Raw genomic sequence first — 141,973 nt, 5'->3', positions numbered from 1 at the left:
GTCTGATACTCTACCCACTGAGCTAGCCGGGTGGGACCGGGAAAACTTTTAGCTACACATTGTCTTCTTTTGTTTTTAGTAACTTAAAAAACAAAACAAAACAGGGTTTTACTATGTAGCCCAGGCTGGCCTTAAACCCATGGGTGATCCTCCTGCCTCAGCCTCCCAAGTGATGAGGTTACAAGCATGAACCACTATGTCTGACTGTCCTTAGTAACTTTTACTGTCCAACTTCCAATTAAAGAAACTCCAGGCCACATTCCAACACACAAGAGGATAAGGCAGGAGACCATCATTAGTTTCAGGCCAGCCTGGACAAAATGAGCCCTTGTCAAACACTAGAGATGTGGAGCTGGCCATGCAAGTTTAGAACCCACATAAAAATGGCATTGTGTGGGTTGGGGATTTAGTTCAGTGGTAGAGTGCTTGCCTAGCAAGCGCAAGGCCCTGGGTTCGGTTCTCAACTCCAGAAAAGAAAAAAGAAAAAAAAAAAAAATGGCCTTGTGTACCTGTAACCAAAGCACTGGGTCAGGGGATAGAGACAGAGGAATCCCAGGGCTTCCTGGCCAGCCAGTCTAGCTAATCAGTAAGCGCCAGGTTCAGATAGAGAGACCTTTCAAGGCCCACATGGTAGATGGACTCCTCTGGGTCTGGGAAGGTGCTAGAGTAACAGGCTTGGAAAGAACTTCATCTTCAGCGGTGGGGACACCATCATCCACCTTCCTATGTGGCTGTCTTAGGGTCACTCATGTGCCTGTCTGTAACCTCTCACCCATGCTCACTGGTTCCCCAGGGTGAACTTTGGTGGGATCACACAGTGCGTGGTCATTAGGACTTTAGTCCAGGTAGACTTGTTCACATCTCCCCCAAGGAAAAATTCTTACCCACCACATCCTCCTCTCCCTCCTTTCCCTCCCCTCCTCTGCCCTCCCCAGCTTTCCTCACCCGCAGCCTCGAGCCTGCAGTCTCTGGTAAACAGTTGTCTACTTCCTGTATCTAGGTATTGGCCGACTGGACATTTCTCACCTGCACTATTGTAGACAGTATACTTGGCGGCTATTGTCTGACCCCTACCATGTAATGTATAATTCAAGGCTTATCCACATTGTGGAAGGAACCAGGGCTTCTTGCCTTTTTGTGGTAATAGATTCAGATCCAAATGCATTCTGGTTACACACCATACAGGTAGGGTGGCCCTTACTACATGTATTTATGCCTTTACCAGAACCCAGGCTGGCCTCAAACTCAACAGTCCTGCTTCACCCTGCTGGGTGTTGTTGGGGTATTGTTCAAACTAGCTTCAGACTCACTAGTTAGCAGAGGTTAGTCTTGATCTCCTGATCCTTCCTCCTCCACCTCTGGAGGTTTACAAGTGTGCCTAACTATGCCCAACCCAAAGGCTCTGACTTTGATTTACATAGCTGCTACTTGTTGCATCTTCAAAAGTATCACCCCAGCCTGGCGGGGTGGCACATGCCTGTAATCCCAGCACTCGGGAGGCAGAGGCAGGTGGATCTCTGTGAGTTCGAGGTCAGCCTGGTCTACAGAGTGAGTTCCAGGACAGGCTCCAAAGCTACACACAAAAAAAGACCCTGTATCAACCAAAAACAAAAAAAAGTGACAAGTGGGGGCGGAAGACACCTCTGGCCCCCACACCCATATGTACATGTACAAACACACACCACATGAACACAAGACTTTTAGAGAGCTAGAATTCTTAGAACACGACAGAAACCTTGACCCTCAACTGTTCACCTTCTCCTCTCGAAGGCACTGCCGTGGTGGACATGCTTATGAAATATCTGAACAAGGCCCGCAGCACCAGCTGTAGGCCCAGCACTTGAAAGTCTGAGGCAGGAAACAGTTCTAGGCCATTCTGGGCTACAAAGCAAGAAACTGTTTCAAGAGAAACAGCTGGGCGTGGTTGTGCAGGCCTTTATTCCCAGCACTTGGGAGGCAGAGGCAGGTGGATCTCTGTAGTAAATTCCAGGCCATCCAAGACTCCAGAGGCCTTGTCTCAAAAACAAATAAATCCCTTGAAATATGTCTATGATTATCTTCTCTCTCTTTTTTTTTTTTGTTTTGTTTTTTGTTTGTTTGTTGGTTTGTTGTTGTTTTTGTTTTTTGAGACAGGGTTTCTCTGTGTAGCTTTGCCCATTTCCTGGATCTCACTCTGTAGACCAGGCTAGCCTCGAACTCACAAAGATCCACCTGGCTCTGCCTCCCGAGTGCTGGGATTAAAGGCGTGTGCCACCACCGCCCAGCTTATCTTCTCTTTCTTTCTTCGGTTCTTTGGAGACAGAGTTTCTCTGTGTGTGTGGCCCTTGCCATCCTGGAACTCCATCTGTAGCCCAGGCTGGCCTTGAACTCAAAGATCTGCCTGCCTCTGCCTCCAGAGTTCTGGGATTAAAGGTGTGCGCCACCACTACCAGGCCAAAAAAGTTTTTCTGAAAGATTTTATTTTATTTTTACATTATGTGCATGCAAGTGCCTGTGTATGATACGTGCGTGAGTGTCTGTGGATATGTGCATGTGAGTGCATATGGATATATATACACACACGTGTGAGTGTGGATATGTGCAAGTGAGTGAGTGTAGGTGCCCATGGAGCTCAGAGGCTTCAGGTCCCCCTGGAGCTGGAGTTACAGGCAGTTACAAGCTGCCCCACGTAAAGTGCTAGGAACCCTGTCTCCTCCTTTTTTTTTTTTTTTTTTTTTTGGTCTTTCGAGACAGGGTTTCTCCATAGCTTTGGAGCCTGTCCTGGACTAGCTCTGTAGCCCAGGCTGGCCTCGAACTCACAGAGATCTGCCTGCCTCTGCCTCCCGAGTGCTGGGATTACAGGCGTGCGCCACCACCGCCCTGCCCTGGTCTTTTAAAAAAGTTCTTCCAGGGGCTGGAGAGATGACTCAGCAGTTAAGGGTGTTAGGAATTACATGTGCTGGCGGGGGTTCTGGTGGGTAGAGCCAAGGTGTCCCACAGCGGGTGAGAGACCGAGATGCCGTGAAGACAGGCTCAGTGAAGTTTTATTTGGTGGAGGGGGGAGAGAGAGAGAAGGTAAGGAGGGAAAGAGAGGGAGAGAGAGAAAGGGGCAAGAGGTTCCAGAGGGGCATACCTCGTGGGAGAGAGCAGAAGGAAAGGAGAAGAGAGAAATGGGTGGAGTTTCCCCTTAAGAATAGGCTTCTACATCAGGGCATAGGGTGGTGCCAAAGGGTGGGGTCAGAATATTAACAAAGAGCACTGGCTTCTCTTCCAGAGGACCTGGGTTCAATTCCCAGCACCCACTTGGCAGCTCACCACTGTGTATAATAGCAACTCCATGAGTTCTAACACCTTTACCAGACATACATGCAGGCAAAAACACCAATGCACATGATATAAAATAAAATAAGACTGGGGGGGCCTTTAATCCTAGCAGCACTTGGGAGGCAGAGGCAGGTGGATCTCTGTGAGTTCGAGGCCAGCCTGGGCTACAGCGTGAGTTCCAGGAAAGGTGCAAAGCTACACAGGGAAACCCAGTCTCGAAAAAACAAAATAAAATAAAGTTCTTTCAAAGCTAGACGGTGGTGGCACTCGCCTTTAATCCCAGCACTCAGGAGGCAGAGGCACGCAAATCTCTGTGAACTGGAGGCCAGATTGGGCTACAGAGTGAGTTCCAGCACAGCCAAGATTACACAGAGAAACCTTGTCTCGAAAAACAAAACAAAACAAAACAAACAAACAAAAAAACCCTTTCAGAAAAGCATCACACAATATCAAGTGTTGCTGTCAGTGACCCATGCAATCAGGACAAAGCCTACAGTATCAAGATAATCAGCATTCCCTTTGCCGGGATGCCAGCGAGGCTCTTCTTCTAACTTGGGCAGCAGGAAACAGACTGTGTGAGCAGAGGGGTGGGGCCTGCTGCAGCTCCAGGAGCTGACCACTAGATGAGAAACTTCCCCCTGCCCTGGGAAATGAAGGAGGTCACAGGGGCCATCCTTGTTATCTCACATTTATTTATTTCTCTGCTTATTTTACATTTATTTTTGTGTTTTGTGTGTATATGTGGGGCGGGGGGTGGGGGGGCTCGTAGGCACCACGGCGTGCTTGTGGAGGTCAGAGGACAACCTTTGGGGAAGTTGGTTCCCTCCTTCTTCCACCTTGTGAATCCCAGGAATTGAACTCATATCCTCAGGCTTGCTACCTGTTGTGCTGTCTCCCTGGCCCTCTAATTCCCTATTTGTTGTTTATTTATTTGGACAGGGTCTCCTGCAGCCCAGGCTGGCCACTATGTAGCGTCAAAACTTTCTATGTAGCATCACCTTCTATCGCCTCTGACTTCCCAGTGCTGGTATCACAGACCTGAGTTCCACCATGCCTAGTCTGTGCTGTGCTGGGCTTGGGTCCCAGAGCCTTGATTATGGCAGGCAAACACCTTACCAACGGAGCCACAGCCCAGCCCTGCTTGGAACTGGGTTTTGAACTTGAGTTGCTGTGTACCAGGCATTCAGCATCGAGTCAGGTCATATGTCCTTGTCCCAGATAGACTCTCAGGTCTTTGCTATCTAGGAGGCCTCTTGGCCTCACAGTGAATAGTGGGGATTCTAGAATCTACAGACTAGCGCTCTGACCAGCCCTCTGACCTATGACAAGTTACTAAATCAACATACAGTGCCTGGCCAGTGGTAAACCTTCTAACAGCTGCAGCTATTATGATATAAATGGCTGCTGTGCCTTCAGGCTTCACTGAGCGAAGTAAGGAAGAGTAATTACATTTTGTTTATTGAGTGTGTATGCAGGTATGTGGGCATGCCATGCACATGGAGGTCAGAGGACGACTTGGTTGTTTTCTGTCTCTTTTTCCTTTTTTTGTTTGAGACAGAGTCTCTCAATGGAATAGGCTGGCCTTGAATTCAGAGAGCCTCCTGCCTCTGCTTCCCAGGAGCTGGCATTAAAGGCCTTCCAAGGACTATTTGTAAGAGTCGGCTCTCTCCTTCCACCATGTGGGGCTCAGGACTGAATTTAGGTGTGTTCAGTCTTGGTAGTATATTCCTTTACCAGGTGAGACATCTCATCATCTCACAGACCCCAAATTCTTTTTTTTTTTTGGTTTTTCAAGACAGGGTTTTCTCTGTGTAGCTTTGCACATTTCCTGGAACTCACTCTGTAGCCCAGGCTGGCCTCGAACTCACAGAGATCCACCTGCCTCTGCCTCCCGAGTGCTGGGATAAAGGCGTGCGCCACCACCACCTGCCAGCCCCAAGTTCTTTTGTTGGTTTTATACAGGGTTTCTCAGTGTAACAGCCCTGGCTGTCCTGGAACTTGCTTTGTAGACCAGGCTGTCCTAATGACCTCTCCCTCCTGAGTGCTGGGATTAAAGTCGTGTATTATCATGAGTCTCAGATCTCCATATTTTTTAAAGTAAATGGAAAAGGCTCAATGGTGGGCCATTGGCTTCAGTGTCAGGGGCCTGGATTTTAGGCCAAGAACCCAGAACAAACAAATAGGTGAAACCGACTTACACAATGCAGCTCATTTAACTCCATAGCTTTGCTACCATATATATTGTCAGCATAGCTGCTTTCCACTGCTTTTGCCTCCCATGCTAAGTGTTTAAAACCCATTTTACTTTTATTTATTTACTTTTTAAATATTAATTCTTATTTTATGTGCATTGGTGTTTTGCCTGCCTCTATGTCTAAATGATGCTGTCAGATCTTGGAGTTACAGATAGGTGTGAGCTGCCTGTGGGTGCTGGGAATTGAACCTGGGTCCTCTGGAAGAGCAGACCGTGCCTTTAACCACTGAACCATCTCTCAAGCCTTATTTATTTATTAACCTTTTGGGGGCAGGGTCTTAGATATTTCAGATTGACCTCCAACAGCACGCCAAGTTTATGTAATGCTAGAAAGGGAACCCAAGCTTTCATGTGTATTAACCAAGCACCCCACCAACTGAGGGAAGTCCCACAAGCACCTGCCAGCTCTGAAGGAACACCCACAGCCCGTATTTTACATCTTTTAAAAAAATAGTTTATTATTATTATTTATTTTATGTGCATTGGTGTTTTGCCTTCGTGTATGTCTGTGTGCGGGTGTTGGGTCCCCTGGAATTGGAGTTACAGACAGTTGTGAGCTGCCATGTGGGTGCTGAGAATTGAACCCAGGTAGGTCTTTTAGAAGAGCAGTCAGTGTTCTGAACTGCTGAGCCATCTCTCCAGCCCCCCCCCCCCCCATGTTACCTCTTAATGCAGATGGTATTTCAAGGCTTCAGGAGCCACGTGGGCAAGTAGCTACTATGTGGCTGCTGGTGGTTAGTTTAGTCCAAGCATTCTGCATGACCATCTTCAGATGTGAGTTCCCAGTAAATGTGCTCCTGTGACTGGGTGTGGTGGTGTGTGTCTTTAATCCCAGCACTCTGGAAACTGAGGCAGGAGGAATTCAAGGCCAGCCTGGGCCACATTACCAAAACTTTGTCTCATTAAAATATATATATATATATATATTGTTGGGTGTAGTGATACATGCCTTTAATCCTATCACTCAGGACATAGAGGCAGCTACACCTCTGAGTTTGAGGCCAGCCTGGTCTACAAAGCCAACGCGGGACAGCCAGGGCTGTTACACATAGAGAAACCCTGTCGAGAGATACATACAACCCCAGTACTTTTGACATATAGTGTTCTAGTGTTCTGGCTGCTTCTGTCTCCTGGCCCCTCCTTACAGCCACACCTGAGTTCTGCTCAGCTCCTATCTCATCCCAGCCTGAGGCAATTTTTAAAAAAGCCACCTACAGACACACCCAGCCATGTACAGAAAAGTGTAATTGTGTGCTGGTCTCCGCAGCCACGTGCTAAAGCTTGAACCACACAGAGATAGACGTGGTGCCTGCTCAAGAGAATCCACGACGTTCTTCCATGTTTTCTTTTTTCTTTTGAGCTGAGGATCGAACTCAGGGCCTTGCGCTTGCTAGGCAAGGGCTCTACCACTGAGCTAAATCCCCAACCTATAAGCTGAAAAAAAAGGAAAGAAAAGTGAAAGTGTGTAATGAACTTTTGTTTAATTGTTTTTGGGGACAGAGTTTCTCTGTGTAGTGTGGGCTGTCCTGGATTTCACTCACTCTGTGGACCAGGCAGGCCTGGGACTCAGAGTGCTGGGATTAAAGGCATGTGCCACCATTGCCTGGCTGTGCAATGAATTTTTGGTTTTTTTGAGACAGGGTTTCTCTGTGTAGCTTTGTGCCTTTCCTGGAACTCACTTTGGAGACCAGGCTGGCCTCGAACTCACAGAGATCTGCCTGGCTCTGCCTCCCCAGTGCTGGGATTAAAGGCCTGCGCCACCACCGACTGGCTCTTTGTTTTTGTTTTTTGTTTTTTTGAGACAGGGTTTCTCTGTGAGACAGGGTTTCTCTGTGTAGCTTTACACCTTTCCTGGAACTCACTCTGTAGCCCAGGCTGGCCTCGAACTCACAGAGATCCTCCTGCCTCTGACTGTGCAATGAATTTTTTATAACCATACTTTTAAAAAGTCACACCTTAGGCTGGAAAAATGGCTCAGTGGTTAAGAGAGCTTGCTTGTCTACCAGCGGACCTGAGTCCAGTTTTTAACAGCCAAATAGCCAGGCCAGGAGGCTCACAACAATGCCTGTAACGCCTGTAACTCCAGCTCCAGGGGATCCAATGCCCTCTTCTGGCCTCCAAAGCTACCTAAATACACACACACACACACACACACACACACACAGAGTAAAATACTTTCATAGTCACATGCTTAGCCTGTACTGTTTTAGATCAAGACTGGACTTGAACTCTCTTGTAGCAGACAATGCTCTTGAACTCCTAATCTTCCTACTCCCACGTCCACAGTGCTGGAGTTGTATGTACCACCAGGATTTTTTTTCAATTGTGCCATTAAAGAAGGATTACATTTTCTGAAAGTATTTGGTCGGAAAGGAGGCTGGCCCCGGGGCAGGGTGGGGAGCTTGCAGGGAATCTTCTCATCTCCGACTCTCTTCACTGGGCTCCACCTTCCCAGCCCGGCAGCATGAGTCACATTGTCCCTTGTTAAAGCTCGTCTCCCCACTCAGGGCTACCTTTCTTTTTGGTCCGGTAGGCAGCACATCTATGTTTGTGTGTACACCCACCCACCCCCACACACACACAGACTTACATACTTCATACACGCACCACATACACATAGAGACTTAAACACCACATATACAGAGAGAGTTACACATCACATACACGGACACACACACACACACACACTTACATACCACATAAACTCACCACACACATACACACCACATACACACACACAAAGGAATTCACATACCACATACACAGAGACTCACACAGCATGCCATACCACATACTTAGGAGATCTGCCTACCTCTGCCTCCTGAGTGCTGGAGTAAAGGCAAAGGCCCAACCCTAGCATTCTTGTGAAAATGTCTGTCCTCACACTCTGGAAAACATCTCAGGAGCCCAGGGCTCTCTCTAATCACTCAGACATTATATACCATAGGAAAACTTCAGTACACACCACCACCACCACCACCACCACCACCACCACCACCACCACACCACCACCACCACCACCACCACCACCACCACCACCACCACATAAATTCCAGAAACCAATCTTAACAACAATAATGATAAAAATTGTTACAAAGAAAATCTTGCAGAGTTGGGGATTTAGCTCAGTGGTAGAGCGATTGTCTAGCAAGCACAAGGCCCTGGGTTCAATCCTCAGCTTAAAAAAAAGAAAAAGAAAATCTTGCAGGTTTGGAGGTACACATCCGTAATCTCAGCTACATAACAAATTCCAAGCCATCCTGGGACACATTCACACTAATAATAAAACAAAAAGAGAGCCAGGCAGTGATAAGATGTAAGGTTAATGTGGAGCTTCGTTTTTAGTACAGTGGTTCTGAGGTTGAATACAGGGCATGCATTTGCAGTTCCTCAATAAGACAAAATCAACAATATAAAAAATAAAAATAATGGAATAGGAGCCAGCAAGATGTTTTCCACAAGCCTGAGGACCCAAGGTGAATTCCTGGAACCCATATGCTAGAAGAGAACCAACTTCTACAGACTGTCCTCTGACCTCACACTCATAATGTGGCACTCAGAAGTACACACACAAATATAAATAAACCACATATTCTCAGTGACATGGACCATTTGTTGAATTCTCAAAACAAACTGCTGAGGCATGTGTGATTTCTGCTTTCCTTTCCACTAATCAAATGAAAAGTAATGTGCTGTCCTGTGATTGGTTTGTTTTACCCTGCAAACCTAACAGAGAAAAATCTCCAGTGTAGTTAAGAATGTGGGAAATGAGCCAGGGTTACATAGAAGGACCTTGTCTCACAAACAAACAAACAAACCCAACAAGAATATGGGAAACGAAATAGAGACAATGTCTATGTAGAGAGGCCCAGTCACCTTACCTGAAAATCCACTTTACAATCTGTGTGGTATGCACATCAAAACCAGAGGACAGCTTTTGGGAGTCAGTTCACTGCCCTGTCAAGATAGAATCTTTCTTGTTTTTGCCACTGTGCCTTGTACTTCTGGCCTGCGGGCCTGTGAGCTTCAGGGACCTTCCTGTCTCTGTTCCCTTCTCAAGTGGGTGTGCTGGGATAATAGGGGTCTAGGACCACATCTGACATTTTACATTGGTACCAGAGATTCAAACTGAGGTACTCAGGCTTGCACAACATCTTCCCTGCCTTTGTTATTTTGTTTTTGAGGGAAGGTCTCTGGTAGCCCAAACTAGCCTCCAACTTGTCATATCTCTAAGGATGGCCTTGAACTCCTGACCCTCCTGCTTCATTCTCCCCAGTGCTAAAGTAACAGGCATAGGCTACCAAGAGCTCTGGGTCATACTGTCCCAACCTCCTGAGTGCAGGGATTACAGACATGAGACCCCATCCTTGGCTGTTTGTTTTTGAGAAGCTCTGAAGCACTGACTGGCCTGGGACTCATTATGTAGTTCAAACTGACCATTAACTCTCAGAAATCCTCCTGCCTCTGCTTCCCAAGTGCTGAGAGTATAGGTTAGTACCATCAAGACCTTGTACTTGAGTGTGGTAGAAGGTCCTGAATGAAAGAATCCTTCAAAAGGTCCTGAAAGGACTGTAGTCAAGTGATGGATAATTTTGTTTGTGGTTAGCAAGAACATCCTGTCATACTATCAACTTCTACTTTCTTTTTCTAAGACATCCTTTGTCTAAAGAAATAGGTCATAAAGATTAGGCTCTCTGTAACAACGCTTCAACTTCTTAGATTCCCGAATCCCTTGCTAAAATTTTGGATATAAGCTGGTCTCACCCCAGTGTACAGAGAGAGACCATGCCCTACTGGTCTCCACTTTGCTGGCCTAAAGCCAGGTGACCCATTGAGCCAGCCAAGTTTCCAGCCTTTTGGTGTGGTGAGACCACCTCACACTCCCACCACACACTCACATACTAACACCAAACACCATCTTTGTCTCCTTGTTCAAAGTGAGCCCATGCTTTCTCTCCAAGAACATGGGAGGTATCATCAAAACTCATCTGTGTAATCCAGGCTTTGAGGGACACATCTGTAAACCTAGCATTCAGGAGGCAGAGGCAGGAGGATGGCAGAGAGGTCCAGGCAAGAACGGTCAACATAAAGAGTTGTTTCATGTTGGGCGGTGGTGGTGCCTGCCTTTAATCCCAGCATTTGGGAGCAGGAAGCAGGAAGATCAGGAATTCAAGGCCACCCTGGGCTACACAAGATTGAATTTGTCTAAAAGAGAAACAGTTCAAGGCAGCTGTGGCTCACACCCTTGATCCCAGCACAAGGGAGGCTCATGCCTTTAATCTCAGCACTAGGGAGGTGGAGACAGGAATGTAAGTTGGGTGGAGACACGATCTCGGCCCCACTCAGTCTGAGGGTTCATAGAGACAGGATGCCCCCCAATAATCAGTCTGAGATTTCATAGAGGTAAGAAGTCTCTAGTGGCTGCTGTTCTGCTTTTCTTATCGATATCTGACTTCGGGTTTTTATTTAAAACTAAGATCACATATCAACCCTGCTTCAGAAAAACAAAACAACAACAAAATCTCTTGAGCCAGGCATGGTAGTGCACATTTGTGAGCCCAGCACTCTGGAGGATAGAATTTCTAAGCTATTCTAAGAAACTTAGTATGATCTTGCTCAAGGGAAAATAAGAAGGATCATGAATGTACCAAAAAAAACAAAAAACAAAAAAACAGTAGCACACATGTTGGACATGTGGAAGACCCTGGGTTCAAGCCCCAGTCATTTTCATTACAGCTCCAAGGTGATTCCACTTTTAATTGTGGAATAGACAAAGGCGGCCCAGCTGTGTTGGCCGTCCCGTTGTCCCAGCACTTGGGGACAGAAGCAGGACATCCTTAGCTATGTAGTAAGTCGGAGGCCAGCTTGGCTTTCAGAGACCTGTCTCAAAGTGAATAAATAAGTATGGTGGCAAATGCCTTTAATCCCAGCACTTGGGAGACAGATCTCTGTGAATTCCAGGCCAACCTGGTCTACATAGAGAGACCCTGTCTCCGAAATAACAACGAAAAGTCGAACAAAGGAGCAAACAGACACATGGTGGGCACCCTTCTTAGTGGTCGCACACTTATCTAACACCTTGAGGCCCCAGCACCATCAAACAACAAAAAAAGATAAGAAATAAAGAAACAACCCAAATAATGCACAAGAGATCCAGAGTGGTGGCAAGTGATTTTAATCCAAGCTCTTGGGAGGCAGAAGGAGGAGGATTTCTCTAGTTTGAAGCTAGCTTTTTAAATTTTGAAACAGGTCTTGCTAAATTGGCCAGTTTGACCTTGAACTCATGGTATGTATAGGTGGAGACATCCAACAAGGCCAGGCATTAAGGGATGGTGACTTTGGGTTGTGGACCTAGCAGGTGGAGTCTCCCAGCATTGGGGAAGACATCCACCTTACCAAAACACTGGTGGCTTCACCTGCCCCAGTTCATCACAATCCTCTCCCTGCCCCTAAAGACCTGTCAAGGTTTCCTGGGAGGGAGGAGGAAGTGAAGGGTAAGTGGTCAGTGGGAAGGACTTGGTAAAGGGAGTTAAAGAGCCCATGCTTCAGGGAGGAGTGTGTAACCCGCTCTTCCAGAGGACCCGATTTTAGCTCAATGGCTCACAACCACCTGTAATTCCACCTGTAAGGGGTCTGACAGCCTCTCTGTTGATGAGGGTTTACCTCAGCCTGCTGACTGCTGGAACTGCAAGCGCGGCCTACCATGCCTGCCTTGACATGGGTACCATGCCTGCCTTGACGTGTGCTCCTTACTGATGTTTGCTGTTATGGAGAAGAGAAGTCTCACTATGCAGCCCTGGCTGGTCTGGAACTCAGGGAGACCTGACTGGCTCTGCCTCCTTCAGTGGGGATTAAAGATGTATGTGTGCCACCATGGCCAGCTCTTTCTCTTCTTTTGAACTTTCTTTTTAAAGTTTGTATGTGTGTGTAGTGTTTGCCTGCATATGTGTATACACACCATGTGTGTGCCTGGTATCTAAGGAGGCCAGAAGAGGGTGTGGGAGCCCCTGGAACTGGAGTTACAGAGAGCTGTGAATGCTATGCACCTGCTGGGAACCAAACCCAGTTCCTCTGCAAGAGCAAGTGTTCTTAATGGTTGAGATGTCTCTCCAGCCCCATGGGCGATTTCTTAATTGGTGTCTTTTTAAAAATACAGGTACTCGAGGGGCATTCAGTCCCACTTTCCTGTTCCCTTGAGGTGTTCTTGTTTATAAACACACACACACACACACACACACACACACACACGCACGCACGCACGCACGCACGCACGCAAGCCCTCTCGGTGGAAGAACAGGAGACTATGGACAGCTCCATCTAGGTCTCTAGCCTCGGTCTCCCCTTCACACAATGGAGCTCTGACCTGGGGATCCTTCCAATTTGGGCACTATGGGATTTAGATGGCGGTGGGACTGGTCTGGGTTTTGCATCTGACCCTGCAGCACAGGAAGATGAGCTTCCATGTTAGTGCAGAGCCTTGGCTGCTAGCTGGGATGGAGACCTCAGCTTTCTGGACAGAACTTCCCATCCTATCTTCCCTTCCCTCTCCTCACATAAACCAGCGGGGGGTGTGGGGGGATAAGATCTTGGGGAACTTTGATCTCTTTATCTGGGAAGAAGGAAGGAAGGTAGGCCTGTGAAGCCTGAGGGGTGTGAACTCATGCTCAGGAATGCCTCACAGTTTTCAATCAGTTTCATTCCTGCTACGTTTTCTAAGTGTGACCTTCCCCCACAGGAAGGCTGCAAGGGAAACAGGGCGAGAGCAGGGACGGGAGGGGGAGGGGTCTTTGGAAGCGACTAGCAAGACAGTTTGGAAACCTCCACCTGGCCTGGGCTGGGCACTTAAGCCTTACTGTGTGAGCGGAAAAAGGCCCTTAGGGCTGGGAATGCAGCTGGTTAGAAGCCTGGACTCCTCAGACCCCCAATCCCAGCACTGAGGAGTTAGAGACAGCAGGAACATAAACTCAAGGTCACCCTTGGTTACAGAGTTCATAGTCAGTTTGGGATACAGAAGACTGACAAAAACCAAATATTTTTGTTTGTTTGTTCGAGAGAGGGTTTCTCTGTGTAGCCCTGGTTGTCCTGGAACTCCTCTGTAGACCAGGTTGGCCTTGAACTTAGAGATCTACTTGCCTCAGCCTCCCGAATCCTTGGATTAAAGGTGTGCACTGCCATGTTTGGCCTGTAACAAGTGTTCCTCGACATTGAGTCATCTTTCCAGCCCTCAGTGAGTATTTAACAGGGCAGAGGGTATGCTCAGTGGTACTTGTCTAGAATGCATAAGGCCCTGGGTCCGTCCCTAGCACTAAATGCATACATATGTATTTGCCAGGAATGATAGCATAGGCCTTTAATTCTTGCACTCAGGAGGCAGAGACAGGTAGATGTCATGAATTTGGGGCCAGCCTGGTCTACAAAGTAAGAACCTGTCCCCAAAAACCAAACCAAACAAAAAGGAAGAAAAGAAAGTTAAGGAGCCCAGCCGTGGTGGCTCATGCTTGTTACCCCAACACTCCAGGGGCTGAGGCAGAAGGATGGACCTGTGTTTCAGCACAGCTTGGGCTACATAGGGAAGTGTAGGTCAGCCTAGAATACAGAGACTGACTCAGTATTGGCAAGACCATGAGTTCCATCCCTAGCACGGCCAAAAATTAAACCCAAAACTAGCGAAGAGCAACAGACACAAACCAGCTTCATGAGTGGGTCATGCCCTTGTTAAAGCTGAGGGAATTAAGACCCGGGTGGAGTTTTTCTAAACCTATACAGTGTGCAGCTGAAAGCAACAATTCAAAACTTCTTTGATACCTGTCATGAAGGGGTACCCTGGTAACTCCAGCATCTAGCAGTTGGAAGTAGGAAGATCAAGAGTTCAAGGCCAGCCTTAGCTACATAGGGAGTTCTGAGTTAGCTTGGCCTACATGAGACCCTGTATTAAAAAAAAAAAAAAAAAAAAAAGCTGGGCTATAGTAGTGCATGCCTTTAGTCCCAGCACTCACGAGGCAGAAGCAGGCGGATCTCTGTGAGTTCGAGGCCAGCCTGGGCTACAGAGCTAGTTCTAGGACAACCAAGGCTACACAGAGAAACCCTGTCTGGAAAAACCAAAAACCAAACCAAACAAACCCAAGTGGGCCAGGCATGGTGGGTCACGCCTGGAATCAAAGTACATGGGAGGTGGAGGCAGGAGAATCAGGGATCGAAGTCATCTTTGGCTCAATAGTTCAGTCCCAGCCTGGGCTACAGGAGTCCCTGTCAGAGGAGAGGGAAAGAGTGCGCTCTGAGGAGCCTGCTGCCTGCAGTTCCCGAGCTCCGGAACCGGGGCCAGCCTGGGTTCCAAAGCCAGACTCGGAGTCAAAAGACAAAACTAAAATCAAGCCATGGAAAACACTGCTTTGGGCATGAAAAGAGTTAAAACAAAACCACAAGCCCCAAGTTCCTTCTTCCCCCACACCACGCCTCCCAGGCGCCTTTGCAGTGGTTTTGCCTGGCTGGCTTTGTTTGTGGCTTGGCGTTTTGTTTAATTTTCAGGGCTGGCAAGCGACTCTGCCCACCAAGACCAAGTGCAACTTATTGGAAGGACGCTCGGGTGCACAGAGGACGGAAGGAAGAGCTAGGGCGGCAGACAGGCAGGAACCAGGACTGTCGGTGTCGGTGTCGGGACCTTCTTCGTTCTAAAACACCGTGGCTGGGATGCTGCTGCGCTGGCCGCCAGGCCCAGTCTTCACGTTCAGGTTTCAAGTTCCCAAGAGAATCTGAGTTGTCTGCCTGGATCAGGTGTCTGCAACCCGGTCTCTTCTGTGTGTGTCCCCCAACTCCCGCCCCCCTTTCTCTCTCTTCCCTCTCTCCTCTCCTTTTTTCTCTCCCCTCCCACCCTCCCTCTCCTCTTTCTTTCTCCCTCCCAACACCTTGCCATTCTAATGTATTCCAGGATGGCCTCAAGCTCCTTAAGTAGCCCAAGATGACCTTGAACCTGTGACGATCCTCCTGCCGCAACCTCCCTGGAGTGAGGTATGCCTCACCGAGCCCAGTTTCTGTGGAACTAAGCACACCAGGCAGGCCAGGCAAGCACTGTACCACCCATCTGCACCCCCAGCCCAGATCTCTGCCCTCCTGAGACTTTGAAGGCAGGTCATTTGTGGGCGAAGCAATCCCCTTGTAGGGTATTTTCTGGCGGAAGGAAGGAAGGAAAAGTCATCCGGAGTGCCCTGTCACTCAGGAGGGCTCAGGGAAGTGTCATGGCTATAAATTCAGCCTGGCGGTCAGCATGTTCCATTCAGTTTCATCACAGTCAGCAGTTACAAAGAGGGGGGGCCAACCTGCAGTGCCAATCACATTGTGTCCCTGAGGAATTAAAACCTTAGTGACCCAGGGTCTGCTCAGGGCTAGGCTGCACCACTTGTTAGGAACCCTGAGAGCTCTCCATAAAGGAAATAAAGACCACACTCTCCAGGGACCATTGAGATGGCTTAGGGCTTTAAAGTATTGGCCCAAAAACCTGAGGGACCTCACATCCATCCCTGGGACTCAGGCAATGGAATAGAACCAACTCCTGCAACTTAATGCTCAGCCCTCCGTTTCCCATACACACAAACAAATGAATGCAATTCAAAACAGAACATAACTGCATGCCACGCACGTGACTTGGAGGAGCTGTGTCTTCGATCTCACTGCAGACATGTGGACAGTCCTAAGGATCAAAAAGCAGAGGTGCTGGCTGATGCTCTGCGGCCCCTTGAAGACTATCGGAATTTTTTTTTTTCTGTAAGGGTCTGTGCAGAGTTAAAGCGCAGGCACACAGCACTGTCCCCATTTGCTGGCCAGCAGCTCAACAGCTTTTTAAGGCCAGGAAGACCCTGTGAATCCGGCAGTGGCAGCCTGTTCCTTCCGCTCTCAGTTTCAGCTGCTTTCCTTTCTTTTCGGGGATGGGAGCAGGGTAGAGGGAATTTTGTTTTATCTTGAAACAGGGCCTCATATATCCTGAAGTGGCCTTGAACTTGCTGTGTAGCTGAAGATGACCGGTTTATGCGGTGCTGGGGATGTAACCCAGGGCTTCATGCTAGCTAAGTACTCCACCAACCGAGTGACTTCCCCACGCAACTCAGGTAGACTCCAAAGCCCAGCCTCCTGTGTCTTGTGAGCTCTGTGTAATTTACTTGCCATTTTTATTTTGTTTGGGAATTTTGCTGTTGTTTTTATTCTTGACACTAGGTTTTTGTGTAGCCCAGTCTGGTCTTAAGCTCAACAGGGTAGCCAAGGAGACCTTGAACTCTCGATCCTCCTGCTTGTGAGTTCTGGGGCTACAAGTGTTTGCCTCCACACCTGTTTTAGCCATCATTTCTTTTTATTTTATTTTAAATTTTACATTATTTGCATGTGAGTGTGTACGTATGTGATCCGGTTGCCCTCAGAGGCCAGAAGAGTGCATTGGTCCCCCTGAGCTTGGAGATCCAGAGGGTTGTGATTTACCTGGCCTGAGAGCTGGGAACTGAATTCAGGTCCCCTGGAAGAGCAATGAACATTCTTAACCCTGCAGTGTTCTCTCCAGCCCCAGGCATCATTTCCTGATGCCCTTTGTCACTGTGTTAGGTTAGTGAGGAAAGTCACCTGAAGAGTCTCCAGTCTCAGGCTATAGCCAGTCTGACCATCTGTCCTTCTGCCTCCAGTAAGTCTGTGTGTAGCTCCAAGGAATGTATCAGGTTAGTTTCTCTGGCCAGGGAAATAATGCCCTCTTTAATTGAGCTCTGACTGCAAGACTAGCCAAGCTGGAACCCATTCTGATGAAGGTCTGTGGCCAAGCCCCAGCTAAGCCAGGGCTGGAGGCAAGGGCCCCCTGCCCCTGCCTCCTTACATGGAACCTCAGGATTAAAACCATAGCTTGAGCTCTGGCCTGCTAGCTGTCAGTCAAAGCTTAGTTCAGCCTGCGTGGCTCCACCCCTTCCTCTACAGAGCTGAGCTCTTCTGACCTCTCCATTATCCCTTTACCATGGGGAAGGCCTGAAAAATTAAAAGACAGGAAGCAAGAAGATCTCAAGAGAATTCGCCTCTTTACAGAGAAGGAAGAAGAGGAGGAGGAGGAGGAGGAGAGGGTGGTGGTGGTGGTGGTGGTGGTGGTGGTGGTGTGTGGTGGTGGTGTGTGTGTTTTGGGTTCCAGCCCTAAGCTAAAACTTTTTATGTGGATTGTTAAATCTGTTGTTGACTGGGTCAAGATCCACACTTGGTTTTGTTTTGTTTGTTTGATATTTTAGTTGCTTTCTGCTGTTATGATAAGCACCATGACCAAAAAAAAGCTTACTCACTGGCTGCTGTTGCAGAGGACCCTGGTTCGATTCCCAGAACCTATATGTTGGCTCACAACTGTCTGTAACTCCAGTTCCAAAGGATCTAATTCCATCTTCTGGCTTCTGAGGGCACTACATACACATGATACACAGACATACAAGCAAAACCCCCATACAAATTATTTATATGGTTTTGTTTTATGAGACAGGGTCTTACTATGTAGTGCTGGAACTCTGAACAAAGCTGGCCTCTCTGCCTGCTTCTGCCTTCCAATGATGGGATTAAAAGTGTGTGACATTACTGCCTGGCAGATATTATTGTTGTTATTATTATTCAAATAAATAAATAAATGAAAGATCTGGGCAGTGGTGGCACATGCCTTTAGTGCTAGCACTCTGGAGGCAGAGGAAGGTAGATCTCTGAGTTCAAGGCCAGCCTGGTCAATAATAGAGCAAGTTCCAGGACAGCCAAAGCTACTCAGAAAAACCTTGTCTCAAAAAAACAAAAATAAGTAAATAAACCAAGAGGAAAAATTTAACATCTTAGAAAAGGAGCAGACACAACCACTAATACGATGATGAAAAGTTCAACTTGTCCAGTCCTGACAGCAAAAGCAAACACAATTTTTGTCTCCCAGTGGATTTTAAATCCTCATTTGTCAAAGATGGAAAACTGGAGAGAGCACGGAGCAGCTGGCTGGAGTCTAGACAACTGGGAGAGGCTGGCAGTATCAGACTCAGTTCTTCCTCCTCTTCCGAGTTAGCTCCAGAAACAATCACAGGTGTGTCCAAGGTTCTCCACAACAGGAAAACATGGAAACCCCCTTAACTGTCCTTCGGTAGGGATGTTAGAATTTCCCCTGTGCAAAAAGGGAAGTTAATGAGCTCGCTTGGGAAGGCCGGCCTGGGACTTAGGTAGGGTGCGTCCTTTCACAGGCCCCTGTCCTGAGCTGACTGAGGGTGAAGGCTGCAGAGGGAAACCTGGGGACTCCAGACTGCTGAGTCTCAGTGGGAAGGACACTGGAGACTGAAGCTTACTCTCTGAGGCTCTAAGTCTGGGAGCCTCAGCTTAACAACGTAGATGACTGGCTGGCAAGATGGCTCGGTTGATAAAGGCACTTACGGTCAAACCTGACAACCTGAGTTCAATCCCCAGGACTCAGGTGGGGGAAGGAGAGAACCGTTCCATGAGGTGTTCAAACATAGATACACACACACACACACACACACACACACACACACACACATACATACACACACACACACACACATACATACACACATACACACACACATACACACACACATACACACACACATACATACACACACACACACATACACCACACACATACATACACACATACATACACACACACACATACACACACACACACACACACACATACATACACACACATACACACATACACATACACACATACACACATACACACACATACACATACACACACACATACACACATACACACACATACATACACACACACATACACCACACACATACATACACACACACATACATACACACACACATACACACATACACACACACATACACACACATACATACACACACATACACACATACACACACATATACACACACACACATACACACACATACACACACATACATACACACATACACACACATACACACACATACATACACACATACACACACACATACACACACACACACAAATAAATAAGTTAATAGATAGACAGATTAAATAAATAAGTAAATAAATAAATGTTAAAAAATAAAAGGGCCGGGCGGTGGTGGTGGTGGTGCACACCTGTAATCCCAGCACTCGGGAGGCAGAGGCAAGCAGATCTCTGTGAGTTTGAGGCCAACCTGGGCTACAGAGTGAGTTCCAGAAAAGGCACAAAGCTACACAGAGAAACCCTGTCCCAAAAGAACACAAAATAAATAAATAAATAAAAAATAAAAGATCCAGGCTTGATGGTTCACACCTTTTTAATCCCAGCACTTAGCAGACAGAGGCAGGTAGACCTCTGAGTTCAAGGCCAGCCTGATCTAGAGTGAGTTCCAGGACAGCTAGGGCTACACAGAGAAACTCTGTCTCAAAAAACCAAAATAGGCCAGGCGGTGGTGGCACACGCTTTTAATCCCAGCACTCCGGAGGCAGAGGCAGGCGGATCTCTGTGAGTTCCAGGAAAGACGCAAAGTTACACAGGGAAACCCTGTCTCGAAAAAAACAAACAAAATGCAGTCTAGGAGAACTCTGTAGGGTTCCCAAGGGTTGCTGGGGAAGGAAGGGTCCCTCTAAGGAATCCAGATATTCAGAGACCTAAGGAAGGAAAAATCCAAAGCCTGGCAAGTGGCAAGATCACTGGCTCATGCCTGTAATCCCTGCACTCTGGATTGCTGCAAGTTAGAGGCCAGCCTGGGCTACAGGGTTTGTTTGATGCCATTTGAGACATCAGAATGAGACCCTATCACAGAAAAACCAGGGGGCGGGGCACGTGACAGGCAGAGAACCAGAAGTGAAGGGAAGGGGAAGGAGGAAGGAAAGAGGGAAGGAAGAAAGAAGGGGTGGGAAGGGCAGAGGAGGCAGAGAGGGGGAAATCTCGGATAAGGGCCCAGCAGATGCAAACAGAGACCCTGAAGCAGCACTGTGCCATGGGTAGCTCCAACTCTCGGGTGCTGAGACTACAGATTTGCCACCATCCCTGGTGTAGGCTAGGCTGGGGCAGAAGCCACTGAGCGCCAGCCCCCATTCACCACCTTTCCTGGAGGTTCCACAGGAGATCCTGATGTATAGCCAGGGCTGCAGAGGGGAGGCTAAAGGATATCTTAATCCTTCTTATCTTTCATGTTGTTTTATTTCGAGGCAGGGTTTCTCTGTATCCCTGGCAATCCTCTGACTCACAGAGATCCTCCTGCCTCTGCCTGCCGAGTGCTGGGATTAAAGGCGTGCGTCACCACAACTAACTCCTTATTTTTCTTTTTCACATTCCAGTAGAGGTTTTGTTTTGCCTTAGTAGTACTGGTGATCAAACTCAGGGGCCACTTTGTCACAGGACTACACCCTCAGCCGTAGAACTTTGTTTCTTTCTTTGGGGACGGTCTCACTCTGGAGCCCAGGCTGGCCTTCAATTCTCACTCCTGCCACAGCCTCCAGGAGGCTGGGACCACAGGTGTGAGTTACCGCACTTGGCGAAACCCTGGGTTGTTATTTGTGTCTTTGTTCCTTCGGGCCAGGGTCTCCTTTAAACACCCAGACTAGCCAGAAATTCAGTTATCGTTTCACCTCAGCTTCCTGAGGTTTGTGCCACCATGCCAGGCTTGACTAGAAGTTTTAGTAAGGGAAAACAGGGGATGCAGAGCTGCCTCAGAGGCTGAGAGTACTGAGTACAGAGGATCTGAGTTCAGCTGCCAGTACCCAGGTCCAACAGCTCAAAACTGCCTCTGACTCCTGCTCCAGAGAATCCAATGCCTCTGGCCCCTCTGGACACCCGAACTCATGTGCACTTACCCACACACATCCATGTAACTCAAAATAATAAAAATAGTAAACTTGACTTTAAAAGAAAATGTAAGGGAAGGCAGGGCTGCCATCGTGGCTCTCTGTGGGGAAAGCGCTGACCTAGGGTGCCTAAAGCTTTGCATAAACTGGGTGTGGTGGCCCGTGCCTGCAAACCCAGCACTCAGGAGCTGGAAATGGGAAGATCAGAGTCATCCTCAGTGACTTAACAATTGGAGCGGGTCTAGATCAAACAAGAGTCAGTCAAAATAAAACTGAAAAAGAAAGAGAAAAGGCATGGCAGGCATATAACACCTTTAATCCCCAGCATTTAGGAGACAGAGGCAGGGGGATGGATCTCTGTTGAGTTCCAGGCCAGCAGGACCACATAGTGAGAGCTTGCCTCAGAATACGGGGTGGGACTGAGACTATAGTTTAGTATTAGACTGTGTGAGACCCAGAGTTCAGTACCTGATACTGTGGAAGGAACCAGGAAAATGCCTCTTACTTTCCACCTTTTTTCCACCTTAAACAACAACAACAACAACAAAATCTGTCTAAAGACCAGGGTGTGTTTTCCCACACTTTCATTCTCTGCACTCAGGAGGCAGAAGCCGCCTGGACTGCATAGCTAGAATTTTTTGAAAATTATTTATTTATTTTATGTATTTAAGTATGTTGCCTACATGGATGTCTGTGCACCATTGCATGCCTGGTGTTCAATGAGGCCAGAACCAGAAGAGATCACTGGATTCTCCAGAATTAGAGTTATAAATGGTTGTTAGTCACCATGTGGATGCTGGGAATCAAACTGAGGACCTCTGCAAGAACAGCCGTTGCTCTTAACTGCTGAGCCATCTCCCCAAGCCCCAAGTAGTATTTTTTGTTTGTTGTTTTTTTTTTTTTTTTGAGAGAGGGTGTCACTGTGTAGCCCTGGACTAAAGGTGTCACTGGGAGTGGGCTGTAAGGTTTGGGCCAGGCCCAGTCTTTCTCTTTTCCTGCCTCCAACTTGCAGATGAGGTGTAAGCTCTCAGCTATACTGCTCCAAGGCCATGCCTGCCTGTCTGCTGCCATGCTCCCCACCACAGTAGTCATGGAATCCCTTCAGAAACTATAAGCAAGCCCTCAACTCAATGGTTTCTTTTATAAAACTTGCACTGATCATGGTGTCTCCTCACAGCAACAGAGTGGTGACTAAGACACAGGGGTCTGTAGGTACAAGGTATGCACATGGTGCACATATATACACATAGGTAAGTGACTACTCATACACTAAGTCTTTTTTTTTTTTTTCCTTTTTTGGTTTTTGAGATATGGTTTTTCTCTGTAGCTTTGGCTGTTCTAGAACTCACTCTGTAGACCAGGCTGGCCTTGAACTCACAGAGATCCAACTGCTTCTGCCTCCCAAATGCTGGGATTAAAGGTATTCACTGCTGCCACTGCCACCTCCACCAGGCCATACATTAAATCTTAAAAAAAAAAAAAAAAAAAAAAAGTCTTTTTTTTGGTTTTTCACGAAGGGGTTTCCCTATGTAGCTTTGTGCCTTTCCTGGAACTCACTTGGTAGCCTCGACCTTACAGACATCCGCCTGCCTCTGCCTCCTGAGTGCTGGGATTAAAGGGGTGTGCCACCACTACCCGGCCAATTTCTATTAATCTGTGTATTGCCATGTGGCTCATGGGTTTACCTGTCCTCTACCATGTCTTGCTTCCTGGGTGGCTGGCTGGCATATCTCCTTATTCCGCCCTCCTTCTTCCCATCATTCTCAGTTTGGCTTTCCTGCCTAACTTCCTGCCCAGCTACCGGCCTGTCAGCTTTTTATTAACCAATGAGAATAATACATATTCATAGTGTAGAAAAGGATTGTTCCACAGTATTTCCCCCTTTTTGTCCAATTAAAAAGGAAGGTTTTAACCTTAATATAGTAAAACTATATACAACAAAAAAGTTACTAAGTAAGAATTACAGTAACAATAGCCAATCCATTTGCATTTGGCAAAATTAGAGAAAATAGTTAATTATCTATCCTATCTTGGTGAGTCCAAAGTGTTGTACCTAATTCACTTTCTATCCTAACTTGTATTACCAATGATCTTTTATGTCTCTCAACCTTATACACTTTATACCTCTTTTTTGCGTTTCTTTTCTGAATTTGGTAACAAGGAAAACTATAACTATAACTATCTAGTCTTCAACTGCATCAGAGACCTGAGAAGGATATATTACCTGAGTAAACAGGAAGTGCAGAACAAACAACTTCCAAAACTAAGAAATGACAGAAACAGCTGGCTGCCTGGACAGTCACCTAAGAGTCCTCTATAATGTTGGGCATCCATCTTCAGCCTACAGGTCTAGAATATCTGACAGGCTTTTCTATGAAGCAGGATTTTTGAAGAACTGCCCTGCCTTGTCTTGGCAAAGTACAGTAGTTGCTCTTTTGTGCCCTGCTTGTCTGTTTGGAAAGCAACTGTCAGCAGTTGAGGCAAGGGCAATTTCTTGCCCAGTGCTAATTTTTGCCACAAAGAAAGTGAACTCCATATGGAGTTTCTTTGATGCCCATCATCTTCTCTGAAGTAGATTGGTCCTGCCAGGAGCAAACATGTCTCATTGTCATAAAAAAAAAAAAAAAAAAAAAAAAAAAAGAACCTCATGTTACTAAAACATCTTAAATGCCATATTCTGTAGATCTCTGGAGTGTTTGAGGACCACCTGTCTATCCAAAATACATCTGTTTTAACTTGAAAACATACCTAACCTAACATGACTGACTACAAGTTTGGCTGTAATAGGTTACTACTAACCTGCATTTCTTTATTAACCTAAATAGTTTATAATAGTAACTTTCAAGGACTAGAAATTTATATTACATTGGTAAATGAGCTACATAGGTATAACCTTGAACAAGAGTAGAAACGTATGTACAGTTAATTTGTATCATTATACAAAAATATCTTTTTTAAAAATAATTTAACTTTTATTTTATGTGCATTGGTATGAAGGTGTCAGATCCCCTGAAACTGGAGTTAGAGACAGTTGTGAGCTGCCATGTGGGTGTTGGAAATTAAACCCAGGTCCTCTGGGATAGCAGCCAGTGCTCTTAACCGCTGAGCTATCTCTCCAGCCCCCCCAAAATATCTTAAACAAGAGTAGAATCATCGCCTGTAATCCCAGCACTCGGGAGGCAGAGGCAGGTGGATCTCTGTGAGTTCGAGGCCAGCCTGGGCTACAGAGCTAGTCCAGGACAGGCTCCAAAGCTACAGAGAAACCCTGTCTCAAAAAACCAAAAAAAAAAAAAAAAAAAAAAAAGAGTAGAATCATATATACAGTATAACAAAAATAACCTCAAATTTGTATCAATATACAAACATAAAATATTTAAGACTAGTAGTTGCTTTTTTGGTTTAAAAGTAGATTCAATAATATACCCTTTTATCCTATCATTTCTAGCATACAATGGGGAGGGGCTAGGCTCTCCTTTAACTTTGTATGCCAGACTCTGTTGACTACCATGGGAGGCCTTAACCACTCTAAGGAGTGGATGGGGGCAGAGTGGGAAGGAGGTGAGGAGGCAGGAGAAGGGGAGGGAGGGGAACTGGGGTTGGTATGTAAAATGAAAAAATTTTAATAAAAAAGAAAAAAATCAGTGAAGGTGCCGAGCAGTGGTGGTGAACACCTTCAATCCCAGCACTCAGGAGGCAGAGCCAGGTGGATCTCTGTGAGTTTGAGGCCAGCCTGGGCTACCAAGTGAGTTATAGGAAAGGCACAAAGCTAAACAGAGAAACCTTGTCTTGAAAAAACAAAACAAGCAAACAAACAAACAAACAAACAAAAATCAGTGAAATCGTCTTTTGGGCCTTGTATAATTTTAGTAAAGGATTCAGAACTCTTTCCTGGTTCTTTAATCTTGTCCAAACATTTAATGCTGCTAACTGACATAGCATCAAGATGTGGTCATCAAATTCAAATTGCCTTTGCAATTCAACATACCGGCCTTAACCTAGCTTTGAAGTCAGAGACCCACCTGCCTTTGCCTCCTGAGTACTGGGATTAAAGGCATGCACCACCACCACCTGGCATGCATTATTTTCTTTCTTTCTTCTTCCTTTTTTTGTTTTGTTTTTTGAGACAGGGTTTCTCTGTGTAGCTTTGCGCCTTTCCTGGAACTCACTCTGTAGACCAGGCTGGCCTTGAACTCACAGAGATCTGCCTGCCTCTCACTCTCCAGTAATGGGACAAAAGGCATGTGCCATCACCATCCAGCTTAAAATAATTAAAAACAAATAAAACAAACAAACAAAAACCCAAACAAACAAAACACAGAAGAATGGAATAAAGGAAACAAAACAAAATAGAAAACCCAGAAACAAACCTTGGGGCAAGGTCCAGATCCTGTTCCAGGGCTCCAGTCCCCTAGGTCAGAGCAATAGACCAGGTCCATCTCCTGAAATCTGGGGCCCTCCCTGGAATGCTGTTTGCTATTTGGGGACTGGTTCAACTGCCACTGGTGTGATAAGGGATCCATAGGGTCTTGTGAGGCACAGTCAGGATGCTGTTGTAACCCGGCAAGGTGACAAGTGAGCCCCAAAGGATCCCTGAGTCAAGGTAGCTTGGCGGCAGGGCCTGTGGAGGACAGCCAGAGGGAGCAGGTGTCTCTGAGAAGCTGTGGCCACAGCCAAGCAAGCTGCAGCTCTTCTGCTGCTGTCCCTGGGGAGGGCAGGCAGTGGTTAGCAGACAGATGCCCAGCTTTCCCTTTATATGGGCACACAGTAACCACGGGACTACAAAGGGCTGTCAAGCTGGGCAGCAGATGGAAGAAAGGCCAGGGAGCCTTCTCTCCTGACAGGGAACCTTCTGAGGCTGAAATTATGAGGGAAGGGCCCAGTTAATCCAAGTCCTGCAAGACCTGGGGTTAGGGTCCCACCACAGCAGGTCAGCAAGTGGTACAGGCTGGTGCCTGGGTAAGCAGAACTTCAGGATGAGTGAGGCCAGAGCCTGCCAGGTAGCCTGTCTGGCCAAGTAGCTCTAAGGGGTACTGGAATACTGGCGGGTTGGAGACAGGCATCTTGCAGGCCGGTGATGCAAGACCAGGAAACAAAGGGATTGGGACACCAGGGGCCTCCTGTGCTCAGCAGGGCTGCTAGGTAAGAGCTAAGGGCAGAAGGCAGGGGACAGAGTGTGTACGTGGTGTGTGTGTGTGCGGTATGTGTGTGTGGTTAGCGTCTGTACACAGTGTTTCTGTGTGTATTCTGTTTGTGGCCGCGTGGAGGCTGTGCAGACACTGCGGGTTTGCTGTGGGGCTCTCTGCATGCTCACAGCGGGACAGTGGAGGCTAAGGAAAAGGCTGTGGGATCCTCAGTGCTGCCGGAGGATACAGGCTGGTACAAAGCCAGACTTGCAGGTTTGGGGCAGCACGGGACTCAGCAACCCCTCCTCTGTGCAGACAAAGACGCTTGCGCCTGCGCTGTGCCCTCCCGGCCCCGCCCCGAGCCTTGAGCCCCTCCTCGCTTCCGTGGCCATTTATTGCCCACTTCCCTTGCTCTATCTACCATTAGGAATTGCCTGTCTGCAACGTGTGTAAGTAGGAACTTGCAATGTTTGCCCTTGCTCAGGCTCATCTAACTTAGTTCAATGTTTTATCTATGTTGTAACATTGGTAAGACTATTCCTTTAAAAAAAAAATGCTATGGCAAACCTCAGTCCCAGCATTTGGGAAGTAGAGGCAGGCAGATCTGCGTTTAAAATTCCTACTCTGGAAGTTGGAGGCCAGCTTAGGTTACAACGAGATACTATCTCAAAAGGCAAACAAGGGTTGGGGATTTAGCTCAGTGGTAGAGCACCTAGCAAGCACAAGGCCCTAGGTTTGATCCTCAGCTTAAAAAAAAAAAAGCAAACAAAAAAAGTAAAAGGAAGGCTGAGTGCTAACAGGAGGGTCTTAGGTTTAGTACCCAGTGTGGAAAATAAATAAATAGTGTTAACAACAACAACAACAAAAGATAAAGATAAAATCTTTTCCTTAGGGCTAGCAAGGTGGCTCAGTGGGTAAAGTCTCTTGCTGAACCACACTCCTGCGAACCCTAGTTCTACCCAGGAGCTCATGTAAAGAGAACAGGCCAGTCGGACTCAAGTTCACATTCCCACCATAACACTCCCACCCTCACCCACACACAGTAATGATTATTGTAAAACAAACAAAATTAGCCTGGCGGTGGTGGTGCATGCTTGTAATCCCAGCACTCAGGAGGCAGGCGATTTCTGTAAGATCCAGGCCAGCCAATTCCACGACACCGAGGGCTACGGAGAGGAACCTTGTCTCTAAAAACAAGATTAAATAAAATTATTTTTTAAAATATTATATTGATGCACCAAAACTTTTTTTTTTTTTGAAGCTGAGGATCGAACCCAGGGCCTTGGGCTTGCTAGGCGAGCGCTCTACCACTGAGCTAAATCCCCAGCCCCCAAAACTTATTTCAACATGTAATTAATTTAAATGCAAACACGATATTGGATTCATTCTTTTTTTTTTTTTTTTTTTTTTACTTGGTTCTGTGAAATCAGGGCCGCCATATTTAGAGTGCTCAGTTACCACATGTGGCAACTGGACTGGACTGAACAGGTCTGGAGCCTAGAATGTGGACACTGGACAGATCTGGACCCCTGGCTTATACCAGTCCCTTACTATGCTGTGACCTGGCAAAATACAACCATGTGGAGACCCACAGAGGTTTCCTAGTGAGGACTTACTCAGAGCCTGAGAATCTGAGCTTGCTTTACCCAGCAGGGCTGCATAAGAGGATGATTTGACTATGGGCATGGTTACCAGGTTACAGGTGGCTGTAAGGTGTGCTTTGATCTCCCAAGGGGGAGGTCTTTTGCCCCACCCCTTGGCATTGTTATAAAAAAAACCCTTTTGAATAAACAGAAAAGATGGTTGGGTATTGACCCAGGTCCTCCAGAAGTATCCTGTGTTTCTGTATTCCTCTACTTTGATATCTTTCTATATAATATTTTCTTATCCCTCTCTCCTCCTAAGAACCCTTAAAAAGGTGGGAGCTGGCCTCAGACACAACCTCTCCATTTTTTTTTGTTTTTAGGTCTTAATATTTTTTTAATTTTTATGTTTAAAGACTAGCTTGGGGGGTTGGGGATTTAGCTCAGTGGTAGAGTGCTTGCCTAGCAAGCACAAGGCCCTGGGTTCGGTCCTCAGCTCCAGGAAAAAAAAAAAAAAAAGAATGAACGAACGACGGGCGGTGGTGGCACACGCCTTTAATCCCAGCACTCGGGAGGCAGAGGCAGGGGGATCTCTGTGAGTTTGAGGCCAGCCTGTGCTACAGAGTGAGTTCCAGGAAAGGCACAAAGCTACACAGGGAAACCCTGTCTCAAAAAAAAAACAAAACCAAAAAACCCCCAAAAACAAAACAAAAAAAAAAACTAGCATGGTCTCTATCATTCACTGGGTGAATGGTCTTGAATAATCCAGTCAAAAAAGGGGGCTGAGTCCAACCTAATGTAGGTTCTAGTACTGATAGAAACCCTTTGTGTAGTGCCCTGGAACTCCCAAGTTGGGTAACTGTTGCCCTGCTTGCCGACCTTGACCAGATGTCCTCCCTATGCTGATTCCCTGCTGGTCTCCACCCTCCTGAACGCTCAGCAGAGGTTCTTTGTTTGTGTATCCTGCATTTGGTGTAAACAGCTTAGATGCAAGAATGTAGAACACTGGATAGGGAACTTCTGTCCTCTGGGGGTTCTTCCATTGTGCTATAAGCCTGTATTTAAGGTTTCCTCCCCGGTTCGGCATCCTCTGGCACAAATGACCCACTGTCTTTTGTCTGTTTTTCCATCCACAGCCCCTCGCTTGGACATGGTAAATGGGTGGTGGTAGCGCAACACCATTGAGCACATGCTTAGCCCCTCATGGTCTGAGCAGCCTTGGCGGGAGGGAGAACTCTGGCGGAATTTCTGTGGGTGACTTCAGTAGAGCCACCAGTGACCCATCATGCCTTCAGATGTCCAAGGAAGGAAAAGGCTTCTCCCATATTTCTATTTCTTCCTCTCTTCCTTTTTGTTTGGTACTGGGGACTGAAGCCAGGGCTTGGCACTCTACATTACACAGCCTGACTATTTCTTGTTTTATTTGTTGTTTGTTTGCTCTTGAAACAAGGTCTCAAGAATCCCAGGCCAGTCTCAAACCGGAAGTGTAGCTGAGGATGACTTTGAACTCTCTGTCCTCCCGCCTGCCCTTTGGGACTACAGGTATGCATCACTATGCCAGGTTGACGCAGTGAATGCTCCCAATGATGTTGCATGTCCAGTTCTGTTTCCATGTTTGGATCAACAAAATGGAAATAATAGAACTCACTTTATAGGGTAATTCTGAGACCCCGAGTCAAACCAAACAACAACAAAATAGTCTTGTTCATAGCTATTTCTCCCCCTGCGGAGCTGAGGAGGGAACCCAGGGCCTTGCGCTTGCTAGGCAAGCACTCTACCACTGAGCTAAATCCCCACCCCTCTCATAGCTATTTTTGAAAGAGTACACTTGTTATCTGTAATCACTGCACACAGAACTTTCCCTTGTACAACCATTCCAAATGAAAGACTGGAAAAGAAGAGATATATACTAATGTGTTTGTTTGTGTTTCTTACGTTCTAAGCCATGTAAACAAATTACCTATTTAAAGAAGGAGATACATACAAATATTTGAAAGCAAAATTAGAGCAATCTCTTGTTTAGACACACACCTCTCAGGGTGCTCTGTGTCCCTATTTATGTGGCCGTGGGTGACTTCTGACTCCCTGCTGCTCTTAGCATGGCCTTTCAGAACAGCCAGAGCAGCCTCTTTTTCCCTGGGAGACCCCAGAGGCAGTTGGGCTGGGGAGGCTTTCTGAAGTGGCTGGTTGACCAGACCTCTGCTAGCCCTTTTCTCTTCTTTTCCAGAAGAACCTGGGAAGCTTTGACTGTTTTCCTCTGCCTGCTGTGCTGTTCTCCTCCTGCAAGGCAGCATCCCACCTTTCTGCCAGCTCCACTGCTGGCCATTCTTCTCCACAGCAAACAAAACTACACAAAAGCCTCCCATACTTTCCTAGACTCTACACACCTCAGATCTGTTCAACTCCTGGCCTAGAGTAGAGTGTCCCCTGTGTACAATTAAGCAGGATAAGTCAGTTCTGGGACACAGTTCTTCAGTTTCATTTTGTCAGACTCAATCAACTGGGAATGCCGGTCCTCATAAAATATCTGGCACTGTGGAGAGTCCCATGGGGCAGGCCAGTTTGTGTGAGAGTCTGTCCTCTTAGAGAGCCCCAGTAAATTTCCATTTGGCATGTCAGAGACTGGATCTACATGGGATATGCATTTGCAGCTGTCTGAGGCCCAGGGTTGGGGGAACAGAAACACGAGACTCAATTCCTGCCCTGAGGTCTCTGTGAAGATTGTTAGGATACCTTCTGTTAGCTATCACTGTCTGGAGTCCTTTGCTTTAAAAAAATAAATAAATAAATAAATAAATAATCCATTTTCAATATCCCAATCACATGACCAAGTTGTAGCTATTTTCATAGTTAGCCATTTTATGGTTACCACACTGTGTGTGACAATATAATTTATGACCATGGCTTTCTCCCCTCCCACCATTTCTTTCTACTATAGGGCGTCACCACGCTGTCTCAGCTGGCTTGGATTATGTAGGTAGGACTGGCCTACTACTCACAGAAATCTGCCTGCCTCTGCTTCTCTGGACCTCTTCTTAGTGTTTTTGGGGAAATAGCTTTTATACTGCGAACATCACAGATGGCTGAAGTATAAACTCTAAGTCACACCACCCTTGGTAACTCATTAAAGCCCTGACAGGCACAGCTTGCAGGTTTTTTTTTTTTTTTTTGGAGCTGAGGACCAAACTCAGGGTCTTGCACTTGCTAGGCAAGCGCTCTACCACTGAGCTTATGAGCTAAATCCCCAACCCCCGAGCTTGCAGCTTTTAGCTTTCCTTACCTACAATTCTTCTGTTATGGCTGTGATCTGAGACCTCTGCTAGGTGTGCTCCACGTGGTCCGAAAGCAAGCTGCTTCACAGACTCCAAGTGTGGCCAGACCTCAGACATTTAGAGAGGATGTGCCCCAGCGCTTCCTTCCCTGAGTGTGCTGTTAGAGTGCTGAGGACAAAGAGCAGAGGACCCTGGAGGCCGCAGTTCCCTCTCCAACACACTCACGGGGTCTAGCAAAGCCAGTCAGAAGCAGCAAGAAGCTTCCAAGGAAGTGACTTGCACTCACCCACACAAAATTCACTAACAGAAAGAAAGAACCTGGAGACTGTTGATGGTAGTGCATGCCTTTAATCCCAGCACTCGGAGGCAAAGGCAGCTGTGAGTTCGAGGCTAGCCTGGTCTATAGAGTGAGTTCCAGAAAAGGCGCACAGCTACACAAAGAAACCCTGTCTCTCTCTAAAAACAAAACAAAACAAAACAAAGAAAGAAAGAAGGAAAGAAAGAAGGAACCTGGTGTCACTCAGGTTTCCTGTCAGGACATCCTGTCTTGAGACACTGAAAAAGTTAAATGAAAGGTGGGAAGATGCCAGAAAGTGGCCTTGGGACACACGCAATCTGTCAAGTTTACAAAATACAGTTCAACAGCAGGTATTAACTCTCAGTCCCACCCTAGTCCCTTCTATTGGTATTATGCCCAATGCCTGTAATTTCAGGACTAGGGAGGATGAGGCAGGGCTGTGAGTTCTGGGCCAGGCTGGGCTACGCAATGAGACCCTGTCTACAAACCAGCCAACCCAGAATCAAACAAATAAAAACTAAACAATAGCAAAACCAACAAACAACAAAACAATTCCATAAGGACCGTTTTTCTTTCATGAGGGCATAATCTAGACCCAGGAGCCTGATTGAAGGATCTGTGTGTGGATTATAAGGAAATCTGACTCTGTGTTAAAGAGTCATAGACAACATTTGTCCTGGGGATGTGGAAAGCCTGGGTCCAAGCCTCCCTGTACAAGTGGCGACTTCCCACCACCTATGAGGCCTGCATGCCTCCCAACTGGCAAAGAGCAGGGTTGGGTTATTCACTATGCAGGATAAGCAAAGAACCTAGGGATGCTGGGACCAAGGGTGATCCACTGTGGGCTTGTCAGTCAAGCTCAGGAACAGACAGGGCTCATCTACTCATTTACCCAGTCACAAATCACAACTTCAGCAGACATCACAAACACATCATACCGAGGCTTAGAGCACTGTGGGAAATGCAAAGGTAAGTGAGCTTCAGTTCACTTTTCCTTTTTCTTTTTGGTGTTTTGAGATAGGGTCTCATTATGTATCCTAGAACTCAATATGAAGACCAGGCTGGCATCAAATTCCCAGAGATCTGCCTGCCTCTGCCTTCTAAGTGCTGGGAGTAAGGGAGCATGGTGTGAGAGGGGAGGAGGGATGGAGACTGAGTAGACGTAGCCTGCTGAGGGGCTGTTTTGTACTGCTGGGGTTCAAACCCTGGATGTGGGCACGTACAGCAAGCCCCCACCTGTGAGCTGCATCTCTAATATGTTTATTTATTTATGTGTTTGTTTGTTTATTTACTGAGCTGAGGATCGAACCCAGGCCTTTGCGCTTGCTAGGCAAATGCTCTACCACTGAGCTAAATCCCTAACCCCTATTCTAATAGATTTAAAGTAACAAGACCAGGTACAGTTAGTTGTCAGTACAACCTGGAGGAGCCCCTGAAAGGTTTTTTGTTTTTTCTAGACAGTCCTGTCACTCAGGCTGGCCTCAAACTCACTCTTGTTCAAATTGCTAAAGGTCTTATAATAAAATCTCTGAAGCCTGATATTGGGGTAAATGCTGAAAGACCAGAGAGACAAAGGAACAAGCTACTGCCACATCTTACCTCTAAGACTCCTCAGCCTGAAAAAGCCTCAGCCAATAGGCCTCTAGCCAAATGAGGTTCCTCAACCAAAAAGGCTTCAGCCGAAAAAGCCTCTAGCTGAAAGGGGCTCTTCTGTCTCCTCAGGCCTTATATACCTTTCAGGGATCACTTCCTGGGATTAAAGGCACATGTGCTTCCCAGTGCTGGGATTAAACACATGTGCCACCACTCCCTGGCTCTGTTTCTCTCCTATACTAAATTGATCTCATGTAGTCCAGTGTGGCTTTGAACTCACAGACATCCAGATGGATCTCTGCCTCCCGAGTGCTAGGATTAAAGGTGTGTGTGCCACCACTGCCTGACCTCTATGGCTAACTCTGTGGCTTGTTCTGTTCTCTGATCTTCAGGCAAATTTTATTAGGGTACACAATATATCACCACATTTCCCTTTTTTTTTTTTTTTGCTAAAAAAATAAAAGGTTATGTATCCATCTTTGGCCTACAGGCCTAGACTATGTGACAGACTCATCTGTGAAGCATGATTTTCTTTTCTTCCTTTTTTTTTTTTTTGGTTTTTCGAGACAGGGTTTTTCTGTAGTGTTGGAGGCTGTCCTGGAACTCACTTTGTAGACTAGGCTGGCCTTGAACTCACAGAGATCCACCTGCCTCTGCTGGGATTACAGGTGTGCCACGACCGCCTGGCTAAGCAGGATTTTCTAAGCGGCCTTCCTACCTTGTCTTGTAAATGTTCAGCAGTCCTTTTATTTTGTGCCTTGCTTGTCCACTTTGGAAAGCACACTGTCAGCACTTGAGGCAAGGGCACTTTCTTACCCAGTGGCTAGCTTTTGCCACGTAGAAAGTAAACTCCATAAGGAGTGTCTTCGATGCCCATCATCTTCTCTGAAGAAGATTGGTGCTGCTAGGAGCAGACATGTCTCACAGTCATAAAAAAACAAAAGAAGAATCTGTTATTAAAACATCTTAAATGCCATATTCTGTAGATCTCTGAACTGCTTGTAGATGACGTATCTATCTAAAATATCTGTTTGACCTTGAAAACATACCTAACCTGACTGCAAGTTTGTAATAGGTAACTAACTACTAATTTGCACTTCTTTATATCCTATTTAGTTGGTAATAATAACTTTTAAGGACTAGCAATTTTCATTACATTGTTAAATAACTGTATAGGTACAATATCTTGAACAAGATTAGAAATATACATACAGTTTTTTCTAAGAAAATCAATCTCAAATTTGTATCAATATATATAATTTGTATACAATATACAAAAATCCAATCCAATGTAAAATATTTAAAACTAGTAATTGCTTTTTAAATGGAGATTCAATAATCTACCTTTTTTTTTTTGTTTGTTTGTTTTTTTTCGAGACAGGGTTTTTCTGTGTAGCTTAGTGCCTTTCCTGGAACTCGATTCATAGACCAGGCTGGCCTTCGAACTCACAGAGATCCACCTGCCTCTGCCTCCAAGTGCTGGGATTACAGGTGAGCCACCACTGCCCAGCAATAATCTACCTTTTTATCTTATCATATCCATATCCTTCCTTTTTTCTTTTCAGAATAGATTCAATAATTTATCCTTTTACCTCTTGGGAATGTAGGCATCATGTTCTTAAAATTAGTTCTTGCTGTCTAGGGGTGAAGGCATCTTTGGGAATCCTGAAAAGAAAAGTTTTGGGTTAACTGTCAAGTCCTGGGAGAGGCAGCTGTGTCAGTTATTGTCCAGTCTCTGCATAATGTGAAAGCGCAGGGCTGTCTCAAGTCCTGGCTAGAGTAGCCTGGGAGGCTTATCATCTCAGCTAGCCATCTTGATATTGTCCTGAGCAGTTTGTAGTCCAAAGCCGATCGATCTTTGGGTAGTGTTTGTCAGCTTAGTGGCATTATCATTGTCCTGATGGAGTCATCGTTGTGTGGTCCCATCATCTTTTTGGAGACTTCAGAGTTGCTGTTAGGCCTGGACATGGTTCACTGCAGAAAACCTTTTTCATGGGACATTTTTTTCTGGATGATTTGTCCTTTTCTTTTTCTTTTTTCTTTCTTTCTTTTTTGTTTTGTTTTTTCCCCCCGAGAGAGGGTTTCTTCGTGTATTTTTAGAGCCTGTCCTGGATCTTACTCTGTAGACCAGGCTGGCCTCGAACTCACAGAGATGAGCTGGGCTCTGCCTCCTGAGTGCTGGGATTAAAGTGTACCACTGTCCTTTCTCTTAAGATGTCTCATTTGTCTAGTGTTCTTCAGAATCCTTAGCCTTCATTCTCCTAAAAGACAAAAACAAAGCCCTCCCCTAACCCTAACTTTGGGGAATTTCCAACTCTAATCTTTATTAATTTTGATTTATGGTTTCACCTTAAATTTTTGTTTTATTTTCTAAAGCTGTTCTATCATCCAGAGCAGTATGGTTTTCTACAATAGGCATTAGGTTCTTTAATTGCTCCGGGAAGGGGTTTCTTCCCTGATGGCAGGAAAGGACTGAACTGAATTTGACATGGGGGTCTGTGAGAGGACCCTTAGGGGGTTTCCCAATGGCAAAGGCAAAGGACTACTTTGTCTGTCTCTTGTTGATCTACATTTGTTAGTCCAATGTCTGCCTTTACCACAACCTTCTGTACTGTATAACCCAGAAGGGAGGGGTATTCTGTTGGAATTATTCCTTGAAAAAATATTGTTCTTAGGAATCCTGTTTACAGTCCCTTTTTAGATGACCTTGTTTGTTGAAATTGAAACATTTGACATTACTTTTTTTTTTTTTTTTTTTTGCAGCTGAGGATCAAACCCAGGGCCTTGTGCTTGCTAGGCAAGCGCTCTACCACTGAGCTAAATCCCCAACCCTACTCTTTTTTCTTTAAACCTCTGGAAATCACCTCTCCTATCCAAGCATTATCATGATCATGAGATTCCATATTTGTTGTATCTCAGATCCATTCCTCCAAGTGTGCTAATCTTGTCTTTAATGGCCTGATTATCCTTTTGCATTGTGCGTTAGCATTTTCAAAAGCCAGAGATTCAATTATTATCTGTCTAGCTTCTGAATTTGGTATTATTCTATTTACTGCTGAAGTCAGTCTTTGTAAGAAATCAGTGAAGGTTTCTTTTGGGCCTTGTATAACTTTTGTAAATGACTGAATTTTCTTTCCTACTTCTTCAGTTCTGTCCCAACCATTCAAGGTTGCCATGTGGCATAAAGCTAGGGTGTAGTCATTATATAAAGATTCTCTTTGTATATCAGCATAATCACCTTCTCCAAGATGTTCATCTTGAGAGGTTTCAAGACATCTAGCCCTACTCTATTGTTCAATGGTCTTAGCGTCATCCTTCCACCAGGTCCTCCATTGTAATTGGGGACCAGCCTCTAAGACTGCTGTAACCAAATCTCTCCAGTCTTGAGGGATAATTTTTTTTCTTTTTTTCTTTTTTTGGTTTTTTGAGACAGGGTTTCTCTGTGTAGCTTTGGTGCCTGTCCTGGAACTCACTTGGTAGCCCAGGCTGGCCTCGAACTCACAGAGATCCGCCTGCCTTTGCCTCCCAAGTGCTGGGATTAAAGGCGTGCACTACCACTGCCTAGCAGGTCTGAATATTTCTATGATTTGTTTTAACAAGTTTTTCTAAAACTTTTAGCTTGACACTCATATTAACCAACTTTTTAAATGATAAAACAAAAATGATCAAATAATATTTATAATTGACATTATATCTATCCCATTAATAATAATTATCCTCTCGCTTAATTGTTCAATTTTCAGACCATTTAATGTATAGTCAAATAGAGATGAAATACCTTTATTGTAAAAATGTTTCTCATTTTTTCATGTGGGGGAAAAAACTTTAATTCCTCCCTTTAAGAAATCTGAATTGCCAGGTGGTGGTGGCTCACGCCTTTAATCCCAGCACTTGGGAGGCAGAGCCAAGCGGATCTCTGTGAGTTTAAGGCCAGTCTGGGCTACTAAGTGAGTTCCAGGAAAGGTGCAAAGCTACACAGGGAAACCCTGTCTCGAAAAACCAAAAAAAAAAAAAAAAAAAGGGAAATCTGAATTGACTCACCAAATCTGCTGACAGTGATGACTCAGATGATGGTGTGGTAGCATCCTGAGGAGGCGGTTCAAAGAAAGCCCAAACCCACCAGGAAAGGAAAGAAGTGAAAGATCCAGCCGTCTCACAGGGAAAATGTGCGAAAAGTGGCTAACTCCTGTGGTTTGGGGACCCAAAAGCCTGTGGAGTTTGCTGCAGAGAGGCTGCAACAGAAACTTAGCCAGTGGGTTAGGGAGTCCGGTCCAGGCAGGGTGGAGATTCTGGCCGCACGTAGCTTTGGCCTGAGCTTGTGGCTTTTTTGTGAATTTGTGCCCTATGTTAGGTCTTAGATGTTGCTTGAATTTTTAATAAAAACTTGGAGCCATCCTCCTGCCTCCAGTTCCTGAGTGCTGGGGGTGAGATCCAGGGCTTCATGCATGCTAGGAAAGTACTTAAACTGTGCCCCAGCCCCACAGGGGACTTAAGGGGTTTAAGCAAGGGAACAACATGAACTTGAAATAAGCATCTCATTAGTGGAATGTTTGTCTTAGGGACTCAAGGCCATGTGTCCAAGCCCTAACACCCCAAATTTACAGAATAGACAGTTATGGTAAGGGAAGAGTATATACAGGAAGACCAACTAAGCAAGAGTCCAGAAAAAGGATGCAGCTGCTGAATTAAAGTAGTGCTAGTGGGAAGTGGGAAGAAGTGGATCATGGGAGTCATCAGTTCAGTGGTGTGTCACTGACAGCTGCCAGTTTAGGCAAGCATGGCCCGCTTTGGTGGTCTTTCATGAGTGCTGCCCAGACATGTGTTTAAAGCATTAGTTACCCTGCAGATGTGCTCTGGTCCTCAGACTACATGTTACTGTGGCTGGGGACAGACCCCACACTTCCCAGTTTCCTACACCTCTTCTTGTGTGATCCCCAGGGAGTTCTCTGTGCAGGAAGCTGGGAGAATCCTGTTTATATAAGAATATCATCAACTAACTTATTGAAGTAGCCAGCAAGGGAAGGGCCCAGCATCCTCTCTTTACACAATGTCTGCACCTGAAGGACCAAGAGAGACAAGTTCAAGTCCTGTGCATGAGAGGAAGCCAGAACTTTACGGTAGAAGAGCTAGAGAAGGCAAAGGAAGAGCCCAGTAGAGTCAGCTAGGATCCCTTCCTCCAGCTCCCCTTCTGATAGGTGGCCAGTGTATTTCCTCCAATCTTCAGGTGGGTAGGTGATACCAGCAATGTGAGTTACTAGGTAGAGTTCAGCAGACAGGCCTCCAGCTGTTGTGCAGTCTCATGCTCATCCCCTGCCCCCTCAGCTTCAAAGACAGCATCTGGGACCACATTCAGAGGTCCTAGGGGTTGGTGTAGACCCTGATGCTGAGTAGAGTGCCTCTTGGCTTTGTCACAGGATCTGTTGACACTAGGATCTACATTATCCCACATGGATCTTTCCTGCTTTGTCCACAGACCTTTACTTCCTTGACCTTGTACAGATGACAAAATGTCTGTGGAATGGCACTGGTGTTTATCTTTGGAATAACAGACATTAGCATCAGAAGTAGGTAAGATGAGATGGCCTTCCAGGCACAGGCTGCTGAGAACTTGTCAAGGAACTCCATGGGCTCCCTGGGCTCCAGGGACACAGTCTCAATGCTGACCTCTCCCTTCCATGTCCCCAGCCCCACATCCTAGGCAGAGGAGCATGCTTTAGCTCTTCTCCTGCTCACTTCTGCCACAGCCCACAAAGTAACACTCATTCTCACAGAATTGTCTTTGCACACTGGGTGAAATTCCACTTTCCTGTCAACACACCTAGCTTTCAGAGAGTGTGCTCCAGTTGGAGATCTTGGCTTATTTTTCCCTCAGTGAGTCATCCTTACAAATTTATCTCTAGAGACAACACGGTCAGCTCCCCACCTCACCAAGGCCACAGGCCTTCTTTACTGCTATATTTACTCACACAAAATTAATGTAAAATTTGAAATAACCTCACAGGAGCCAAATGTGTGCTCAGTACCCCTCTGTCCTGCTGCTTGTGGGACTGCCTTAAGGTATATGGGAGCTAGCCCTTCCCAGGGCCCCTGATTTCCTGACACTGTAGTCAGGTATGCAGAGTACCTTTGAAAAACTGCAAGATTTATTGTGGCTGGGTCATCATGCCCACCATCCCGAGCTGCAGAACCAGGAGCTTAGGGCTGTGGTGGTAGCTGAGTGGTAAAGCATGTACAGAGCATGCACAAGGCCCTGGGTCCATTCTCCAGCACTGCAGAGAAAGGCAGAGATTCCCTGCTGGCTAGAAGATCCATATTTCAAAGGAACAGGGTTATAAACATCGATGAATTTGCTTTAAGATAGCCTTGAGATAATTATGACACTGAGGATGTCCTTGAACTTCTGATCCTTCTGTTTCTACCTTCTCAGTATGGGGATTATAGGTGTGTGCCACTGGGTACAGTTTATGGGGTGCTGGGAGTCTAATGCAGGGTTCTGGGTATGCTAAGCACTCTTACCAACTGAGCTACCTTGGTCCTCTACTCTGCTGCTAAGGCTGACCTCAAACTCAGTGGTCCTCCTGCCCCAGCCTCCAGAGCACTGAGATCAGTGATGAGCTGTCATACTCAGCTTGATTTGAAATCACGGTGGCTAGGAAGTGAGTAGAATCAAACATATCTCCAATCTCAGCTACTTGAACTAGAGACTGAGGGCTTCCCCTGTGCTGCCTTTTGGTGTAGCCCTGCCCACCACCAAGAAGGCCCACATCCTGCTTTAACAATAGAGAGGGAAGGGCTCCACACTTCCTCCTGCTCCCCACATTGACTGTCTGACACACTGCATCTCATTCTCATGTTCTCTTCTGGCTCTCTCCTCACAGGGACAGAAACATTTTGGGAACAGAGCTCCAGTCAAAGGCCACCCCAATGCCCAACAGTTAGTAAACGTTGCAAAATGACTAAATGAGGACGTTTCCTCTGGCTCTGGAACTACCACTTCCCTCTCCCACGACAGCCACGTCTTTTCATGCCCTTAGCAGCTGAGAGCTCAGATGACCACAGGTCTGTATTAGTTCCAGAGGCAGCTTTCCCAGGGTGGTAACAGTCCCCATCCACCTCCGGATACTGTGTCCATGTGCAGCTCCTCCCCCAGCCGGCTCCCCTCCCTGACCCAGAGGAGCCAGCCTGTGCCTTCATCTAGAATTTCCTCCTCTCTGCCTTGTACTGCTATCACGTTCCTTCAAGTGTCTGCAAGAGGCTGGCAGAAGAAGACACTGCTTCACTTGCCCCGGGAGGCTTTTTGCTTCCCCTCTGCCCTTTCCTGCAGCTCCTCACTCAGCCAGTCTGATTTGAAAGGCCCAGATGTGGCCCTGATACTTCCATGCTGGTCCAGAGTGAGGAAAGTGTCTGTTTAGCAGTGCACAGAATTGAGGGTGTGTAAAGTAAACACTGGCTGCTGCTGACATGCTAAGGACAATGGACTGGAGCTCCTTTCCTGCCACAGGAGCCACCAGGCCAAGGAAATGATCTCGTGCAGGTCCTGTGGTAGAGGCCTGGCTACTTACCGTTAGCACAGGCCCGGGCAACACTTCTAGTCTTTTTAGGAAAAACCCTTTAGTTCTTCATGGCTCCTTTTTAATATTTGGAAAAAATATTTTATGAATGTTTTGCTTGGATTTATATCTGTGGTCAGGCTCCTGGAATTAAAGATGAAGGTGGTTGTGAGTCATATGGATTCTGGGAACCTATGCAAGAGCAGCCAATGTTCTTAACTGCCCAGTCATCTCTGCAGCCCTCTTTATTTCTTTGAAGCAGGGTTACCAATAGCCCAGGCTGGCCCTGAAATGCCTAAATAGCTGGGCAGACCTTGAAGATTCTGATCCTCCTGCTTCTACCTCCTGAAGGTTGGGGGTACAGGCATGAGGCACTACACTCAGTTTATGTGGGGTTGGGGATTGAGCCTAGGGCTTAGTGCATGTTGGGTATGCATTCCAGCAACTGAGCTACATCTCTAGCTCTCCAAGGCAGTTTTGACACAAATGAATAGACTTAGGTACATACAGATGCTCAAACCCTTGACAGTCTGTTGATGAGGACCTGTGCCTGTAGGTCTCAAGACAGCTGACTCAGGACAGGAACCCTGCTTTTCTAGGAAAGACAGAAGGAAAGGGCTCCTTCCATCTACACGGGTTCTATCAACCAGGCTCAGAAAGCCTCTGGCATGAAGCTTGGGCTCCTAAGAACCACTACAAAACACACAGCCGTCCAACTGTCTGCCTTATCCTGGGATTTTCTCTGCATGATGAGGGGGAAGTCAGGATAGTGCGTACCTGCAAACCCAGCACTAGGATGGCTCAGGCAGGATCCTGTGTATGATGAGGTTAGCTTGGGCTAAATAGTGAGACTCTGTCTCAAAAACCAGACAACTGAGGGGAAAACACTCAACCTTATGCCTGTAGTTCTCTCTCTCTCTCTTGTTTTTGTTTTTTGAGACAGGGTTTCCCTGTGTAGCTTTGTGCCTTTCCTGGAACTCACTTGATAGCCCAGGCTGGCCTCGAACTCACAGAGATCCGCCTGCCTCTGCCTCCCGAGTGCTGGGATTACAGGCGTGCGCCACTGCCGCCCGGCTGCCTGTAGTTTTCTCTTATCTCCAGCAAGATCTGAATACAAGCTGCTGTTCTTGGAGCGGGGAGCAGAGTTCCTCTCAGAAAGCACTGTGGGTTTGCAGGAGACACAGGGGCCCTTCCACCAGCTCACCCTGCTGCAGGCCACAAGAGGAGGGCTGCTTCCCTCCGTTTTTTCTTTTAACCTCAAATACCGTCTTTCATCTGAAACCCAAAATGGCCTTGTACTAATAAACATGACAGGAGTGTCCAAGAGAGCACATGGAGCGAAGGTCACAGCTAAGTCAACCCCCCCAGGAGGTCCTGGGGACTCACCCTAGAGAAGACCCACCAATAGAGCCTGAGAAGTCTCCAAGACCACAGCCCAACACTCCTGCAGAGAGGGGAGGGAATGCGCTTTTCTCCGCTAGGAGCATGGTTCCCAGACCTCCCCTTCTGACTTTCTGAAAGTCAGGGGTTGTGCGGGGAAAGTTGCCTTATATCTTAACCTTCCAGGAGACAGTCCTGTGTGACGTTGCCTGCTGGGCCTTGCTCAAGCTATCCGGGGGCTGGCTTGCCTCCGGGGGACAGGCCATCTTCTCACCAATGCCTTGGCACTGTCATAGAAGGTGGGCACTCTGGGAGGTCAGGAAGGGCGTCTCAAGGCCACTGTGTGTGCTGTGCCCCCAGGGACAGGGACTTAGGCTGGTGTTAGGGTAAACTCTGGTACCCTTTTGAGTTCTGAGCAGGTCCCACGTTCTAACCTCTTTGTCAAGGGGAGGACCCGGGGCTCACAGGAACGGGAGAAGCTTCTGCTAACTGCCAGGGCACACAAAGCCTTCCTTCGTTTGGTTAAGGATGGGGAATGACTGCCCTTAGAAACAGCAGACACTAGACTACCAAGTCTGTGTGGTACCGATGCAAAGCCCCATCTCAGGTGCCTATCGCCCTGCTCAGGAGAACCGGATGGCAGAACCTGAACCACGCTTTGGTCCCGAGGCGGTCCTCCGGTTAAAGGAAGCCGGATGTGGCTGCAGTGTCGAAAAGTCCACTGCAGGAAGGAGCCACAGACCCGCCTTGGAGGCCTCAGGGCTGAGCCTGCGTTGTAAGAGGGGGATAGGACTTCCAAGGACCCTCCCACTCTCTCCCCGCCCCGTCCTCTGACCCCCACTTCATCCCGCTTCTCAGCCTCTTCCCTGCTACACTCTCCCCGTCTCAGCCCTGTATCCCCTCCCCCCACTCTCCCGTCCCCACTGTCTCTTCCCACCTCTCCCCTCCCGGCTCGCGCCCCTCCCCAGCCCCCTTCCTCCCCGCTTTTACCCCTGTACACGCTCCTCCCCACCCCCCACTCTCCACTCCCTGTGCCCGGCTCCCTTTCCCATCCCCCCCTCCTCATCCGGCTCCTCCCCTCCCCTCCAGCTCCGCGATCCTGGGCGCCACGTCCTCAGCCCCGCCCGCCCGAGCTTCGCGGGGAACCCCGGTGACGTCACCACCGCAGCGCCCTCCTTCCCGCGCGCGCTCTCCGGAAAGGACGCGAAGGTGGTGACGTGTCCGGGGCGCCTGCGCGGCTGCGCACAGGGAGGCGCGTGATGAACTTGCGGCGCCGCCTGGCGGAAGGACAGCGGCGCTGTGGCCGGGGGCGGCGCGTGTCGGCGGCGCGGTGGCGTCATCCCGCGGGGCCGTAGGGCCGCGTGCCGCGCCGACCTCCCCTGTGCCAGTGTGGGCGGAAGCGTGGCTTCATGCCCTGATTTACTTGGTCTCCTGAACAGCTTTTGCAACGTCGCGCTGCGAGTCATGAAGTTGTCTTCTACTGAAAACGAGCCTCAGGAAGGAACAGAAAGTACCATCTCTGGCAATACGAGCAGTTCCCCTGATGATGTTTCTCTATGCAGACTCTCAGAGCGCTTTTTCTTTCCTCTCTCGAACTAGTCCGTTTGTAGAGCCGCTCAGAGGAGGCCAGGCTGCAGCCATAGCTTACGGACCCCCACCTCCAAGTCGGAGCGGGGAAGGCAGGAGGCAGGTCAGCACCTGGTCTTATGAAGTGTAGTCTTCTGCACAGCACTTCATACCGTGTTGGGTGCCTCCTAGAAATGTGGGTCTTGGACCTTTACCCTGGAGCTTAGAACTCAGATAAACGTTCCCTTTTTGAGGCAGGCTCTCACCTCGGCTGGCCTGGTACTGGTAGACTAGGCTGCCCTCGAAGGTGTGCACCATCATGACTGGGCAGAATATGCATTTCAACTAAGATCCGTGAGTGAGCCCTATAAACACTGATGTTTGACATAACAAAGCTACTGTGCAGCAAGCTTTACTATGGAAATTGTAATACTAGAGCCATAGGCCTTCCCCCAAATTTATCATGGATGTGGAGACAGTCTGACAGGTTTGGCCTCAGGGCTGCTAAGGCCTGGCCACACCCCACATTCTCAAGGTGCTTGTCCAGCCTTATCTCCATATAAACAGTTCCTGTTTTTTTCTTTTTTCTTCCCAAGACAGTTGGAGCAGGGTTTGTCATTTATAGTTGGAAGAGAGCTATCAGGTCTACTTTTGGCTCCCAACTGTTCAAAGACACAGTGAATTATAGTACATTCCTATTGAGGGGCTGGAGGCATGATTCAGCAGTTGAGTACTGGCTGCCCTTCAGAGGATCCGGGTTCTTAGCACCTATGTGATGGCTCCTGACCATGTCTAATTCCAGTTGTAGGTACTTTAACAACCTCTTCTGATCACCCAGGGCACTAGGCACCACGTGGTGCTCATACACACACATAGGCAAAACATGAGAGGGAAAAACCCTTCATATCAAACCAATGTGGTCTTTGAAGTAGAAAGTATACACAGAAGTAAAGGAAACGAAACTGTGTAGAGCCAGATCTGTAGCTTCAGTGCAGCTGGTTAACTTTGCAGAAGGAGCAAGGTCTGCACTCCAGAGAAAGATGAAGACTCAAAGAGACAACTAGAATATCTAAGGTGTAAACACAAGTCAGGGCAGGTGTGTAGGAAATATTTCCTCCTCTTCTAGAAGGGAAGTTCCCACTTCCTCCACCACCTCCATTCTGTGGTGAGTGAACCCAGAACTAGGTTTTGAATTTTATCAGCTGCCCTTTTTTGGTTTTTGGAAACAGGTTCTCACTATGTAGCCCTGGCTGTACTGGGACTCATTATGTAGACCAGGTGGGCCTCAAAATCACAGAGATTGGCCTACATCTGTCTCTTGAGTGCACAGCTGCTCAGAAATTTGAAGAAAAAAAGCGAATTAAGTGTTGCTGATCTCTTGGCACTGGCCATTTTTCCCTGTGTGACTATAAAGTAAATCCACCCAAAGGTTCCCAACTGTAAAATAACGACAATAATGGCACCGTTTGGAAACTAGTGACACTACTTTATTTGCCATCAGGACAGAGAACTGGAGCTCAGGCAGATTCTTCTGCTCTGCCCAGGGCATCATTGTCTTTTCATACTGCTAAGTTCCCGAGCTGCCAACTTCTTTGAGAACTACAGAAAATTGGAGCTGCAGGTGACTCCATGAGAACACTAATGACCTGGCCTTGGTCAGAAATAAGTGCCTAGTTTACAATGAAGACTACACAGCAGTGCCAACAAGGCTGTGTACAAGAGTTCTCCTACAGAACCCACATGGATGCTCTGGGCTGCTGCACCTTCGCCAAGTGCAGTTTATTAGCAGGCCGTATTAAGTGCTACTAGACTTTACAGTGGTCAGGGGTGGGGATGTGCAAACTCCGCAAAATAACACGATTTGCCTCAAGGGAAAGTGACAGTGGTCAGAGAGGCCAGCTCCAAAGGCTGGTCCAGGGGTGGCCTTGGGTCTTGGTAGTCAGCCACATGTCCATTCCGGTGGTGACCATACTCAAACTTGATTCGAAGCTCACCAATCTTGGATTGTGGAAGGATGTCTGGGATCCACTCAATAATAAAGGGTGTTGGCTCCTTCTGATCTGGGGAAGTGTTACCTACAGAGGGAAAAAAGGGAGACTAATTAGTATGGGTCCACCTGACTTTCATAAGGACTATTCTTTCTTTGTTTTTTGGTTTGTTTTTGAGACAGGGTGTTACGGAGCCAGGATGTCTTCATACTCACTGTGTAGTATATAGTAATTCTAGGTCTGGACTGGCAAGATGGTTCGGTGTAAAGGTACTTGGGGCACAAACCTGGCACCCTGAGTTCAATCCCCTGGACCTACATAAATTGGATGGGAAGACCCAGCTCCAAAGTTGTCCTCTGAGCTCCATATACAAGCTGGGGCACATGTACAACTCCTCTAATTTTACGCATGCATGCACAGAGACACACTGTAACAAAAAAAAAAAAAAAATGAAGAATAATTTGGGGCTAGGTGGTGGTAGCTTTTAATTCTAGCCCTTGGGAGAAAGAGGCAGGTGGATCTGACTTTGAGGCCAGCCTGGTCTACATAGTGGGTTCCAGGACAGCCAAATTTACACAAAAAAATCTTGCCTCAAAAAAAAAAAAAAAGAAAAAGAAAAAGAAAAAAAAAAAGCAGGGTGTGGAGGCCCAGCACACCTTTAATCCCAGCACTTGGGAGGCAGAGCCAGGAGGATCTCTGTGAGTTCAAGGCCAGCCTGGTGTACAGAGTGAGATCCAGGACAGGCACCAAGACTACACAGAAAAACCCTGTCTTGGGGAAAAAAGAGAGAGAGAGAGAATTATAATTTAGGTATAATTGGTATTGCAGGCTAGACTGACAGCTGGATATGGAATGAAGTGACTTCTTTTGTCAGATGAAGATGGAGAGTTTAGCAGGGCAGAAGCATTGCCAGTAACCCCAGCTCTTGGGAGGCTGAGGCATGTGGATTACAAGTTCAAGTCCCCTCTGTAGAAGGCAAACAAAACAGGAAGCCTTTCAGGAGAAAAAGTTCAAACAAACAACAAGAACCATGTAAATAGGGGCTGGAGAGGTGGTTCTGTGGTTAAGTATTTGCTGTGTTTTTATTGGCCCTGTTTCCTAGCGGCCACGTTGGCTGGCTCTCAACCACCGTATAACTCCAGCTCCAAGGGAACTTCTGATGGCAGCTGAGCACATCAGCACATTTTAACCTCTGTAAATGGAAGACGAAGGAGAGGCCCTAACAGTACTGCACACACAGGTACACGTTCCCTCTCAGCATTCCGGCTCCACAAGCCCCTGACAGACACTGCGTGGAGGTGGCCTTTCTGAGCCCTCCGGTCACTGTCAGCTCCCTCTCACTGGCCAGGAAGGAGCCACTCCATGGAGAATCTGAGGCTGCAGACGGGGTTGCGGAGCTCTGAGCATCAGCTGCCATCTGCTGTGACTGAAGTGCTAGTGAAAGAATGTGCGTGTGTGCGCGCGTGCGTGTGTGCGTGCGTGTGTGTGCGTGTGCGCGTATGTGCGCGTGCGTGCGCGTGTATGTGCGCGTGTGCGTGCGTGCGTGCGTGCGCACGTGTGTGCGTGCGTGTGTGCGTGCGTGTGTGTGTGTGCGTGCGTGTGTGTGTGTGTGTGTGTGTGAGTGCAGACGGGTGCTGAGTGGTAGGAGGAGGGCGCCCCACTGGCTAAGAGGCTGTCACCAGCCCTTTCATTCACAATGGTGGCTGTGTGGGAAGGCAGGAAGAAGCCCACCCCTGGCATTTGTGCCCAGGTGGGACTTGTACCAAGCAGAGACGCAGCAGCCCCACTCTGCCCTCTGAAAGTCTCACACACGCCTGTACCCCATGTAGCCAGTGGAAAAGCACGATTAAAGCTGACTAACAATGGCAGAACATTCAGGAAGGTGAAGTCTACATGAAGAAAGCAATAAGGATGGGTAAAAAGAAGAAGAACCTGGAAACCCACATGCTGGGAGTCTGAGTTTTGTAATACTTTTTATTTTGTTTTAATTTTTTCCGAGACAGGGTTTCTCTGTGTGAAGTCAGGGCAATATGTTACCAAAATTCTTTTTTTTTTTTTTTTTTGAGACAAGGTTTTTCTGTGTAGCCCTGGCTGTCCTGGAACTAGTTCTGTAGACCAGGCTGACCTGGAACTCACGGAGACTCACCTACCTCTGCCACCTGAGTGCTGGAACTAAAAGTGTGTGCCACTATCGCCCAGCAATGTTACCAAAATTCCAGTGCAGATATAGTTTATCCTGTTTAACTTGAAGTAAGGAACTGGACTGGGTTTAGTGGCCCACAACGTTGCTCTGAGTATTCTTTGGAGGTAGAGACAGGTGGATCACTGAGCTGGAGGCTAGTCTGGCCTATATAAACAAGTTCCAGGACAGCAAGTGTTACACAGTGAGGCCCTGTCACAAGAGCACTGCAAAAGAAACACAACAGGGCCCACAAGGTGCCTTAGTGGGTAAGGGCACTTTTCAGGGAGCCTGAGGACCTGAGTTCAATCACCCAGGACCCATACGGTAGAAGGTGAGAACAAACTCTTGCCAAGTTGTCCTCTATGTTTGGTAGTGCTCTCTATCCCACCCCAAATATAGTAAATGTAAAGGAAGTAACAAAAGCAAGAACAAAAACCCTCCATGGGGCTGAAGAAAAAGAAAAGGGAAAGCACTAGAGGAGTCAAAGGAAGAGACAGCGCTGCTGCTGTAACTATTTAAACAGCCTCAAGGGCCAGCGAGGTCGCTAAAGGGTGAAGGTACTTGCCCACAAGCCTGATACCTGATTCATGTCCTAGAACCCTCATGTTGGAAGGAGAGGACCAACTCCCCCAGTTTCCCCTGACCCCTCTCTCTATGCTCACTGTGACATGCATACTCCTCTCCCCAAATAAGTAAATAAACATGTAGCACATGGATGGCTCCCACCCCCCAGGCACACAGAATAAATGAAAAACAAAACAAAGCAAAAAACCCCACTGCTGGCTTTATGACATAACTCAGAATAACCACAGCGACAGCAGAGCCAGACGAGAAGAGAAACCAGCAAGAGAGGGCCAAGTTCAAAGACAGAATTCAGTCTGTCCAGTTCCACAAGGTCCAAATTGCTACTATGCCAAAGACTGTGGTAGTGCCTAAGTGTCTACACAGACTAATGCCTTTCCCACCAGTAACAAGAACACAACCAAGTATGTTTACTTTGCACAGGGTCTGTAAAGATGGCTGTGTAATCTACCTACCTCTGCCATCTGAATGCCAGGATTAAAAAGCAAGCACCACCACACTTGGCTTAGTAAAAATTTCTTTTTCTTTTTTTTGCTGGGGAGGGGGATGGGGTGTTAAAGATAGGGTTTCCTCTGTGTATCCCTGGCTGTCCTGGAACTCACTCTGGAGACCAGGCTGGCCTTGAACTCACAGAGATCCACCTGCCTCTGTCTCCTCAGTTCTGGGATTAAAGGCATGTGCCACCACTGCCTAGCATAAAAGTTTCTTATATTAAATACTGAACATCAACCAATAACCATCTGGAAGAAAACAGAAGATGGCTGGCATATTAATAACATACAGAAGAATAAACTCCAGAGGATCAAATATTTCCATGTGATAAAACATGTAGGCTATAGATTGCTTTTGAAAAATTAGTATTATGGGGCAGGAGAGACGGCTCAGCAGTTGGAGTATATTGTTCTTTCAGAAGGCCTAAATTTAGTTCTCAGCACCCACACTGGATGGATCACAGCCACCTGTAACTCCAGCTCAAAGGTGTCTTTTCTGGCACCCATAGGTACCCACACATGGCAAACACTTACAAAACCACAAATACATACACATAAAAATTTCTTTTTTGGCCAGGTGTTAGTGATGCTCACCTGTAATCCCAGCACTCGGGAGGCAGAGCCAGGCGGATCTCTGAGTTCCAGGCCAGCCTGGGCTACAGAGCTAGTCCAGGACAGACTCCAAAGCTACAGAGAAACCCTGTCTCAAAAAACCAAAAAACAAAAAACAAAAGAAAAGAAAATTCTTTTTGTGTCGAGATGGCTCAGCAGGTAAAGGTACTTTCCACTAAGCCAGATGACTTGAGTTCAATGCCCAGAACATACTGGAGAGAACTGATTCCTCTAATCTCCAAATACATGCTGTGGCAGATGTATACACACATGCATATAAACACAGATACATAAATGTAAAGAAAAAATTGAAAACTAACATTGAGTATAAACATGGAGAGTGGTGTAAGATCAAGGGGGAAATGGCTAAGGTATGAATGTTTCAGTTCATGTTTGCTATAAAGAGTTTAGCCAGACATGCTATCACATACATTTTTAATCTGAGCACTGGGAGGAAGAGGCAGGCAGGTCTCTTTGAGTTCAAAGCCAGCCTGGTATGTTAGGTCTCAAACCTGGGAAAAATGGCTGGGGTGCCTATTTAACATATCAAATTGGACCTGTCTGCCAGGTTTTCCCAGCATCTCTCAGTTCCTACCTACATACAGGGTATGACTGGCATACCCACCCCCTCCCCTAAACTTCTCCAGCCCAAGGGCTAGGGTGCTCTTCCCTATATAATCCAGCCATTTTGGTCACCCAGCCCATTCTCTACCCTTTACTCTCCTGGCTCCCCCGCTATGGCCGAGCTCAGAGTCATGTTCACTCTGGACTCTACCAAATGTCCTCACCTCTGGCTGTGCTCTCCCTTTTATCTACAGTAAACCTTCTCCACCATACCTAGAGACAATCATGTCCTACCTTTTCATTTCTTTTTTCCATTCAGTCTACATGTTGAGTTTCAGACCAGCCAGGGCTCCACAGTGAGACCCTGGTGGGTCGGGGTGGAGGGAGAGGGGGAGGTTTACATGAAAATATCTGTGATGCTGCTGTGAGGAGGGAGGTCTACAGGGGGTTCACTGCTTCTTTCATGATCTGTCCATGGTTTATGTATTCTAGCTGCTGTTCAGAAAGCACCAGCTCAAAAGAGACAAAAGCCTTTTCTCAGGTTCCTACAAAATGAGTGAATGTGCTTTGATTAAGGACGAGATCCAGAGCTTCTGATGGCACTGAAAACCAGTGACCCTCGGGGGAAATGCTTCTGAAAATCACTTACCAACTTTGAGGAAGGTTTTCAGCTCCAAAGGTCTCAGCACTGGCTGCTTCTCTATTCGGCCATAGGTCTCTGCTATGCTCTCTACTTCCACTTTAGGGCATTTAAACAGCTCGTAAGTCCCATCCCGGTTCTGGATAAAGCTACGTGTGATTTCCAGGGGCATCTGGACACAGAAACAGATAACAAACAAATACATAGAAAACTTGACATACATGCATCTCTTATGATTCTTTTTTTTTTGGTTTTTCGAGACAGGGTTTCTCTGTGTAGCTTTGCGCCTTTCCTGGATCTCCCTCTAGCTGGCCTTGAACTCACAAAGATCCGCCTGCCTCTGCCTCCTGAGTGCTGGGATTACAGGCGTGCGCCACCACCGCCCTGCTTATGATTCTTTTTATCTTTTAAAAATATCAGTCTTATTAATTATGTACATGTGTGTCAATGAAAATAAGGACATGACTGCTCATATGTATGATTGAGGAGAAGGGTTTTATTGTAGATATGAGAACAGCCAGAGCTATCTGTAAGGGTCCAGTCTGAACCAGGCCATGGAAGGAGGGGATGGGAAGCAAGAGAAGAAAAGAGATTGGTTGGGTGCAAGAATACCAAAAGACCACATGGAAACGAAGAGAACCAAGATCAGAACCAAGACGGTGCGCAGTCAAAGTGGATACGTGGGATCGAGCAGCTGGGTGAGGGCAGCCCAGCCCCTGGTAGGGTAGGGCGGTGAGGAGAGCTGGGAGGAGCCCCAGGCTGTTTGGGGTCTGGCAGTGTGTGTATGCCTCCCATGATGTGGTACCTGAGGAAACCAGAAGGAAGAGTGTTAGATTCCCTGGAGCTGGAGTTAGTTACATGGCACTTGTGAGCTGCCATGTGGGTCCTCTGGAAGCACAACCAGCGCTTTTAGCCTCTGAGCCATCTCTCAGCCCCATGATATTCTTTTCATTTTAAGTGCAGCAAATCAATAAAGTTTCTTTTGTATCCCATGTATATAAATGTTGTATATGTGAATATGTGTATGGATATTTGTGCCTTTATATGCACACAGAGAGTGAGCGAAGGAGGAGGAAGGGTTTTCTACTCTATCATGCTGAAACTCAGGACAGGGTTTGACCCTGGAGCTGGGCTGGAGGCCATCAAGCCCCAAAAGCCTGTTTCCACTTCCTACAGTGCTGGGGTTACAGGCCTGTGTGGCCATACCCAGCTTTTCTTTTTTTAAACATGGGTGCTGAGGATTTGAACTTGAGTCCTTGTGCTCTAATCCACTGAACCATCATCACACCATCTCCTCTGGTATTGTCAAGGACGTCCTGCCAACACATCTGTGTCTTTCTTTCCAGCACCTGTGGCTCTCTCACTGGACACCCGCCGGCAAACCCTGTGTGGCCGGAAGCCCTCAGACCCCCACCCTCAGGGCAGGCCGGCAGGGCAGGCAGGCGGGCCTCTGCCTTGCCACAGGCAGCATTCTGCTCCTAATGCCTGTGGACAGCCGCCACTCATCTCGAATCCTGGTACTTCACTGTCCTTGGGGTTCAGCTACCTGACTTGAGAGTGACCCTGAGCAAATCAGTGACTTCTTTGGGGAAACACAGTAGATCTCAGTGTCCTGTGGACAGAGGATGGGCCAGATAGCAAAGGACACTCAGGAACAGGAACCCAGGCAGCAGAGCTCTTGCCCCTCATGTGGCCTTGGGGTCTGAGGTGCCTCCCTGAATGCCGTTGCTTTAGGCTAGAAGCTGGATTTAACATTCTCAGGTGTCTTCTAGTCTAGGGCTTTTCTAGGGTTCACGCAAGCCCTGCAGCCGTCGGAGCCTTCCTTCTGGACACCGTGAGGCTCTGTTGTCGCTCATCTCATCTTTTGTGTTTGGTTTTGAGACAGTCTCACGATGTACCCTGGGAACTATAGACTTCTGTCTTTGCCTCCCAAGTTCTGGGACTGAGAGTATGAGCTACTAAGCCTTCCTAAATTAACCTTCAGGTATCAGAGTCACACCATGTTGAATTTTTTGAAACATTTTACTTCTTTTGGAAGGGAAAAATCTGTCAAAATTTCAGATCTGCTTCAACAAACTATAAAAATGCACAGTGTAGGGCCTGTGAGATGGCTGAGTTGGTGGTAATGGTACCTGGCAAGGCTGACAACCTGAATTCAACCCCAGAACCCACAGGGTAGGAGGTAGGGACCAATCTTCTGACCTCTGCATGCACATGCACGTACACACACACACACACACACTAAATCAGCAAGTAATAGGTAGAAGTGAAATTACAGTTTGGGGAGAGAGCTTAAATACATTATACACAGTGATTTCACAAATAAAATGTCATCTAATATTATTAATATCCATTCTAGTGAAGTCTAGGGTCTTCATAGATATCAGGATATCATGAATTAATTCATAAAGGAAATCCTGCCCCCCCACTTTTGAGATAGAGTTTTATTTGATAGCTTGGGCTGGTCTGGAACTCACCATGTAGACCACACTGGCCTCTGACTCCTGAGTACTTGGATTAAAGGCATGCACCATCATGCCTGGCCCCAAATCTGCTTTTTGACCCCAAAGGTAGTAGTTTCGTTTTTCATACAGGGTCTCATATAGCTGAGGCTGGCATCTAACTTGATAAGCAGTTGAGGATGACTGTGAACTTCTGATCCTCCTGCCTCCATCTTAGTGCTCGGACTCAAAGTGTTACCACCTCCCCATTTTATATGGTGCTGGAGTCATAGTTAAGGTCACTAAACCTTTACCTGTGGAGTCATCTCACAGACTTTCTAAAGCATGATATCTACCAAAATTAGACTCAGAGCTATACAGACTATGTCCAAACAGTCCTTTAGAATGAAAAAAGGAACTTCAAGAGCTGGGGAGATAGCTCAGTCAGTCCTTGGTATGCAAGCAGGAGGACCTTAATTTCAGTTGTCTCTAGAAAGCCAGGTGTGGGGAGACTTGTTTGTAACTTCAGTGCCGAAGACACAAGAGACAGGTGGAACCCTGGAGGTCACAAGCCAGCCAGCCTAACCTATTTGGTGAGCTCATCAAGGCCAAATAAAGACACTGATTCGGACTGGAGAGATGGCTCAGAGGTTAAAAGCACTGACTGCTCTTCCAGAGGTCCTAAGTTCAATTCCCAGCAGCCACCCAACCATCTGTAATGAGATCCGGCACCCTCTTCTGCATACATAATCAATCAATCAATCAATCTTAAAAAACAAAAAAAGACACTGATTCAAAAACAAAGGTGGGAGAGACAGGTGGATCCCTGGGGCTCGCTGGATAGCTAGTCTGACTGAATTGGTTGAGCTACAGGTCAATGAAAGACTATGTCTCTTGCCAGGTGGTAGTGGAACACAACTTTAATCCCAGCACAGAGGAAACCCTGTCTCGAAAAACCAATAAGAAAAAGGGAGAGCAGGAGGGCTAGACAGATGGCTCAGAGGTTAAGAGGATTGGCTGTTCTTCCAGAGGTCCCGAGTTCAATTCCCAACAACCACAAGGTGGCTCACAACCATCTGTAATGAGATCTGGTGTCCTCTTCTGGCCTGCAGGCATACATGCAGACAGAACATTGTATACATAATAAATAAATCTGAAAGAAATAAAGAAAGGAAGGAAAGAAGAAAGAAAGAGGAAAAAAAGACAGCTAACACCCCAGGATGGTCAGGGCTGCTACACAAGGAAAAAAAAAAAAAAGACACCTAATGTGAACTTCTAGCCCACACATCCACAAATGTGCACATGTACCTGCACACACACACAGACACACAGACACACAGACACACAGACACACACACACGACTCCTGAGGAATAAACTCTTACCTCTGGGGTGTCTAAAATTTGTTTAACTTGCAGAATGTTAGTGATATGCCAGGTGTATTTGGAAAAGGTTCCCAGTGGCAAGGCATCTTTCCGGACAAAAGCTGCAGTGAAAAGGAAGGGACCAACATCAGGACCAGACAGCAACATCTTCAGTGTACCTGTTACTCAGTGTCGCTCTCACGCAGTACAGCCGTTCTCCTCCCATTCTGAATTCTACTTGGTCTGCAAGTGTCTAACAGTCTGCAGGTACTGACCAACCCAATGATATGGATCTCCACCACACAAGTCTCTGAGGCTTCTTCAACATGCTCACTTTTAGACCTTAGAAACTTGTTTAGGTGTTTCTTTTCTGTAGAGCTAGGATGAACCCAGACCCCTGTGCTATTGTCCCTGTGTCTGGCAGAGCTATGTGCATGGAACTCCATTCTGAAAATATCTTACAAGGTGGGACATAATGTGTCAATCAAATCAGTCCTTTAAAGACTTATGCGACCGCCTACCCACCACCTGCATGTGGGATTAAAGCAGCTCCAACAGAGGGCCCACTAATCTTATTGGTGGAGGTTCATTCTAAGAGGATTTGCTAAGGAATTATACACTATTTTTGTTTTGTTCTGTTTTTTTTGAGACAGGGTTTCCTCTGTGTAGCCCTGGCTGTCCTGCACAACAGACTAACCTCAACTCAAGAGATCAGCTTGCCTCTGCCTCCTGTGTGTTGTGTGTGCATCACCATGCCAAGTTGGACTTATATTATTGTTATTATTTATCATTTTGTCTTTCCAGACAGTTTCTCTGTATAACAGCCCTGGCTGTTCTGGAACTCACTTTGTAGACCAGGCTGGCCTCAAACTCACAAGAGATCCACCTGCCTCTACCTGGAGTGCTGGTATTTAAGGTGTGCACCACCACCACCACCACCTGTCAGAATTATAATCTTAATGTAGGAAGTGTTTCCCCCAGACCCAAGTTTTTGGAAAGCTCCCCTCTGGACTTCTGTCAGTTTAACACAAATGCTCTCAAAGATGCTGATAAGCAATCATGTCTGAGAGAGTGGAACCCCAGGTCCATTTGCATATTGATGACATATTTATTAATGTCCCTTTAGGTTTTGGCCCCTGGGGCTTCAGATGTTTTTGTGGAAACTGCACCAGACCTAGAAGTATCAAACAGTCTTTGCTAGTCATTTACAAAGTTTACATCTCCTGAATGTTTCCATTTGCTCTTACTGGAAAAAGTATCTGCCTTTGGAGGGTTGGTCACTGTTCTAAGAGCTAATTACTGTAGGTTTCATGCTCTGGTAACATGCCCAGACTTGCTAACCCTGAAAGTCCCATGTAGATTTTTCCACACATAGTTCTTTAAGGTCACAATTGCCACTGGTCTTCCCAGGGAGACTCTGCACCTGTGGTGGAGTTGGGGAGCCGCTTTTTTGCACTTCCTATGGATATTCTCTGTTGCAAGGCATCAAAAAAGGACTGAGGAATGTGGAACACCAGAGGCTCTGGTTTGCCTGCAGAAAAAAGAAGGAAGTCATTTAAGGAAATGATTGTCCTCTTGATGTGAAAGGAGAGGGCAAAGGAAGGGAAGAAGGGGTCGGTAATCAAAGGTGCCTGATGTGGACTGGGGAGACAGTTCAGTGCCTAAGGCCACCTGCTGCCAAGCCTGACAACCTGAGTTCAACTCATGGAGCCACACGGTGGAAAGGGAGAACCAACTCCTGCAAGCAGTCTTTTGACTGACATATTGGCCATGGCATGAACGTGCATGCACCCTCTTCCAGCCAAATGAATAAGATGTAGTGATAATAATAATAATAATAATAATAATAATAATAATAGAAAGGCTCGTGGGATTTCCTGAGCCAAGGACTGCATCGGCCTTGTCCTTCACTCCTTGCTCAGAACACGCCTGTCCTTCACCAGGAGGACTTCAGATGGCTAGTTGTGTAAGCACCAGAGTAGACTTCTTCATTGAAGGGCATAGTGTGGTGACATTTTATTTGCATGTTAATAAAGTCTGCCTGGAGATCAGAGGACACAGCAAGCTGGTAAACACGGAAGTCAGGCTGTGGTAGCACACGCCCTTAATCAAGTCACATGGCAGGCAGAGTCTCTGTGTGTTCAAGGACACACTAAGGAACAGCCAAGTGTGGTGACACCTGCCTTTAATCCCAGTACCAACATAGAGACCTGGAGGTCTGTACAGACAGGCAGTGACAAGGAAGTGAGGTAGCTGGGCTAAGAACCAATGAGAAGGCAGAACAGCAAGGCAATAAAGGCGCAGGTAGATAGGAAGTCACTCCTTTTTGGCAGCCACAGAGCTGAAGGGGTAAGGTTGGTGGCTCTCACTGTTTCCCTGATCTCTAAGGCTTTCACCCCTATATTTGACTCCGTGTTCTTATTTAATAAGACCACTTAGAAATTGGTCTACAGCACAGGAAATGAGAACACCTAAGGAGAGCTGAGGAGCCTCTGGTTGGCTGGTCCGTTTGAACTCTGGCCTCTGCCCAGGCACCTGCCAGCTGCACTCCTGTTGAAGCAAGCCGGAGGCTGCTCTCACCTGCATGCTCAGGACCATGAGTGCTGAAGATACAAGGTTTGAGTGCTCAGGTCCAGTCAGCATCAGTCTGTCACTCCAGGGCACATTCAGTCTGGGAAAACATCTTCATCTCTTCATTTGGATGAAGAAAAAGTCAACAGTTCTGTAGAGGGGTGCACGAGCTCAGAGTTTTTCCTAATCCTAGCAGAAGGGAATATCCAGAGCTCTATGGCTAAGCACAGAGTTGTGATTCACCTGAAAGAGATTTTCCCCCTAGATACAGGGTCTCTCTGTGTAGCTCTGGCTGTCCTGAAACTCACTTTGTAGGCCAGGCTGGCCTCAAACTCTCAGAGATCCACCTGCCTCTGCCTCCCTAGTGTTGGGATTAAAAGCATGTGCCACCATGCCTGGTTGAGAAAGATATTTTTCAGACATGCTTTTACTCTGTAGCACAGGCTGACCTCAAACCTGTAGTGATCCTCCTTCCTCTGTCCCATGAGTGTTAGAACTACAGGGCGTGCCACCACACCTGGCTCTGAGAGAGTCTCCAGCTGACTTGAAGAGTTAGCTCAACAGTTATGAGCACTTGTTCTTGCAGAAGAACCAGGTTTGGTTCCCAGCACCGATATGGTGGCTCACAACCATCCATAACTCCAGTTTCAGGGAGTCTGATTACCTCTTCTGACCTTTACAGACACCAAGCATGCATGTGGTGCACATACATATATTCGAGCAAATAACTCAATCAAATAAATCTAAATATTGTTCTTTCTTTTTTTTAAGAAAAGATTTATTTTGTTTATTATGTATACAGTGTTCTGCCTGCATGTGTCCCTGCAGGCCAGAAGAGGGCACCAGATCTCATTACAAGTGGTTGTGAGCCACCATGTGGTTGCTGGGAACTGAACTCAGGACCTCTGGAAGAGTAGTCGGTGCTCTTAACCACTGAGCCATCTCTCCAGCCCCTAAATATTTTTTTAATGTTAAAAAATACATTAAAATGAGTTAGGCATGGTGGGACACTCTATAATCCCAGCATTTTTAAAGGCTGAGGCAGGATTGTGAGTTTGTGACATAGTTCTCAAAAACAAAAAACAAAACATAAATTAGGGGTTGGAGAAATGATTCAACACTTGATGCTCTTCCAGAGGATCAGAGCATGGTTCCCAGCACCAATGTCAGGTGCCTCACAACCATCTGTAACTCCAGATCTGGGGAGCCTGACATTGTCTTCAGACCTCTGTGGGCAACTGCACTAATGTGGGGGGTATGTGCACACGCACGCACACATACGTACACAGACAGACAGACAGACAGACAGACAGACAGACAGACACACACACACACACACACACACACACACACGCACACTGTGGTTGTGATGGGATCAGGCACCTCACACTCCTGCTGTGCACAGCAGGAATCTCTCTTGCCACCATGACTTCCCCACTATGATGAACCCGTACCCCTACACTGTGAGCCCAAACAAGCCCTGGCTTTTTTTCCTAGAACTCGCTTTGTAGATCAGGCTGATCTCAAATTCACTGAGATCCACCTGTCTCTGCCTCCAAGTGCTGGGATTAAAGCCATGTATCACTACCACCTGGCTTGCCTACTTTTATTGACTGTAGAATGCCTACCAATGTCAAAACTCAGTGCTTGGTGTGTACGGATGTATGTGTGCATTCATGTTTGCAGGTGCATGCGTACTTGTATGCAGGTGTGTGGAGGCCAGAGGTGAATTTCAAGTTTTCTTTCTTTCTTTTTTCTTTTTTCGGTTTTTTGAGACAGGGTTTCTCTGTTTAGCTTTGGCACCTTTCCTGGAACTTGCTCTGTAGCCCAGGCTGGCCTCAACTCACAGAGATCCGCCTGCCTCTGCCTCCCAAGTGCTGGGATTAAAGGTGTGTGCCACCACCGCCTGGCAAATTTCACTATGTTCACCCACTCAGTTAAAAATCTCTGTCACCTTCTCCATTCACACTCAGTGTTGTGTTTCTAGATAAACCCAAATCTAGTCAAGGCGAGAATGAAGATGAACTGCCACCCCATCCACCTGGAATGTGCTCAGGGCAGTGGACAAGCACTAATGACTCTCCTCTGCTGACTTCACTGGGTTTCCAGGAGGGCTTCAGCATCACACTCTGATCCAGCCTGTGTGCCCCAGCCTTCTTCAGCCTATGCATTTGGTACAGCATTAGTTTTCACAGGTTTAGGCTTTCTTTGAGCCTTCCCCTCCCTGCTTGGATTTATAATACATCTAAAACTTTGGCCTCTGCCCCACAAGACACAAACTCTTAAGATAAAGACCCAGGCAGACCACAGTTCTATCTCCTATTCTTTTTTCTCCTGTCTCTAAATTAATTCTGTTGGTTCTGTACTCCAATAATGACAATTATTTAATGATTCTTTAGTTCTTTCAACTTTGGTGTCTCTCTTCTTCTTTTGCTTGTTTGTTGTTTTTATATACATTATTTATTTATGGGGGAGGGGAGGGCGTGTTGCCACAGTGCATATGTAGAGGTCAGAGGACAACGTGTGGGAACTGGTTCTCTTCTTGGATCCTTGTGGGTCTTGGGGATCAAACTCAGGCTGTCAGGCTTGGCAGCAAGTGCCTTACCACTGAGCCATCTGGCTAGCTAATTTTTTGTCTTAGTATTGGGGACTAACCCCGAGACGTGTGTATGTACGACACATGCTCTAACATTAAGCTCTACCTCTATTCCACTCTTCTTTGAAACAACAAAACAGGTCTCACTCTGTAACTCAGGGCAACCCCCCAGCCTCAGTACTGCCACACTGGCCTGACTTTTACTTTCTTGTAGTTCTGTGTTCTCGAAACTCAAGTTCACTTACTGTCCCTGTGAATCAGAGTGGAACTACTGAACGTCACTTTGGCGTCTCCTACTTCCAGCAGTACTTACCATCAAACTGATAGTGCATGGTTTGATGGATACGCTCTGTGACACTGGCCAGCCAATCCTGGAAGGACAAGGTCACTTGTGCCTCATCTAACAGCTGACCACAGACTAGGAAAAGGAAAAAAAAAACTTTTTTCATTAACTTTCTCTTTCTTTCTTTCTTTCTTTTTTTTTTTTTTTCTGAGACAAGGTTTCTCTGTGTAGCTTTGCTCCTTTCCTGGAACTCACTCTGTAGCCCAGACCAGCCTCAAACTCACAAAGATCTTCCTGCCTCTGCCTCCAGAGTGCTGGGATTAAAGGCACACACCACCACCACCTGGCCTACACATTTTTATGATGTCCAGTGTGATAACAGACTTCTTTTTTTAAAGATTTATTTATTATTTTATGTATATGAATGCTCTATTGACTTTATGTCAGAAGAGGGCATCAGATACCACTAAAGATGGTTGTGAGCCACCATGTGGTTTCTGGGAATTGAACTCAGGACCTTTGGAAGAGTAGCCAGTGCTCTTAACCTCTGAGCCATCCCTCCAAGCCCCCAGACTTTTCTTTAATATTTATTTTTATTTATGTGTCTACATGGGTACCTACATATATGTATATGCACCATGTGCATGCAGTGCTCTCTGAGGCCAGCAGGCCATTGAATCCCCTGAAGCTGGAGTTATAGATGCTTGTGAGCTACCCAGTGTGAATTCTGGGAACTGATCTTAGGTCCTCTCTAAGAGTACCAAGTGTTCTTAACTGCTGAGCCATCTCTCCAGCCCTATTTAAAAAAAAAAAAAAAAAATCCATTTATACTGGGCATGATGGTATATCCTTGTAATCCCAGCACTTAGGAGGTAGAGGTAGGATAATGGTAAGTTTCAGGCATACTTGGGCTACACAGTAAGCTTGTGGCCAGCCTGGGTTACATGAGAACCTGTCTCAAAAGAACAAAAGTAAATTCATTTGCAAAAATGAATGCACAGAGAAACCCTGTCTCAAAAAACCAAAAAAAAAAAAAAAAACAAACAAACAAACAAAAAAACCAAAAAACCCCAAAACACACACACACACACACACACACACACACACACACACACACACACACACAAAACCCAAAAAACCAAAAAAGAATGCAAAGTCCTTAAGACCAATAGGTTTAAGACTGTTAATCACGGGCTAGAAAGATGACTTAGCAGCTGAGAAAAATTGCTGATCTTCTGGAGCACTCTAATTCTGATCCCAGCATTCACATCAGGTGTAATTTTAGTTCCAAGGGATCCCACACCCTCTTATAGAAATTATTCCCATTTCTGAGTATGTATTTGCCTAACACAAATTCTTTCAGTAATAAAGCTCTCTGTTTCCTACTAAGACGAGAGGCCAGGAGTGGTGATGTCTACTTATAATGCCAGCATTTGGGAAGTAGAGGTAGGAGGAGCAGGAGCTCAGGGCTATCCATGGCTACATAGTGAGTTCTGAGAAAAATAGGTTGAACAGCCAGGTGTAGTGGCCTATGCCTTTAATCCTAGTACTCAGGAGGCAGAAGCAGGTGGATTTCTGAGTTCAGGGCCGGCCTGGTCTACATATCAAGTTCCATGACAGCTAAGGGATACACAGTGAGACTCTGTCTCAAAACCAAATCAAGCCAAACCAAGCTCTGGAGAGATGGCTTAGAGGTTAAGAACACTGATTGCTCTTGAAGACCAGGGTTTGATTCCCAGGACCCACTTGGCAATTTATAATTGTTTATAATTCCAGTTCTAAAGGGATCTGATGCCCCTTCTGGCCTCTGCAGGCATTAGGCATGCACATTTTACACAGACATACATGCAAATGCTTATTCACATGAAATAAAAATAGTAATAAAAATAATGAAACAAAAAGTTGAGCACGCCACTTAGAGAGGTCATTCTAGTAACAAGGGAGGGAAATTAATGGGGCCAGAATAAAGAGCTGGGAGTATATGGGGCTCAGTGGAGTACACATGCCTAGCATACTTGAGGCCCTGGTCCAATCCTTTGCATCATAAAAGCAAATAAAAAAAAGATATAACTTAGAGCTTTAAAAATTTTGTTTTTAGCCAGGTGGGCAGTGTTGGCACACACCTTTAATCCCAGTACCTGGGAGGCAGAGGCAGGTAGATATCTGTGAGTTCGAGGCCAGCCTGGTCTCCAAAGCTAGTTCCAGAACAGCTAGGACTGTTACACAGAGAAATCCTCTCTTGAAAAAAAACCTGCCTCCGGGCAGTGGTAGCGCACACCTTTAATCCCAGCACTTGGATCTCTATGAGTTCGAGACCAGTCTGGGCTACAGAGTGAGTTCCAGGACAGCCAGGGGTACACAGAGAAACCCTGTCTAAAAACAAAAAACAAAAAACAAACAAACAAACAAACAAACAAACAAAAAAACCAAAACAAAACAAAACAAAAAACAAAAAAACCCCCAAACCAAACCAAACCAAACCAAAGCAAAGATTTTGTTTTCACAGGTGGTAGTAGCATATGCCTTTAATCCCAGTACTTGGGAGGCAGAGGCATCAAACATCTGAGTTTGAGGTCAGCCTAATGTGGGATATTTACATCGTGTGAAGATGTGTTGCTGTGATTGGTGTAAGAAAAAGCTGAACGGCCAATAGCTAGGCAGGAGGTATAGGTGGGACTTCTGGGCAGAGAGAACTCTGGGAAGAAGAAAAGTGGAGTCGCCAGCCAGACATGGAGAGGAAATAGGAGGTGCAAGATGGGAGAAAGGTAATGAAATGTAACAGAATTGGGGCTGAAGATATGGCTCAGTGGTTAAGACCACTGGCTGGTCTTCCAAAAGACCCGGGTTCAATTCTCAGCACCCACATGGCAGTTCACAACTGTCTGTAACTCCAGTTCTAGGAGATCTGATACCTTCACACCAATGCATATAAAATACATTATTTAAAAAAACGAAATGTTTTTGGTTGTGAACCTAGCCTTTAATGGCTGAGCCATTGGAAATAGCTGGGCGGTGGCAGCGCATGCCTTTAATTCCAGTACTTGGGAGGCAGAGGAAGGTGGATCTCTGTGAATTCCAGGCCAGCCTGGTCTACAGAGCGAGTTCCAGGACAGGCACCAAAACCACCCTGTCTTGGGGGAAAAAAAAGTGACAGAATATAGAATAATATAAATGGGTTAAGTTATAAGACCTAGTTGGGACAAGCCTAAACTAAAGTACAAGCTTTCAAAATTAATAAGAAGTTTCCATGTCGTTCTTCGTGAGCTGGCAGCAGACAAAAAAGCTTGTTACAGCCTGGTCTACAGAGTGAATCCCAAGACAACCAGGGCTACACAGAACAACCCTGTCTCAAAAAACGAAACAAAATTGTTTTCAGTCATTTTAAAGTTTTTTCTTTACATGACTATATACAGCTTTTTGTTCTTATGTTCTCATACAGTTGTAGGGAATACAAAGCTTTCCTGGGTGTGATAGTGTGCATGTACCTACAACCCAAGTACTCAGGAGGCTAAGGCAATACGATCTGCAGTTTGAAGCCATCCTGGGCTATGCAGTGAGACCCAGTCTCAAACTTACAATAACAAACCCCCAGGAGTTTGTACTCCCATCACCTATGTTCCCCAGAGTAACATCTTATAATGTATAAAATAAATACTCACTAGAGAAAATGACATGGACCCATGGGCTCATCTGCCCCTCACAAGCTGCCCATACCCTGTGTGGTGGGTGCACACAGCTCTGCATCCTATCTATGTTTAGCCACAGTCAAGACAAAAACACTTCCACTGCAAGACACCTTCCCACTAACCCTGGCAAGATCCATCCTGTCTCTGTGATTATAGACTTAGCGTTGTTGTCGTTATTATTATTATTATTATTATTATTATTATTATTATTTCATCTTGGCGCTTTAAAGTAAGGTCTTGCATGTAGCCCTGCCTGGCGTGGAGCTCAGCGTGCAGACCAGGCTGGCTTTGAGCTATGGTGACACTTCTACCTCTACTTCTTGAGTACTGGGACTACAGAAGTACACTACCATACAGGCAGCGTAGTTTATTATTTTTAAATTGGAGCTCACAACTGTCTGTAACTCCAGTCTCAGTGAGATCCAACAGCCTCGTTTGGCCTCTGAGGGCACTGACTGCAGGCACACAAGACACACATGCAAGCAAAACAATAGGTGTATATAGACAAACTAAATAATAACATAATAAATTTAGAGATTTATTTTTTTTTTTACACAGTATGTAATATGCGCCATATGCCTGCTCAGTGTGCTTGGAGGCTAGAGAGGGCACTGAATCCTTTGGAGCTGGAGTTACTTTTGGAGTTGAATCACAAGTCCAGAACCAGGTTGGTCTACACACTGAGTCACAGTTGTGAGCTGCTTGAAGTAGGTGTAGGAATTGAACCCAGTTCCCCTGAAAGAGCTCTAAACTGTTGAGCCATCTCTTTAGCCTTGAGATTGTTTTATTTCTGTGTGTATGTGCTTTTCCAAGACCAGAAGACACATAAGATCCCTTGGAGCTAGAGTTACAGGTGTTTGTGAGCTGCTCAAGAGTCCTGGGATCCAAACTCATGACAGCACCAAATTGTTGTAACTGCTGGACCCACCATCTTTCCATCCTAGCATAGTTTTGAGCATGAATTGAACCTGGGAGAACAGGAGAGACTTCAGCTACTGTGACTCTGTCTACTGCTGTTGTTGATGTCAGTGGCATGACACAGGAGGCAACTGACACACGACATCTCTTTGGATTATCCCTTCAGACTACCTCTGGATAGTACTCCACCCATGAAGCCCTTCTAGGCAGGGACTTACCCTGTCTTTTTAGTGAAGCGGCAACCACAGGCTTCTTCAGGCCACTCTTCCTTACACTGCTGTTCAATGGGTCTTGAGGCATCAATGAGCTGTTCACCTGTGAACCTAGATCACAAATGGGTTAGAATACTTAACACATGCCTAGGAACTGGGCTGCAACTCAGCTGGTGGAGCACAAGCCTAACGTGCTAAGTCCTGGACTGAGCCCTGTGCCCCATTAAACTGGGGGTGGTAGCCTAAGCCTGTAATCCCAGCAATCAGGAAGTGGAGGCAGAAGAATCAAGTCAGGGTCATCCTCCACAGCATGGCTAGCCTGGGGTTTAGGAGATCCTATCTCAAAAACCAAAACAAAGTAAGGCGGTGGTGACTCATGCCTTTATTCCCAGCACTCAGGAGGCAGAGGCAGGTGGATCTCTGTGAGTTCAAGGTCAGAGCTAGTTTCAGGACAAGCTAGGGATACACAAAAACCCTGTGTCAAAACAACAACAACAAAACGAACAAACTAAAAACTAAAAACCAAAACAAAATAAAACATGACATCATTTCTGCAGCTGGGTATGTAATTCCTCCCCCGCAAGAGTTTCTCTGTGTAGCTTTTGGAGCCTGTCCTGGAACTCACTCTATAGACCTGGCTGGCAGAGATCTGCCTGCCTCTGCCTCCCAAGTATCGGGATTAAAGGCATGCGCCACCACCGCCTGGCCCAGGTATGTAATCTTAGCACTTGGGAGGTAGAGGCAGGAAGATTAGGAGTTAAAGGTCTTCTCAGCTACATAGTAAGTTCATTAGACTCAGCTATATGAGACTCTGTCTCAAAAATGTCAGTCCCAGCCTACCACTCTCCAGGCAAAGTCTGCAGGCAAGTAAGACGGCTCAACAGAGAAAGGGACAAGTTGTCAAGCCTGAAGATCCTGAGACCCACATAGTGGAAGGAGTGAACCAACCTCCACCCAAGAATATATACATACATACATACACACAGTAGGAAAAAGTAATTTTATTGTTACATCTTTATTAATTTTTAAAGATGTATTTATTTTTATTTTATGTGCATTAGTGTTTTTGCCTTCATGTATATGTATGTGAGGATGCCAGATCCTTTGGAATTTGAGTTACAGACAGTTGTGAGCTGCCATGTCAGTGCTTGGGAATTGGCCGTGGACCCCTTCCAGGGTAGCCAGTGCTCTTAACTGCTGAGCCATCTCTCTAGCTCTCAACATTTTTATTTATTTTTTATGTGTGTGTATGGGTGTGCCACAGGGCACATGCAAAGGTCAGAGGATAATTTATGGGAGTTAGCTTTCTTTTCATCATGTAGGTCCCAGGGATTGACCTCAATTTTACTCAGGTCTTCAGGCATGATAGCATGAGCCTTTACCCACTGAGCTCTCTTCTAGAGATAATCTTTCTTTCTTTCTTTCTTTTTTTTTTTTTTAAAGATTGATTTATTTATTATGTATACAGCATTCTGTCTGCATGTATACCTGCAGGCCAGAAGAGGGCACTAGATCTCATTACAGATGGTTGGGAGCCACCATGTGGTTGCTGGGAATTGAACTCAGGACCTCTGGAAGAACAGCCGGTGCTCTTAACCTCTGAGCCATCTCTCCAGCCGTGGAGATAATCTTAAAAGAAGTCTGGGGCTGGAGAGATGGCTCAGAGGTTAAGAGCACCTGCTGTTCTTCCAGAGGTCCTGAGTTCAATTCCCAGCAACCACGTGGTGGCTCCCAACGACCTGTAATGAGATCTGGTACCCTCTTCTGGCCTGCAAGGACACATGCAAATAGAATACTATATACATAATAAATAAATAAATAAATCTTTAAAGAAAAAAAGAAGTCTGCAAACCTGTGGCTAGAGCAATGGCTCAGTAGTTAAGAGCACTGGCTGCTCCTACAGAGAAACCGGATTTAGTTCCCAACAACCACATGGTGGCTCACAACCATCTATAATGAGATCTAGTGCCCTCTTCTGATATACATACATGTATATGTATACACACAGGCAAGACACACATAAAATAAAATATCATTTTAAACTGGGCAGTGGTGGTGCATGCCTTTAATCCTAGTACCCGAGAGGCAGGTGGATCTCTGTGAGCTCAAAAAAACCAAAATCAAACCAAAAAAATCATTTTAAATTCTTTAAAATTATAAAACTTGATTTGATAATAATTTCTATAGCATCTAAAACACAGTCTTTGCTAATACCCCGGATAGCTGTAGTTTCTAGAAGGAACCAGTATTAACCTTTAACCACCAAACTGTAACTTTTCTTGTTGTTTATGAGATTGGGACTGCAAACAGAAGTGTGACGAAGGAATCTCCCATGGTTTTCATCTCTTTGATAACCAACATACTTTCTGGTGAGCTCTCGCCATTTACTTCTCTATGGATAGCTTTGCAATATTTCTTTGATTTTTGTTAGTTTGGTTGTTTTTGAGACAGTGTAGCCTAAAATGGCCTCAATCTTGCTACATAGCTAAGGATGACTTTAATCCTTATCCTCTAGTCTCCATCTTTAAGTGTTGGGATTACTTACATAGACCACTACAGCCAGTTTATTTATTGTTTGTTGTGTATGTATGTGTCAAGTTGTGGCTGCATTTCTGCTGAGCTACTCCTGGCTTGGTTCCAGAGAGTAGCACCTAGCCCTAATCCATCCTTTGTGAATCTTGTCTGGGAGTCTCCTGAGGATTAAAGGCCTATGCAAAACTTGGTTCAGGAAACTTGGAAAACCGTGGTACCTGAGAAATGGAGGAATTTGCACTTGGCATTTTATCTTTGGGAGCTCCTTTCGGGTTGCTTTGAAGATACAGAAATTAACTGGCTAAACTGTAAATAGAGAGAAAATAAAAATGCCCTGGGTGAAGGGGAAGTGCTTCAGTCCTCAGAGGTTGGATTCCCCTGCAGCCGCCAAAGGCTAAATTCATTCTTAAGGTGCGTTTGAGTCTTCTTTCCATGGATACAAGTGAACCCACACACCCATGCCATGACACACTGTAACATTAGGTGGTTGTGGGGTGAGCACTTTTGTGTGTAAGAATGTGGCAGCCAGAACAGGATGTTGGCTATCTTCCTGTACTGCTTTCTATCTACCATAATCCCATGAGAAGGGTCTCTCACTGGTGTTGTGGGATGTCTTTCTGCTGTGAATATGTTTTGCTATGATTGGTTAATAAAGAAGCTGCTCTGGCCTATGGCGATTAGGATATAGCCAAGCAAGAAATCCAAGCAGATAGACAGGAAGAGAAGAGAGAGGCAGAGAGACACCTGCCTGCTGCCCGCCCAAGGAACAACATGCCAGACAGGTAAGCCATGGAACACGTGGCAAAACATAGATGAGTAGAAATGGATTAATTTAAGTTTTAAGAGCTAGCTAGCAAGAAGCCTGCCATATGCTATGCAATTGGTAATTAATATAAACCTCTGAGTAATTATTTTATAAGTGTGGGAACACAGGCTGGGTGGGACCGGAGAAACCTTCTGACTACACACTGGACCTGAAGCTCTCCATTTTGGTTAGTTAACTTCTCAACACATTCCCAGGATCCACCAGTGTCCACCTGCCAATTTCTAGTATAATAAGCTGTTTAGTGTTGGGGACTTTGTCCATGCCAAAAAAACACTCTACCACTGAACTACATTCCCAATACACAGTGTGGTTTTTGTTATTGTTTTGGTTTTTTTGATATAGGGTTTCACTTCACAGATGAGGCTGGCTTGGAACTCTTAAGGTAGATCAGACTGTCCTCAAACTCAAGATCTACCCACCTCTGCTTCTAGAATGTACCACCCGGCCTGGCCCATACGTTAAAAAAAATAAATTGTTATGAACAAGAATCCTAGCAGGGCAGTGATGTCACATGCCTTTAATCCCAGTATGAGAGGCAGAGGCAGGTGGATCTCTGAGTTCAAGGCCAGCTTGGTCTACAGAGTGAATTCCAGGACAGTCAGGGCTACAGAGAAACCCTGTCTCGACAAATGAAAACAAAAATAAAACTTAAAAAAAACAAAACCAAACCAAAGAACAAGAGTCCTTTCCCACAATTCTTCGGACTCAGTGAAAGACAAAAGACGATCTCCAAACACTAAAGAAATAAGTGAAACTGTCTCACCAGACACTTCCTCCTTCTTCCTCTTCCGTGGCTTAGGGGCAGCAGATTCACAAGCTGAGACCGATGATTCTGAATGGCAGCCTAACTGGGGCACAATTAGTTCTTTAAGACCTTTAAAAAAAGTTTCTGAATTACTACTACTATCCAAAAGAAATTATGGGCCCCTAACTATAGAAAAAATAGTCCATAAAAATCTGACTCCAAAAAAAAAAAGATAGACCAGTTGCCTAAAGTAAAATATGTTACTTGAAAGAACTCTCCCAAACACTGTGATCTATTTAGGAGTGAGGAAGCAGCTCAGAGCAGAGCGCTTGCTTAGAATGTATAAGGCTCTGGGTTCCATTTCCAGCACACACACATACACACACACACACACACACACACACACACACACACACACACACACACATATTGTAAAATCCATTATCTCAATAATAATGTTCCTCTCTCTTTATTGTTAGTTTCAACCATCCAACCAAACTTTTATGCATGTGCTGTGCTGCTGGAATTCAAAGAAGGAATGCTAGGCAGGAGTAATGGCTCTGGCCTATAATCCCAGCACATAGGAGAGGCAAGAGGATTGGGTTTGAGGGCAGCTGGGTTTCTTTTTTAAGGCAAGGTTTCTCTGTGTAGCCTTGGCTGTCTTGGAGCAACTACCTTTGTAGACCAGGCTGGCCTTGAACTCACAGAGATTTGCCTACCCCTGCCTCCTGAGTGTAGGGATTAAAGACGTGCACCACCCCTGCCTGTCTAATAGTATGGTTTTGTTATGGTTTTTTTTTTTTTTTTGGGAGCTGAGGATCGAACCCAGGGCCTTGGTGCTTGCTAGGTAAGCATTCTACCGCTGAGCTAAATCCCCAACCCTTGTTATTGTTTTTTTGTTTTCTTGTTTTTTTTTAAGATACACTGGTGAGATGGCTCCGTAGGTAGAAGTACTTGCCATGGACCTGAGTTCAATTTCTGGATCCTTGTAAAGGTGGAAGGCGAGAAATGACACCAGAGTTGTGCTGAGATACATACATGTGAGCCATGGTACATATATACCTACCTATACCTACCTACCTACCTACACACACACACACACACACACACACACACACACACACACACACTAAAAAAGGGAGTGCTATGCATCTGTTCTCTGGCACCTGATTTTAAGGGCTGTTAAGACAAGTTCCAAAGGCATCAATAGAACACCTTCCCTGCCATTTTAGAACAACTGAATAACTGTCAATCTTCCCACCTACCGCTGGCATCAAAATTTAGGAAGTCCGAGAATTCCTGGGCCAATGTTTCATCACTGGCAAAGGCACAGAGGCAGGCAAAGAAGTGGATGCACCTCGGGGCTGCCTCAGCCTTGGGGACGCTGGACTTGTGTGACTTCAGAGTCTGGCAGGAGCAGAAGAAGCGGCGCTCTGGCAAGCTTCTGGAGCTGATTTTCTGCGTGAAGGACGTGTGCAAATAGCCCAAGCTGTGCTTTTGGCTCGCCTTGCATTTCACTACCATGATGTTTTTAGTGACTCTCTGTACCAGGGGACCCGTAGGTTCTGTGGCCAATTGCCAGATGGTCTGTTTGGTTTCTGGGGAGGCCTGCATAGCATTCAAGACTGAACTCTTCAGAGTCAGAGGGGTAGCCTCTGCCTGGCAGTTAACTGCTAGCTTGATGTGCTGGCACTGGTTTTCCACCATGCCTTGAGTGGCAGCTTTCAAACAGGAGGGGACATAACACCGGCCAGAGCTCAGCTGAGTGATGATTGTCCCATCCACTGTCTGGATTGTCGTCTCTGAAACACCTAGCTCCACAAAGCATCGGTAGTCTGGGCCCCGGTCTCTTTGCCGCACAGAGTAGACCTGTAGATCAGAGCCTGTGATGATTTTGACCGCTTCAATACTAGGCTGCTTCCGGGCACCATAGCGAAATATGGTTCCGCATGTCTTGTTCTTACAGCTCAACCCACGAGTTCCATTGTACGTACCACATCGGGGACACTTCCTGATTCCCCTCAATGTGGCCTTCCCCAAGTCAGATAAGAAAGCTGGGACTTTAGTCCTCTGAGAGTTTGGTTCCATTGTTCACAGTCCCTAGAAAGACAAGACCATCAGCAGAACACATTCACACAAAGTTGACACTGAGAGAGAGAAAAAGAGAAGGAGGGATTTCTATTTATGACATCGGATCTCACTTTGTAGCTCAGACTGGCTTGTAAAAATGTAGCTGTGCTAGGTAATTTCCACTTGACACAAGCTAGAGTTACCTGAAAGAAGGGACCCTCAATTGAGAAAATGCCTTCATAATGTCTGGCTGTAAGGTATCTTCTTAATTAGTGATTGATGGGGAGGACCCAGCCCATTGTGGGTGGTGCCATCTCTGGGCTGGTGGTCCTGGGTTCTATAAGAAAACAGACTGATACCAGGCATGGTGGCACACCTTTAATCTCAGCACTCAGGAGGCAGAGGCAGGTGGATCTCTGTGAATTCAAGGCCAGCCTGGGCTACAAAGAAAGTCCCAGGACAGCCAAGGCTGTTACACAGAGAAACACACACACAGAGAAAAACACACACACACACACACACACACACACACACACACACACAGAAAAAAAAGTTTAAAAAAACCAAAAAAAGAATAAAGATAGGAAGGAAGGGAGGAAGGAAGGAAGGAAGGAAGGAAGGAAGGAAGGAAGGAAGGAGGAGCGAGCAAGCAAATAAGCAGAGCAATCCAGTAAACAGCACCCATCGATGGCCTCTGCACCGGCTCCTGCCTCCAGGTTCCTGCCCTGTTTGAGTTCCTGTCCTGACGTCCTTTGATGATGTGGAAGTGTAAGCCTTTCCTCCCCAACTTGCTTTTTGGCTGTTGTGTTTTGTTGCAGAAACAGTAGCACTAACTAAGACAGTAATCCAGGCTAGTCTCAGATTCTCTCAGATCCTTCCGCCTTAGCCTCCCAAATCTCTGGGCCTAGGATGCTGCTTTAGCACCACAAACACTGGAGATGGTGGTACATACCCAGCACTCAGGAGGGAACATGAATCCAGTGTCATCCTCAGTTACAAAGGAGTTCAAGGCCAATCTGGGCTACATGAGAACCTATCTCAATAAGAAAGGGCCAGAGCACAGGAGAGACGGATTCTTTCCCTTCTACTGGTCCCCAGAATCCCAGCCCAGTCCTTCCCAGTCCTACCTGTACCAGCTGCCAGGGCACCTGGGGAAGAGTGGAACCTGAGTCCATAAGACCTAAAGTGTGTTTCATTAGTTTGTGACGATCAAACAGCACAGAGACAGGCATGCTCATTTGCAGCGAGATATGCCACTTGGCCTAAGTCTTCTGAAGGCTGATCTCTGATGTAACAATGCAGACATTCTCTTTCCCCCTGGCAAAGCTCGCTCAGGGTTCCAGTCAGAGTTCCAGTTTGATTCCAGCTCCCCTAGGTAGAGATCTTGGCAGCCTAAAGCAAAACAAGAGAAGACAGTTGTCATGTGACAAAGGTGGTTCTTTCCACTTAGAAATTGGCAGAATAGGGGCTGGGACAGCTCAGCAGCAGAGCAGGTGCACAGTGCACATCAAGTCCTGGGGCCAGTCCTCAGCACCAGAACACCAGCACAAGCAAAAGCCCCCGTGGGTCTACATCTCAGTTTTTGACAATTACTTGAGAAATCCTTGTCAAATACTGCTATGGAGGTTTCTAACAAGAATGTAATACAGCAGTAGTCATGCATTATGCAGGGCTGACAGAAGCGCAAGTCACAGCAGCAAACTGCTCACACTCGTCTTCCCTAATGGTGATACATAATATCTTTAAGTGCTTTAGCTCTCTTATTTCAAACTGAAATTTCATTTATTTACTTATTTTCCACTGAAATTTCATTTATGTATGTATGTATTTATTTATTTTCCAGAGCTGAGGACCGAACCCAGGGCCTAGCCCTTGCTAGGCAAGTGCTCTACCACTGAGCTAAATCCCCAAGCCCTCACTGAAATTTTTGAAAATTCATTTTTATGTGTCTGAGTGTTTTTTTTGTCCTGCATGTATATCTATGCACCAACTGCATGCCTGGTGACTATGGAAGTCAGAAGAGGGCACCAGACGCCCTAGAACGGGAGTTATAGATAGTTGTGAACCACAATGTAGGTGCTGGGAACCAAACCTGTGTCCTCTGGAAGAGCAGTAAGTGCTCCTAACTGCTGTGCCATCTCTTCACACCTCCCCCTCGACACTGAATGTAGCCTAGGATGACTCTGAACTTCTCCTCTTCCAGCCTCCAACTCTTTTTTTTTTTTTTTTTTTTGGTTTCTCCAAGACAGGGTTTCTCTGTGTGTAGCTTTGCACTTTTCTTGGAACTCACTCTGTAGCCCAGGTTAGCCTTGAACTCACAGAGATCCACCTGGCTCTGCCTCCCAAGTGCTAGGATTAAAGGTGTTCACCACCACCGCCAGACCCAGTGTCCAACTCTTTTTTTTTGTTTGTTTGTTTTTGTTTTTTTGTTTTTTTTTGGTTATTCACCTCAGCAGAATGCCGAATGCTGTTTATTGAAGGAGGGAGGAGGTCTTAAATATAGGCTTACAGCACAATGGGGGAACCCTGGAGGGCAGTTCACTACCGATGTTTTACAATCTTGCATCTAAGCTGTTAATGCCCAATATGCTGGATACATAGACAAGGAGCTTCCCTTAAGCATTCAGGAGGATGGAAACCGGCCGGGAATTAGCATAGGGAGGACATCGAGGTTAAGGTCAGCAAGCAAGGCAACAGCTACCCAAAAACGGGGGTCAGGGACCTACAGGTCCCCCCTTTTACTAAAAAATGAGCTTCTGACTTAGGTTGCGTGGAACGTCAGCAGGTCACCTTACCAGGCCACACAGGCACTCTGTCTTAGGTTGGTGAGCACCCTCCACAGCATCCAACTCTTGAGTGCTACGATTACAGGCATGTGCTGCCATCTCCCCACATCACCACTACTTATTTAGAGATGCTATTTTTTTTTTTAAATGTGCATTAGTGTTTTGCCATGGGTGTCAGTCAGGTCTCCTGGAACTAGAGTTACAGACAGTTGTGAGCTGCCATATGGGTGCTGAGAATTGAACCTGGATCCTCTTGTAGAACAGTTAGTACTTTTTTTTTTTTTTTTTTTTAAAGATTTACTTATTTATTATGTATACAACAAGTATGACTGCAGGCTAGAAGAGGGCACCAGATCTCATTACAGATGGTTGTGAACCACCATGTGGTTGCTGGGAATTGAACTCAGGACCTCTGGATGAGCAGTCAGTGCTCTTAACCTCTGAGTCATCTGTTCAGCCCTGACACTACTTATTTTTGAGACAGATGGCCTCAAACTTCCTATGACTCTGAACCTCTGGTCCTCCAGCATCAACTTCCAAATACTGAGATTTCTGGCATGTGCCATAATGCCCAGTTTATACAGTGCTGAGGAATCAAATCCAGGGCTTTGTGGATGCTAGGCAAATACACTCACTGACCTGCTTCCTCAGCTTCTTAAGTTCAGTGTCTATAACACTATTATTTATTTATTTATTTTTGTTGCTTTTTGAGACAGGGTTTCTCTTGGGTCGTTTTGGAGCCTGTCCTGGAACTTGCTCTGTAAACCAGGCTGGCCTCGAACTCACAGAGACCTGCCTAGCTCTGCCTACCTAGTGCTAGGATTAAAGGTGTGTACTACCACTGCCTAGCTATACTTAACTAATACTCCTGTCTCCTGTGTATGTGTAAATATGAGCATTGTCCCAAGTAAGGAGCCAGGGGGTGACAATGGGTGTCCTTCTCAATTGATTCACACCTTTTCTTTTTTTTTTTTTTTTTAAGATAGGGTCTCTATATGTAGCCCTGTCTATCTTGAACTCAGTATGTAAACCAGGCTGGCCTGAACTCCCAGAGTTTGCTTGTTTTTGTCTCCTGGGTGCTGGGACTAAGGCCTGTACCACCACACCTGGTCCATTGTGGGTCCCCCCCACCCCCAGACAGGGTTTCTTTGTGTAGCTTTGCGCCTTTCCTGGATCTCACTCTGTAGTCCAGGCTGGCCTCGAACTCACAAAGATCTGCCTGCCTCTGCCTCCCAGTGCTGGGATTAAAGGCGTGCGTCACCACTGCCTGGCTGTATTTTTTTTTTTTTTAAAGATTTATGTGTATGAATGTTTTGCCTGCAAGTATGTATGTGCACCACATCAGATGCCCTGGAACTGGAGTTACAGGTGACTGTGAGCTACCATGTGGGTTCTAAGAACAGAATTCAGGTCCTCTGCAAGAACAACAAATGCTCTTTACCACTGAGTCATCTCTAGCCTTACACCTAAGTTTTTGAGACAGGGTCTTTCACTGAACCTGGATCTCATCATTTTGTCTAGTCTGGTTGGCAAGCAAACCCCAGGGATGCTCTTGGCTCTGCCTCCCAAGCACTGGGACTACAGTATGCACCTCTGTGCCTGGCTCCTCTATATGAGGGTTCTGCAGGCAGGAACTTCACCATAAGAACCATCTTTTCGGCCACTTAATGCTTTTTTTTTTTTAACTCTTTTTTTTTTTTAAAGCTGAGGATCAAACCCAGGGCCTACCACTGAGCTAAATCCCCAACCCCATGCTTTTTTATTAAAAGGGAAAAAAAAAAAGGTAATCTGCTTGTGATTCTTTAAAAAATATGTAGGTAAAAATCAGATTGTATAATATACTGCCAATTGTGCATAAAATAATGGAGAAACAAATTTACAAATACACATATACATGCTTATTTGTATTAGCTTGTAAATAAAGTAGTCTTTTTGTTTTGTTCAGGGTCTCACCATGTAGCCCTGGCTGGCCTGAGACTCACTAGTAGACCAAACTGGTCTGGAACTAATAAGAATCAGCTCCCTCTACCACCTGAGTGCGGGGATTAATCTAATCATTAAAGGCATGAGCAACCATAGCCAATTTCTCAAAATGTTTTCAGAGATCTATTCTTATTTGTGTATCTGTCTGTATGAATATATGCACAGAGGCCAGTAAGAGGGTAGGATCTTCTGGAGCTGGAGTAACATGCAGTTAAAAAGGTGACTGATGGCGCTGGAGGGATGGCTCAGAGGTTAAGAGCCCTGCTTGTTCTTCCAGAGGTCCCGAGTTCAATTCCCAGCAACCACATGGTGGCTCACAACCATCTGTAATGTGAGATCTGTTGCCGTCTTCTGGCCTGCAGACAGAACACTGTATATACAATTACAAAATAAAAAGGGTTGGGGATTTAGCTCAGTGGTAGAGCACTTGCCTAGCAAGCACAAGGCCCTGGGTTCGATCCTCAGCTCAAAAAAAAAAAAAAAAAAAACCAGCTGCCTGATACCAGTATTGGGAACTAGCAAGCACTTTTAACTGCTGAGCTATTATTCTAATTCCTGTAAAATCTTTTTGTTAAATGAAGTATTTCAGTGTATCAGTAAGTCATGTTTGTTTATCCACTTATCAGTCAACTGACACTTGGCTTATTCCTAAGTTTTTGGCTACAATACATAGTGCTGAGATTATTGGGACAAATATTTGTGTAGTCAAATGTTTTCACATAAACTTATACTGGCAAAAAAAAAAAAAAAAAAAAAAAAAAGGCCAGGTGGTGGTGGCACATGCCTTTAATCCCAGCATTCGGGAGGCAGAGGCAGGCAGATTTCTGTGTGTTCGAGGCCAGCCTGGTCTCTAAAGTGAGTTCCAGGAAAGGCGCAAAGCTACACAGAGAAACTCTGTCTCAAAAAACAAAACAAACAAACAAACAAACAAAAAAAAAAACAGCCAAAAAAACTTATATTGGACTGGAGGTAGTACAATTTATTGGGTACTATATACTATTTCTTTTATTTTGTTTTTAAGATAGGGTTTTATTCTGTGACTTAGAATATATTATGTAGCCTAGGCAAGCCTGGAAACCTTAATAATCCTCTTCCTCAGCCTCCTAAGTGATAGGATTACAGGTATGTACCACAATGCAGGGCTATATAGCTCAATACATGTAAACATTATGTAATGTTCAAACACAGTAAACATGGCTATCTCCTCTGAACATGACATTTCAGAACCTGAAAAGCTGTTTTCCAAAGGGGCTGTGTGCTTCATATTCATTTCTGCACAATCGTCTTCGTTTCAGCCCTCTGACTGTAGTGGGCATCAGAGGCGCCTCACTGCAGTTTCATCTGCAAATCTCTATTGGATACTTCTGTTGAGCAAGATTTCTCATGACTAGCCATTTGAAACAGTACACCACATGGAAGGAATTAAATATAGAAGCCCATACATTGTATGATTCTATGAGTGAAACATCCAGAATAGGAAAATATGTAAAAACAGAAGGAGGTTAGTGGTACAGGGCTGGACGGAGGAGGGATTTAGTAGTGATGGTTACACTGTTTCTTTCAGGATGATGAAAGATATTATAAACTCTGTGAAATGATTTTCAATTCTGTAGATTTACAAGATCTTTTGAATTGTAATATTTTTTGAAAAAGTCGATTTTATGTGTATAGCATTTCAATAAAACTATTACTACCTTAAAAAAGAGAGGGAGAATGAAATTCAAATGCTAAAGGGATAAGAAAGAGGGAGATTTGGAGATGACTCAGCGGTTACATGCACTTGTTGCTCTTGCAGAGGACCTGGGTTCAATTCCTAGCACCCACATGTTACTCAGAACTGCCTGTAACTTCAGCTCCAGAGTCTATTCTTTCTTCTAGTCTCTGAAGTGATGAGTAGACATATATGTAAACAAACATTCAGGCACATAACATAAAAATAAGTAAATCTTTTAAGAAAAAAAAGGGGGTGGGGAAGTTGGAGAGATGGTTCGGAGGTTAATAGTATTTTTTTCTCTTGCAGAGGACCTGGGTTCAGTTACCAGAACACACATGGTTGCTCATACCCATCTCTAACTCCAGCTCCAAGGGATCCAATGCCATCTTCTCAAGTCTGAGGATTCCAGGCATCTGGGTGGTGGTATACAGATAGTCATATACATAAATAAATCTAAAAAAATTTTTTAAAGAGAGGGCTGAGATATAGTTTAGTTATAGAGTGCTTACCGGGGGAGGCGTGTAAGTTTCAATCCTTAGTACCAATTAAATTAAAAAAAAAAAAAAAAGCCATCAGAAAAGAGCAGAAAGGACTTTATAAGAGTTACAAAGACCGGAAATGGGTCTAGAGAGATGGCTCAGTGGTTAAGAGCACTGGCTGCTTTTCCAGAGGTCCTGAGTTCAATTTCCAGCAACCACATGGTGGCTCACAACCATCTGTATTGAGATCTGGTGCCCTCTTCTGGCCCGCTGGCACACATGCAGGCAGAACACTGTATACATAAAACATAAATAAATCTTTTTAAAAAAGGCTGGAAATAAAGCTAAGAGATAGTATTTGCCAGTATGCTTAAAACCCTGGACTTAATCCCCAGCACTATAAATCAAACAAATAAACCAAAAAGCAGCAATGTAATGAAACAGATGAAAGTAATTACTTATTAACAGACTGTGAACTAGTCATTGTTACACTGTTAGTGGGCATATTGGAAACTCCATTGGAAAGGATGTAAATAAAAAATATGTAATAAGCACTTTGCTTTAGCAATTTCACTTCTAAGATATCATAATTTATGTGTCTATATTTTCATTTTTGCTTTTAATTACATGTATATGTGTGCCTGTGTCAGGCTATGTGCATGAACACAGGCATGCCTGGAGGAGTGCCCTGGATACTCCCGGAACTGCAGTTACAGGTGGTTGTGAGCTACCAGACACGGGTGCTGGGAACTGAACTCAGATCCTCTGCAAGAGCAGTATGCACTCTTCACCACTGTGACATCTTTCCAGCCCCCCCCCCCCCCCTTTTGAGATAGGGTCTCACTATGCACACCTGGGCTGGTCTTGAAGTCAATCTGTGGACCAGGCTGGCCTCCAAATCACAGAAGTCCCTCTGTGAGACTTCCTAACTGCAGAAGAGGAAGAGGAGTTTCAGTAAAGAACTAAGAACAGTGTAACCAGGTAATATGCTATTTATTGTAAAGCCACTAAAAACCACTGAGATCTGTATTCGGAGCACCTATCAACACATACTGTGGAGTGTAAAAGATGTAGTGCTTTGTGTATGCTATTTTTTGTTTTAAAAAGAAATTAATGGTGGTGGGGAGGTAGGGCTGGAGAGATGGTTCAGTTGTTAAGTGCATGTATTACTCTTCTAGAGAGCCCAAGTTCGGTTGCCGGCACCCACATCTGGGGGCACACTATTTCCTATAACTCTAATTCCAGGGAATGCAGAATGCAACTCCTTTGGCATATTGGGAAACACACACACACACACACACACACACACACACACGCCGTTTTTTAAAAAAAAGAAATTGAGGACACAGTGTAGATGTCTATTGCCTCAGTGATTTGAGACCCAGGAAACGAAGAATTACGTTTCACTTTTTACTATTTGAATTTTAAAACATATACCACTACGACTCATTATAGAGTTTTCTTCTTCTTTTTTTTTTTCTTCCCGAGATAGGATTTCCTAGACCAGGCTAGACTCGAACTCAAGAGACCCGCCTGTCTCAGCCAGAGAGTCAGAGTGCTGGGATTAAAGGCATGCGCTACCACGCCCAGTTAGTTCTTTTTTTTTGGGGGAGGGCAGGGTCTGCTACCTAGCCTAGCTGTCCTCGAACTCGAGATCCTCTTGCCTCTGCCTCCCGAGTGCTGGGATGTCAGGCAGCGCCACCGAGCCCGGCTTGCACTCTGTCTTAAAAGGATACACAAGGAGCGCGACTTGTGAAGGAGCTGCGTTGGAAACCTGAAGGGTCTCGGGATGGTCGTCTCTCCTTAGCAAGAGGATGAAGAGCGCCTGGCGCTGGGAGAGGGAACCCAGAACGAGGCAGGTTTCGCCTTGGTGCCACCCAGCCGCAGCGCTGGTCTGGCGTGTTTAGCGCTCCCCAGGTGAGAAGGAACTGCTGGAGGACGCGCGCTCACTGGAGGGACCTATGGAGGCGCTATTTTACCCATTTCAGGGATGAGACTGTCGAACTGGACCGAAGCGTCAAAGCCCATAGGCCTTTACTGAGTGAGGGGATCAGGTCGGTTGCTGTCAGATCACAGAATCCGGGCCTCAGACCCACAGTGTTGTTTAGGAGCGCGCGCCTAAGTACAGCTTCCGGGACCATTCGGCTACCAAACGCACTTCCCATGCGACCTGCATCCCGGCATCCTCCGCACGACGCCCACTTCCGGTGCCATGTGAGCCCCAGCAGAAGTGTAACCACCCCGACACGCAGTCCCCAGAATACATTCTCTACCTTGACCCCCACCCCAGGCCGTGTCCGGCCGCTGCCGGCCTCGCACACAGGGTTCCCTTACCTACTTCGCACCTCTAGGGACCTCTCGCTGGCGACCGCCCTCACAGCGTCTCTCTTTGCCTGCTGCGGCCTTTTACAAACGCGGCCAAACTGTTCGCTGTAACGACAGCCGTTATTGGTCAGGGTCGCCCACGTGCAACAAGGGCCCGCCCACCTCCGCTGGAGAGGCACGATGGGATTTGTAGTGTTCTCAGCTGAGAGCGCTGCCTTTCGGACATGATCTAGTGACCGAAGCAGCAGTGAAGAGTCTGGGTGCTGTCACACGTTCGTGGTCTTCCTAGCTTGACCTAGAGGTACAGAAAACACCTTCCCGGTGGTCCCGACTACTTCGAGCCAAAACAATTCTGTACTGAAGATAATGCTACTGACGCTCTATCTTATTAGCAAAGCAGCTGCAATTTCGAGTTTGCGTCACGCTCTTACTCCTTCACTTGTATGATTCTTTCTCTCCCTTGGCACTTGCACGTTTATTGCCTGAACGCTTCCCTCTTGGAATGAGCCGAAATAGCCTGTCCTTACTTTCGTTTTTCAGAGTCATACAGAATAAATCTAAATTCTTCAGTAATTTTTCAGTTACTCCAGACAGCAGAAATGCTTTTTTGTGAGGCTTGTGTGTTGGAAAATTCGCTAGCGGGCCACTTACTGGTGGTGGCGCTGTTACGCAAATTGCTTTACTCTGACCAAATTTTACTCTTCTCAGTTATAGAAGTGGCCTTTTGTGGGATCAAATTTCCTACTATTGTTTCAGAAACCGGAGGGAGGAGTTAAAGAAGAGATGATCCCCCTCCCTACACTTTTCATCTGTTGTTACCTTTAAAAAGATTCATATTCGCTGGGCGGTGGTGGTGCACGCCTGTAATCCCAGCATTCGGGAGGCAGAGGCAGGTGGATCTCTGTGAGTTCGAGGCCAGCCTGGTCTACAGAGCTAGTCCAGGACAAACCCCAAAGCTATAGAGAAACCCTGTCTCGAAAAACAAAAACAAAAAAAAACAAAACAAAACAAACAAAAAAAAAAACAACAAAAAAAAAAAATCGTAAGTGGTGACTGTAGAGTCCCAAAACCTAATTTCTTTTTTTAAAAAAGATGTACTTATTTATGTATATGAGTGCTCTATTTGACTGCATGACAAAGGAGCTCACTAGTTTATATTAGAGATGATTGTGAGCCACCATGTAGTTGCTGGGAATTGAACTCAGGACCTCTGGAAGAGCAGCCAGGGCTCTTAACCACTGAGTCATCACTCCAGCCTCCAAACCTGCATTTATCTGCCTGGCTTTGGGGCGAGTTTCTCCTTTGCCCTACACTTCAGTGGCAGGCTGTTAAGCAGAGACATGTGCAGGCACTTCCTTTGTGGGTGCTGGTTCTCTTCTTTCTCATTCAATGTACAGCGGTTCACAAAAGATCCCTGGATGCTCTCCTCCCTGTACTCAAAACCAGTCAGCTGCACCCTCATACCATGCTCTCCCCACTAAAGAGTTCTTGGAATCCCTGGCTGTGCCAGCTTGCAACTCCTTCCAACTGACATAAATACAGGACAGCCAGTAGAGCCATTTCACTGCATTGTGTTTCCCCTGTGGTATCTGGCAACCCCAGCTGTCTCCCTACCTGGTGGAATGTTTCTCCATTTCCATTAGGCCTGCATATTCCTGTTCCTGCAGTAAATGGGCTCCTTGAAAGGGTTAGGAGCTCAGCTGTGGCTGCAAGTGTGTTTCCCTTACTTTTTCCTCCTCCCCCTGCTGCGCACAAGTAGTAGTTACTTTCTGTACACCTACTATTTGACTATTGTCTGCCCACTAGTCATTAGCCAATGTTTACTTTGTTCCAACCGTTAATGAATCTTTTATCATTTCCCTTAAAATTAAAACAACTTTTAAAAATGTACATGGGTGTTTTGCTTGCCTGTACATACCTGGTGCCGGTGGAGGACAGAGAGGGCATCAGATCCTCTGGAATTATAATTACAGATGGTTGTGACCCACCACTTGGGGGCCTGGAAACAAATGCTCTTAACAGCTAAGCCATCTCTCTAGCCCCAGCATCTCTTTTTGATCTTTGTCTCCTGCCTAATAAACTGTTCATTCAAAAACAGGTCATTGTAGCACTGAAGGGTTTATGTGAGAATGGAGATGGATTCTCTGGTGTTGAGTAAAAGCTGAACTCTAACAGGTAAGAGGCATGCTGTAGTTTCAATGGCCTCTTATGCACCATTTGAAACAATGTGAGGGCTGAAGAGCAGAGAGGTGGTGTGAAGTCAGTCCCAGTCCAGACACATTAAGAAGCAAACTGCAAAACAGGAGCTGGATTCCTTTGTGCAGCAGATGAGGGAGCCAAGGGAGCTGCTCAGGACCAGCACAGAACTCGTTCTGAGCAGGTCAGACCCTCTGAGAACCCAGGGCTTACCTACCCCATTGCTAGGGACTGAAAACTCGGGCACCAAGCAGGTTAAACAAGGTCTACTGCCCTTGAGCTTTCGACTCCAACCAGTGGCTGCTGCTTTTGTCTTAGGATTATCTATTCATGTTTCTCTGTGTAACAGGTCTGGCTATCCTGGAACTCAATTTGTAGACCAGACTGGCCTCAAACTCGCAGAGATCTGCGTGTGACTGCTTCCTGAATACTGGGGACACCCAGCCTTGATTTCTGAATTTTTTGTGACTAATTTGCCTGCATGCACTAGTGCACATGCTTGCAGGGCCCACAGGGCCCCTGGATCCACTGGAACAGGAGTGAACAGATGCTGTATACCGCCATGTGGGTGCTGGGAACTAAACACATGTCCTCTCCAAGAACAGCAAATGCTCTTAACTTCTGAGCCACCTCTCTATCTCCCACCTTCTTTAAGAATTCACTACTGTACCCAGAAGGAAGGAGCTGTGAAACCTGGGGAAGGTCCCTCCAGGGAGGCAGTGGAGGAAGCCCTGAGTGCGTGTGAGCTGTTGACATGGCTATGTCACAGGCCCTAGCCATAGACCCATGGGAAAATGGCAGAGCTGTCTCTTCAATCCAGGTGAGGCTCAGAAAGATGCAAAGCCTTCCTCAGGAGTCTGAATGCAAATGTGGACAGTGTGCACAGAAGATGGACACCACAGCTCTTCCCTCTGAAGAGTCTATTCCTGCCAACGTCAGCTGAACCTGCCTCTTGACCCCGTACACCATAAACCCTGCCTTTCTGTTCAACTGTACGCAATAAACACCCTGGGCTTCTGGAGTGCTGGAGTTCCTTCATTAGTCCAGTTCACTGGACAAGCAGCTTTTCTGTGCATCTCTGTGTTTGTTTTTATTTCATTCCCTTGCTAACCCAGTCAGGTTCAATCCCTGAAGCTGTGGGAGCACCCCCCTTTCATACTCCTGCGAGTACTGGGTCCAGCAAACAGAAGTAAACAGAAGGTAATGAAGACACACTAATACAAGTGTGGCAGCAGAGGGTCCCTGGAGAAACCCCAAAAGGCACATGCCATGAGGGCTGGGGTGCAGCTCAGTTGGTGCTAGCTTTCACAGCATGCCTTTGCTCCTCAGGGCTGCATAAGACAAGGCAGAGTGGCACACACTCATGATCCCAGAAAACGGGGTGTGGAGGCAGGAGGATCAGAAAATACTGCCTACACAGCAAGTTTGAGACTAGCAGGGGCTACATGAGGCCCTGGCTCAAAAACAAACCAATCTCTACCAAATCCAAAACAGATTCTAGAAGACTCTAGTTAGGGACATCCATATCTAGAAAACTACCTAAATACAGACTGGGGTTTATCCTGTAACCAAAATCAGCTTCACACCATTCACCCATTTGCATTTGAAAGCTTTTATTCAAAGACTATTTATCCTGTGGATTTCAGAAAGGTACAAACTACTTGCTCTATGTTCATTTTTTTTATTACTTTTAAAATTATGTGTACATATGTATACCAGTGGTTCTCAACCTTCCTAATGCTTCAGCCCTTTAATACAGTTCCTCATGTGGTGGCCCCTAACCATACTACAACTGTAATTCTGCTACTGTTATGAATCATAATGCAAATATCTGATATGCGATTCCCAAGGGGGTTTTGACCCCCCAGAACCACTGGTACATGCACCTGAATGAAGTGCATGTGCATAGAAGAGGGCACCAGGTCCTCTAGCTAGAGTTAGAGGCAGTTGTGAGCTGCTCAATGTGGGTACTGAGAACCAAACTTGGTCCTCTCAAGAGCATCAAGTGCTCTTAACTGCTGAGCCTCCTCTTCAGCCTTTAATCCCTCTGACTGAGAATAAGACTACTACCACAGTTTAAAGCCAAATTTGAAGCAAACTTTCGTTAAATACCAGCTAGGTGGATGGGCTCTAGCCAGGTCCATACTCAGGTTCCTGGGAAATGGCCCAGAATCATGTATGGCAAGGGTTTAAGAAGAAAACCCCAAAATTAATTGCATTTCCCATCAAGTCTAATTAGGGCAAGCATACAGCATACCTCCAGCCTACATCCAATCAGGGCCAAGCGTACATCCTGATGTGTTTCCTGCTGTGAACCAACCACACATGTGATCAAGCACACTGGTGCAGATGGGTCAAAGAAACTTATTTGGGGAGTGAAAAACATTGTTTGTCACCTCCCATAAACTGTAGCCTCCAGCATTTCAGAAACTATCGGTCCTTGGGCAAGGGGCTTGCAGATCACAGGCATTTTTGTTTCATGGATCTCTTAGGCACAATGATTAGAACTTAAAATGTAACTGATTCTCACAGACCAAGTCCCTTCTTTTAATTCTTGCACTGTACTGTAATTAACCAGGCGAGAAAACACCTCACTGATGGAATTCAGAACTTTAGGTGACTTTCAAAGGCATCTTGACTGGGCAGTGGAAGCAACACCTTTAATTCAGGCCAATCTCTGAGTTCCAGGACAGCCAGGGCTACACAGACTACAGAGAGAAACCCTGTGTCTAAAAACAAAAACAAAACAAAACAAAACAAAGACATTGTATGCTCTGAAACTGGAGTTAAGGGTGGTTCAAAGCCACCATTAGGAACTGAACCAAGGTCCCCTGGAAGAGCAGCCAGTGTTCTTAACTGCTGATGCATTTCTCCAGCCTCTCAAACACATTTCTTTTTTAAAAGAGATCTACTCCCCCAAATATGTGCAGATGCCTATGGAGGCCAGATCTAGAACTCATGGCCATTCTCCTGTCTCAAGTCCCTAAGTGCTAGGATTACAGGCATCTATCACCAGGCCTTGGTAAAAAGCTGACCTCCTTTATCATATAGTCATATGACTAAGGTCTCAAAGGGAGAAAATCCTGCTCAGCTGCAACATCTTCATTTCATTAAGACTGAAAACAAGGTTTTGGAGGATGCTTGTCCATCCTTAAAAATACCAGTCAGACTATAGTGCCTGGAATAAAATGGAATGGCTCCCATAGGCTCATTAGGTTGGCTGTTTGCTTCCACTGGTGGACTATTTAGGAGAGTTTGGTGTGGCCTTGTTGGAGGTATGACTGCAGGCTCTGTCTCTTTCTGTCTCCCTTGCCCTTTCAGCTGTGGCTCCAGCACCATGCCTGCCTGCTGCCACACTCTCCGCTGTGATGATGATCAACTTGACCCTCTGTAAGCAGCCCCCAATGAACCATTTCCTGTCATAGGCCGCCCTGGCCATGGTGTTCCCTCACGGCAATACAACAGTCACTAAGACAGGCCTTTAATCCCAGCACTCAGACGCACAGGTAGGCGGATTCTGAGTTCCAAGCAAGTCAAGGCTATATAGTGAGACTCTATCCCAAAACAAATAACAGAAAAGAAGGACTAGAAAGAAGGCTCAGTGGTTAAGAGCATGTACTGTTCTTTCATAGTTCGGTTCCTAGTACCACCACCAGGCAGTTCACAACAACCTGTAATGCCAGTTCCAGGACTCAACATCCTCTCTTCTGGCATCCACTGGCACCTGCACTCACAAGCACAGATACATACATAATATGATGCATATTTTTTTAAAAAACCCAACAGTTTTTTTGAGACAGGGTTCCTCTGTGTAGCTTTGCGCCTTTTCTGGAACTCACTTGGTAGCCCAGGCTGGCCTTGAACTCACGGAGATCCGCCTGCCTCTGCCTCCCGAGTGTTGGGATTAAAGGTGTGTGCCCGGCAACCTCAAAAGTTTTAAACATTTATTTATATTTGTGGCCATGGCGGGTGTGCGGGTGCGTGTGTGTAGGTGCACACGTGGAGGTAAGAGGACAACTTGTTGAGAGTGAGTTCTCTACTTCCACTGTGTTCCAAGTATCAAACTCAAGTCGTCAGGTTTGGTGGCAGTCATCTTTATCGGCTGAGTCAGGTTACCAGACCAATAAAAATAGATTTTAGAAACCATCACCCATTTGAAAGTTTTTGGGTTTTTTTTTTTTTGTTTTGTTTTGTTTTGTTTTGTTTTTCGAGACAGGGTTTCTCTGTGTAGCTTTGCGCCTTTCCTGGAACTCACTTGGTAGCCCAGGCTGGCCTCAAACTCACAGAGAGAGATCCACCTGGCTCTGCCTCCCGAGTGCTGGGATAGATTTGTTTTTTAAAATTTTCTTTTTTTTTTTTTTTTAAAGATTTATTTATTTATTATTATATATACAGCATGAATGACTGCAGGCCAGAAGAGAGCACCAGATCTCATTACAGATGGTTGTGAGCCACCATGTGGTTGCTGGGAATTGAACTCAGGACCTCTGGGAGAGCAGCCAGTGCTCCTAACCTCTGAGCCATCTCTCCAGCCCCTGTTTTTTAAATTTTTCTATGTACACATTTTGTTTACTAACTAACTACCATCTTAATAACGCCTACAGCACTTACTGAGTCTAACTATGAATGCAGTCTCGTCCTCTGAGATTGGATGGAAGCCTGGAGTAGAGCACGGATCTAAAAGGAAGGTGAACACAGGAGTAAAACAAGAGAAGGAAAACCTGGACTGTGAGTCTTGTTTTCAATGGGAAGCCTTGACTCTGGCTGCAGTTGCCTAAGCCCACAGAATGCATAGCCTCTGTGGAACCCATGCGGACCATGGCTTCTGGGATATGGTGAGAGAACTCTTACGAAATGCCTGATTGAGTTAGGTAACAACAGAGTACACCAGGAAAAAAAATCTCACACACAATAATCACTGCAAGAAGATCCCACATATCATAGAAAACATAAAGGAATTTTAATATCCAAACAGTCAGAATAAAGAATACTGGCTCCATGACCCACTGAGAGTCACTCAGGTTCTTTACAGTACCAGAGAGTAAAATCGAATGCATATTGCAAGGAAGTTCACTTTAAAAGCCTTGATTTCCTTACCTGATACTTATACCAGGATGAAGATTTTTAGGTTGAAAATTGATTTAAATGATTGAACACTGAAATTAAACCAAAGCCAGCCATGTTCCTAAAATGTCAGTCTTTCATCAGGAACACGTCACCACCACCTTCTCAACAGCAAATCAACATGAATTTTAAGATCTGTGCAATAAGAACATGTTGCTAATAAAAGTTCTCAGTACTGAGTCAAAAGAAGAGAAAAGCTACACCTCTGTACAAAATAAATTACTTGTGCCCAAATGATCCTGCAGTCTGAGTTTCAAAGGAAGTAAAATTCTTTAATAGAGAAAAATACTGAGGGTGCTAAGACAGAAACAAAAGTCAGGAGGAAAAAAAAAAGCTAAAAAAAATTAGCCAAAATAGTTTCCTGATGTGTGTGATCTATTTTTTTAAGTATTTCTTTTAAGCTGCTTTTATTGCCTGCCCTGATCTGTAGAACTTTACAAAGAAATAAAATTTCCAAGTATTTAAAAAATTTATTCATCTTCCATAAAGCAAATTTCAATGTATTAGTACTTAAAAATACACAGTGACTTAATGAAACATCAGCACGACTGCATAGAACTGAGCTCCAGAGAAGCATGCATTTTGAGCTGTCTTCCTGGGCTCTACTTTACAAGAGGACTGGCTTAGAAAACAAGTTAGAGTCATGTGCTCCTACCTGGAAGATACAGGCCAGGAAATGCTTCCGATTCCACAGGCCTAAGTAAAATGCTGGGAGCTCTCTGCAGGTCTCAAAACCCACAATTCACAGGGGCTCCTTCCTCTCTGATGTCAAGGAGGAGGTTGTGGTCATCACTGAAACCAAACCAAACCAAGAGACTCTGAAATGTATTAGCAATCCCAAGGCTAGAACAATGCCATCAAAGAGCAAACCTCAGAAATAATGTGGAGGCTCCGAGAGGTCAGGTACCAAAGAACCAACATCAGCCTGTGCTGAGGAGCCTCTTCCTTGATGGCTACTTAAGGAGGTAGGACTTTAAGGGTTTCTTATTCTTTTGTTTGTTCATATTTTGGCCTCTGAATATTTAAAAAATGTTTTGCCCGGCTGGTCCTTCAGGCTAATTTTGGAGTTCTTAATGAACTCTAAGCCTGACAGAGGAATATTCTACAGTTTCACAGCTATCATTTGTACATATTAAAATGGATTTACTTTTTTAAGTAAATCTAACTAGAAAACAACAAATTAATATATTCCTTTACATACAACTTTGTGTCTCAAAATTCTTGAAAAACAAGAACAGATGAGTTGGTATCAAAGACTACCAAAGTACGTATGTGAATATTCACATGCAAACGGAAAACCCGCCTCATGTCAACTCTTCAGGACACCTTTAGGAAGGGAACAACATACAAAGTTTGCTAACTGCAAACTATGACTTGCGGAAGGAACTATCTCAGAAAACACCACATGTAAACGTAGATGCTGACACGGGAAGCTGATGTGGGTGAGGACTTAGCACACGGCAGTCTCCTTAGTCACAAGCTGTTGTTTTTATAGTTCCTGGTAGATGGCAAAGTTTATCACAGAAGATAAAAATCCCTTTAAACAAATCCAACAGGGAATCCTTGAGGCACCTTCTCATATAAAAACAAGATGAATGCAGTTATCAGTCCATCTGAGAAAAGTTTTCAATCTAAGTGAACATCATTTTTTTTTTTTCATTTAAGAATATGTTACAGAATTTTTATAAGGCAGGACAAATTTGTGAAAAAAATGTAGATACAAAATGATATAAACTAATAATTTACATTGAAAAATTCCAAAGGGCTAACAGTGGAGATGGTATAGGTCATGTAATGCCTACTCTTTCAAACTAACACAGAACTGTGCATACGCTGAAAGTTATAAAGAACTTCTAGACTTTGCACAAGTTTGGCTTTTCTTTTTACATCTATATTACATGTTTTAAATCATATCAGGAATGCAAACTAAAAATGCACACTACTTTAGTGGAAAGTTCAATATTGTGCAATTTTCTGCCCCTTAATTTTTAAAAAGTGGCAGCAATCCCTGCATTTGTCTTTGAAACAAGGATCAGAGAAACTTTATCAAAAAAGATAATGAAGGCAAAAATTGGCAGACATCCACCATCTTGTTCCTTTTTAAAACAATGTGGATGAAAAGTAATTTCATGATTAAAAAATGAATTTTTTAAATAAATACATCATTATCTGGCATTTGTACTGACTGATTTGATAAATCTTTAAGTAAACAACAGCTTTCCTACCCTCCCTGTAGCGTCAAGCCAATGGCTTCCATTTTGTAGTCTGTTCTCACTGGGTTTCATACCCTGCCACTCGATACCCAGCAGGCTGATTAGGAAGCATGCTGCCATTTTGTCCTTGAGGTGGTGGCACACTGTAATTGGGTCCCATCCATGGTGTGGAAGACTGGGTCTGACTGTTAGACAAAGTGAGAGAAGCAGAGGGGAGGGAAATTCGTCAGAACAATGTCAGGCCAGGGGTGAGTAACACATACACAAGGACACATACCTTTTCTTAACCCAAATATGAGAAAAAACTGTTAAGCCAGGGAAAACAAACACAAAACAATTTTCTCTTAAAATAAGTGTCCCCAGCCAGGCATGGTGGTGCAAGCCTTGCCAGCCTAGTCCACAGAGCTAGTTCTAGGACAGCCAGGGCTGCACAGCAAAACCCTGTCTCAAAAGCAAAAAACAAAACCAAAAAAATCCCCATATATAGTTGGGTAAATTTTTTTTTTTTTTTTTTTTAGAAATTATAGCTAAGAAAATAGTTTTAAGCTGGGTGTTTAATCCCAGCACTTGGGAGGAAGAGGCAGCAGATCTCTGTGAGTTCAAGACAGCCTAGTCTACAGAGGGACTTCCAGGATAGTCAGGGCTACACAGTGAAACCTTGGCTCAAAAAAACAAAAAAATATTTTTTTTATTTACTTATATTTCATGCATGAGTGCTCCGCATGTATAACTGCATGCCAGAAGAGGGTGTCAGGTCCTATTAAGATGGTTGTGAGCCACCATGTGGGTGCTGGGAATTGAACTCAGGACCTCTGGAAGAGCAGCCAGTGCTCTTAACCACTGAGCTATCTCTCCAGCCCCCCCCCCCCCAATATTTTTAATCTATAAACATTCATCCCCTTTGAACTCAGAGAAAGCATCCTTCTACTTAGGCTGGATACACATTGGAAAAGCCTCTCTCTTTGTTTGCAGCATTCAGGAGGAAGAAGCAGGCAGATCTCTGAGGACAATGAGTTCCAGGCCAGTCAAGAGCTACATCGAGAGACACTGTCTCAAAGCAAAAAGATACACACTCAAAAAAAAATCATCATTAGGTATAGGGAGAACATCTTTAATACTTAAGAAAAACTATGAATTAGTTTTTAAAATAATTTTTTTTTTTACTATTTTTGTTTTTTAAGACTTATTTCTATATATTTGAGTTTTCACCTGCATGTATATATGTATACAGAATACCTAGCACCTACTGAGGCCAGAAAAGGGTGTTGGATCTCCTGGACTAGAATTAGAGATGGCTGTGGGCTGTCCTATGGGTGCTGAGAACCTGGTCCTCTGTAGAAACAATAAGTGATCTTAACTGTTCAGCCATCTACCCAACTTCATTACAGAATATTTCTAATCTGACAATTTCAGACACATACATAGTATATCTTTTTTCTTTATCTCTTTCTTTCTTTCTTTTTTTTTTTTTAAAAGATTTATTTATGGGTTGGGGATTTAGCTCAGTGGTAGAGCGCTTGCTAGAGACCCTGTGTTTGATCACCAGCTAAAAAAAGATTTATTTTTTTATTATGTATACAGAAGAGGGCGTCAGATCACATTATAGATGGTCATAAGCTACCATGTGGTTGCTGGGAATTGAACTCAGGACCTCTGGAAGAGCAGTCAGTGCTCTTAACCTCTGAGCCATCTCTCCAGCGGCAACCCCCCCCCCCTTTTTTTTTTAAAGGATTGTTGCCTAAGCTAGCATGGCACTTGCTATGTAGACTGGGCTAGCCTCCAAATTATAGAGATCTACCACTCCTCTGCCTCCTGAGTGCTGTGATTAAGGGTGTGTGTCACCTCACCTGCCTTACAGTATATCTTGATATTATATGCTTATAATCCTAGTTTGTTTTTCAGAAATGAAAATAAAATGGCATCGTTTGGGATATATAAGGCCTGTGACATAACAGTGCATGAACAAACCTTTCATGCAGAAAAAAAAAAAAAAAAAAGAACAATGCATATCAAAGTATATGTACTGTTCTTTCATTTCATCTGCTCATAGGGAAGTCCAGGCCTGTACAAAGTCCAGGGTCATGTGAGCATAGCCAGGCTGCACTGGCAATCAACAGAAACACCAGAGGCTGGGATAATGCCGGAGTTTACATCATCACAGGTTGTAATGTACCTTTGAGACACCGGTTACACCTTGGGAATAAGGAACCAAACCTGCTGTCCAAATGTCCTTGATAAACTGGAACCTGGTTGATGGGCAGACACAAGTAACAACGGCAATAGCATATGTGGTGCAAGTGAAGGACCACGAAGTTTGGGGGAAGGAAAGTGCTGCTAGCCACAGGAATAGAGTATAGCGATCCAGCTGTATATAATAAAGCTATACCTAGAAAGATCAAGGAATTTTTCTAGAGGGAAGCCCTTTATCAAGGAATATTTGGTGTTATTTAGCTTTTAATATTCAGCTGTTTCTTGCTATGAAATTCTTGTGCATTCATACACTACTAGGCCATACAGACCTACTGCTGATCTCCTAGGTAACACCCTGCAGAACCTAGGAGACAGGGGACTGTAGATGCACAGCTTTGTTTCTTATGCAAATGAAGCTCAGCCTTTTCTTCCCCAGACTGGCCAAATGGCATCCAGAGCATCTGACTCAGAAGAAAAGATTTTTGCATATCCAGGTGGGAGTGAAGGGGAGGCAGAATTCCTGGTCTGAGAGAGTTGGTGGCCTGAGGAGAGGAGAACAAGGCAGAGTTTCTGTAGATGGTAGGGCAGAGTCCCATGGCTAGAGAGAAAGGAACAAGGCAGTTTTTTTGTAGAGAATAAGGATTCACCCAGGTCAAGAGAGTGGGAAGAGAAGAAATGAGCACAGGCAGAGAAACTGAAGAGGAAGATGAGACTGAAAGCATAGGAACTTACTAAAGCTGTGAGAGGACAGAAAAAGAAGGGACGGGGGACTGAGTGCCAGGACAGAACTGTAGCTATGTAGATAGAAGTTTATTACAGAGAAAGTAAACGGACATAAGAAACATAGACATAATGTAAATAGATTCTTCTCCCTCAGATAAGCACAGTGCACATAGCATCTTCCCCAGGACTCTAGGAGGAATCTTCTCAGAGCAGGCCCCTGGGAAAATTCCAATAGAAAAGCTCCTAGAGCGGCTTTTCTTCTCAGAGGCCAAATTCTTTGGCAGAGGGGCAGAGGATCAGACACAGAGAGGAGGAGTCTTTTGATAGCTGGAATCCACATAAAAGGAGAGTCTTTTTCCGTGGGTAGACAATATATATATCCAGGGGCTGCAAGAGTTGGCTCAGAGGTTAAGAGCACTTGTTGCTCTTGCAGAGGACCTAGGTTCAATTCCCAATATCCACATGGAGGCTCACAACTATCCATACTCCAGTTCTAAGTGACTCAATGCCCTCTTGTGACCATTGCAGGCTGAAGGGTGATACACAAAAATGTATGCAAGCAAGAGACTCACAGACATAAAACGCATCTTTAAAAACATGTATTTGCCGGGCGTGGTGGCACACACCTTTAATCCCAGCACTCGGGAGGCAGAGGCAGGTGGATCTCTGTGAGTTTGAGGCCAGTCTGGTCTACAGAGTGAGATCCAGGAAAGGTGCAAAGCTACACAGAGAAACCCTGTCTCGAAAAACAACAACAACAACAACAAAAAAAAAACCCAAAAAACCAAAACAAAACAAACATGTATTCAAGGGCTAGAGAGATGGCTCAGAGGTTAAGAACACTGTCTGTTCTTCCAGAGGTCCTGAGTTCAATTCCCAGCAACCACATAGTGACTCACAACCATCTGTAATGAGATCTGGCTCCCTCTTCTGCCCTGCAGGGACACATGCAAACAGAACACTGTATACGTAATAAATAAATAAATCTTAAAAAACAAAAACAAAAACATGTATTCAAGTGGCTAGAGAGAGATGGTTCAGTGGTTAAGAGCACTGGCTGTTCTTCCAGAGGACTCAGTTTCAATTCCCAGCACCCACATGGCAGCTCACAAGTATCTGTAACTCCAGTTCCAGGGGATTTGGCAGCTTCACACCAATGCACATAAAATATGAAAATAAATTAATTAAAAAAAAAATAGGTAAGGAGCTACAGTCATATGAATAGCTTAGAAAAGATCAAGTACTTTTCACTAGAGAGCCGATTTAATTTGGGTGTGTTGTTGAATCCCCATAAAAATGGGGGTAAGTAAAAAGAAGCAGGAGGAGTAAGAGTTCATGGTCACTCTCAGTTTTATATCAAGTTCAAAGCCAGCAAGGACTTCATAAGATCTTGCCTTAGAAAACCAAACAAAAACAGATCTTACCTCAGAAAACAAAAAATAGGGACTGGTAAGATTATTCACTGGGTCAAGGTGCTTGCCACTAAGCTGGAACCTGAGCTTGACCACTACAATCCATATGGAAGAAGGAAACTTCCCGAAGTTTTTCCCTGGTCACCATGAGTACAAAATGGTATGTGTGCCATGCAAATAAACAAAATGTAATACTAAAAAGTTGATTTATTATTAAACATTACTAAAATTTGTATTGTGATTACATTTCAAGGCAAAATATTTGTAGGTAAAATTTTACCTTATTTTGTTTGCGGTGTGTGTGTATGTGTGGGGGGAGAACGAGCGCGAGAGAGCACACATTGGCTACAGAGCGTATGGAGGTGAGATGTGACCCTTGGGTAAAGTCCTTCCGTGCTATCATTATGCTTAACACTGGGGCCACACAATTTACTCAATACTTAAATTTCTTTCTGATGTTTTCCAAGGTTAGGAAAGGCAAAGAGCAAATGTGCTTACTTGAATCCCTGCTGGCTCCACGGCTGGCCATACATTCCATAAGCAGGTACTTGCCAACCATTAGGTACATACTGGCCAATCTGTTGTGCATTTCCATACCACTGGCCCCACTGGCCATATGCTGGTGGATATCCAATTTGATTTTGCTGCTATCAAGTAAAATTACAACAGAAAATTTAGTATTACTTGAATTTGTTTGTATATACAGTCTTAATACACTACACAGCCAAAGCACAGGACCATTACCACAACTAAAATCATAGGATAGGTCTGAGAGAATATAGCTCAGTGGTAGAATGAGTGCTTAATCTATGTGAGGCCTGGATCCAACCCTCAGCATCTCTCACATCAACACAGAAGGACTACTGAAAAAAGTGCCATTAGACTACTGAAACTGTGCTGCTCTAATGGCGGTCCTTGTAAGGCTCAGGACTAATAATAAAAGATAGAACTTGCTGTTCCTAACTGTGCCTGATTGTTTCCTCTAGACTGGAAACATAACAAGTCTACATATGTGGTTTAGGGTATTTCTCACTGGTACATATATGCTCCATTTACAACTCCCTCATAGAAATCTCTGTGGTGTTGAGTTTGGACCACTAAAGTTGCCTAGAAAAAGAAGCAGCGGCAATACTAAAGCCTACGTATATTTATAGCTTTATTTCTTGTTCAGTTGGGTCAAGCATGCTTGTGAGTTCTCCATATCATTGTGAATAAATCTACCAAGTATTAAGAAAAGATTTAATACCCTGTTAGGTTTGGCGGAGCATTTTAAAATCCACTGTGTGAGTATGAGTCAACTGAGGCGGTTACACTCATCATGTCACCACTGCAATCCATGACACACCACTCCGGAACTATAATACATGTAGGAAGAGCCCTTACATACTATGAAGTAAGCTAGAAACTCATTAAAAAGGGTTATTAACAAGCTTCATTTTCAAGCAACCTCATTACTAGCCCAGCAAGTCCATCCCAAAGTCAAGGACCCGCTCACCTGCTGCACGGGATTGGTCATATCAAGAGTCTCTTTGCCCCAGTAGCACTTCACCACATGCCCTTCCATGGTGGTGCCGTTAACAGAGACAATCGCATGTGCTGCACTTTCATGGGAATTGAACCTATTGGAAACAATATTAAGAATCACCAATACAAATTCTTTTAAGTATTTATGAATACAAACCATTTTTTAAAATCCTGAAAAATAAATTTGACTACCATTTTGGGGGAAAAAAAGCAAAGCAAGCATGGAAAAAAAATAGAAGATTCTGAAATGATCCCTACCTACCCACCAAAAAAGTGGCATATTTTCTTTGTTATGTTTTCTCGAAGATCTTACAGCTGCAGAGAGCCTCTACCTCTCAAGTGCTATGATTATAGATATGCACCACCAGGCCTAGCATAGGAAATTTTTTTTAATGGAGGCTGTGTTTTGTTGGCCTTGTGTTGGAAAGAGGGAGTTACAAAAATATATCTTTTAAGTATATTTTAATCCCAGCACTTGGAAGGCAGAAGCAGGTGGAGCTCTGTGAGTTCAAGGCCAGCCAGGGCAGTACAGTGAGACCTTGTCAATAAAAAAATTTAAAAAAAAAAAAAAAAAGAATAAAAATTGAGCACAGAGCTATATGTTAAAGATGTTTCTCTCTCAGGTTTCAGTGCTATACAGGTGAATGTACTTGAGCTCTAAGTGTAATGTAAGTGATCACAAATTCTTAAGAAAACCACTATATTAAATGTTTAAAATTATTTCTAAAGAAAAAAAAGCGTTGAAAGAAACTATTCCTACCGAACAAATGAATATCCTTTATCTGGGAAGACTCGAATTTCCATTATTTGCCCAAATGGAGAAAAAGTCTGCCGCATTAGTTGTTCTGTTAGGAACAAAAGCAAACAACAACAACAAAAATAATTCACATTATTAAAAACCAATAAATATGAAGCTTTTCAGTTTAAGCTAGTTTCAAGGTTCCACACAGGCAAACTCCCATACCTGTCAGTCCTGACGTCACTCCTCCACAGTATACAGTGCAGTTGCTGGGGCTAGACTGACTTACAACCTCATCATATGACAGCTGTTTTGTGTTTGCTGGGAAGAGAGAACATTTTCTATCTTCAAATCATTACCCATATTTGGAAGGATTAACTCATTAACTACGCTACCATAATGGCAGGTTTCCTCAATCAAAATGCCTATAAAACACACATTACATTTTAGTTTATGATTAAGCCTCCCCCAAGAATGCATAAACATTATCCCATATGCTCTATTTAACAGGAGACTTGACATTAGAGATAATTATTTAAAATCACAAAAATGAAAACTAAGTACATTTTGAGCAGTAGTCTTGGTCTGCTTCTCATCTATTTCTGCAATAAGTCTCCGGGCACAGCTCTAACATTTAAAATCTAGTGTATTCTCTCTCCACATCGCTTCTCTTCGCCAATGCACCTACACTCATATGTACTCTTTGGAGCTGGAGGCTTTCGGGTTGCCCAGTTAGTTCTGATTTGTCGTCCACCAAGCCACTGGCCACCCATCTGCTGAATGGCATTTTCTGCATCCTGTTCCGCACATTAGAGACAGTAAAGAAGCTGCAATTAGTTGATATTTCAAATAACATACAGCAATAAAGAAAATGTAATGCTTTTTGCAGATTTTAAAAAATGAAAATGCCTTATGAAACACAATAACCAATAACTTTCCAAAATTACAACATTGTCTTTAAGTTCCATTTCTTGGATAATGGATTTGGGGAATGCTAAACAGAATTAAAGGTACACAGGTACAGCAGTATACACCTCTCAGTCTTTGGAATAACAGAGAAATTACAAATCATCAAAAATACCTTAACAAAATATTTTGGGCTTCTTTTTTTGGTTGTAAGAATTTTTACTTTGCATTCTTTGAAGCACAGTATCAGTATTTTGCATATGTCAGGTGCTAAATGACTAAATAACCCAACAGAATAAAAGAGACTGCCTTCAAGTGAAGGTGCTAATTATCAGTAAACTAAATATACAGTAGAGAAAAAGAAGACAAAAACAACCTTCTTTTTTTTTTTTTTTTTTGAGCTCAGGCTCGAACCCTACCGCTGAGCTAAATCCCCAACCCCAAAAAACAACCTTCTCTATAGCACCGTGCATGTACTTCTGATTGTGCTCACCCATTTGTTGAAAAAGGAGACAAAGCCATATCCCTTAGACTTCCCCGTAGCCATGTCTTTGACCACGCGAGCATCTCTGAAATAGAAGCCACCAGAAACTGGGTTTTGTAAATTGTCCTCTGGGTATAAAAGGAGAGCCATATACAGTTCACTTTTATATTTCACCTTCACTAATAGTAAGCCATTAATATAAAATTCACCTTTTATTCTATAAAACTTAATTTATTGGCCAATGAGGGTTAATTTTATAGACATGCAAATCAATAATGTCTTAAATATATATCTATATTATAAAGAAAGTTTCCCACTTCAATATGTTTTATGAACATCTAAATATTAAGCATGGTGAAAGCAGATGTTTCCATTAATCATTTAGTAATTACAAGGTTCTCAGGTACAATATACTGTCTTTCTTTAACCATGCAATTTATAATTTGCTATTTGGCACCATATTCTACCTAATCATTCAAAAATTAAAATACAAAACTGAAAACTAAAGAATCAAAAAACTGTATATCCTTAAGCTAATTACTTCATTTTCTCAGATGAATATATACCCCCCTTTTGGGCTAGGGTAAATTTTGAGAACTTGACATTTTCAGAAATGCTAAATCATTGAAGAATACTATAAAAACATTTTACTTTTAAACTATCTAAGAAAAGATTTTGTACTGAATTTCATAACAGCATTCATAGTAAGATTGATTGGAAACTACAAGATATGAAACAAAGTTTTAAAAAGTCAGAAAGTAAAAAAGCACGCCAACATTTATCCACTGTGAACCGTAGCTTGTAGTTAGCCAGGGCAATTCTGTCCATTCTTCAGAGACACTCTGCAAAATAACCAGAGCCCTATTATTTGAGATTGAGTAAAAACCCAGCCACGATAGCTAAAACTCCACACCTCAAAAAACTGGACTCACATTGTGCTTCACAGGCAATCTATTTAACTTAGCCAGGTATGTCACAATGCTTGTTCTCTCAAGACACATGAACAAAACAGGCATGTTTACAACAAGAACCCAAGTCAGAAAGCCATGCAATGTAATTGTAAGTATACACAAGTACATTTTAGATCAGCTTAGAAGTGACTTATTAAGTGCAATCAAAATGACAGATTCTGATGATTAAACTCATGTAGGTCACTTCTCAGTAACTATTATCTACATGGCACACATGCATTTAATTTGGTAGTTGATTTACTTCTATATCAAAATTTGCTAAATGACCCTAAACTCAAGTAACAGGAGGGGTTTAAGCTATTTAAATTAAGGAAATAATTATTTTCATAAAAATATTTAATAGACTACCATGTACCCCACACTGTCTATAAATCAAGCATGGTATAAACTGTCTACAGAGACATCTACTGTAGAAACCCTTCAATATTCTTATCAGGCTGTCGCCTTAAGACAAGAAACAACAACACAAACAAAACCAGAAAAGTATATTTTCAATTGCCAAATAGCTAGGAAAGCTAACTTCCTGTATAAGCTAACATTTAAACACAAATTACCTCAACAAAAAGGCCTAACCAAGAAAAAAAATTAACAAATTAACAATTGTGTGCCCATAAGAAAATCTAAATACAGGGGCTGGGGAAATAGATCAACAGATAACGTGCTATCATGCAAATGAAAGTACCTGAGTTCAGATTTCCAGCATGTACATGTCAAGTCAGTGTAGCAGCTCACCTTTAATTCCCGTGCTTGGGAGCCAGACACGGGATACTCAGGGTAAGCTGCCTGGACTAGTAGAATTAGTGAGCTCTAGGTTCTAGTGAGAAATTCTGCCTCATTGTATTTGGTGGTGGAGAGTGATGGAGGAAGACACTTGATGTCAATCTCTAGCATATACACACATGTACACACATACATACCCACATACATGTGAAATAAATACACAAACAAAAAAATCCAGACTAAAAATATGGTAAGTCACATTTAACAAAAAGACTAGTTTTACAACTATAAAGTTATGAAATTGTTAAATATGAAGGCCATTTAACTTTACAATTTTTTAAACGTGTGTGTGTGTGTGTGTGTGTGTGTGTGTGTATGAACGTATGGAAGTCAGAGGACAATTTTCAGGAGTCAGTTTTCTCCTTCCACCATGTGGAGTTTTGGGATTGAACTCAGGTCATCAGGCTTGACAGCAAGCAACCTTACCTGTTGAACCATTTTATCAGTCCTTCAATAATTATTAAACAATCTTTGTGTAAATCTCTAATTAAAGTTCTCATCAGAAAAGGTAATTCAGCCAAAATTAAAAATCCACACAATAGCTATTTCACTTGTCCGTGTTAGAAGAAGTTTCTTTCTCTCTAGTGTCTCCCCCTTACTTCCTCCTAAAATGACCTGCACAGAAAGCAGCACAGATCAGGATGGAACTCTTAAGCCTTCTGTTGTCCTGTGACTACTCTGAGGACAGGATGAAACTTACCAAAATTCTCTACACCAAACTGAAAATGTACAAGATTCTGCAGAGAAGGACTTTTCGAGCTTGACAGAATGAAGTTAAAGAAAGGACTGCCTATTCTAAATACTTGAAAGCAAACCAACCACTACTGAAATCCTAACACAGCTTATAAAAACCAACAAGAAATTAACACTTCATTATTTTCTTAACCAGTTCTCACGAGGAAAAATGTCATGTAACAGAAGAGTCCATTTATAAGCTCTAATCCTGCCCTACCCTCAAAGTGACCCTCTCACCAATCAACTGCAACTCTCAACTGAAAACTCACCAGAATGCTATGGGCATCTACTTTCAAATCTCCTCACCTCTATGTGCTGTTTTGTTCAAACCACCCATAGCTAGAATTCCCTTTTTATTTTTGTTCTAGTGACACAGTAGTGCAGGAATCAGAAACCCTGTAACACTTTCCCTAAACTCAACAACTGCTTCTGAATGAATATTGAAATTGCTTGTTACTCTTACTGTAATATGGCATGTATTCAGACTTCTAAAGTTTTTCTATGATGAATACTACTCTGAATAAACACTGACAAAGGGCCTAAGATGCATGGCTACTATCAAACATAAGACAGTGTTTCCTAAAACAATACAAAGTACTATTGCTAAGTTTTAAAGGGGGGAAGAATTAAATGCCAAGGAAGTAATATTTAATAACTGCTTTTTCAATCAAAATTGTTGAGGCTTTATTTTATTAAATTAACATAAAATGCATGTAATTATACAAGTGCCTGAATAACTCCTTTAATTACAGCACAACACTTCTAGGAGTTTACAAATGTCTATGACAGTAGTCTGAGGAAGTGCTGCTAACTGAGCAAGGGTCTAAAGATGACCAAAGATCAGATACTCATTAGTGGGAATACAACCTGCTGTTAAGACTCTTGGATGACCTAAACAATGGAATATGCTATATTTAAAGTGTTAAAATTAAGGTTCACAGACACAACAAAATTATGGTTATTATTACATAAAGTCACTTCCAATTAAAGATGCTTTATTTATCTTTTGTTACTTACGAAATTCTTCCGAATGGTGCAAAAGCTGCTTTGATGTCTTCAGTTGTGATTTCTGGACTGAGGTCACCAACAAACACATGGAAATGATCTTACAAAGGAAGGAGGGGAGTGAAAAGAAAAATACAACTTCAGAACTTAAATACTACAATTGATAAAATTCTTAAGAAATCTTAAAATAATGCCCAGACTATATACTCAAGTATAAAATACTCTCCTCGCTATAACATCCTATCAGTCTTAAACATAATAAATCAAAAGTTAACAACACAGGAAAGAGTCTTCTAAAAAGACTGATAGCTCCCAGAAGCTGGCAGTCTCTGTCTATTTATAGTCAATCATTACAAGGGTCTAGGAAACAAACTATTAACATATAAAAACTTTCATTCTGTAAAAAAAGTAAGACTTAGTTATCATTCTAATAGTAATTATTTGCTGTTATTCATCTTATTACTGTATCTAGGCTTTATAAATTACAATTTATAATTAAAAGTGGTAATGCAAGTTATGAAGACTAGATTTGCCTTATTTAAGGCAATTGACTGAGGCTAGCTACATGAAATACTTGGTTTAGCCACTATTTTGTGAAGAACAATCAAAGAAATACCTTGCATTGCAACAGTTTGATGTTAAAGTATTTGACAGTTCTCTCAAAAGCCAACAGTTTTGGTTGCCCAGACATTACACCATTCAGTTTATGTGAATCCATGTGCAAGTGAACTAAGACTGAAGGCAACAGAATGAAAACAGTGACCCCTTCACTTTATATCAGCACCATTAAAAAGCACTGGAGAGAAAGAACCATCCCATAGGTGAAGCTTTGGGTTTTTTGTTTTGTTTTGTTTTTTTTAAAGACAATTCTCAAAAGAAACATTTGAAAAACCAAACTTGCTGAAGAACACTTTAAAATGGACACATATATCAACTTTGACAAAGTAGATTTGGAAAGAAAAGTTACCCCTATTTGCAGGCCTTAAGCAACACACTGGGTTGCTCTTCCGGAAACACTGTTTCAGGAGCAACTTGAGCACTTGGAAGATCTGGGTATGAAGCCCAGGTGACCTCAGGGAAGTAGGGTATCTTGCCCTTTAGGTGGTGAAAGTATTTCTAAGACATCAGCTGCTACCAAGGGGGACAGAGAGCTTGAACTAGCAACAAATTCGTGGACAAGCCACACTTGGTCAACAATGGGAAGAAGGGGAAAAATATTGCCAGAAACAAATAAAAATACTACGTTCTTCCCCTCCCCGCTCCCCCCAACCAATATCAAATAAAAACTTGAGGTGGTTAGTGAATACCCTTTCAAGAGAGTTCATTTTATGTTTAAGAAGATACAATTACCTTGTGAACGCTGTGTGCTGACAACGGTACTACCTGATGACAAAGATTAGATTTGTTCTTAAATTTATTAACACAAACACATTAAATCATATCAGGATAACGATCAAAATATTACTGCAAACATGTATGATGTCATATGCTTTACAATAGAACTATGGGGTATAATACAACAAATGCCCACAGGGCAACAAATGGACTTACTGCTTGTATCTTTCTTTTGACTGCTGGGGGTTGTTGCCCAATTCACTTTGACTTCCTATAAAAGAAGAAAAAAAAGCGTGTGTGTGTATACACGCATATATGTTTTCAAACACTTCAAAGGCCTACAGACTATGGCATTTAAAATGTTTTAAAAACTTTTACTTTTCTGGACAGTGAGACATATCTGCTCCCGGCAGCACCAATTACTTCAGAGTAGATGATGGGCTTCAAAGAAACTCCATATGGAGTTTGCTTTCTTTATGGCAAAGGTTAGCCATTTGGGTAAGAAACTGCTGTTGCCCGGACTGCTTGACAATAAGCTATATAAACTGGACACGCAGGGCCCATAGGAAAGTGACCACTGAACTTTGCCAAATCAAGGCTAGATGGTGCTTAAGGTTCCTGCTTCACAGAAGAAACTGCCGACATTCTGCAGGACACAGAGGAAAGAGACTGATGAACTTTGCCAATAAGGGAGACAATCTTTCAAATTTCCTGCTTCACTAAAAAGCCTGCCAGACACTCTAGGCCTGTAGGCTGAAGATGGATGCCCCAATGTTGCAGAGGAACTTTGGGTGACTATCCAGGCAGCCAGCTGTCTCTGTTATTTCTAGAATTTTGGAAGTTGCTTAAAATGCACTTCCTGTTTACTTAGGTAATATTACCTTCTGGGGTCCTTGATGGAGTTGAAGACTAGATAGTTATAATTATAGTTTTCCTTAGTCATGATAAAATGGTAAATTAGATATGAAACTTTAGACTCACAAAAATAAGATAGATGATAGAGTATTTTCTTTAATTTTGCTAAATACAAATAAACTAGATATTGTAACTATAGTTCTTGCTTGATAACTGTTTTGCTACAAGTAATTTTACTTTATTAAAATGAAAACCTTCCTTTTTGATTAGAGAGAAAAGGTGAAGTGCTGTGGGATGTCTTTCTGTATGCTGTGAATATGTGCTGCTCCCACTGGTTAACAAATGAAGCTGTATTGGCCTATGGCAGGCCAGAATGAAGCCAGGCGGGAAATCCAAAAGGGATAGGGAGAGAAGAAAAGCAGGGTCAGGAGAGAAGCCAGCCTGCTGCCCAAGGAGCAACAAGATGCCAGCAGACCTGTAATGCCACAGCCATGTGGCAACATAGAGATGAATAGAAATGGGTTAATTTAAGATAAAAGAGCTAGTTAGCAAGAAGCCTGAGCCATAGGCCATACAATTTGTAATTAACATAAGCCTCTATGTGTTTACTTGGGACTGAGCAGCTGTGGGACTGGGCGAAACACAGGAAAACTTCTGTCCAAAATATTCCATAAAGTTAAAGCTCAAGCAGGTGGTGGTGGCACACAGTTTTAATCAAACACTCAAGAGGCAGAGGCAAGTGGATCTCTGAGTTCAGGGCCAGCCTGGTCTACAGAGGGAGTTCCAGAACAGTCAGAGTTACATTGAGAAACCCTGACTTGAAAAAACAAAACAAAACAAAAACAAACAAACAAAAAACCAAACCCAAAATAACCAAACAAACCTCAAAAGCACATTTTCCTATGATAGAGTGAGGCACTATGCAGGGGATGCCTGTGTTAATTAGTCTAACTTTCATCTTCAGGCCCAGTTTGACAAATTCAAACTGTTAAATACAATTCTTTCGGTTCTTTTTTTAAAATTATTTATTTTATAGGGACTGGTGTTTTTGCCTGAATGTGTGTCACTATGAAGCTCAGAACTCCTGAAATTGCAATTACAGACAGTGGTGAGCTGCCATGTGGGTGCTGGGAATTGAACCCAGGTCCTCTGAAAGAGCAGCCAGTGCTCTTAACTGCTGAGCCATTTCTCCAGCCCCCCTTTCTGTTCTTTTTAAAAATTTATTTTATTTATGTGTCTAGGTATTTTGCCTTCATCTATGTCTGTATGTATCTGTGCCTCGTACCAGACATACATACCTGTAGAGAAGCCAAAGAGGGCAATGAATCCCCTGGAACTAGAGTTACAGAAGGTTGTGAGTTATCATGCAGGTACTGGCAATCAAACACAGTTCCTCTACAAGAGCAGCAGGTGCTTTTAACCACTGTGCTCTCTCTTACCATTTCTCAACATGGTTTTCATCTTTTTTTCTTTCTTTTCTATGGTTCTGTGTTTGAACCCAGAGCCTCACAAGTTTTACACAAGCAAACAATCTACCACTGGGCTACGTCTTAGGCCCTACCCCTCTCTCATTTGATTCTAAGACGAATCACTAAGTATGCCAGGCTGAGCTTGAATTCACTCTAGAGCCTGGGCAAGCCTTGAAAGTAATTCTCTTGCCTTAGTAACCAGGTCCAGCTAATATATATATGTTTTGCAAATCCTAATCTTTTCCCATTTCTGCTAATAACTTTTTCTTTTCTTTTCTTTTTCTTTTATTTTTTTTTGAGACATTATGTAGCTCTGGCTGTCCTGGAAGTCTCTATGTAGACCAGACTGGCCTCCAACTCAAGAGAGATCCACCTACCTCTGCCTCTACAATGCTGAAATTAAAGTCATGCACCATTATGCCTGGCTTTTACTATTTTATATTTTGTTTTTATTTTTTATTTTTTGAGACAGAGATTTTTTTCTATGTAGTCCTGGTTGTCCTGGAACTTGCTCTATAGAACAAGCTGGCCTGGAACTCAGAGATCTACTTGCCTTTGCCCCCTGTGTGCTAGAATTAAAGGTGTGGGTCACCACAACCTAGCCACTTTCTTTTTAAAATCAAAGTTACCCATACATGCCTCTCTATTAATCCTCCATATTACTGTTACGTTTCGTCCAAATTTGAGTAGTTCCATAACTATCTAGAGCTTATCATGTACATAGCACCACTGAGAAAAGGAGCTAAATAGAGGCCTCTAGTCTCTAACGATGCTTTTGCCTATTCATTCATTCACTCAAGACTATTGTAGCCTTGGCTGACCTGGAACCTGCTGTGTAGACCAGACTGGTCTTGAACTCATAGAGATCTGCCTGCCTTTGTCTCCTGAGCGCTGGGATTAAAAGTGTGTACACTACGGCCAGCTCCTTATTTTTTTTTTAATTTAAAATTTTAATTATTTATTTATCCACATATGGGAGTTTTGCCTGAATGTACATCTGTGCCTCATACATGTGCAGCACCCTTATAGGCGAGAAGAAAACATCAGATCCCCTAGGACTGGAGTTACAGATGACTGTAAACCACCATGTAGGTATAAAGGGTTCAGGCTCAGGTCCTGGAAGAATAGCCAGTACTGTTAATACTGAGCTATTCTACGGCCCCATTCTACCTTTTTTCATACAAATACAAATAGCTGGCCCTTTGCCATAAAGAGAATATAATGGTTCTAAAACAAAAATGAGGTAAAATCTAACTTAAACTTTCTCTTCCAAGAGCTGGGGATGCAGCTGTTATAGAGTGCTGTTTGAGGCTCTGGCTCCACTCCAAGCACTGCATACACGTTTGGCCCCACCTGGGAGGTGGAGGCAGGAGGATGAGAATGAAATAAGTTTGTCCATGCAAGTCACCTGTAATTATGACAGCTTACCTTACCCATTATCTTCCGCCCATTCATAGCAGCCAGCGCTGCAGCTGCATGACGATGCTCATGGAACTCCACAAAACAGTATGGGTCATTCCCTGCCGTCTGTTGGAGAAGAAATACAGAAGTCAATTTTAAGCTTTATACTTCCATTAAAAAAAAAAAAAATCCCCTTAAATATATAGACCTTCTCCAGTTAGCAGGCCATGGAGAATGACTGACTCATCGCACAAGTAAATGTTCAGATCAAAGAGCAATCACTTAGTGCCATTCTCCTGTAGCTCCCTTTGCTTCTCTGTGCAGTGCGAGAGCCTTACACCCACTACATAAATGCTCTACCATAAACTACACCCCTATCCAGTATATTACTTCTTACTGCTAAAAACTTTAAACATCTTACTGTTTCTAATTTGAGGAACAGAAAATATTAACTAATCTTCTCTAACCTGTTCTTAAACTAGGCTCTGATAATATTTACAATGTGTTTTAGAATTGGGTCAGAAGTCAAGAGCACTGGTTGCTCTTGCAGAAGACTAGTGTTTGTTTCCCAACACTCACATGATGGCTCACATAAACTCCAATTTCAGGGTACCTGACACCATTTTCTGACTTCCATGGGCACCAGGCATGCAAAACACTCATTATATAAAATAAAAAATTTTAAACCTGAGAAAAGATATCTGTCTATCTGTAATTCCAGTACCAGTAATGCTGAAGACATCCTGGGTGAGTCTAAAGCCAGCCTGAGATACTTAGTAAGACTCTCAAAAGATGACAAAAATACCTTTTCTTTTCTGCTGGTAACTGGAATACAAGAAATAAAGCCTGGATTTTTTTTCTTTTCCCTAGTGCTGGAGCCCAAAATCCAGGGCCTTGTGTATGCTAAGAAAGCATTCTACCACTGAGCAATCTTCTGGCCCAAAGCAAGATTCTGTTTGTTTATTTACTGGTAGTTTTTCTATGGAGCCCTGGCTGGTCTGGAACTTACTATGTAGACTAGAGTGGCCTCCAAATTGCAATGTTCCTCTTGCCTCTGTCTTCTGAGTTCTGACACTACAGGCATGCATTATCACACCTGGCTTCAAGATATTTTATGATAAATTAAAGCATAATAGCCTGAATCTACTAGTGTGGGATACGAAATGACTTTTTGTTTGTTTGTTTGTTTTTGTTTTTGTTTTTCTCTGGAGCTGAAGACCGAACCCAGGGCCTTGTGCTTGCTAGGCAAGTGCTCTCTCTACCACTGAGCTAAATCCCCAACCCCTGTTTTTGTTTTTAAGACAGGGTTTCTCTGTGTAGCTTTGCACCTTTTCTGGAACTCACTTTGTAGAGCAGGCTGGCCTGGAACTCATAGATATACGCTTGCCTCTGTCTCCCAAGTGCTAGGATTAAAGGCGTGTGCCACCACCGCCTGGCCTTTAAATGACTTTATAATCAATTCAATTCTTTCTAAGGCTTTCTAGGAATTAATAAGGAAACTAATTCAAAATTTCAGAGTACTGAGATAAACATATAATTCAATGAAAACTCTTATTCTACAATAATTGCAATTCTGTGGGGAGTGGTAGCACATATCTGTCACTTTATCACTCAGGAGGCAGAGGCAGAACATTCCAAGTTTCAGGCCAGTCTGAATTACATCGACCCTGCCTCAAATACAAACAAACAAACAAAACAAACAATTAATTCATAGCCAGGTTGTGGTGGCACATTGTAATATTAACACTTGAGAAACTAAGGTAGGAAGACTGCAGCCATCTTAGCGTACATAGTAAATTCTAGGTCATCTTGGATTATACTGTAAAATGCTGTCTATTGTGTACGCATGAAGATGCACCAATGTTGACATCTGGCCTCCACACACATGTGCACATACATGTATGCCACCTGTACACATAAACAATGAACTTTGTTTTAAAAACTAGGTATTATTCATAGTTAACACCAACCATATGAATGTGTAATGTCTTTTCTATAATTAAGTTCTGACAGACATGCAAGAAAACTTTTTAAATGAAGCTAAAAATGCTTTTCATTATATGTTATATGTATTTTCATTATATTAAACGTCTACCCCAATTCCCAATCTATTAACTAAACTTGTAGATTATTCAACCTATTGATACTACATGTAAAACAATTGTGAAGCCTCACCCGGCGGTGGTGGCACACACCTTTAATCCCAGCATTCAGGAGTCAGAGAGCCAGGCAGATCTCTGTGAGTTCAAGGTCAGCCTGTCTACAGAGAAAGATCCAGGACAGGCACCAAAACTACACAGAGAAACCCTGTCTCAAAAAAAAACAAAACAAAACAAAACAAAAAAAACCCAAAAAACAAAAACAAAACAACAAGCCAATTCTGATGCCTCAATAGATCTTATAAGATGAGCACATACATACTATCCTTTCTAAAAATGATTAGTTCATTTTTCTTCCTTCACCTAGCAAAAGAATTAAATTTGACTGTCTACTAAACAGGTTAATTAAAAATTCACTAAGATACCTATGAATTTAGACATTAATGAAGAAATTCTGAAGTAATGACTGCTTTCATGTTTTAAAAGAGAGAGAGGGGGGGGGGAGAAAGGAAAAGGAAAGAAAAGCAGGAACAATAACTGACTGAAATACCCTTACATCCATAATCATTTTGCAGTTTTTACAAGGTCCAATCTGGCTAAAGAGCTGGAGGATGAGAGCTTCTGTCACATCTCGGGAAAGGTTACCGACGTATCTGGAAAACAGAGGGAAATAATTTACCATTTTAGATTTATTTTTTGACAAGTGTGGTGGGCTCATACTTGTAATCCCAACCTGCACAGGTTCAAGGAAGCCTAGTTTACATGCTAAGTTCTAGGCCAACTAGGGTTACAGACTGAGCTCCTGTCTTGAAGTGTGTGTGTGTGTGGGGGGGGGGGATGTGGATTCTTTTTCATATTTCTAAAGCTGCTTGTTGAAAATAAATTTTGGACTCTTTCAAGACAAATCAAATACCTCTACATGACTACAAAAATGAAATTCAGTTTCTGTTTTCTACTGTTCAGCACAGAGCCACTGTGACTATAAGGACACTGGGGCAAGTGAGCAAAAGGAGGATCACTGAGAAACAACATTTAAGGAGCAGAAAAGGTGTACTTGGAAAGAGAAGACCACACATCCAATGGCAACCGAACCCAGGGCCTTATGCTACCACTGAGCTAAATCCCCAACCCCCCAATGGCAACTTTTTAATGCTGGCACTTACTACTCCAAAAATGAGAATTACAAGGGGAAAGTGAAACATTTACCTTGCCTTTTGAGCAGCTCAGAACAGTCAGGGTAAGTAAGCTTTAGGAACAGAGGGGCCACTCTTCTTTACAGAAGAATGCTTGTCAAATAAATATACAGAAAGTTTTAATAATGCAGGATCAAAACTGGCATGGAATTAGATATTCTCAGTATGCCAATGTCAGAAACTGCAAAGAGGTAAAGTGAAAATCTTGGCTGTTACCATTATGACTAACATAGTCATCCGTTTTCAGCAAGAAACCATATAAAATACAAAGTAGATAGTACCATTTGTGAAGGACTCATGTCATAAAAGTCTGACCTAAGGCACTGGGCATTGGTGGCGCACGCCTTTAATCCCAGCACTCGGGAGGCAGAGGTAGGCGGATCTCTGTGAATTCCAGGCAATCTTGATCTACAGAGTGAGATCCAGGACAGGTACCAAAGCTACACAGAGACACCCTGTCTTGGGACGGGGGGGGAGGCATGTATGTCTAACCTAAGGCAGAGCAGGGAGGGGCTTGGTCCTGCCTCAACTGAATGTACCAGGCTTTGCTGACTCCCCATGGGAGCCCTTACCCTTTTGGAGGAGGGGATAGAGGGTGGGTTGAGGGGAGAGAAGGGGTGGGGCAAGAGGAGGGATGGGGGGTTCTGTGGTAGATATGTAGAATGAGTGGAAAATAAAATTTAAAAAGTCTAACTTAAGTCTAATACTTTCTTTTCTATGAGGCAGGACCTCACCATTAACTCCAGAGTAGCCTAGATCTCGTGATCTCCCTGCCTCTATCTCCCAAATCCTGGATTACTTGCATGTACCACCAGTCCTGGCTTATCAAGCTTAAAAATAAATTGAAGGTTACAGAACACTGGTCATATAAAAACAAACAAATTCAGAGGTCGGACATTTTCTAAAACAACTTGAACCCTTTAAAAAATTTGTACTAGGTCTGGAGGTAGCTGTGTGGCAGAGTACTAGCAGAGATAGTACTAGTACTACTAGTTCAGTAAGGGAGAGGGTCTGGGTTTATCTCCAGTACAAGTCAACCAGAAACAAACACTGGTTTTTTTGTTTTTGGGTTTTTTTTGTTTTGTTTTGTTTTTAAATTTTGAAACAGGGTCTCATGCAGCTCAGGCTAGTATCAAATTCACTATATAGAAGAGGAAACCTTAAACTTCTGATCCTAAGTGCTGGGATTATGGATATATGCAACCTCACTTGGTTTCATATGATACTGGGGATTAGACCTAAGGCTTTTCATATGCCAAGCACTCTTCCAACTAAGCTACATCCCAAGTCCAAAGCCATCTTTTAAAAAAAGACATTGTGGGGGACTAGAGAGATGGCTCAATGGTTAAGAGCACTAACTACTCTTTCAGAGGACCTAGGTTCAATTCTCAGCACCCACATGGCAGCTCACAACTGTCTGTAACTCCAGTTCCAAGGGATCTGACATCCTTACACAGACATACACACAGGCAAATGCATGCAAAACAAAAATACCTTATTTTTTAAAAAGCCATTTTGATTAAAAGAAGCTAGAGCTGGAGAGATTGCTCAGTGGTTATGAGCACCGGCTGCTCTTGTAGTTTGATTCCCAGCTCCCACATGGCAGCTCACAACTGTCTGCAATTCCAGTTTCCAGGGATCCATTGCCCACTTCTGACCTCTGTAAACATGTGGTGCCCAGACACACACACACACACACACACACACACACACACACACACAGGCAAAACACTCAAACACATAAAATAAAAATAAAACCTTTCTTTTTTAAGGCTTAAAATTAAAACTGGATAATAGAATGAGAAATCCTCCCCTGGATCCTAGATAGGGGAAAATAGCTTGTCCTTGCTGTATACTAATGAACAGAGGAAGCACAGGATAGAAAATCACTGTTAAAACCGTATCTTAGTAATTACTATAGGCAAGATGTTACCCACAGAAGCTAAAATTAAATGTAAAGAAGAAACAGATTCTGGCACAGCCTCATGGTAGCTTCCTCTAAGATATTAATTACTGACAGTTTCATTGTTAGACCACAGTTTCTGACCTAAAAGTGTTAACTCTCTAAAGAATAAACCATAACAAATAACCCTCAAAAGTATCAAGTCATATAAGACAATTCTCCCAGACTGACGGGAAGATACAATGATCACTGGACATAATATGGATAGTGATCACTGGACATGTGGTATCTTAAATCAAATCCTGGGACAGAAAGGGTTCTTAGTGGGGGGAAAATGAGAAGATAGCTGAAGTCTGAAGTTAACAGTATTTTACCTGTTTCAATTTATTTTTGCTAACTGTACCACAGTTACACGTATGATGCTACTATTAGGGGAATCTGGGTGAACACTAAAAATTCCATAGCGTCTCAGCAAATTTTGTGCCTACAAGAAACTCCAGGGCTGGAAACGGTATTGCCTGCCTGTTAATCCAAGCACTTGGGAAGGAAAGGTAGGACGACCACAGATTTGAGGCTAGTCCAGGCTACATGGTGAAATCCCATCTCAAAACCAACCAATAAATAAACATGATAATAATCATGCAAAAAGGAAATTCCTAGGATTGCAAATCAGCATAAATTAAATATTGCTCTTTTTGAAATTTAATTCTAGTGTCTACTTTGCTGAAGCTAGAGCATAGTGACAGGACAGTACTTAGAGTACAGTACCTTAATCTATCATTCTCTGCTTTGCAAAATGGTATACGATTTCCTGATATGTTATACATTCATTAGTATTTTGTAGAAATAGTGGAGTTTGTTGTTATTTTGACCAGTTCCCACTTTGTTGTATAGACTAAGCTCCTTCAAACTCACAATCCTCTCCCATCTTGGCTTCCCAAGTAGTTAAGACTACAAGTTTGTATCACCATGCTTCTGAGAAATCTTCTGAAAGATATTAACTTAGTTTGAAGATAGTAATAGAAAGCAGCATGAACGGCTCAGAGGTTAAAAGCACTAGCTATTCTTCCATAGGATTAGGGTTGGGTTCCCAGCAGTCACATGGCTGCTCACCACTGTCTGTAACTCCAATCTCAGTGAATCCGATGCCCTCTTCTGGCCTCCCTCATACTGTACACATGTGGTGCACAGACATTCTTGCAGGCAACTCCCACCCACCCACACCTACACAAACAGAAAAACTTAAGAGATACTGTCTAGCCAAATGTAGTAGCTCATGCCTGTAAACATGGCATTGAGGAAGCTGAGGCAGGGGGACTGCTGAGTTCAAAGCCAGTCTAGGCTACGGAGCAAAATCCTGTCTCTAAAAAAATATTTGAAATGAGAGATACTTGTTCTGCCTTTATATTTATTTGTGTAAAGTGGCTTCTCATGGTCTCTGACCTCCAGAGCCTCTATCAATTAGCCCCCACACAGGTGTTTACAGTCATGTTCTCAACCTTCAGCACAATTATAAAGAACCTATATAACCTTTTCATATCAAGGAAATTAATCCAGGGGAGTGGGGATGCAGCTCAGTTAGTGGAATGCTTGCCTAACATCCACAAAATCCTGGATTCAATCCCTAGTGTCCCATATGCCAGGCATGTACCAACATGCCCACATCCACAGCATTTGGTAGACAGAGGCAGAAAGATCAGAAATCCCTTGTCTATTCAATTTGAGGTCAGTTTGGAATATAAAAGATCTTTCTTCAGAGAAGGAAAAGAGAGATAGGGAGAGAGAGGAGCCAGAGAGCTAGATGTATTGGTGTAATCTCAGCCCTTGTGAGGCTGAGGTGTTCAAAGCAAGTCTGAGACAAATAGGGAAACACTGTCTCAAATGTGGGGACAGGAAGAGCAAGTTAGATTAATATTGCTCTCAAGTTTTTATACAGTACTGTTTCAAATCTATTAGCTAAATAAATATTAGCTCTCAACAGAAAGTGCAGCCTAATGTGCAATCTGCAGACCCTTCCCATGCTGGAGTGAAAAAGCAATGTCTTTGTACTTTTTTTTTTAACCCTCCCCCCTTTTTTTTTCAGAGCTGAAGACCGAACCCAGCATATAGCAAGCGCTCTACCATTGAGCTAAATCCCCAACCCAGCCTTCTGTGTGCTTTTTTACAGACGAGCCCTACCACACCTGGACTTCAATCAAAGGATTTATCGTTTAAAGCCATTCTTATTTTTACTTACAACTGTTTCTTTAGGCTAGGTGTGACAACACAGACCTGCAATCCTAACACTACCAAGGCTGAGGCAAGAGAAACAACAGTGCTGGGCACTGGTGGCGCACACCTTTAATCCTAGCACTCGGGAGGCAGAGGCAGGTGGATCTCTGTTAGTTCGAGGCCAGCCTGGGCTACAGAGTGAGTTCCAGGAAAGGCTCCAAGGAGAGAAACCCTGTCTTGAAAAACAAAAACAAACAAACAAACAAACAAAACCACCAAAAAGAGAGAGAGAGAGAAAACAAACAACGAGAAAAGCCAATCTGGAATACATAAGATGGGCTAGTTAGTGAGACCCTGAAACAACACAGAAGCAAAGCCTAAAGAAAATTTATTTGGTGGCAAGTAACAACTGGAAGCCTACAAGTACCAACCTGACCCCAGTGGAAGATGTGGTGGCAGTGTCCTCACAGGGATAGGATGGGACAGACTATGATTTTATTTTGAATGTGGGCTAAAGTTGTCTCTCTTCCCAAATTATTTTCTAAGTTCCACACTCTTCTTGCAGAAAAGCTACATATGTGTATATAGTATTTTATTACACAGTGATACATATAAATATATACATACACATATATACACACACACATATACACACACACACACACACACACACACACACACACACACACACACACATTAGACAGGGTCACTTTATACAGACCTGGCTATCCTGGGACTCAATATGTAGACCAAGCTGGCTTCAAACTCAGAGATCCTTTTACCTCTGCTTCCTGAGTGCTGGGATTGACAGTATATGCCATCATATTTTATTCTAATATATCTTAAATAAATTCCTCATGTGCTTACACTACCCAAGTTTTTTATTTTTTATTTTTTCCTTGTGACTTGTATTTACTATCCTAACATAAAACTTTGTCCTGGAGCAGTTACAAGCCAAAGTTCTTTGTTATCATATCTGTGAAACTATTAAACCTAAGACCCTTGCCATCCCCAATCCTTTAAAACTGTTTTCATAACTGTGAGATAAGAGTCTTGTTAAGTTGCCCAGGCAGGCCTTGAACTTGCAATCCTCCTGACTCACTTTCCAGAGTAGCCGGAATTACAGGCTGTACCATCAGGCCTGGCTCTAAGCACCCCAAACAGCAAGTTGGCATTTACTGTAACTGTTTGGGGATCATGTACCAATCTTGTACAGAACTACAAAGTCAAATCAGGTGTAGAAAAAGCTAACGAGTAAAGCCAGTGAGATGAAAATTGCGATCTTCAGTCTGCTGTGCTTCTATAACAAAGTATGTGAAACTGGGTAATACCCAAAGGTTGGTGTGGCTTATGATTCTGATGGCTAGCACTTCTGAGACCCCCTAGCTGTATAACATGTTGAAGTGGAAAGGCCACATACAGAAATGCCCCAGCACCTGGGTTGGTTTTGCTGGTAACAACTCAGTCTTGTCAGAACCACATTCACCCTTTCCCAAGACAGTGTCCCTGTGACTTTACAGCTTTTGCCTAACCTTCTTTCCTTCCCCTCAAATGCTGGGGTTACACACACATATAGGACCCACCTCTTAAAGGGTCTACCTCCTTCTAAGATGATCATACAAGGATCCTAGCTTCCAGAGCATGAACATTTTGGGAAGAGAAAAACCCACACCCATATATCCTGTCTTCTTTGGCAGTTGTAAATAAACAATATATTAGTTAACATTGTACCTGGAGTTGAGAATGTATCTAAGCTGGGAAGGTAGGCACCAATGGAACACCTGGTTTTGAATGTCACCAATATATACAAATGCACACTCACTTCCACTCCAGTGTATGAATGTTAACCTCAAGGTGAAAGCATATTACAGTTATCTAAAAAAATGCCCTTGTTCTTATACAGTATTTAGGACTTTAAAAACACCATCTTAAACCAACACAAACACTTTAGTTAAAAGGAAGGAAGGAAGGAAGGAAGGAAGGGAGGAAGGAAGGGAGGAAAAACAACAAAAATATGATTGGCTGGGTGTGGTAGCATATGCCAGTTATTCTAGAACTTAAAAGCCAGTCTGGGCTACACAAGGACCAATCTTGAAAAACCAAACCAAAGAGTTGGCAAGATGGCTCAGTGAGTTAAGGCACTTGCCATCGAGTTTGACCACTTAAGTTTTATCCCTCAGACCCACAAGATGAATAGACCCAACAATGTGCTTTGACACCCCCCCCCACACAAATAAGTGTGATCTAAAAATTTACAAACCAACCAAAAAATCCATATGGAAACATAAACAATGCACAGCTGGGGGGGGGGGGTTGGAGAGATGGCTCAGCAGTTAAGAGTACTGGCTGCTCTTCCAGAGGTCCTGAGTTCAATTCCCAACAACCACATAGTGGCTCAGAGTCATCTATAATGAGATCTGATGGCCTCTTCTGGCCTGCAAGCACACATGTAGGCAGAACACTGTATACATAATAAATAAATAAATCTTTTAAAAAAATATAATGCACAGCTGGCTAAATGGTAGCTAGCTGGTAATTCCACAGGAAAGGCAGCTAGTCTTCTGTGCACCATTTCTGTTCCTTTTCTGTAGCTTTTCAAAACGACTACCACCTAGCCAGTGATATTTGACCGAAGGGACACCAATGCTATCAGTATAACGGCTCCTGTCAGGGCGGTTTCACTCCACTGAACTTACCCGGGTTGAAAGGAGGGAGTGCTAAGCAAGCAATTTTAACACTGAGCTATATCCCTGAGGAAGATGGAGTTTTGAAGTGGATAACTAAGTTCCCAATAGTTGTAAGAAACCAGGTATAGTGTACGAATACTCCTATAATCCCAGCATTTGGGAGGCAGAAGAGCCAGCTACATGAGATCCTCTCTCAACATTCTCTACTCCTACCTAAATCAAAGTTATAAAAATGAAATGCAAAACTCTTGAAATACTCATTTTTATTAATACAGCTCTAGACAGTTAACTTACAAAAGAATTTACAAAGGAGAACATTAGATTGGGTTTGTTTTTAGCCATATCATATAAAATGTGTGTGATTTAATGGAAAAACTGAAAATTTGAAGTAAAAGCATCGGTAGATTTTAAACTAATGACATATTCTTTACAAGCAGAGATTAAAAAAAAAAGTTAACTACTGTCTAGAAGAACCTTGCCTGGAGTATTTCAAGTGTTCTATAAATGCCTAATGAGGGGCTGAAAAGATGGCTCAGAAGTTTAGAGCACTTATTGCTCTTGCAGAGAACAACAGTTCAATTTTCAGCACCCACATGGTGGCTCACAACTATTTTTAGCTCCAGATCTAGGGGATTCAATGTCCTCTGCAATGAACTCTGCAAACACAAGGCCCCTTGTGGTACATGTATATACACACAGGCAAAACATTCATACATATAAATAAAAAACTGTGTTAAAGTGATCAATTCCCTCTATGAGACTTTCTTTTTTTAAATTTTATTATTTCTTTGTGAATTTCATATAACTTTTTTTTGAGACAAAGTTTCATGTTGCCAAGGCTGGCCTTGAACCCTTGCTTGACCTTGCAAGTCTATTTGAGTGTGTCGACACACATGGTTACTTATTCAGTGCTGAGGAAGGAAACCAGGGTCTGATGCCTTTAGGAGAAAATTTTTAGTTGTCTTTTCTTCTTCTTCTTCTTTTTTTTTTTTTTTTTTTTTTTTCGAGACAGGGTTTCTCTGTAGCTTTGGAGCCCGTCCTGGACTAGCTCTGTATACCAGGCCAGCCTCAAACTCATAGATCCACCTGCCTCTGCCTCCCCAGTGCTGGGATTACAGGCGTGTGCCACCACCGCCCAGCTGTCTTTTCTTAATAAGAACTGGAGTGGCACACACCTTTAAGCCCAATACTTGGGCGGCAGAGACAGGATCCAGTGAGTTTGAGGCTGGCCTGGTCTACATAGGGAGTTCCAGGCCAGCCTAGTCTACAGTGTTAAGACCCTGCCTAAAAACAAACAAACAAATTAACTAACAAAAAACCAAACCCAAGAAACTGGGGCCAGGGCTGGCAAGATGGCTCAGCAGACAAGGATACTTGCTACCAAGCCTGACATCTGAGTTCAATCACTGGAAATCATGTAAAAAAGGAGAGCACCTGCTCCACAAAGATGTCCTCTGACTTCCACCCCCCCCTAAATAAAATGTCTTGGGCTGGAGAGATGGCTCAGAGGTTAAGAGCACTGACTGCTCTTCTGGAGGTCCGGATTTCAATTCCCAGCAACCACATGGTGGCTCACAACCATCTGTATTGAAATCTGGTGCCCTCTTCTGGTCATACATGCTGTATACATAATAACTAAATAAATTAAAAAAAAAATAAAATGTCTTGAACCCCAACACTCGGGAGACTAGGCAGAAGATCACAAATTTGAAGCAGCCTTCCCCATAAAAGGGACACTTTGTTTCAAAGAAAAGAAACTGCAAAAAACTGTCAACCAGAATATAAGTTTGTTTGTTTGTTTGGTTTGGTTTTTCCAGACAGGATTTCTGTGTATCCCTGGCTGTCCTGGGACTGGCTCTGTAGACCAGGCTGGCCTTGAACTCATTTGTAGATAGCCGGTCTCTGCCTCCCTAGTGCTAAGGTATAAGTCACTACATGTGGTGAAAAATCTAATCCTTAATTAAGAATAAACAAGCCTAAGGCCAGACCAGGGCACATAGTAAGCCATAGTCTCAAAAAAAAGAAAAAAAAAGAGAAAAAGACAAGCAAATACAACTCAACCCAAAAGAGGAAAGGGTTGCTATTCATATAAATTGGAAGGTCAAACTGTCTGGAGAGAAGTGGAGTGGACAAAAATTATAAATACCCAAGGGTGATGGAAAGAGAAGGCCCACATTAGCATTTAGTAATTATTTAGCTGCAGGCTATTAGTGATGCTCAAAAGTTATAGACCTACAATCTTAGCAGCCATAAAGGCCACATAATAACCACACAGCTATCTCAAAAGAGTACCCATTTGCCTTTGACAATAAATCACACACAAGATGTAAGGGTGGATCTGAAGAAATCCCATCAGCTAGCATTATGTTTTTCTAGTTTAGTACACAGTTTTTAATTCACAAATTGAAAGTTTTAAAGTGACGAAAGCCAATTCAGATTCACTATTTTTATTTTCTTTATTATGGACAAATTCTTATACATAAGAATAATACATGTACATCACCCGACCACTCACTACAAATGTCTAAACTTAGGTATACCTTGAACAGTCCTTAAAATTATCTTCCTGGGGGTTGGGGATTTAGCTCAGTGGTAGAGTGCTTGCCTAGCACCCTACCTGGGTTCAGTCCTCAGCTGGGGCGGGGGAATCTTCCTGTATAAATTTTTCTTACAACATATTTTCAAATTATCGCTGACTTATAGGGTGGTGGTGGTGAATGCCTTTGATATTAGCACTCGGGAGGCAGAGGCAGGTAGATCTCTGTGAGTTCAAGACCGCCTGGTCTACAGAGTACATTCCAGGACATCCAGAGCTACACAGCGAGATCCAGTGTCTAGAAAAACAAACAAACCTGTAATTCTATTAACTGTTGTAGCAGTGGCTAATTTTGGTCTGTGTCCTTCATAGAACATCCCATTCAGGAGTTTTCTCCCAAAAGTAGTCCGTGTCCTTTATCTCTTAGGCTGATGCCACCTTCCTCAGTCAAAACTTCCATTCTCCCACTCAGCCAATCTAGATGAAATATTGGTAGGTACTACCCCACAAGTTTGCCTAATAGTTTTTTAAGTTTTAAATGCTCATCTTAGTGACTCTGGAAGTCTGGGTTTTCTTTTTTCATATATATTCCTAGCCACAGTCTGGTCTATGATAAGTAGTCACACTTATTTAAAGATCCAGTATGGTTCAAGAAGTCAATCAAGACTTTACGTTGAGAGTGCTCTGTTTTATACTCGTCTGTGTCCCTAACTGGCTCAGAGGAAGCATCTCCATTTGCTTAGTTTTCAGCATCACCTTGTTAAGTTAAAGATTGTCAGGAGTTGAGTTGGAGATTTAGCTCAGTGGTAAAGCGCTTGCCTAGCAAGCATGAGGCCCTGGGTTCAATCCTCAGCTTAAAAAAAAAAAAAGAAAAGAAAAGATTGTCAGGAGTCAATTTCTTTGTTTTTTTTTTTTTTTTTTTTTTTTAGACAAGGTTTCTCTGTGTAACAGCCCTGGCTGTCCTGGAACTCACTCTGTAGACCAGGCTGTCCTTGAACTCACAGAGATCCGTCTGCCTCTGCCTCCCGAGTGCTGGGATTAAAGATGTGCACAACTATGCCCAGCAAGGATTTTTTTCTTAAAGTGTATGATTTTGAGTAAGCTGCTCAAACATTAAGCTTAGCTTTCCTTTGGTTATAAAATGCAGTTTCCCTTAGAGTTCTAATAAAGACTAAATGAGCTTTTAAAGCATCTGATACAAACTAAGGATTCAACAAACTCTCTGTGAAGGAATCAACTCCAATACTTTCCTGGTCTAATACAGTACTAGTTACATGCCTGATTTTGTACACTGCTTTAGAAATTCATTATTCGATATTTCCATGTATGTACTGGAAAAGTTATGTTACCAGATATTTCTGGCAATTTGGGAAGAAGAAAAAGGCCAAAATAAGAATTTCATAAAGAGTGGCTGGAAATGGCTCAGCAGTTGTTCTTTCAGAGGGTCTTGGTTTGGTTCCCAGCATCCACATGGTGGCACAGACTCTGACTCCAAGTCCAAAGAGAGCCAACGCCTTCTTCTGACTTCCAAAGGTTCCCAAACAGACATGGAGAAAAAATTCTCATACAAATGACATTTTTTCCCCCAGTTATCTTATAAGGACACCAAAAACCACAGCAGCATGAATTCCAACATGCTAAATGAAAAAGGGAAACATTCTCATGAATCATGTGTAATAGATTTTAGGGAGTATTCACCTACAGATACAATCTTTCCAGAAACAAGGGGTCATGGCCTAACTATTACATCCTTACTAAAAAGCTATTTTAAGGTTCCATAAACTAGCAACATATTTAATATATCAAGAACAGTGTAAACCAGGTGAGGTGGTATGTGCCTGTACTTGGGGAGCAGAATCAGCAGGACCTTCACAAGTTTGGAAACCAGCCTGGTCTACAAAGGGAGCTCCAGGTCAGTCAGGGAGGGAGAAAGAAAAAAAAATGTAACTGGGCATGGTAGACTTTAATCCTGCTACTCGGGACTGAGGCAGAACCTAAGCCAGTGTAGACTATGTAGCAAGTTCAAGGACAACCTGGCCTACATACAGAGAGACCTTGTTTTTTGTTTTTTAAAAGTAACTACATTTCACATATGCATTAAAAATTCCAATTTGAAATTGAAAATTGGGACTAGGTGTGATGGCAGGTGGGCCTCTAGGAGTCCGAGGCCAACCTGACCTACAATAGTTGAGTTCTTGGACAGCCATAGCTACACAAGACCCTGTCACAATAAATAATATTTAAAGAAAACAAACAACAAAAAAGAATTTTTGAGAACTGGGGAGAGGATTAAATAACAATTTATCTGTACTTCAGAACAATTTTAATATCTAGAAAATTTCAAAAAGAAACCTAAATGTACATAGCTCTAAAAGGATCAAGATTCAAAACTTGAAACAAAAAGCTATGTCAGGAACTAGGTGCAAAGTTAAACTCTGTGAGATGATACTTGCTAAATCTACTTCATTTACATGAACTGACCATCTATATGCACGGTGTAACAAGCATCAAGTCGTAATCTTCAAATATACAGGAAAAAATAAATAAATAAACGAACAAAACCAACCCACAATTCCTTGAACTTTTCCTTTTTGCCCTGTGAAATCCAACAAAGGCAGGATCACCTCATCCAGTGCGCTCCAACACAAAGCCTGCAGGGGGGAGTTACAACCACAAAGAAAATATCCTCCGCGCGGCTTCCTCAACACTCACTAAAGATGCTGGGGCTGACTCACTACAGCCGCTTCATCCGTAACAAAATCAATCACTGTTAGCAAGTGGTGGTAGACGTGTTTTAATTAAATCCACTTTCCCTCGGGAGATGCATTCCTCCGAGTGAGATTTCCATCTTTTAAGAACGCTTCCAACATCCTTGGGTGTCTGTCCAGTTAGGGCGAGGGTTAGGGAAGTGCTACAGAGGGAAAGCCCAAGACTTCAGAAAAAGACGTCTGGCTTGTCTTTCCTTTCCCCCCCAGTTCTCAACTGCAAGAATAAAGCTCTACCTCAGCCTCAAGAATTAAAATAAAAACAACCCCTACCAGGAGAAAGTGCAAGGAACTTCCAGAAGAAAATCAAGAAGCTAGTCATCGAAAAGAAGGGGCGGGGGGAAGGGAAGCGAGCCTGGGACGACAGGAGGGTGTGCCGAGTCCTGAGGAGAGCTTTGAATGAAAAGTCCTTCCTCCAGGTCTGGGGCCGCGGGCGCCGAGCCCCTCTCCCGCCGCCATCGTCCTCTCAGCCCGGCTCGGCTCTGAGCATCCTGGCGTGCGCACGGGAGGGAGGAACCACCACGGCGCGGCGTCCACGGAGACCAACAGGCTGCGAGAGGCTCAGGGCCGCGGCCTCCCTCCGGGGCGACCACCATCCCTCCTCCCTCATCGCTGCTCCAGACTCACAGAGTCTTGGGCATCTCGTCCTCCATGGCTGCTGCGGTCGCGGCGGCACCTCAGGGTCCAGCTCCCTGCCCTTCGCTACCTCCCAAACCGTTGGGGCGGCTATGGCTGCGGAAGAGCGGGCCTCCTCGCTTGACTGGAGGTTACTTCGCCTTCTCCTTCGGCCGCAATTACACAAAAATGCCCGGCCCACCGCGAACAATGAAGCCCCGATTCAAGATGGCGGCGAGCCGGACGCTTCGGAGCCGCCAGCCCAATGATCCACGCCGCGCATGCGCACAGCCAGCTAGCACGCTCGCCCTCCAAGCCGCGGGGTTAGGCTGCGAGCCTTCGAGTCACTTGTTGCGCAGGCGCGCTTCCCCCCGGCAAGGGATGGCTCAGACTGCGCAGGCGCAATGCCAATAGTTCAGGATCTGTGTCGTTTCAGAACGGAGTGTTTCGTTAGTGAATTATGTACGGAAATAAAAATCTTCGGGGAGGCTAAAACATAAAACGACAGGTGTCTTTAGAGCGGGAGCTATGTCTCTCTTTTTTTTGAAGCTATCTTGTAAAAGAAAGGAAAAAAGAGTCATGCGCCGCCCGGGAATCGAACCCGGGTCGCAAGAATGGGAATCTTGCATGATACCACTACACCAGCGGCGCTGTTGGTGTGACGGAGCTCCAGAAACCCATAGGAGACACATAGTATATTCATTTGCTCGTAGAGACTATGTATCTGGAAAGAAAAACGTATTGATATTTGTATCTTTTCCGTTGCTTTATGAAACAATTCATCTTTTCTTATCCCAATGCTGTTGAATGGTTTTTTTTTTTCTTTTTCTTTTTCTTTTTTTACTTCAGATAAATCTAGAGTTTCAAAAAACTTTTTTTATTATTATTTAGAAGTAAGAATTGCAGTAAGAAAATAATGTCTTCTTGACAATAGCCAATTTTTTTTTTTGAACGGGAACCATATTTTCGCATGCCAATGACTAGATTTCTTTTGTATACTCAATGTAATTGAAAAGCTTATAAGACACAGTTACTGTTGCAAACTGAGGAGAAGAATCTCAAAAGTCAGTCCTTGCTTAGGGCTCAGTTAGGGCTCTGGAATGTGGTTTCTGGAATGTGGTTCCTGTATTCCTTATCCTCATGTCGTGGTGACCCCCACAACCATAAAATTATTTCATTGCTACTTCATAACTGTAATTTTACATTGAATGAAGAATCTCAATGTAAATATTTTTGGAGATAGAGGTTTTCCAAAGGGGTCTCGACTCATAGGTTGAGAACCATTGGTTTACACTAAAATATTTGGGATTTTCATTTCGATAATTGTCTTTAGAGTCCGTCATATCTTCAGATTATATTGAGCTATATTTAGATAGCTAATAAATATTGCCCTAACGCCCACACTTCAGAACACAGAAGTAAGCAAAGAGGTTCAGGAGTTCAAAACTACTTAATGCTACTTAAGAACAGCTCCCACCGCCCCCTTCTCAAAAAAAAAAAAATAACAACAATAAATAAATAATAATTTTAAGGGAAGAATATGACAAATGTTTAAAATGCATACTATTTTGAACACTTTTTTTAAAAAAAGGGGTGTTCTGTTTAAAGGTACTTTTAGTTTATCAACAGAGGTGTTCAAGTACAATAAACTCTGTCTCATTCCATTCAGTGAGCTTTTTTTTCTTTTGTTCTTTTTGTTTGGTTTGGTTCTTTCAAGACAGTCTTACTATGTAACCCCAGCCATCCTGAAACTCTCTATGTAGAGCAGGCTGGCCTTGAACTCACAGAGATACACCTTCCTCTGCTTTCTGAGTCCTGGGATTAAAGGCATGAGCCACCACCAGCTTACTTTATTTTTAATGGTTCAGCATTTTTTTAAAAAGATTGATTAACTGATTATACAGTGTTCTGTGTGCATGTACATCCACAGACCAGAAGAGGGCACCAGATCTCATTACAGATGGTTGAGAGCCACCATGTGGGTGCTGGGAATTGAACTCAGGACCACATGGAAGAACGAGTAGTGCTCTTAACCTCTGAGCCATCTCTTTGTTTGTTTTTTCGAGACAGGGTTTCTCTGTGTAGCTTTGGAGCCTGTCCTGGAACTCACTTGGTAGCTCAGGCTGGCTTCGAACTCACAGAGATCCGCCTGCCTCTGCCTCCTGAGTGCTGGGATTAAAGGCGTGCGCCACCACCGCCCAGCTCTTTTTTCTTTCTTTCTTTTTTTTTTTTTTTTTAACTACAATTAATATAAAAATTTCAGTACAGATACCCTTATACATTGATAGATATTTTTTGAGACAGTACTTTGATATGTAAACTAGGCTTGCTTCAAAGTCCAATCCTCCCGCCTCAGCCCCTCTTGTAAATTTTGGAATTACAGGTGTGAACTATCACGCCTGACCAAAGCTAGTTCCTATCTTTTTCTTTGTTTCTTTTCTTTTTTTTTTTACACGTTATTTCTGTAGGATAGATTCCTAAATATAGAATTACTGAATTACATATGTGTATAAAAATCAGAGTAGACAAAAATTTTGTCCTCTATGGGGACTCACACTTGTAATTCCAGCATGCCAGGGACTCAGGCAACAAAAGCAAAAAGTTTGTAGTCATCGTTCACACCCCACTGAGAATGCTTTCAAGTCAGGCTCTAAGCTGCCCTCCTCCACTTCCTCCATTTTGTCTTATACCAAGATTCTATTTATTTTATTAGTTTTTGCTAATGTAAGTATGAAAAATGGTATATCTCTGACTCTCTCTCCCCCATTTCTCTCTCTCTCTCACTCTCTCTCTCTCTCACTCTCTCTTTCTCTCTCTCTCTCTCTCTCTCTCACACACACACACACACACACACACACACACACTTTTTACGTAGATCTACAGGATGGTCTCAAACTCACAGAGATACACCTTCTTCAGCCTCCTCTTTATGCATTTTTTTTTCAGGGTAAATACAACCTTAAGTATCCTAATGTTAGCTGTTTCACTGCAACAAAATTCAAATTTTTGATGAGAATTATGTTTCATATATCCCTTTTGATCTTTAGTTATGCTCAGTGTTGCGGGCTCGGGAACTTGCCGCTCATTGCCAGAGGCCCTCGAAGGAGAATTTGCTCTAGCAATAAGCAAACTCCAGGTGGCGCTCAATCTACATTATAATGAACTACAGACCACAAAGGCCCCGGATCTTTAGAACCAGATGTGAGAGGATATACAGAGAGTCACCAGACTTGGATAGCTCTAAACTTTCAATGTTTTCTCAGCCTCGTATTCCCTTTTCTGTTCTGGTCCGTAGGCGATGGACCCTCTCCCACAAGCACTCAGCTCAATGACATATACTTCTTTCTGAGAAAGATCTTAAGAGAAAATGCACAAAGGAAATAGTTCAATCTTGTCCTCAAGAACCTTCTAAGAGTCAAATTCCTGAGGACCAGGCCTTCCAAAGTCTCATGTGGGCTTCTGTTTTTCAGAAGGATACATTTTCTGCAGGGCTGGTTTCTGCAAGGCACACCCTTGTGCACCTCTACAGTGTCGCTCACATGGCAGCAGCCAGCTGGGATATTTAGTTGCAAATGTTTGGACAAAAATGTGCAAAAGCTGAGAGATGAAACAATTTACCACTTCCTACCAATTGATAAAGCTCTTTGAGTTTTGTTTTGTTTTTTTTTGTTTTTTTTTTTTTCAAAATTAACAATCCTAATGATTGTTCTATTAGAAGAAAATAATTATTTGTGCATAGCTATTAATGTTTTCCGTTTTACAATTCTACTCTTGGCAGTATGTAGGCACATACATTTAGTCACAGCATTCCAGAGGCAGAAGCAGAAGGATCTCTGTAAGCAGTGGCAGAATTTTGGGTCTCTATGTTCTCAAAGACAAGCATGGAAGTGTACAAACTAATAGAGATGGATTTTAATCAGTGAGATATTATTGCAATAGGGAAAATTCCAGCCACTCAAATTCAATTTGTATAGAGGTCACTGAATATTTTAGGGCAAGAATGAGGTAACAGGGAAGGAACTGAGCATGGGATCAGTAGGGCAAGGGTATTCAAAACTATAGAAAGCAGGAAGTAGCCAGGAGGTGGTGGTGCACAGCTTTAATCCCAGCACTCGGGAGGCAGAGCCAGGCGGATCTCTGTGAGTTCAAGGCCAGCCTGGTCTACAAAGTGAGTTCCAGGAAAAGCTACACAGAGAAACCCTGTCTCAAAAAAACCAAAAAAAAAAAAAAAAAAAAAAGAAAGAAAGAAAGAAAAAGAAAAAGAAAGCAGGAAGTCAGTCCATGTGCAACCTATTTGTGTTTGTCAATGGCCTCTTTGTGGGGTTTGTCAACTGCCCTGAAGTGACCCTCCTAGCCTCCTACAGGGGAGCCTGAGCCTCCCAGAGGACCTGGCTTCAGTTTCCAGCACCCTCATGCAGCTCACAACTGTCTGTGACTCCAGTCCCAGAGGTTCTGACACCCTCAAACAGACATACTTGCAGGCAAAACACCAATGCACATGAAAATTTTTTAAAAAGTTGGAGGCCTACCTGGGTTACATAGGGAGACTCTGTCCCCCAAACAAACAAAAATTATACTTTATGTATATGGTAAATATGGTAACATTTCCTTTGTTAGTTTTGTTTGATTGTTACTGTGTTTTGTTCTGTTGTTATTTTTGAGGCAGGGGCTTATGTAAAACAGGCTGGCTTGAACCCTTGATCTTCCAGCTTCCACCTCCCAAGTGCTGTGATTACAGATGTGCACTGCCTCACCTAGCGCTCTCTCTCTCTCTCTCTCTCTCTCTCTCTCTCTCTCTGTGTGTGTGTGTGTGTGTGTGTGTGTGTGTGTGTGTGTGTTTCCAGTCCAAGTATCATCAGGATTGTTCTTCTGAAAGGTGCAGAATGAAAATGTCTTGGCCCCCACTTTGCAGAGCACCCCACTGAACTTCCTGTCTATTCTTTCACATGGCTTCAGTAGTGGAAGCCAGTTTCCAAATATGACACAAGGCTCAAGGTCACTAACAGGACCAATTCTAATCAAACAACAAATATTTACCAAGGGCCAGTTGCTTCTAATGCATTGAACTCCTGTGGCACAACGTACTTTGGGAATCAAAGCAACCGCTACAGTTTAGCTCTGTTTCCTTTGCAGTGCGTAGATGTATGGGAGAAGTACTCTGCACTCTGGGCTCCTCAGTGCAGCTCTTGCATTGTAGTCCCTCCCCAGCTCTCCCCCTGCATTCTGGAAATGACCCACCAACCTCTCAAACATGCCAAGCATTCTCTTTGCTCTCTCCACTGTTACATACAGGGTCCTGCTCCCTCACTTCTTATCAGCTTTTGCCCCAAATACTACTGGCTCAGTGAGACCTACCCTGATGCATAGCACAGTTGTACACGTGGAAGTCAGAGGACAAACTTTATGGTCGTTTTTTTTCCAACCTTCATGTGAGTTTAGGAGGTAGGACTTTGTCACCAGGCTTGGACCATAAGCATCTTTACTGGCTCAGTCATCTGGCTAGCCCCACGTTCAACCTTTTTTGTATCCAATTCAGTTTCCTTTAATTAATACTACTCTTTATGCTCATATACTGTTTCTTTTGTGGATTCTCTTGCGGGGGGGGGGGCAAGAGAAATGGAGTCATGTTAGAGCCAATAGCTTTTCTCACAGAAGTTAACATTTGAGTATCTTCCTCAAATGTATCTTCGCCTTATCTATTTCTCCATGTATTCATTCATTCTTGGTTTTTTGAGAAAGTGTTTCTCTATGTAGCTCTAGCAGTCATGGACCTCACTCTGTAGACCAATGTCACCACTCTAGAGGTGTGGGACCTGGGAGGATGGAGCTGATAAATGAGATGGACTAAAGTCTCATTCAATAGCCAATTTTATTCAGAGCATCAGACATTTATACTCTGAGGGTTAAGAAAAAAAAAAGTAAAGTTCTCATGAGTTCAAGTTGTATGCAATCACAAGGAGAGGTCACAGGTGGCAACAACATGTTTTTCCATAGCACAAAAAGGATAGTTTAAACATTTAATTGAACAACAACAGCAAGCATAATGAGTAATCTGAAGTCAACTCACTCCTATCTGCTACATCTAGGAGGAACACAAAAACACATTCCAAGAGAAGCTCAGCCTCGGAATGTTCTCACATGCACTCAGAATTCTCCTCACTCCATTCCTGAACCGTGTTTTGACAGACCAGGTTAGCTTCAAACTCAGAGATCTGCTTGCCTATGCCTCCTGAGTGTAGGGACTAAAGGTGTGTGTCACCACGGGCACAATTGACCAAATTTCACCTTAGATTTTGAGAAAGGATCTCTCGCTGAACCTGGAGCTTGCCAATTATGTTAGGTTACCTGGCCAGCAAGTCCTAGGGACCCTCCTGTCTTCCAGCCCTGGGATTACAGGCACATGCTTCCAAATCTAGACTTTCACATGGGCTCTGGGCTCTGAACTCAGGTTCTTATGTTTGCAAGCCCAGCACTTCACAGACTGAGCCTTCCTCTCTGCACCCAAATGGTCTTTTCACACTGTATGAGTGTGTTTTATAGTATGACATCAGTTAGGGGGAAGGAAAAAAATTCCTTCATTTTTATGAGTTCTTATTTAAGACAGACCCCTATAACAAAACCACATTAACAAGAGAAAAATAGTCCCTTTGGTGGCACAGTCCTTTCATCCCAGCACTCAGGAAGCAGAGGCAGGCAAATATCTGTGAGTTCAAGCCCAGCCAAGGCTACACCGTGAGACTCTGTCTCCATAAACAAGAGAAAATCAAACAGAAATTTGGAAGATGCCCCAGGGAAATGAGTAACTTTCCAGAAGCCAGCTTGGAATAGAAGGTGTCTTCAAAGGATAGTCAATTTTTGGAGACAAGATAAGGCATCTGACAAGGAAGAGGAGTTCCAGTTTCTATGGCTGGACGACTGTGAGAAAGCAAAGAGTGAGAGAAAGTCTCCAGGGTCAAGTTTGTTCTGTGAGTTTCTGGCTGTTGAAAGCCTGTCAAGTCCCAGCACACAGGAGGTGAAGAGTTCAAGGTCAGCCTGGACTGCGCAGTAAACTAGAGATCACTTGGGCTACTCGAGATTCTGTCATAAAAAAACAAAACAAAGGCAGTGAAAGAAAAAAAACCACAAGAAATGAACAGGTCGTTTGGCCTCTATGCGCCGTGAGAATGGGAAGCACCTTGTTCTATAAAGTAGCTCGGCTCTTCCCCGTGTCTGGTGGAGAAGCCTGGGTCTCCAGGCTGACAAGGGCAGACAGAGGAAGGCAGAAGCCAGAAAGAGAGCAGACTGGAGAAGCAGAGGGGTTTCCTTAGCTCTCCTGCCACAGAGCCACCGGCTGATGAACCACTCTCCTTTTTCTATGAGGTCAGTCAGAAAACTCAGTTTTGCGTTGGTAGCATGCAGTTGCAGCGGTGATCCTACTTTGATTTGGCAGGCCCTTCATTTAGTTCAGGAGCTTAGGCCAAGCTAATGGCTTCCTAGACATTTTACTTACAATGTCTAAAATTGTCTTTGGAGATAAACCTCCATCCCTCCAGGTAGAGAAGGGAGGAGGGACTCTTTTGTGTATGTGTTTACTTTTATTTAAGTGTTTGAGTGTATTGTGATGCCCTGGAAAGTCAGAAGAGCTGATGTTACACACAGGCAATTGTAAGCCTCAGAAACTGAACTCAGTAAAGACCATTTTGCCCCTGAGTTATCTCTCTAGTCCTTTACAATTGTGTATGTTATGCATACGAGTGTGTGTTTGTGGGTGATGACAGAGGCTAGAGCTGGAGTTACAGGCCAATGTGAACCACCAGGATGTGGGTGCTGGAAACAGAACTCTGGTCCAGGCAAAGAGCAGGAAGTTCTCTTAACCACTAAGTCATATCTCCAGCTCTCCCCTTGTGTTTTGTTTTTAGGTAACTGGAAGAAGATGGACAGCATTCTAGTATTTGTGTCTTCTCGATTGTCTTCAACTTGAAACAGACCTTATGTGGGAGGCCCCTTTTCGTGTATGGACGTGGGTCCCATGTTCTGCTCCCCCTACTTCACAATCCCCCATCTCCCTTCTTTTTCTTATCACGCACCTAAGGAGTCCTTGGAACAAAGCACTCAGTTCGGAAATGTTAGCGGCTAGTTTGCCTGTTTTTTGACTGAGATTGGCTACGTGAATTCACTGCAAGAACGCGATTTGGGGCACCGTAGAGGGCATTAGTGAAGAAGAGGAGAGGCGGGAAGGAGGAGAGCTGAGGTGGGCCTCAACCTGCGCCTTGGACGTGAGCTTCCGGGGACGGGGACAGAGTGGACTTCGAGGACACAGTGGCTTAGGGTCAGGGACACAAGGTAGAGTGAGCCTGGGGAGCAAAGGACCTGGGTGGGGCTGGTGGGCGTGGCGATGGGCCCTGGGGCGGGGCCTGGGCGGGGCCTGGGCGGGGCGAGCGCGCGCAGACTCCTAGAGCTCCAGGTCCGCTTGGCCGACCCACTGTCAGTCTGCAGCAGCGGGAGGCCATGGGACACTACGCTGCGGCGCTGGTGGGCTTGCATTTCGGGCTGGGGCTGCTGCTGTGTGAATTGGGCAGCCTAGCAAGCGCCGAGCCCCGGGCCCCGCCGGACAGGATCGGTAGGTGCGGGGGATGAGGAGGCTAGGCAACGCGGAGGACCGTTTTCCCGCGGCAGGGTGGAGATCGGGGTCCTACGGACCTGGCCGTGTGCTCCCGAGCGTGGAACGGTGCCACTGGAGGCGTGGGCAAGCTCGGGACCTGCTTCCCCTGCAGCCCCAGCCTGGGAGGCCATCAGCTCTGGTTGCTGGATGCCCTCGGGAGCCCGCCTCTTCTTGACTGTCCCTAGAGCCGAGTCTGTCTGGGAGACTGAGGCGGGCAGACACCGCATAGGGACTAGTCTGTCGTCCCCCTCCCCCAAACCCTCCCCCGAAAGAGCTGGACCTCCTCCCCGCACCTGCGCTCTGCTTGCGAGGCTGCAACTGCTGCAGCTAGGGAGAGGACCGGTTGTCTTCCTGGCCTTGTTTCCCTTGGGTTTCCACTTCCGGGCGTAATGTCCCCATCTGAAGTTCTGTCTTTGGGGATCGTTGATGGTGTTGGAGCCTCAGAGAGACAAAGAACGAAGCTGGGCGAAGATGGCGGCCACTTTATTTAAAATGCGTGCAGGAGGGGCCCATTCATGCTTCTCCAGGAGTTGGGTACAGGAGCGTCCGTGGGTCCGGTGGTCTCTCCACAAAGATCTGTGGAGATGTTTGGGCATCTTTTGACTAACTGTTATTTGTAATTTCATCTAAAGCTCCTGTCCAGATACAGGGAGTGGGACTTCAGAAAGAACGCTGCCCCAGGCTCCACTAAGTTGTTAGTTATAGTCTTGAGTAATGTCTATTATTGGTTAATGGCCTTTCAAACACAACAGCCACCCCGCTAAGAGGGGAAACAAACGGTTCCTCTTTTCCCTCTTTATCCCTCACAGCAATCGTCGGTGCTGGAATTGGTGGCACTTCCTCAGCCTATTACCTTCGGAAGAAATTTGGGAAGGATGTGAAGATTGACGTATTTGAAAGAGAAGAGGTCGGGGGCCGTTTGGCCACTTTGAAGGTGGAAGGTCATGACTACGAGTCAGGGGGTTCTGTTATCCACCCCCTAAATTTGCACATGAAGCGTTTTGTCAAAGAGCTGGGTATGTGATTGTGGTCTTACAGCCAAGCAGATTTCTGTGTGACTGGCGCTAGGCGTTTTCATCCACACAGAGAGCTGAGGTGTTTCTGCCTTGTTTGTCGTCTGCAGAGAAGTTGATGAAACTGTTTCTCTCGCCGCGGGGTTTAGTTTAGCAGTTGGTACCGGTTTAGCTTTGGGCCACTCTCCTGTAACGAGACTCTAGTTACCTGTGTGTCGTCAGTTCTCTGGAATTACAACCACAGGCTGCAATGAGAATGGCGGTTTGCTATCAATTCTTCAAGAAACTTTTATTTAAAAAAATTAAGTTTTCGCTGTTTCTTTTGTGTGAAGGGGTGGGGGTGTGGTCTGAGGGCTACAAGGGTGTGTATGGGGGGGGGGCAGAGGGCAACTGATGAGTCAGTTCTCTCCTTCTACCACATGGGTCCCAGGAATTGAACTCAGGTCGTCAGGCTTGGCAGCAGATGCCTTTAGGGGCTGAGCCATCTTGCTTGGTCCCCGTTGTCAGTTCTCGAACCCCTCCCTGGGTTTGGGTTGAAGAGTCAGGGTGTTTGGAGCTAGCAGAAACCTTAGCTCATTTTCCTGATGAGGCCCACGGACTTCAAACACTTGGCTTGAAGTCACTCGAACGGGGTACAGAGACATGTGCTCACAGGGACGACACACTGCCAGCAGAGGAGCAGGGCATGTTGGAAGGAAGTCTGACAGGCCTCTGCAAGCCTTCTTAGGGAATATTGTGTAACTTTGGCTTTTTCCCATTTACCCGAAAGTCCTAGTTTTGCAAAGATCAGCACAGGAATGGAAGTACATCTTCTTCCTCAGCTGCCGCCTTTTTCATCCCTCACTGATACTTTCTTCTCTGTGACTAAGAATAGTGGGGTTAATTTGGTACATGTACATGATCTTCTGTCATGTCCTAGTGTCAGTTTGTGGATTGAGCAATCAGAGTGTCCGAACTGTTTTAAACATAGAACTCTAATGTGTCTCCTGAGACCTGGGGACGGCCCCTAAGTCACTCACTCAGAATGTCCCTGGCAGGCCACCCAAATTCCCTTTTCATTGGGCCAATGTAGAAACCACTGGCATGGCAGGCAGTGGTGGTGCACGCCTTTAATCCCAGCACTCGGAAGGCAGAGCTAGGCAGATCTCTGTGAGTTCGAGGCCAGCCTGGTCTACAGAGTGAGATCCAGGACAGGCATCAAAACTATGCAAAGAAACTCTGTCTGGAAAAACCAAAAAAAGAAAAAGAAATCATCTCCTCTGGGTTGTTTTGTTTTGTATTAAGATTTATTTTATTGTTTTTAAATTGTGTGTGTGCCTGTCTGTCTGTCTGTGTCTGTGTGAGGTATGTGCGTGTGAATGTAGATGCCCACACAGGTCGGGAGAAGGCATCCGATCCCCTGGAACTAGAGTTACAGGTGGTTGTGAACTGTCCGACATGGATGAACTGAACCCAAGTCCTCTACAAGAGCAGCAAGGGCTCATAACCACTGAGCCGTCTCCTGAGGCCCTCCCTCTATTTTGGCAGGTCTCTCCAGTGTTCCAGCTTCAGGTGGCCTGATGGGGGTGTACAATGGAAAGTCTCTGGTGTTTGAGGAGAGCAGCTGGTTTATAATCAACATGATTAAGCTGGTGTGGCGCTATGGATTTCAGTCTCTGAGAATGCACATGTGGGTAGAAGACTTGCTGGACAAGTTTATGAGGTAACTATCCCGCTTCTGTTGAACTTAAGACCTTCCGGTCTGACGAGCATGAGGATGTTAGTTCCCTGAACTAGTTCTCTGCCTAGTCACCGCTTTGTTAGGCAAAATGTTTCACAGAAAACATGCAGATCATCACCCCGTTTGGGAGCTTAACATGTCGGTTGTTTTTGTTTCTAAATTGTACTTTGCAAGGGCTGAGATGTGGCTCAGTGGTTGAACACTTGCCTGGCATGCCTGACCATCCCATTTAAGGAGTTGACTTCTGTGCAGCATCTAAGAGTGTCCGGCAACACTAAAGAAACATTTGTGGGTTGGGGATTTAGCTCAGTGGTAGAGTGTTTGCCTAGCAAGCACAAGGCCCTGGGTTCGATCCTCAGCTCAAAAAAAAAAAAAAGAAAAAAACATTTGCAAAACAATTCGGAAGCTGGGTTTGAAAAAGAAAAAAAGGCATTAATTCTCATGGCAGCTGGCTCCAGAGCCACTGCTGTTGGATGATTGTGGCGGATGTGAAAGGTGGAGATGTCCAGTTTTTTTGGGGTTTTTGTTTTTGTTTTTTTTTTTTTTTTTTGGTTTTTCGAGACACGGTTTCTCTATGTAGCTTTGTGCCTTTCCTGGAACTCACTTGGTAGCCCAGGCTGGTCTCAAACTCACAGAGATTCGCCTGCCTCTGCTTCCCAAGTGCTGGGATTAAAGGCGTGCGCCACCACCAACCCGTTGATGTCCAGGTTTTAAGTGTAGAAGACTACCCACCCATCTAGGAAGTGGTAAAGCTGGAGTTCCCTCCCAGGCCAACTTAATCTGGAGTTTCTCTCTCTCTCTCTCTTTTTGGTTTTTCGAGACAGGGTTTCTCTCTCTTAATGCCTGCATCATGCTGGTTGTGGGAGACCAGTTCCCATATTTATTTACCCCAGGGACTCTTGAGGAGAGCAGATAAGAGATTTAGATAGAAATATGTAGAGGGGAGAAAAACAGATAGAAACATGTTTGAGACCAGTTGATCTATAGAGTGAATTCCAAAATAGTCAGGGATACACAAAAAAAATCTGTCTCGAAAAACTAAAAAAAAAAAAAAAAAAGATAGAATTTCACTGTGTATCCATGGCTGGTTTGCAATTTGCAATCCTTTTGCCTCAGCCTCCCAAGTCTGGCTGCGGCGAGCTCCTCGACCAGCGAGGAAGAACGACCACCATTCGAGGATTGTTCTCAGATCACACTTTATTGGAGCACTTCTTGATTGAGGGAGAGCGGGAGGTGAGGGGCCCCAAGAACCAAAAGGCAGCTGCTTATATAGGGAACCAAGTGAATGGGTCAATCTGTGATTGGATCCCACCAGAATGCAAGCACGGGGAGCCACGGGAAGCCACGGGATAGGCTGAGGACATAAGGCCATATTACCATATACGCGCATGCACAAACCTCGAGGCGCACAGCCCAGCAAGCACAGCCAAATATGGAGTTGTTTACAGCAAAGTTGTCAGGAAGTCGGCGCCATCTTAGAATGGCAGCTCCCTATATCTGGCTTTTTTTTTTTTTTTTAATTTTTCAAGACAGAGTTAGATTTGAACTCTGATTGCTGGATTCAGAGTCCAGATGCTAACCATTACACCATGGAACCTCATCAGTTTCTCTTTTCTGAGACTGCTTGTAGCCCCCTGTCCTGTGTGGGGTTTAACGACCATTTCTCTTTTTTTCAAGGATCTATCGTTATCAGTCCCATGACTATGCCTTCAGCAGTGTAGAAAAGTTATTGCTCGCTATCGGAGGGGATGACTATGTCCGACTGCTTAACCAAACTCTCCATGAAAACCTGCAGAAAGCAGGCTTCTCTGAGACATTCCTCAGCGAGATGATCGCTCCTATCATGCGGGTCAATTTTGGTCAAAGCACCAACCTCAATGCCTTTGTGGGTAAGACAGGATTGGAGGAAATCACTAATAACCATCACGAAGGAACTTAGCAACTGGGTTGGGAGCTCTGGCATCAGGCCTGGGATGGGGAGGCTGCCTGCCTTAGAGTCTCAAGCATTTTTTATCGACATAATTTATTTCTGTCTGTGAGTTGTTAGGGGTAGAGGGTCCTGGGCTTCTGACAGTGCCAGTGGTTCTCGCCCCAGAGGGTCATCTGGCAACATCTGGAGGCATTTGGAGCAGAACTTCTAAGTGGATGGGAGGGGGCCACTTACCCAGCCAAGACAGAATTAAAACGTGTTTGCCCATTCCTCACAGGGGCAGTGTCAATGACAGGCGCTGATTCCAACCTTTGGGCAGTGGAAGGTGGTAATAAAGTTGTTTGCTCAAGGCTCCTTCAGGCCTCCAGCAGCAACCTTATAACTGGCTCCGTAGTGTCCATAGAGGAGAAGACAAGGACCACACAGACAGGTGAGGCTGAACTTTGATTGTTCCTGGTTATTCTTGCAAAGATGACAGCTCAGGGAGAAAATATCTTTCTCTCTCTCTCTGTCTCTCTCTCTGTCTCTGTCTGTCTGTCTGTCTGTCTCTCTCTCTCTCACACACACACACACACACACTTTTTCTTTTCTTTTTTAATGATTTATTTGTTTTATGTGCATTGATATTTTGCCTGCATGTATGTCTGTCGACGTCAGATTCCTGGAAGGTGGAGTTACAGACAGTTGTAAACTGCCATGTGGGTGCTAGGAATTGAACCCAGGTCCTCTGGAAGAGCAGCCAATGCTCTAACTGCTGAGCCACCTCTCCAGCCCCCAAGATAGGGGTTTTCTATCTAAAGTAGCTCTGGCTGTCCTGGAACTCACTATGTAGACTGTTGGCCTCAGACTCACAGAGACCCACTTGCTCTGTCTCCTAAATTCTAAGATTAAAGCTGCATGCCACCATGCCTAGCTTTTTACATGGGTGATGTGGATTTGAACTCAGGTCTCATAATTCTATAACTTCTAATAGCTTCTCTATGATACAATCTCCAATTGTATTACATTGAGGACATTTTTCTACTCAGTAAGAACAAAATGTGGAACATTCTCTTTGAGAATTTTTCCCATGTCCCATGAGCCATGGTCATGCCTTTTTAGCACAGTTGGGAACATTTCTGCATGAGCAGTGTGAAGTTCCACTGTTTTGGAACTTCGTAAGAGAAAAAAAAAAAAAAAGATTTTTCTGGCCTGGGGAAATGGCTCAGTGGGTAAGAGGAACTTGCTTCACAAGCATGAGGACCTTTGTTCAAATCGCCAGTACCCATGTTTAAAAAAAGAAAGAGCCAGGGGTTGGGGATTTAGCTCAGTGATAGAGTGCTTGCCTAGCAAGCACAAGGCCCTGGGTTTTATCCTCAGCTCTGAAAAAAAAAAAAAAAAAGAGCTATATGTCTCTCATATGTGCCTGTGACTGCAGTATGGTGAAGCATATGGACAGAGATAACGCTGCAGTTTGTTGTGAGCTCTGGTTTACTGAGAGACCCTGTTTCAAGAGAATAAGGCAAAGAGCTATAGAACATGACACCCCATGTCCTCTTCTAGCCTTTGTGTGCATGTCCAGATGCAGACACATCCATACATAGGTATTTGTACATACCTGTGCGCACACCACATACATGCTAGAGTCTTGGGCTAGGTGTGTATCTTGGTTGGTAGAGTACTTGCCTAGCATGCATGAAACTATGGGCTTGATCTCCACTATCACAGAAACTAGGTGATGGAACATACCTTATAATTTCAATACTCCAGAAGTGGAAGTTCAAGGTTATCTTTGGCAGCGTAGTGAGTTTGAAGGCAGCCTAAGCTACATGAGACACAGCCTCAAAAAATTAAAAAAAGGGCTGGGAAGATAAGAGCCTTTTCCATAAAGTCATTGCCATGCAAGCATGGGAACTTGACCCACATACAGAGCTGGGCATTTTGGCAAGTGCTTGTAATTGTGGTGCTGGAGAGAGTAGAGATGGGGAAATCCTTGGGGCTCACTGGTAGCCAGTGTAGCTGAATTGGTAAGCTGCAGTGAGAGAGAAGCAAGATGGGAAGCTAGAGAGATGACTCAGTGGTTAAGAGCACTGGCTGCTCTTGCAAAGATCCTGAGTTCAGTTCCCAGCACCCACATGGCAGCTCACAGTTGCCTGTATACCTCCAGTTCCAGAGACTCTGACTCCCTCTCTGGCCTCCAGAGGCACCAGGCATGCACTTAGTGCACAGACATACATGTGGGCAAACATTTCAATACATAAAATAATAACAAAAAATAAATCTTTTTAAAAAAAAAAGGACAAAAACCAAGATGGACAACTCCTGGGGAGGGGCTGACACTTGAGGTTAACCTCTGACCTCCATACAAAAAAGCACATGTACACATATGAAGGCAAAAAAATGTTACAGAATTATTTTTAGAAGGCCTGAAATTGAGTATGTTAGAAGCACTAAAATACGCACTTCCCCATGCTCCTCTAGGAAATCCCACAAAGATGTATGAAGTGGTATATAAAACAGGATCCGAGACCCATTCGGACTTCTATGACATTGTCCTTGTGGCAGCTCCATTGAACCGGAAGATGTCTGACATAACTTTCCTCAATTTTGATCCGCCCATTGAGGAATTCGATGACCCATATCAACACCTGGTGACAACTTTAATTAAAGGAGAACTCAATTCCACTCTCTTCAGCTCCAGACCCAAGGATCAGTTCGGCCTCTCCACGGTTCTTGTCACTGATGACTCAGATATGTTTATTAACAGCCTGTCCATTGTGGCCCCTGTAAGAGCGAAGGAGGGGCCTGCACCAGCGGTGGATGGCATGCACGTGTGGAAGACCTTCTCTAGGGACGTTCTCACCAAAGAGCAGATTTCAAAGCTCTTCTTGTCCTATGATTATGCTGTACGGAAGCAATGGCTGTCCTACCCTTACTATGAGCCTCCTCAGAAGTGTCCCTCCATCATCCTCCATGACCGGCTCTATTACCTCAATGGCATTGAGTTTGCGGCCAGCTGCATGGAGATGAGTGCCATCGCTGGCTACAACGCAGCTCTCCTTGCCTACCACCGCTGGAACGGTAACGAGGACATGATTGACCAGGAGGACCTGTATGAAAAGCTCAAAACGGAGCTGTAACTGAGCACTGCCCCTCCCCAGAGCATCCTGCTCTTGAAGGACTGGGTCAGCAGAGTTGAATCTTTACCAGCACTCTTCCTGTGGGTCATGAGAAAACACAACGTTCCGTTCATTGGAGAACTTGATCTTCAGCCAGACTGTCTTCACTCTTTCGTTTTGGGGGAGGTACAGGAGGATTGAACCTAAGGCCTTGTGCATGCTAGGCAAACACTCTACTACTGATCTGAGCTACATCCAGCCCTCTTTGTGGTTTTTCTTTTGAGACTGGGTCTCACTAAGTTGTCTAGGAGGAGTCCTGCCTCAGTCTCCCAAGTGCCTGGGATTACAGGCTCTTGCCATTAAGCCTGGCTTTTAACTGTGGGGGACGCTGGCAGGCAGAGTTTCCCAAACTTGGGGGATTTGGGGAGGTTTGTTTGTTTGTTTGTTTTGTTTTGTTTTTTGAGACAGGGTTTATCTGTGTAACATTCCTGGCTATGGCTGTCCTGGAACTGCTCTGTAGACCAGGCTGGCCATGAACTATCAGATCCACCTGCCTCTGCCTCCCAAGTGCTGGGATTAAAGCCATGGGCCACCACTGACTGCCCAATGTTCTAAGTGTCACCTGGAACTTGATAAACACCTGGATTTGGACTCAGTGGGCTGGGTGTGGTCCTGACTTTGCTTCAAATTATAGAGCAAACTTTTTCTTTTCTTTCTCTCTAGTTTTTCTCCCTTTGGGGGATGTTGAAACTATGTCTTACTCTGCACACCAGGCTGGAACTAAGTATGTAACTTAGGCTGGTCTTTAAATCACAGCAATCCTCCTGTCTCAGCCTCCCACATGCCGGATATAGGCATGAGGTCCAATTCCTGGCAGTTTACATTTGTTTTAATGTAAATGTGCTGAAGCCTGAAGTCATGACTTTCAGAATGTGATTTTTTGATTGCTTCTGTCTTGGTTTTTATCATGGATAGACTCAGAGATAGAAACAGAGATACCCTGTGATATGGGAACTGGATATAGGCTACTGAATCAAGAAACTGACACTATAATATATGAGGCCCTCATGTGAGGAGGTCTGTGTTTTTCTATGCTGTGCTAGGGATTGAACCCAAGACCCTGAGTATCCCAGACAAGGACAAGTGCTCTAACACTGAACTACATTCCCAGCCCCCAGAGCTTCAGGGCCCCATATCCAGAGAATGGGATTTCCTGGGTTGAGGATGGGCAGGAAAGCTAGGAAAGTTCTTGGCACTGTAGCTTTGCTAAGTTCAAGTTCCTTTACAGCCAAAGAGGAGAAAATCTTGGATGTGGAGATAAACCTATAGAGAGCTTTGAGTGCCTTAAAAGTGCTAAGGAACACACCCATGATCCTAGCAGAGCCGTGCCAGACAGGACTGACTGCTTAGTAGATAGACGATGCTCAGCAGTGGCCTCCAGAAGGACTCACTCTGCTGCAGAGGTCGCTTGGGTGAGCCTAGAGCAGTTGGCCTTAGAACCAGGTCTTCACGGCAGCGACTTGAGTTCAGAGGGAATCCCTTCTGATGCTGGGCATTCAGGGCGAGAGGCCGTTGCTGAAATCTTGAGACAGTGAGTGGCTCTCAGCCGTGGTTGCAGGTGGGGGGTCCAGGCTTCTCATATGTAGTCAAGCTCAAGAAACCTAACTTTTTGTTCACTGCTCAAGGTCACCAGTGACTGTCATAGCCACTAGTCTTAAGAGAAAAAAAAAGTAATTTTGCCTGCCTTGGTAGTGCACGCCTGTAATTTCAGTACTTTCATGACAGAAGCAAGAGGATCAAGAGTTCAAGGCCATCCTGGGCTGTAGCAGCACCCTGTCTCAGGAATGAAAACCAGTTATAGCATTGCATCAGCAAAGTGGTTTAAGAAAACACTGACTCTTAAAAATCATCTTTTCCCTTGTACATTTGCGGGTATTAATAATGTGTGAAGAAAGCAGCCATGTTGTATTTGGTATAGTGGCAGGAATTAATTAAATTCATAGCTTATCAAAAGGTTGACATTTTTTCTGATTTGTTCAGAGACATTGGTGTTTTTTCCTGTTGTGGTTTTAATGAACATGGTTTGTCAAGACTGTAAGAACACTGTTATGGGTTTGGTACAGCAGCCCCTCATCTGAGGGACTGGGAAGCAGTGTGCCCCGGATGTTCTATTTTCCACATGTACAATATACCTGTGATAAAGTTTTAATTTATAAATTTGGCACAGTAAGAGATTAACAACATTAATTATAAAATGGAAAAGTTGTAGCAGTTTACCATAATGGAAATCAATTAAAACTTACAACTCATTTCTGGTGTTTTCTTTTTTTTCTGGATAGGGTCTCACTATGTAGCCTTAGCTGGCCTCAGAGTTACAGAGAAGCTTGCTTCTCCCCCTCCCCTCCACATGCCGGGTTTAAAGGCTTCTGAGATGACTATACAGTATGCCAAAGGGGTATTTTCCATTGAGTATTTTCAGACCGTAACTGCAGACAGATCAGCAAAAATGGTATTACCTATGGGAGGGCTGCTGCAAATGTAGGAAATATGAGACAATTAGATTCCTGCGGACTTTGATCTGTAAGGGGACGCATTTGGGCTTATAATTTAAAATTTGCTAGCGGATGGGAGAGTTGGCTCCTTAGTTTAGAGCACTGGCTATTCTTCCAGAGGACCTGAGTTCATTTCCCAGCAACCACATAGCAGTTCACAACTGTCTGTAAATCTGGTTTCAGGGGTCTAGGCACACTCGGTGCACAGACATACATGCAGACAAAATACATACACATATAAGAAAAATTTTAAAATCTTTAGCCAGGTGTGGGCACATGGCTTTAATCCCAGCTCTTGGGAGGCAGAGGCAGGCAGATCTGTGACTTCTATGCTAGCCTGGTCTACATAGTTCCAGGCCAGCCAGGACAACACACTGAGACCTTGTCTAAAATAATATTAGTAGTAATAGGTTTAAAAAAAAAAAACTGTTTAAGGGAGCCTCTGGTTCAATAAGTTTATTAGTTCAAAAGTTTAAAATGAAAATGTATATGGCCCTATCTTTAGTTACTAGGAAGACAGGCCATTTGGAGAAGGGACATGCATTTCTCTGCAGAGCTGCCAGTATATAAACTTATCTTAAGGCTTCTGAGATGACTATATGGTATCCCAAGGGGGTTCAAAGCCAAGGTACAACCAGCAGATC

General features: G+C 44.4%; 3 protein-coding genes, 1 long non-coding RNA gene and 1 other non-coding gene across 24 annotated transcripts; 2 read left to right on the top strand and 3 right to left on the bottom strand.

Annotated features, from left to right (window-relative positions):
• Positions 1-26,860: 26,860 nt before the first annotated feature.
• LOC118580401 lies at positions 26,861-31,171 on the top strand. Its single transcript, XR_004944525.1, has 3 exons — positions 26,861-26,922; positions 29,507-29,598; positions 30,284-31,171. It is a non-coding gene; the product is annotated as an uncharacterized LOC118580401 (long non-coding RNA).
• Positions 31,172-45,176: 14,005 nt separating this feature from the next.
• Positions 45,177-87,220, bottom strand: C3H2orf42 (chromosome 3 C2orf42 homolog). Of its 11 annotated transcripts, XM_036181105.1 has the most exons (12): positions 80,314-80,409; positions 78,833-78,908; positions 78,010-78,034; positions 72,145-72,409; positions 70,213-71,047; positions 68,966-69,076; positions 64,851-64,955; positions 60,059-60,163; positions 56,002-56,109; positions 54,600-54,700; positions 50,784-50,946; positions 45,177-45,790 (listed from the first exon to the last, which is right to left on the bottom strand). In XM_036181105.1, the coding sequence occupies exons 5-12, from the start codon at positions 71,033-71,035 to the stop codon at positions 45,582-45,584; spliced, it is 1,725 nt and encodes a 574-aa protein (XP_036036998.1). In that variant the 5' UTR covers positions 71,036-71,047; positions 72,145-72,409; positions 78,010-78,034; positions 78,833-78,908; positions 80,314-80,409; the 3' UTR covers positions 45,177-45,581. The 11 variants fall into 11 exon arrangements, with proteins under 11 accessions (XP_036036998.1, XP_036037005.1, XP_036037001.1 ...); XM_036181112.1 differs by lacking the exon at positions 78,010-78,034 and having other exon boundaries at positions 80,314-80,641; XM_036181108.1 differs by lacking the exons at positions 78,010-78,034; positions 80,314-80,409 and adding an exon at positions 79,608-80,136.
• Positions 87,221-87,436: 216 nt separating this feature from the next.
• Tia1 (TIA1 cytotoxic granule associated RNA binding protein) lies at positions 87,437-122,688 on the bottom strand. 10 transcript variants are annotated; one of them, XM_036181118.1, is made up of 14 exons: positions 122,388-122,656; positions 109,022-109,118; positions 106,394-106,492; positions 102,858-102,912; positions 102,657-102,689; positions 101,319-101,406; positions 97,825-97,900; positions 97,114-97,222; positions 96,651-96,746; positions 96,447-96,531; positions 95,658-95,781; positions 94,661-94,809; positions 89,850-90,022; positions 87,437-88,416 (listed from the first exon to the last, which is right to left on the bottom strand). In XM_036181118.1, exons 1-13 carry the CDS (start codon positions 122,411-122,413, stop codon positions 89,896-89,898), a joined length of 1,164 nt encoding a protein of 387 aa, XP_036037011.1. In that variant the 5' UTR covers positions 122,414-122,656; the 3' UTR covers positions 87,437-88,416; positions 89,850-89,895. The 10 variants fall into 10 exon arrangements, 8 of the variants coding, with proteins under 8 accessions (XP_036037011.1, XP_036037014.1, XP_036037010.1 ...); XM_036181121.1 differs by having other exon boundaries at positions 87,437-90,022; positions 122,034-122,656; XM_036181117.1 differs by having other exon boundaries at positions 87,437-90,022.
• Positions 122,689-122,955: 267 nt separating this feature from the next.
• Positions 122,956-123,026, bottom strand: Trnag-ccc. Its single transcript has one exon. It is a non-coding gene; the product is annotated as a tRNA-Gly (tRNA).
• A 7,767-nt stretch (positions 123,027-130,793) lies between these two features.
• Positions 130,794-139,253, top strand: Pcyox1 (prenylcysteine oxidase 1). The gene is made up of 6 exons (XM_036182869.1): positions 130,794-130,974; positions 131,826-132,032; positions 133,557-133,731; positions 135,427-135,638; positions 135,957-136,109; positions 138,140-139,253. The coding sequence occupies exons 1-6, from the start codon at positions 130,863-130,865 to the stop codon at positions 138,796-138,798; spliced, it is 1,518 nt and encodes a 505-aa protein (XP_036038762.1). The 5' UTR covers positions 130,794-130,862; the 3' UTR covers positions 138,799-139,253.
• The last annotated feature ends 2,720 nt before the right edge of the window (positions 139,254-141,973 follow it).

This window comes from Onychomys torridus, chromosome 3 (assembly GCF_903995425.1).
Source record: "Onychomys torridus chromosome 3, mOncTor1.1, whole genome shotgun sequence".
Taxonomy (NCBI): domain Eukaryota; kingdom Metazoa; phylum Chordata; class Mammalia; order Rodentia; family Cricetidae; genus Onychomys; species Onychomys torridus.
Note: the sequence above shows the minus strand (reverse complement) of the source record. Positions and strands in the feature narration are given on the sequence as shown.

Bases quoted from the DNA above. Each gene is read 5' to 3' on its own strand.
- Tia1 (XM_036181117.1), bottom strand. From the start codon at position 122,413: ATGGAGGACGAGATGCCCAAGACTCT. The intron at 97,901-101,318 runs GTAAGTAACAAA...CTTCTATTTCAG, and splicing joins GCACCATTCGGAAGAATTTC to AGATGCTCGCGTGGTCAAAG. The intron at 95,782-96,446 runs GTAGGAATAGTT...TGTTTCCAATAG, and splicing joins AAAGGATATTCATTTGTTCG to GTTCAATTCCCATGAAAGTG.
- Pcyox1 (XM_036182869.1), top strand. From the start codon at position 130,863: ATGGGACACTACGCTGCGGCGCTGGTGGGCTTGCATTTCGGGCTGGGG. The intron at 135,639-135,956 runs GTAAGACAGGAT...CATTCCTCACAG, and splicing joins CAACCTCAATGCCTTTGTGG to GGGCAGTGTCAATGACAGGC. The intron at 136,110-138,139 runs GTGAGGCTGAAC...ATGCTCCTCTAG, and splicing joins GACAAGGACCACACAGACAG to GAAATCCCACAAAGATGTAT.
- C3H2orf42 (XM_036181107.1), bottom strand. From the start codon at position 71,035: ATGGAACCAAACTCTCAGAGGACTAAAGTCCCAGCTTTCTTATCTGAC. The intron at 69,077-70,212 runs GTAGGTGGGAAG...CTTTTTTTAAAG, and splicing joins CCTAAATTTTGATGCCAGCG to GTCTTAAAGAACTAATTGTG. The intron at 50,947-54,599 runs GTAAGAGTTTAT...TTCTGTGTCCAG, and splicing joins AAATTTTAGACACCCCAGAG to ATGCCCCTGGAAATCACACG.